The sequence below is a fragment of the Vidua chalybeata genome, chromosome 16 (assembly GCF_026979565.1).
Source record: "Vidua chalybeata isolate OUT-0048 chromosome 16, bVidCha1 merged haplotype, whole genome shotgun sequence".
Lineage (NCBI taxonomy): Eukaryota > Metazoa > Chordata > Aves > Passeriformes > Viduidae > Vidua > Vidua chalybeata.
In genome coordinates, this window is record NC_071545.1 from 9,893,973 (window position 1) to 10,015,868 (window position 121,896).

At 40.1% G+C, this 121,896-nt stretch overlaps 2 protein-coding genes and 1 long non-coding RNA gene across 3 annotated transcripts; 2 read left to right on the forward strand and 1 right to left on the reverse strand.

Moving 5' to 3' along the window:
* Window positions 1-29,972: 29,972 nt before the first annotated feature.
* Window positions 29,973-36,938, forward strand: LOC128796050 (uncharacterized). The gene is made up of 5 exons (XR_008433708.1): window positions 29,973-30,122; window positions 30,811-30,915; window positions 33,804-33,879; window positions 34,490-34,585; window positions 36,854-36,938. It is a non-coding gene; the product is annotated as an uncharacterized LOC128796050 (long non-coding RNA).
* On the reverse strand, window positions 34,743-44,912 carry TMEM130 (transmembrane protein 130). The gene is made up of 8 exons (XM_053957308.1): window positions 44,479-44,912; window positions 41,734-42,024; window positions 40,130-40,298; window positions 39,563-39,732; window positions 38,812-38,896; window positions 36,959-37,161; window positions 35,862-35,974; window positions 34,743-35,110 (listed from the first exon to the last, which is right to left on the reverse strand). Exons 1-8 carry the CDS (start codon window positions 44,549-44,551, stop codon window positions 34,934-34,936), a joined length of 1,281 nt encoding a protein of 426 aa, XP_053813283.1. The 5' UTR covers window positions 44,552-44,912; the 3' UTR covers window positions 34,743-34,933.
* An 890-nt stretch (window positions 44,913-45,802) lies between these two features.
* TRRAP (transformation/transcription domain associated protein) lies at window positions 45,803-119,969 on the forward strand. Its single transcript, XM_053957443.1, has 71 exons — window positions 45,803-45,896; window positions 46,374-46,522; window positions 46,888-46,937; window positions 47,882-47,992; window positions 48,539-48,643; window positions 49,249-49,332; window positions 50,083-50,139; window positions 50,748-50,873; window positions 51,205-51,282; window positions 51,511-51,599; window positions 52,433-52,529; window positions 52,895-53,033; window positions 53,527-53,605; window positions 54,503-54,737; window positions 55,516-55,843; window positions 55,956-56,053; window positions 56,714-56,908; window positions 57,490-57,681; window positions 59,060-59,225; window positions 60,444-60,700; window positions 61,343-61,543; window positions 63,396-63,547; window positions 64,759-64,958; window positions 65,717-65,934; window positions 66,055-66,252; window positions 66,680-66,940; window positions 67,903-68,064; window positions 68,371-68,467; window positions 68,914-69,035; window positions 70,480-70,650; window positions 71,403-71,471; window positions 75,217-75,336; window positions 75,655-75,774; window positions 76,131-76,295; window positions 76,694-76,875; window positions 77,140-77,338; window positions 77,751-77,879; window positions 78,492-78,758; window positions 79,260-79,466; window positions 80,328-80,486; window positions 80,573-80,707; window positions 80,880-80,990; window positions 81,827-81,973; window positions 82,278-82,491; window positions 83,179-83,304; window positions 84,945-85,091; window positions 86,272-86,474; window positions 87,169-87,290; window positions 88,122-88,335; window positions 89,096-89,275; window positions 89,602-89,748; window positions 90,414-90,533; window positions 90,827-91,114; window positions 91,672-91,809; window positions 92,184-92,296; window positions 92,813-92,948; window positions 95,278-95,469; window positions 97,298-97,493; window positions 97,691-97,956; window positions 98,639-98,739; window positions 100,930-101,131; window positions 102,232-102,396; window positions 104,092-104,182; window positions 105,343-105,542; window positions 106,269-106,530; window positions 113,047-113,272; window positions 113,675-113,892; window positions 114,641-114,825; window positions 116,477-116,680; window positions 117,621-117,815; window positions 118,653-119,969. Exons 2-71 carry the CDS (start codon window positions 46,423-46,425, stop codon window positions 118,935-118,937), a joined length of 11,514 nt encoding a protein of 3,837 aa, XP_053813418.1. The 5' UTR covers window positions 45,803-45,896; window positions 46,374-46,422; the 3' UTR covers window positions 118,938-119,969.
* The last annotated feature ends 1,927 nt before the right edge of the window (window positions 119,970-121,896 follow it).

Genomic DNA, 121,896 nt, shown 5'->3' on the forward strand with positions numbered 1-121,896 from the left:
TATTCAGATTGTTTCTGCTTTTTGATACACGTAGCAGCTTAATTACTCTTTTGAAACCCACGAGCATTTCAGAGGAGATGAAATTAAAAGCAGGAATTCTTATCCCAGTGGTTAGTGGGCCTTTTAGTAGTGAAGAAAATGCCCACTGATGAGAAAAATCTCATCAAGCAGATTCAGAAACAATTGATTAAGGCTCAGCTATTCTTCACAAAAGGAGAAAACCCTGGAGATATTCAGATGATTATTAGTCCTTGGTTTTCCAAAGAGCAAGGATCTTACTCACACTGGCCTTAACTAGAATCTAATTATTTTCTTCATTTTTTAAAATTTAAACCTTTAGTTGTCATAATTCTTGCTGAAAGATAGGAAATACAGTTTGTCTTTTTTAGAAGTTGCAACAGGGGCAGTGGGGACCTGGTAACAGGATACCCAAATTAAACCCAGTTGGAAATGTTTCATGGAACAGTTTTTCCACTACAAAATACAGCTTGAAGGGTGGCAAGCAGACTTAAATATTAATTAGAACATGTTGACATTTGACCAAGAAATCTGATGAGGAAAAGCCCGAATAAATGTAAATCAATTTTTTATTTTCTTGATTTCATGCATTTCTATCCCAATTTATATTTTAAATAATGTAATATATACTTTGAACCTTTGATAACAGTATTGTTATTTTATAAAGTTTTGTCACTTTTGAAATGTTTATAGTTGGTAGCAAATAATTTTATCAGAATTCTCTTTCTGCAGGTAAATTAAAATTTTGATTTTATATTCCAATTCAAAATAAAACCAGATTTTGAAATGGCATCTTTTCCTGCAGAAAGAAAATTTGTCTTTTTAAGCAGATGTATATTTATCTTAATATAGTTTCAGTATCAAAAAGATTTTCACTGCATTTGACTGACATTAATTGGAGGGGACAGGTGGTGGTGGCAGTGGGAAAGAAATCTCTTCAGCATTGTGTAGAATTGATAGCAGGATATGCAGGACTAGAGCTAGTGAAAAATGCATAAATATCACTTATGCAAGAAATTGATTAGCTGAGATTAAAAAAGAAAGAAAGAAAAATCTGCAGTATAAACATAAACTAACATCAATAAAAAGATACTTTTCAGTTGTCTTCATGAAGAATCCCTAGAAGTTAACTCTTGTGCCCCTGCACTGGTGAGGTCACAGCTTGAGTGCTGTGTCCAGTTCTGGGCCAAGAGAGGTGAACCTCACCTTTGTGGAGGTGCTGGAGCAAGTCCAGAGAAGGGCAGAGCTGGTGATGAGTCTGGGGGGTAAATCCTGTGAGGAACAGCTGAGGGAGCTGGGGGTGGTTTTACTTTGGGGATCCACTGGTTTCGCCAAAGGAGAATGTGATCTGCTGAGTTGTCAGGCTTGTAAACCAATGGGGTTGATTCAACAGAAACTAAGCATACACTGATGCAAAGCCATGGTAATTAACTTTCAAAAGTTAATACTTAGTACCAGAAATCAGATCACATCCTTGTTCATGTTTAACTCTCATAAAACAAGGCACAATTGAAAATTTTCAAAATACTGAGATTTTTTTCATGCTATAAATATTTATTTCTAGAGAATTTAAAATAGAAATAGAGAAGAGAACTATGTAAATTTATATGAGGTACTGAAACAAAAGAGCAGGCAACCTAGAAGTAGGGAATGGTTGTTTGATGCCCCATGGCTTGGGAAACAACTGCTTTCTAAAGGTGAGACTCTGCTTTCCTTCCCATAATTACTGCCTTTCCTCCAGGCACTTGCTTAAAGTGAATCAGGCAAGGATTAATACTTCTGCACAAAGCTTTTGACAAAGTGTGTGATATCAGACTGTATGAGCTCGAGCATTGCTGAGAAAGGGATTTTGCAGAGGAGCAATATTGTACCTTGGAACACCTGTGTGAGCCACAGAAATACTTCAAAGCCTTTGACAAACAGCTCTGGAAACAGAAGTGATGTCTCTGCCTGAAATACTGGAGAGAAGGACAAAGAGAAAGGATAAAACCATTTTCCACCAGTGGCTTCTCCCACTTTCAGCAATGCTGCTGGGTTTGGGCTTGGTGCGTCTGTGGTTTCCAGCAAGAATAACAAAGTTGAATAGCCACTTGCTGGTGGTGATCTGGAGTGATTTTGGTTTGCTAGGGCCAGTTCCCAGTTGTGATGTGTGTAGGTGGAGCAGATGCAGCAATTTAAAAGACTCTGAGCCTACATCTTGTCCTTGTTGGCTTTTTTTGGAGGTGAGACATGGCTAAACCCTGTGGTAGAAGTGGTCTGAAGGAGCCTGGCTGTGGTGGAGAGAGACTTTCCATTTCCCCAGGGATCCCTGCTGAAAAGGGCTGCCCTACAGCAAGCCCATGGTCCAACCCCTTGATTTATTTGGCTTTTGTTTGGCAGCTGGGTCAGGTTGAGGGCTCGGGTGCAGGCAGGGCAGATGGAGCCTGGTGCAGTGCCCTACTGCAGTTATTTATCACCCCTGTACAGAACCTGCAGCACTGAAGCAACATTATCACTGACTTATCTAGGGTTTGTGTGGCTAGAACACTTCCTTTGTCTGCACTGCAAACGAGAAGCTGTTAGGAAAAGGAGAATGGTGCAGTGGGCTTTCCAGAGCAGAGCTGACAGAGCTGCTGCTCCTGCAGGGGCACATCTCCCAGTGGCAGCTTCCTCGTGCATATGGAGGAGATGATGATCCATCAGTGACTCACTGAATGCTTTTCACTTCACCATAGCAAATGATTAAAAAAAAAAAAAAAGAGAGAGAGAGAGAAAAGAAATAATACAATTTCCATGTCCTTATAAATGCAGTAGGAGCCTGTGGTTAGAAACAAGCAGCTTAGCGTGCGAAGGGCAAGAGCACGGCAGCAGTAGCAGCAGGTTAGATGTTATTGCTGTTATTGAACAGAGCACCAGGGTGACCACACTTTACAAGGGCTTTATTGGTTCACTCTAGTAAAAATTAATCACACCTCTCTCCCTCAGCTCCTCATCTTTTTCCCTCAAAAGACTGATAGGAAAAAGGATGATTAAAAACCTCCAACGTGAAAAAAGTTCGACTTTACACGTCAGTGCTGTGTACGGGTGGATGATTCACCAGAATCCACCTCTGTGTTTTTAAGATGTTTTCTTTGTTTGAAGTGTTAGCATGTCAGACTTTATAGAGATTCCAGGTTTGAATCTCTGCTAGTACCTGCTTTTATCAGGTAAAATGTTATGTGGTGGCACAGAAGGGACTCTTGCTGAAAAGTGCTCCCCTTTGCTAGTTTGATGTAAAAAATAAAGAGAAATCTACCTGGAGTCTCCATTTCTGTGCTCTGAGGGATTATTTCCATGGAGGTTTACACTGGGCACTTAAATGGCATCTAGAGGTGCTTTTCAATATCAGATACCATCCTTTGCAACATTGGAAGGGGTGAACTAGACCATTTTCCAATTCCGAATCAATTTTGTGACTTTCCAGTCTCTGTTAAGCAGCTTTTAACTTTTGTTACCATTAATCTTGGGAGTTATAGGCGGCAGAAGGCTCAGCTATTCACCAGGCAAGAGGCTTCATGCCAGGGAGTGCAGGGGCTTAAAGCCATTATTTAGGAGCCCATATCATGAAAGTACTTGCAGATGTAAAAAAGGATGGGGCACCAACCTGCAAGCAGCAAAGAAAAATTGAGTTTATAGTCCTGTCACATGTGCATTTAAACTGAGTTTATCATTGTTGCTACTTGCAACAAAACTGTACTAGTCAATGTTCAGCTGCAGCAGCACCACTTGCCAAAGCGAAGCCATCCTGTCTGTGACAGGAACACGTCTGTAGTGCCTGGCATCTGACAATCCTGACGCATCTGCTGTACAAATGTTAATTAGGCTTTACAACAGCCTTGTAAGGTAGGTAAATGCATCCACAGACATTTCAGCTGAGGCACAGGGCTCCCTCTCCTGTGGAAGGGTATCAGGGTGTGAGAGGGGGCATGTTGGGTGGGTAGCCCAGTGTGTGGGGCCAGATTTTTGCTCATGAGAATAAGTCTTCAATTGTTGCGTGACCTTTTGTGCTTGAAAATTGGGTCCTACATCACAGCTGGGACCTTTGCTATGGTTACAGCAGGAAAACTCAATACAGTAATAGAAATGTTCCATAGACTGGAGAAGCACAGTGGTCTGTCTGCCAGGGAATTATTTTGGATTTCCCCCCAGATGAGACTGTAATTCAGCTTTGGATACGCACCACATCTCCTCTTGCTCCCATGAACCCTTCCTTGTCCCAGAAGTGTGTCCCTGTCCCTGGGCTGTGGCCTGGTGTTGTGTGGGCTGGCTCTGCACAGCTCTCCAAGAGCAGCCACGTGCCCTCTGCTCAGGTGTGAGCCTTCATTTCATCCACACTGCTGAATTCTTAGCAGTGTGTGTGCATCCTGTCAGCCCTTTGTGTTCTCCCTTCAGTGCTCTCAGTTTCCTGGCAGGAGGAGAAAATGCCCCTGGCTTGTAGCTGGAACCCTTTGCTGTCACATGTCCTTGCCACAGCCTGTCACCCGAAGGGCGAGTGCTGTGTCCCACAGCCCACCCCTGAGCTGCAGCCTGACATCCAAGGCTCGTGCTGAGCGTTGTTCAGACTCATCTGAGTCTTACGTGGAAGCCCTGCAGAATTTCATGGCAAAAGGGTGGGAGGAGGAGGAGGCAGACGAAGTGCCCAGTGCCCTACTTAGCAAACGCCTAAAGCCGGGCCCGCTGCATTGCCTCGTCAGGCTCTGCACGCTGCAGAACTGATTAAACAAAACCCCGACGTGTTGGGGCCAGAAATTGCCCAGTTCAATGTTAACATTGTGTAAACACTCTCCAACTGACTAAATTCTAGCAGATCCAAAAGTTGCCTGGAGCATTTTCATGCTTTCCCTCTCTGCTGAAGCTAAGCCTGCAGCTCCAGCTCCCCGGGTCTCCCTGGGACTCATTAGCATGGCACCGCTGTCACTGCTGGCAAAGGCAGCCACGGGGGACAGTGTCACACGTGCAGAGAGTGGCAACCTTCACACAGGAGCAAAACAGTGAAGCAAAACTGTGGTGGAGGGGAAGGATCATGTTTAATAATATGCAAATCAATGTAGCATCGCACAAAGATTTGATTTGCGTTTTGAGGCAGCTGCTAAAAATGTTGTTTTAACCCCTCTTGGGAGCGTAAATATATCCACTATACACAGACTAGATGGAGGGTGATTACATTTTCTAATAACTTTAATTTCACAAAGTAGAACATTTGAAAGCTGACATGTCTTTCATCCTTGGATGAAGTGTGTTGGGGAGATGCCCATGTAAGGGTAATTGCATCAGTGTTAATACAGCACAATCCCACCTCCTGCACAGAGAAATGCCCTGCAGACTTGTCAGGACGTGAGGAAGTTTTGCTGTACATAATGAAATGTGAAATATCATTTTTGATGCACAAAGGACATGCTTTCTCCTTGCTTTTTATTGTTTCATCACAGGCAGCCCAGTGCTCAGTGGTGCTCCCTGGGCTCAGTCATTGTGTCTTGGGCTGTGCCTCTGCCTCACTGAACCGAGCGCTCACGTACCAACTCAGGCAAGTCAGTGAAGCCAGTGTTTTCCCAATTATGAGGGCAAACAATTTGGGTCCTTTGCCTTCCTGTTGCCAATTCTACACGTTGTTAATCTTGTGTAACTCAGATGGCTTTTTATTGCCTGTGCCTCGCAGAAAACAACACATGTGCAGTTGTTTCCACATGACACAGCTGTAAGAAAGAGCAATATTATGGCCCAGTGATGGGGAGAAGCAGAGATGTGCCTCTGGAGGCAGAGACCTACACAAGGGCTGGGGCCCTGGAGCCAGGAAATTAATAAATGAGCAGCACACTGCTGTGCTAGCTCTCGGGGAAGGCTTGTTTGTGTCCTGCTCTGCTAAGTTATTGTTCAGGAGATAGAAAATTAGTATTTCTGTGGCTTGGATCCATTTTGATTTGTTTTCCTGTATTCAAATCATCTGCCTCCAGCTGCTTTCTTGGGCTGAGTTAGAGAGAGATGCACAAATTGTCTCATGGCTCATTGTCTTCTGAAGAAGATCTGTAATCTCCTCCCTTTAGTTTTTGTTTGGAGCATTTGTGGTAGCAATGTCACTGTAAGGGGCCAGGATCCCCTGCTCTGCAAACACAAAACCAAAAAGCAAAGGGCTCAGGGAGTCTCCAGACTATACTTTGTTTAGACACACGCTGTTGATTGCAAATACAAAAGTATTGATGGGCTTCATTGTACTTCAGAGCTGCCCTTGACAAAATTTTCTTAACAGCTAAAATGAGGCCCGGTTGAATCAGAAAGGGGCTGCCCAAAGGCTGTGCCATACTCGGGCAGTGTTTTATCAGTCAGCCAGGAGCCCATTTCACTTCAGCCACGCAGGTCTTGTCACCTCCTCACGCCCCTGCAGGGAGCAGTTGTGCCCAGCTGCAGGATTGGTGCTGCTCTTTGACTGACACTTGGTGCCTTCAGCCTCTCCATCACAGGAGGGAGGGAGGAAGGGAGGGAAGGAGATTTTATCACCTGGAACAATCTACTGTTTCCCTGGTGTTTGCTCAAACATTTAATTATTCTCTATGTTGCATGTCTTGCACGGCACCGTTTTGAGTTTGTCTCATCTCATCAGATGAAGGGAATTTTTATTAACAACTCTTCCCCTCCTGCCTCTCCTTCTCTGAGATCTCCATACTGCAAATCAGGCAGCTCTTGGTCTCTGTTTTGGGCTCTAAGTTTTACAAAACCAGGCATGTTCTCTTTTCCTCTGCTTTGCACTTTGCTGGTTTTCAATGTTATCTTTTAAAATTTAGGTACTGGGGGATTATAGAATATTCATCACCAGTCTCACAAGTGCTGCAAATGGAAATATATTTACCTCTCTACTTGTCACTTACTTGTTCATGCACCTAAGGATAATTTTCTAGGTTGCAATCCCCTATTCTGTAGCTGTGCCTAAGTACACTTCTTGTTCCTAGATACACAACAACAAATCTGGCTTTAAATGAACCTGGTGAATATGAATGGATTTCACTGAGATATCAATATTTATTAAAAATTAAAAAGATCTCATCTAACTGTGTTCCAGCTCCTCCGTGTAGAATCTCCTTAGTTGGCTTAAAATGTTTATTCCTAGAACTTTAACATCCTCTTTAGTTACTCAAGGATTGGAAAAGAATTCATTTTCTACTGCCATTTTCATAGATGGAAAAGAAATATGTATTGAACGTGTTACCTCTTCCTCATTTTATTGGAAACTTTGCTGTCTGTGTAGCTGCTTGCTGCTGAAGTTCCTTTGCTCTGTTTAATTCTGTCCTCAGCCAGGCCTGAGATGACTTCTTCCTCTGTCATTCTTAGTTTTCCTAATAAATATTTCATCTTTTCTAATATTGTTTACAGCAATTCCTATTGATTTCCTCCTTCTCAGTCATTTTATATTGGCTTTTTGTTCCTAATTGTCTCCTTTACTTTTCATCAAATGAGACTTTGCTTTTAGCCAGACTTATGTGTTTTTTTTTTTTTTTTTTTTTAATTGTGGTATTGTGCCTCTTATCATCTCATGATTTTTCCCCAAGAACTCCCCAGTCTCATCCTCTCTATTTTTTCAGTCAGTTTTTGGGCAACAGTTCTTTTTAGGCTTCAGCTATAAATTTGTGTATGCCACATTTACCCTTCTCCTTTCTCTTTTTTCCTCATTTTTTAACATCTCTTTGTTGGTCACTTTTTGCACATTAAACTGCAATATGCAGAGCAGCAACAGTCTTACCTATATGTTTGAATAGCACTTGGAAAATCATGTCCTATTTTTTTGTAGTCCAGAATCTTTGGAGAGACTGTTTTCTGTTCTAGTCTTTTCTCAATTAGTGCAGGGAAGTTGGACTCCAAGGAATTTTGTTGCCAGTTTGTTGTTTTCATTTTAGCCCTGAAGAAGAACCCACTCAGGTTCTTCAGGCCATAACTGTGTTTCTTTTCTTTATACATTACTTGGAATAACAAAAGATATTCCTCCTTGTACAAACCTTGCTTGCATCCTTACTTTCCTACAGCTACACTGCTGGAAAATAAGATTTGGTTACAATCGTTTTTAGCAGACTGCATTAAACAAGCTTTCCTGACAGTAGGAATATACTTCTGCAATGGTAATTTTATAAGTGGAAGAGACTATCTCAGGAATAAAACTTCTTGTTTGAGGGCCTGAGTTATGAGACCTTTACTGTGAAATGCTGAGGGTTGGCATGAAACCAGCTTTTGCTCATAGACCTGCATCCAAAGCCACTGCTGCACCAACTGCTGTGAAATAATGTGCTCCTGTTGTGGCAGTGATTTTGGGTAATGTCTATCAGCCCAAGCTGCCAGAATGATCTTGCTCCTACTGCATGGCTGTCCAGTGAGCTGTGCAGCAATCTGTAAAGCCAGGCACTCACTGATTTACAAGAACATGGCAGTTTGAGTTGGCATTCCTGAGCAGGGCCTTACTGAGTCACTTTGCCTCGTCATAGCTGAATCACTGACACTTAATTGATGGAAAGCTTTTCTCACACAACAGATGTCCGGCCTTGCACGGAGGTCTGGTGAGTGATCCTGGGCTCCAGGACTGATGGGAAGGTTCTTCAAGTCAAACCAATCTACACAGAGTCACCTTTACTTCCCCCAGACTGCACCCAGCCATGCACCCTAAAGCATGCTTTAGTGGCTGAGTGTGGTCACATTGAATGCCACAATCACAATTTCCTGCAGCAGTCTCCCCAGAAGTATCTACCTTGAAGAACATCTCTGAGATGTGAGAGGGCATCATGATTTTTCATGTGACAGAGGTATCTCCCAAGGTGTGAGTGAGGTCATTGTGCTGTGTGGCACAAGCTATGCACCTACCCAGAGGAGATGCTGAAGCACAACCAGGCTGTATCTGAGAGGCTGATGACAGCCAGCTCAGGCTTACAGAGCATACACAATGTGGTTTTCAATGCCTGGGAGAGCTCTTTCTCAGTAAATTTCTTGGAGCCCCAGATTGGAAGAGTGTCCCTGATTAAGGTCTGCTGCCACTGAGCTTCTCCTCTCCTCCTTTCCTACCCCACAGCTGTAGGTAGAAAGTTAGAATTTGGCACTAAATGTCTGTGGTGATGCTGTGTTCTATTTGGCATTTGTGCAATATCTCTCCCTGCTTTTTTCCCTCCCTCAAAACACGAGTCCCCAGATTTTTAAACATGTCATACCAAAAGCACTCAGTGAACACAGAGCAGATTGACTGCAAGCCCTTCTGACGCTGAATTCAGCTGACAATCAGCTCCTAATGCCAGCAGCTATTCCTGCTTTGTATCCTCTTCCCTCAATCTGATGCTGACAAGGTCAAGTTTAGAAACTTCTAACAAATGTTGCTTTCTCATTAACAGACAGACTGTCAGGTGGCAGCTTCTGTTTTGTGTGTGCCAGTTGCCATTTTAATCAGCTCTGTTCGGCAAGCTTTGTGTTTGAAGAGCTGGCCATGCCACCAGCAAGTCCCTCTGCATGTGTTCAGCTCTTCATGGTTTTCGTAGGAATTTGTATTTGAATCCCATTTTCCAAGGGACCCTGACTGTTCTCTGCTGTTTGAGAAAGAAGGGATGAGGTGACATCAGAGAAAGGAGGAAGGGAAGGCTGGCTGGCCGGCTGGGAGCATCATGAACAGGTTGCAACTGGCCCACAGGGCCAAGTTGTTTCAGTGAACCTTCCTCTCTGTGAAGAAGTCCTGGTTTCAAATTCTGTAATTCCCATTTTCCTATACTGAACCTTCAGCATCCTTGCTAACCCTCCACTGGCTGAGGGCACTGACGTTTGCAAGGGACTCCAACTCAGCTGAGTACCTTCAAGTTGTGCATCCTGCACAGGAAAGAAAACGAGCTCTCTGCTGTATTGGTGTTGGATAATAGGCTGAAGTAAGAGCCCTGCTTTATTGTGACCTGATCAATGTCTCTTCTCACCTAATGATCACAGTGATCTCTAACCTAGCGCAGCAGGCTTGGCTTTGGATATGCACCCTTAGCAATTATACAGGTGAATAAATCAAATGTATATATAAAAGATATATAAGAGGGTGATTTAAAATTGTATTGTGAAGATGTATATGGAGACTTACAGTTTTAATCAAACCCATTTTAGTTATGTGGGAATATTTCCACTGCTGTCATAGAATCATTGAATCATTTTGGTTGGAAAAGATCTCTAAGATCATCCAAGTGTTGGTAGCCTTTGGTTTGCCTTCCTAATGATCTGTTTTTGTTCCTGGAAGTTATCCAGAGGCTGTTTTCCCATGAGCAGTTCAGGGCTGTCAGGTTGGAGAATGCTCTGCTGGGGTGATGGTCCTGGCAGTGAACTTCTGTTGGTGATGCAGGAGGGTGGGTGGGATTGGTCTTTCAGTCTTGATGAGGGGCAGTCTGGGCTGTTTAGGGATGAGTGAGGCTGGAATGGCTTTCCACAGACTGGAAAGAACATCTCCAGAACAATGTTCTTATCCAACATGCTTTGGAATTGATACCCACCATCAGCTGCAATGAAATGGCCTCTCATTAACACTAATCGCACTTGCCTCTTACTTTCTTATTAGATAATGAACATAGTTAAGTAGTGGGAAGCCTGCTCTCCCTTTTTCTGCTGTGACAGCATTAGATTGTTGTGATTTATACTCTTCATATAGGTAGTAATATGATTATTCAGTTAATCTATTATTCATTTCACTCATGATCTATTCTTTTCACATCCTTGTTCTGTAAGTCAATTTCTCTCTCTGCTATTTTAATAGAGTAGCATTTTAAATTGTGAGAACACCGCATTAAACATGTATAAGATTTAATCTAATTTAAAATGCTTTCTTCTAGCAGGATATGCCTAATAAGCATAAAACTAATAATGTTCAAAATGCTATGGGATATTAACATGGCACATTGTGAGGGATGCATTTTTCAAGTAAAGCTAAGCACTAATTAATGAATATATAAACCACTTTCTTACTCCTTATCCTTAAGCTGTATGATTGACATGGAAAAAGATCTTTTGACAGAATACCATTGCATACAAGCTGCCTTGAAGTTTACAAATACTTTTCCTTGCTGACTAATGTGATATCTTTAAAGTAACACAAAATCAGTGATATCTCACAATATTAATGTTATGTGGACACTGAAATACTTGGGAATCATTGATCTGCACTTGACTTACTCCTGGATGTGTGTGTGGGATATGTGGACCAACTGAATGAAGTGGATTTTATGTTTCCTCTCTGCATCTTTCTGCAGAGATCATGGGTCTGTTCCAGCCTGCAGTGGCACAGCCTGGCTGTTGTATTTTATGCTTGCAGTTTTAGAGACTTTTGGAAGAGTTTAATAATTTGAGCAATAATTATTTTTATTTCAAATTACAGAAAAATGAAGTTTTGGGTTGAATGTAGACTTGTTTGAAGCAAATTCAGTCTTCTATCTGCTTCTGCTGCTTGAGAACTGAGTAATTTTATTTTATGTTAAATATTTTTGTTTCCTGCTTCGAAACCAGGCTTCCTCTTAGAAGTTCGGTCAATGTACTCTTGTGGAAATAAAAAGCCTGCCCAGATGCAAAAAAAATACATTTTAGTATCAATTGAACAGAACTTATTCTAACTAAAATAGAATCTTGTTTATTTGTTTCACTATTTTCAAGACCCCGTTTCATGTTCAGTTTTTGACCATGTGAAGATAGAGAAAACAGTAAACACCTGATTCTACAGAATGGTGAATCTTAGTGTTTATTTAGTCTGCACTGGCTCACAGGAACCTGTTTTTCCTTTCTGGGCCAAGCACAGCAGAGGGCAGGAAGGCAGCAGAGCCTGTCCCTCACTATGACGCTGGATTTTGGCCAAGAGCTCCCACTGTGCAGATTTGGAAGCCTCCTCAGCTCCGCTGATTTTGACAGAGCCGGTGGAAGCCACTTTTTAACACCCAGTGGGAAAACTCATATAATTAAGCACATCTTTATGCCTCTGCAGTCCCCAAATCCGCTTTGTAAATCTCCTCTTCGTTATCATTGTATCAGTTTAATTATAGATTTTCAGCAGAGGCTGACATGCAACAGGAGGGCAAATTGCGCGTTGGTTTTCCGGGATTGCTCACTCCCAGCAGGAGACTCCAGGCACATATGGTGGGATTGGCTCTCTCCAGGGCCGCCTTCCCGCGCGCAGCATCCCGGCGGCTGCGAGCCGCCAGCGCGGGCCCGGAGCGGTGCAAAAGGGCGCTCGGGCAGGCAGATGATGAGCATTGAGACAGCTCGCTGCAAGCTCTGCTGCTGATGATGTGGAGAAATGACTAATGCTGCGAGCTCCGGAATGCAAACTCCAGAGGTATCAGGAGTGCTAAAAAAAAATTACTTTCTGACAAAGAGGTCAGGAGGATATTGGTTCTGAGCATGGCTTGAATTCAGCAGTGTTCTTCCTTAAGCATGTTTGAGCTCTTGCAAGGTCAGAGCTTTGCTGAATATTTCTGTTTATTATTTGTGTCTGGCTAGTTGCTATGTACTGCAGTTGTACTACAGGATCTGTTGTGCTGGTGGTGTTTGAAGATGAGAGAAAAATAATATATTTGAGGAAAGTATTAGGAGTGTACTTAACCCTACATTATCTCTGCCCTGGAACTTGCATGAAGTAAACTTTCATGGGAAATTAACTTTTCTGAGCATTACAAAGCTAATATTTGAGTGTGTATTTATGGTACTTTTTTAAACTGAGGAGGTAGAACTCCCTTTGTAATTTTTTGTCCCAGGAGACACTTACAGAAACTGAGCTACAGGGGTTTGAGAAACCCAGACTGAGGTGCTGGGACTTCAGTGATGCTTCCTGGTGTGCTGGAGAGACAGATGGGGAAACTGTGGCCATTCTTGCAGACATACAAAGTTAAAGAAATCACCGCTTTTGAATTGGGAAGGAATTTTACCTGTGTATTCCCCAAATGCTGTTAGGTGCTGCAGATCTAATGCTGCCCACCCCACTGTTTCTCTAACCCTGCAATCCCAGAGAATTTAGGAAGAAACCCAGTGGGTAGATGATTAAGATTTCTGTATCTGCAGGTGAAAGAGCATAACTTGATGTCAGTCCTTCGGCCACCAGGGCTATGATTCTATTTGCAATTACATCTGCACCTCCACAGTGCTGGAAAACAAGGTCAGCAGCAGATCTCCTCTGCCCTGAGATCTTTGCAGCATGCCCCAAACCCACCCAGAAACTTCCAGCAATGAAAAGTGCTATTCTAGCATTGCTTGGTTTCACTGATACTGCTCCATGGGTGATACTCTCCAGACAATAAAAGAGTTGCCTTTGGTACATAAAGCTCTTCCTGTGTAGGATCCTGGGTGCCTGGGCACCGACTCAGCTCAAGCTGACAGTTGGCGTCAACGACTATTTGAGAAACTTAGGCCTTGGGTACACAGAGATGCAGCACTTTTGTTTTTCATGTCTGCTACTCCTCACATCTATCCATCTCAACAATGATGCTATTTCTGGCCTTCATTGTTTTGTTTCTGCTTTCAGCAAATAACAGAAGAGAAAGGTCTGTGACAATTTTAGGAAGCTTTATAGAAGGAGGTTATTGATGGCTGCTACTTCTTCCACGGGCACTTGGAGAAATCCTTGAAATGATGTTTGCTGGCGTTGTGAAACAAATTATTACTATGGTAACAGCTGCTGAAATGTTACAGGAAAGTTTAGCTCTACTTTTCCTTTTTTTTGTTTGTGTGCTGACATGAAATCTTGTAACCTTATTGCCAAGATGGTGGCCTATTCGTTATGCAGCTCAAAAAAAGGGAAAGAAGCAAGCTTGTCAAAATCTTCATATTCAGGATCTGAGCAGCAGCAGAAATAAACACCCTTCTACCTAAATAAACTACGAATTGGGGAAGAAGCATCTATGCACATCAACTGGAGGATGTGATATTTTAAATGCTAGTGATTTTTTAAATTAAAGTATTATTTCATTGATATCTCAATTCTACAGTTATAACTGTGCTTGAGCTAAAAAATAAACTGCCTTTCCAGTATAATTTTCATCTTTTTCCCAGCAGGGCCAAATCTGCTGTTTGGTCTGTGGCTAAGCTGTAGAGAAAGAAGAGCTGAATGCTCTGCTTGCACATTCTGGGGCTGATTTGGCACAAAATGTTGCATCCTTCTTGATGGAATAAATGGCCCTAAATTATCAAAAGTATAAATGTCTGCATGACCACACAAGAGACAAGAAAGTAAGCTCTGGGCCTTTGAGTGTAGAAGTCTCAGTTTAGTATCACAGTGGACACTAAAGGACATGAAGTGTGGAAGTTCAAAACAAAATTAATAAAAGTTTATTGCAGCCTTTCTTAAGCAGGAAGAAATGGCTTCCTCATTCAGTTCTGGCATGTGAATGATGAGGACATTGAAGAGTCACCAGTGGCTGACAGTGGAGGTGGACACAAAGGATGGGCTGTCGTCAACATGCAGATGTTTTGTCCGTCACGGACAGACCCCAGCCCTGGCAACTCATCCTGCTGTAGGGGTGGAAGGAACCTTGCCAAGCCAGTTCATTTATCTGCTGGGAAGTAGAGTCTGTACTTGTGTGCATCCTCTGCACTCAGGAAAGTTCAGCACTGACTCAGTTATGAAAGTAACTTGAGAAATATGGAGCTGTTTTTCCTTACGAGATTGGAGAAGCTTTGTAATGAAAAAATGTACCCACTGTGCTGGGTACATTGCAAGCTCTGCACAGTGGTTTTCATTGCTCATTCTGGAAGAGAAATGGAATCCAAGTCAAGGGCAGCAGCTCTTTTTAGCACAGAGGTTGCTGATGCTGGTGCTCATGACCAAAGGAAGATGCCAGTCTCTTAGGTTTTCTCCCAGACACTTGACTTATTATACATTGTGTTGCAGGAAACAAGCTCATGCACCTGAACAAGGTGGAACGTCACCATCTCTGGGTTTCAAAACTCAAAGGTGGGGCTAGTCCCAGTGTTGCAGGTGATACCAAACCAAGAGCCTTTGTCCAGGTGTTACCAGATTTGGACCCCCAGAGTTTGAGACCACATGATACCCTTTCATCTCTGGGCTGTGTTATCACTTGCAGAGCTGCTGTGGGAGTGTAAAACCTGCCATGTGTAGTGTAATGACAGGCAGATCAACTTCTTCACTTTCCTTATTTTTTACTAGTAGTTTTGGATTAGGACAATGTCAGGAAGATGTTATTGAAGACACAACAATTTCATGAGAACTGAGGGCAGCTCTGACTGTAGTCAGTGTGAGCCCAGTCCTGCTGCTTAACCACAGAGGTGGGGAAAACTCTGCAAAGGGACATGGTTTAAGGATCTAAACCTAGGTTTGAGACAAAAATTTAGCATGGCAATGGAGAGAGAGGCAAACTGGAGTCTGCTCCCTGGAGTGTTTCTGGGAATGTTTGGGCAAGGTGATGCACGACTGCACATCTTGTGAGGCTCAGCCTTGGTTCAGTGGCCTGACCCTGATATGTTAAAAAGTTATTGAGGAGTTTTATCATTTAACTTCTCTCTGAAATTCCAGCCAGACTTACTTATATGCAAGTACCAGATAGGTAGAAGCCTTCATCTCAAGGAATGACTTCTGCTCTGTCCTTTCCAAAATCCATTCTTTAATGCGCTTTTTGAAGTTAAACCTTTTGTGATGACTAAGGTGGTGGGCTTTGTCCTAAGCCACAATCACTTAGAAATATTTGATTGTATATGACCCTAGCAAACTTTGGGAAATTACTGGCAGCTTCACTCCATTATTTGGGATCTTAGTCCTTCTGCAGCAGCACAGCACTTCAAGTAATTTTGCTTCATGTAGCAAAGGCTGCTTGGGGCTTTCTCGCTACTGCTAATTTAAGCAATGGATTGAGGAACTTTGTGCCTGGAAAATGAAAAACTACAAGTGGATCAGACAGTGGGAGGCAAAGTGGGTTTGTGTTTGCAAACACTCCAAAGCACTGGCACCAGAGAAGTTTTTTGGCAAATCCTGAATCTTATCCTCTATAAATCTGTGGCAATTAGGAGCCACTCCAGTGAGTTGAATGGGATTATTCATGTAAATAGAGATGAGATAATATTTATGCTTCTGTGCAACTAGTCTTAGCAGGGAGCGGTTCCTGAACAAAATGAAAATATTCAGGTTTGAATGCATTTTAACTATCCTTCCCATCACTCCTGCCCCTTTAAATCCAAAATAAAATATTGCATGGAGTGTGTTCATAAATAATTTACTTTCTGCCTGACACCAGTCAGGGAGGCATAAAGCTTTCTGTGTGTGCATGCTGCTTTCAGAGCTCAGCAGTAACTAGATCTGAATTTAAAACAAAAAAATCTGAAGACTTTTGTTTTTCTATGAGGATGGAAGAAGTTCAGGGACTTTGAAAGAGTCAATTCAGGCCCCACCACATCAAACACTCTCTGTGGCTCTTGAAAAAGCACTGTTCATTCATCCTGAACCCCCAGATGGGAGAGGGATGACGTGAGGAGAACTGCACTTGTGGTTAAGGAACTGGGTGGAACTCCTGGGATTTTGGCTCAAGCCTCTGCTCTGCTCTAGGTGATGTTGGCCAGAGACAATGCACTCCTGTGCTGAGATTTCCAGGCTACTTCCAAAAGCTGGGAAGCAGAATAGCTGCATTGATATGCCATGTTCTGGAATGATACCTGCTGCCCATGGGGCTTAGTTAACACAACAGGCGTGTCTTGTTTTCCCAAATGACCTTGCAAAATTGCTAAATTTCCACTTTTCAGAGGGAGAGTAATTACTGGGCAAGATGTGGAGTTGGGAGGTGTTTTCCAGAAGTCTTTTATGACCTTGGGCAAAGCACTTAGGCAGAAATGTAGGGAAGTATTAAAGCATTTCAGTCCAATTGAAGGTTTATCTCTGGTTCATTTCAGTGGGATTTAAGGTTCCACTTTCTACTTAAGTACCTAAATCTTTTTGTGATCCATAAAAACCTTAAAGTTTCTCTTTGGGAAAAAAAAGGAATAATAAAATATCTTGTCTCATAGGGGTGTTTTGAGAAGAAATTAAAGATTGTGAAAAATCCAAAAAAATTTACTCTGAGGCTATGTAGATGTGATAGAATGATCATGTATTCCCTAAAACAAACCCTGGAATACATGCTTGGCATGAGTGTTGTACAAGTGTTTCCATGCTGGCAAGAGCACCCAGCCCACAGTGCACAAAGTTAATTCTATAATTTACAGCAAACCTATGGAAAAACATTTCTTTTACTTAAAAAACCCAAAAAACTCTGCCTGTGGCGTGGCATATGCAACATGCTTAGCAAGCAGCAGGAGCTTTTTATAATTCATCAAAAAGGCCACACAGATAATGAGACAAGGTTCCTCGCTGTAGCGAAATATTTCTTCCCAATGCTGCTTCAAAACAAAAAGTACCAGGGTGGTGGGCGTGGGGAAGCCTCGCTCCAGCCCCGGGCTCTGCTGTGTCCCAGGCAGGAGCAGTGCCCAGAGCTGGACTCGTGTCTGGGGGCACCATTTGTTCCCCCACTCCAGGGATGCTCCAGCACAAATCATCAAACCATAAAACTCTCCTGCCTGGCTCTGGCACAGAATTTGGGCTCAAGTGCCCAAGCTGAGGCTAAATGAGCTTCAAAAAGCTGCCAGAGCTATCTTGGGACCTCTGCTGCTGCCCTCTGCTGCTCCCCTCTGCTTTCAGCTGGGCTGTGGTGGGAGAGTTGTCTGGCTCCAGACAGACCCAGAAAATGTTGTTGGAAGAGAGGGCAAGCTGGGTTTGAGCTTGTTTTGTTTCTAGGTGACACTGTGGACAGGGCTGAGCTGATCCTGCCTGTGGCCCTGGGGAAAGAAAATGTCTGTGGGAAATGATGCTTTCACTTGGCACCGTTTCCAGTGGGAATCAGTAAGGATTTCAAAGATGTTCCCCCTGATGTGCTAAAGCTTAGCTTAAAAAAACAGAGAGATGAAAGGGCAGCCTCCTCTGGCGTGCACTGAGATGTGACAGGGAGAGCGCTGCTGCTGCACTGAGCTGTAATGAGCTCCTGTAAGGGGAGTCACAAGCACTAAGAAGTCAAATGAGCAGGAATGACTGTGTGCAGGGTGATTCCAGCGGTGCCAGGGCTGCCTGTGCACCTTCAGTCCCTGCTCCTTTGTATGGCTCTGTAATTCCGTGGGGTTGGGAGCGTTCTCTGAGGTGTCTGGGGGGAGAGAGAGGGAGAATTGCTGTGCCACATGGCTCTGCATTTTGGCTACCTTCCCTCACTGTGTTTGTTCCGTTTTTTTCTTTGTCTTTAAATGCAAACTGCAGAGACTTTGATACTCTAACAGAAGAGGAAAGTGAGGCTCCTGTACTCCACTGAAAAGCTGTTAGGTTATTTCCTGGTCTTACAGCTGTCTTTTCCAGTCTGCTGTAACTGTGGCTGAAGCTGTAATGCAGAGATAGGGAATTTTCCATCATGTTGTGTGAATCTGGGAGGATTGTGAGGCTCTGTAATTCTGCAAGCTTTTAGGAGCACAATCTCTTTGTGGGGTTCTGTGTCTCTGTTCTCCCGCCTGTATTGTGGCAAACTTGTAGGTGTAGTGTGTGTTTATATCAATAATAATTTTTCCTTTTCTCCTGTTTATTTTTGTGGATCCATTAGAAATTAGTAAGAAAGACTAGGGAATTGCCTCATCCCTCTGTGGGATACAATGTCAAATGGAAGAGGGCACCAAAGGAGGAAACAGAACAGTGGAGAATATGAGGGGATGGAAATGCTTCCTCCTGCTCTGCCTTCCCTGTGCAAGCTCTGCATCTAGTTGTAAACTAAGAATGGGAGTAGCAGCATTACAGAGATGTGTATGAATGATTTGCTTATAGTTGAAAGCAGAGGTTTCCCTCTCTCCTCCTTTAGTTTGGAGCATGCCTTATGGCCTCAATAACACTGACTGAGAGATGTACACTCCTGCCTTGGGGATGATAAATGGCTCTCAGTGATTAGGAATGGGACTACCTTCATCTCTGGGGTAAGCAACCAAGCTAACTCTGCACACAGTGGGGATGGAGGAGTTACTGTGGCAATAACCTGTTGAGTCACTGCTTTTTATTGTAAAATTATTTGTGTTCAGGTCTGATGACTAAATAATGTGCAATACTGAAACCTTGCAAAAAAAGGAAATGAATGCAGAGAGCATTGCTCCACATGGCAGAATGTCCCTGCTGAATAAAATCTATAGCTATTTCCCTTAAGCTCTAGTTAATAAGGTTCAAAAAAATGGTGGCTGGATTCCTCAGGGGCTGACATCTGAGTGCAGTTCAGAGGAGTAGCCTGAAGTTCAGACACTTCTCTGAAGCCTCTCATCCATTTGAATGTCATAGGGTCTTCAAACCCAGGCTGAAAACCCTGTGAGGACACACTTCTCAGGTACCCCCTGGAGCACAGAAGTGCAAAGGCATGTGGAACTCATGCCATTTCAAGCCTGAAAACTGAAGTTTGTGGTGTATTGGTAATAGGCAGAGATTTAGGGAGGAGGAGCATCTTAATGACTGGTTTCAAACAATGGAAAAATCTCACCTTTGTTTAAAGTATGGAGTGTGCAAGGCTTCTTAATAACAAATGAGGGAGGGCTTTGCAGCCTGTCCCTATTTACTCAGTGTTCATCTGCCTTATTACCTATCCTGTCTAGTGTGAGGTTGGTTATCATACCCCAGCCCAGTGTCAGCACCCTAACACAAAGATAAAACACACTCCCATGTTTGAACTGCTGTGGTTTCTCTAGGAGCTCAAATAGCACAGGCACATCCTTCAGCACACAGAGCCCCAGGGCTTTTACATGGACTGAGAACCAGGCAGGGCCCTCCTCCAGGGCAGCAACACCCACACCCCTTGGATGTGGTGCACACATGTCTGCAGGACATGACCTGGTCACATACAGATCTAGGCTGTGGCTTTCCACAAGGCAGCACCCTTAGGAGGCATGGCAGGTTTCCATAACAGCCAGTTTCAGTAGGAACCTTCTATTCTGAAGAGAATTCTATTTTTTTTTTTTTTTTTTTTTTTTGTGTGTGTGTGTGAGAGTGAGTGAGCAAGCAAACCACACAGAGCCTTGCTGGATTTCTGGATTGCATTCCTCAGCACAAGAGCTGGCAGGCTGTCAAGGGTAGTCTTTAAGTATGCACATATATTTTTGCAAATTGGACACTAAATGTCTTAGCAGAAACCTGGTACAAATGGGAGATGTTTCCAATCAAAAGTCAACACGCTGCTGATCCAGCTCATCAGTGTATCTTGCCCTTGGGGAGTAAACAGGTTGAAGTACCTGGCTTACATGAGAGGACAGATAAAGGAATTGGGTGTATGGGACCATTACTTGTTGACTCACGTGCCTCTCAAGCTGCCATGGCTCCTGCACCAGCCCTGCAGCACACTGTTCAAAATACCAGCTTTATCCCCTTTCCCATCCCTGGTTTACCTCCAGTCTCCTGTCCTTGGAGTCCTTTGACATCAGTGTGAGTTTTGAAAAATCTTTGTCTGAAACATCAATTAGACTATTTAGAAATTGTGTGACTATGTGTCAGATCTGTGAATGTTGTCTGGGGCTTTGAAAAAAAGTACATATGAAGGAGCGAGCGAGGAGGAAGTGTATGAAAATCCTTAACTTGGGTTTAAACAATGATGACTAAGGATTGTCTATGCAGGAGTTTCCTGTGCAGTGAGGTAGGTTTAGAAGTGAATGCTTTACTTAGCTGCCACTTCCATCTGCAGTGTCTGGATCTATCCCTCCCACAGGTTTCTGAGTTAGGAGCATAGCTGAGTCTTCCAGGGATAAGAGAGGGGCACCTGAGGTGCTGTTAATGGAGACCTTGCACAGAGTGTACACAAAACTGGAGATTCATATTCTTGCTTAGAGGTCTGCATTATTTGTGGTATTGCCAAAAAATCTGTGTTCTTTAGAATATTGGAACAGAGACTGGGAGAGTTCACCTGCAGTGCTTATGGGATAGTCAGAGGCAGGTGGAACATGCCCCTTATCACATGATCCACATATATGTTGTATGTCTCTAGAGCTTTGTGTTCTAAGAGCATCTTTGCTGCTTGCCGTGAGTCACTGGCAGATCTGCAGTGCCTCCAAATACCTGAGACTGTACAGCTAGCATGGTACTCCAACAAACATTTTTAATAACTTGTTATAAAGGTCTGAAAAAGACAAAGAACTGCAAAGGTGTGTTCAAAATAAGTGAAATTCTGCACTTCTGGGTTGTTTATTTCATAAAAGCCATTTTGATAAGCAGGAAAGTAGAACAACTTTCCAAAGCAGAGGTAGGGTTGTTCCTGGCAGGACCCCTCCTGCTTTGTTGGCTTTCAGGATTGCCCATGGCCTAACCTGCTCTCCGGGCTTCTGAAAATGTCCATGCACTATTGACACAATTTTGTGATAAAAGATAAAAATGCTTTATTGTGTGCACTTTTCTCTCAATCCACTAAAATAAAGCCCTTTTTTTGTTTTGATTTCTTGTCAGATTGTCTATGTGACATTCATCTTTCAGGCAGTGACATTAAATGCTGTATTCAGGTATTAGAGAGAGGAGGATAATGTCAACAGCAGCTATCAGTACTTCAGCTTTCAGAATGTTTTGAGTGTTCTCAGGCAGACTGAATTCAAGGTGTTGGAATGTGAGGACCCTTGTTTTCCTCCCTCTCCTCATGGTGTCTCTGACTCTTCCAGAGCACCAGAGCTCATCCTCCTTGAATCCACGGAGGGAAGGAGGAGTTCTTTCAGTGCACCTTCCTGGATCCTTGATGCACTCTTGAAGGCTCTCTGATTTCAGTGTTATTTCCTCTCAGAGCTGATGTGATTCTTTCTGCGACACAATAAAACTTAACAATCTTTCTTCCCTTTCAAGAGAAAGGAAGCAATTTTAAAAATATATAGCCACATATATCCCCAGCATTTCTAGGCTAAAAGATATATCACATTTAAACTGCTGTGGCTTTGGCTCTACAGGCTTTCCCACATCTGAACAATGCAGTCATGCTCCAAAACTTCATGACTTGTAAGATTCAGTGCTGGGTTGGTAACTTTTATGTTGTATTTTTTGAAATGTTGCAGTATTGTATATCACTGGAAAGAGAAAATACTTATTTGTCCTCTGATACTGAGCACTGATTGGTAGCCATGTCATATCTGAATTAGAAATATTTTAAATTGTGGCACTCACCAGCATATAAAAAGTGTGTTAGATTATCTCAGAGTGCTTTTATGGCTCCATGTGAGTAAGTCGACAGATGGTACAAAGGCACTTGGTTATAATCTTAAAGAAATGTAAAAAAATTGTCTTGTTTAAAATAAGAAAGTAAATTCTCAGAAAATTCTACAACAGTTTCACAAGTGTGCTCTGTGCTGCATAGATAAAGGAGTGAATGTGAATTCTTAATGCCATGCCTGCCTTAGAAACTCAAGTAAAATCTCATGAAAGTAGTAATGTTGTCCCCCATGTACACTGAGAAAACATTTGCATTCCATGGTTCTGTATCTGTCTTGAAGATCAATGTGCATAGGCAGGTACAGGCTGTGTTCAGAGGGTACATGAGTTAGGGAAACATATCCAGCTGCTGTGAAATCAGGCAAAATTTGCAGCACAAATTAGGTGGAAATTTTCCAGATTTGTATTTAAAACCAGCACACTCAAGAGCTTTGGAACTAAACAAGCCCCATCTGTTTTAAAAATTATACAACACTATGAAACAGCCGCAGTATACATCAAAATTTGGGATGTTGTGTAAGAAACAGCAATTTCTGGGGTAGAAAGAAGTTTTCAAAAAAAAATTATTTTATATGTCTCTTCTTGAAGTAGTTGATTAAAGGCACTCATTGCCTGAAACAGTACTAAGCTTTTCATGTTAATTGTGAACTATTTCCAAGTCTGATTCTCTGAGGGAAGCATTCCACCACACCTTCTGGCTGAGCTGTATTAGCTGGTAGGCCCTGCTCAGCTAGGAGAGGGCTCTCTCTGGCACCAGCCAAGCCACAGTTGGTGTTGAATGGGAATTTCCAGTGATATGTGTATTTTCCACAGTCTGCACATAACTGCTCTTCCTGGGACACATTTGTGGACACAAGGAGGAGAAGGTGGTCAGGAGCAGTCAGCACAGATTGAGGAAGCAGGCCTGCCTGACCTGATTGCTTTCAGTGATGAACCAGCAGCATTTGTGGGTGGGTGAGGAGCCTGCCTGTCATTTACCTTGACTTCAGCAAGGCTTTCCTCAGTCTCCTAGACAGTCTGTGTAGTGTGGGACATTACATTCTGGATGGACAGAGAGCCCAACAGATGGACAGAGAACTCAAAGAACTGGATAACTTAGCTCATTGATCCCAGGCACACTCATAGGCATGTACCAAGTGTGGTACTCTGGCATCTGTCCTGGGACCTGTTCTGTTTGTGACCTCTACCAGTCACCTGGAGGAGGGGATGGAACATGCTTTTGTCAAGTTTTCAGGTGACACCAATTTCCAGGTGCTATCTGTCTGTAGCTTGAGAGCAGACCAGCCATTCAGAGGGACCTTGACAGGCTGAAAGTTCAGCAGGAGCCATATGAAATTCAATAAGGAGCAATACAAACTCTTTGTGTGGGAAGAAAAAGCCCTGCAAAAGTAAAGGCTCCAAAAGGCAGAGCCAGACTCTTCACTGAAATTGGTGGAAGGATCAGAGACAGCAGGCATAAACTGTACAAGAGAGATTAACACTGAGTGTAAGGAAAACTGTTTTCCTCAGGATGACGATCAAGCAGTAGAGCAGGCTGCTCGAAGGGCTGTGAAGTTTCCATTCTTGGAAGCTGTCAGAACCCAACTGGACAAAGCTCTGAGCCACCTGGTCTGACCTCAGGCTGGCAGTGCTTTGAGCAGCAGGTTGCACATGGAGATTTCCTGGGCTGCCCTCCAGCCTGAATCATCTGTGATCGTCTAAGAGCTGAACATTTGGGATTTCATATTTTTTGGGCCTTTTAGGTGATGTAAACCAGAGCAGACCACAGGGGAGTCAGACCTTCATATATTAACCCGGGATTTGGTATTTCAAGTCTCCCAAAGAGTCTGGGACATAACAGGAGATGGAGCTCTGTAAAATGACAAACCTGCTGTACATTTATTGACTGAGTCTAACAGGCCTGCTCAGCTCTATTTTCTTTCAAGTATCTCTGCTGGCTCAAACACTGGAATGTGTTACTGTAATAAACAGGTGGCTAGTCATCTGGGGTTTGCATCTGTATGTTCATTTTATCCAGGAGACACCATTGCCTGAATTACTGATAGTAGATTTGTGGTTCTAGCAAGAAAAGGAAGAAACCATAAAAGTTGACTTAAAGCTCCTGTAAACAATTAGTAGCGAGTAGACCAGGGTATGAACTGAGAGCACATCAGCTAACACCCTGAATTCCTGTGTGTGAAGCAGCTGACTTCACTCAGAAGGTACAGCGAGGCCCTGGGCAGATGGGCCTCTGCAGGTTCAGCTGAGCAGACAGAAGATGCTACAGATACAGGTGTTCCTCAGTGCTGCTGTGCCAGAGGCTGCTGGCCCTTCCTCTTTGCTGGCAGGAGGGCTTTGCCCGAGCACAGACACCTTTGGTCAGGCAACATCAGCAGAGGCAGCACAAAGTGGCGGTGTGGTGGGTGTGAGCTTCTCCCAGGGCACTGCTGATGTGCCTTGGGGAATGCTCCCGTGGGCTGCTCAGTGTAGCAGATCCAGTGCAGGGGCAGGTGCCAGCAGCACCTCACATGGAGGAGTATCTACCTGCAAAAGGAACAGATGAGATGTGAGTTCACACCCCTCTCGCTGTGCATTGGCTTTGTCACTTCCAGAGGGCGATTAGGTTGCTGTGTCACTGCCAGTGAACGAGGGCACCCACCCACATTTTCTGAAAAGTCCCTGTTATGTTGTACACAGGCCTTGGTTATTGTTGTCTTCTTCATTGACTCTCAAGAGTATGAATGTTTTACAGAAACACAGATGTTACCCAGAAAATTCCAAAGTTGTAGAATTGCCTCATACTTATAATGCTTTTAGCTTCACTTTGATATTTCCCTGAAGGATGCAATGCCTTCTTACATCTCTTTCTGGACAGAAAGTCCCTTTTTAATGTCCTTATACTGCAGCATTTTCATTCTTCTTCTTCTTCTTCTTCTTCTTTTTAATTTAAAAGCTTGCTTTGGGAGTTGTTTCACCTTACATGACAGTCAGTCCCCAGGAATTATTTCACTTTTACATAATGCGCACATCTGTGTTCTGTCTGTGGTGTGAAAACCAGCAGAATGCTGGCTGTTAATATCATATATGTTAAGAACTTATATCCACTGCTTTCCCATTGCCCCTGTGACCCTCCCCAAAGTCATTGGCAATTCATCATCTTGTAGTAACTCCTAATGAGCAGCGTGCAAGGGTTGGATTCCTGGTGGTTCAGTGTGGCTGTTGAGTGTCCTCGTTGCCCTTTCTGTCCTGAAGAGTTCTGTACTCTAGAGGACACTTTCAGTTCACCTGTTACCCAACTGTGACCACCTCTGCAATGGGCATGGCAAGTATTGAACAGGCTCCATTTGATCAAGAATAGGCTCTAAAGGTAGAATCTCTTGATAGTTATATGTGGCAGACATTTGCCTGTCCTGAAGTGACATGGGAGAACAGGTCCTTAAATCACAGGACTGTCAGCAGTTGCAAATATCTGCAGATGTGGGATCTGCAATCTCTCCTCTCAGACTCTAACATTGCTGCTTAATCTCTTCTATTTGTGACTACAGTTTTGTTTTTATTTTATTTTTTTATAGGAGTCACATAAAATCCACTGCAGGAAGAAATCACTGCACATTTCTCATTTGAATGGCAGTAGACTGCAGGAATACATGTATATGCCTGGATATGTGTATCTATACACACATACACACAAATATATATGTAAATAAAACCACAGGGAGCTCTAATGCAAACATTACCACATACTGTGAAGCTAAATGGAGGCAACAGATACAGAGGCATGGGAAGGAGGTGTTGAGTTTTCAGGTGGTACAATAATGAAAAGCTGATGTGCCTTGGTGTCCTGGTGGTGACACCCATGAGAGCCCAACACATGACTCAAAGACAACACACCCAGAGAGGTGCAATCGCTCCCTATTAAAGTGCTCATTGTTTTGGAACGAAGGACTTCCTTTACTGATCAAAGAGCTGCTTTTGATTAATCAGTTTTGAAATGAATGAATTTCTAAGTTTTTATTTTTCGCTTTTCTTAGGGGAAATATTTCAAAAGCCTTTTGATCTTTGGTGATAGGCATTTAGTAAAAGGCAGGTACACTTTTACAAAAAGAACCTGGGAAGTCTTGTTGTAAAGGGTAACGTGTATCAGAAAACATTCAGAACATGTTCAGCAGGTCTATTGGCTTCAGCAGACCCCTGCACACTCACAGAGTTGCTCTTGTGTTCATTCTTTAACAGGATCAACAGTTTTAAAAGGTAAAATCAGGCCTCTGGTCTGTGAAAAAAAGGGGCAATATCTAATGGAAAGGTCAGAAAATATTAATGTGGCATCTAAGACTAACAGAGTACAGGCAGCACAAATCTCTACAAATAGGCATCCTGCTGGTAACCAATTGAAATGTAGGAGGTAGTTAATGTCTTTCAATTGTAAGTGTCATTTGATCCCCAGGGAGACATTTAATGGATGGTATTTTCCTACTGAGTCCTGTCTTTTCTTTCTGTACTTCATTAGTAATAGTTCAGGGTCCTCATGTTAATAAAAAATGTATGCACTGCTTACCTGATTTTTCACATTTCATACACTGTATTAGGAAAATGGATGTTTTTCCTACAGAATTAAATAGAATGCTTTACCTTTAATTATATGGTGTCTTCCTGTCTGCAAGCAGGCTTTCCCCACTACTTATTAACAAGCCAAAGAGAAGGAAAGATCAGAACAGAAAAGATAACAGTACCTGAATAAAATAATGGCTATTTGCAAATCAACTCGCTGTGGAAGTTTCCCCCCTCTCCATCCAAGCTGTGTGGTCTGGATTGATCTTGGGGATTGTTCAGAATGCAGGTCCTATCTGAGGTATCTATGGGAAATGGATGCCTCACTTCTGCTGTGGAGGTGGACCTGTGATATGAAATACTCATTTACCGAGTATGAATAATTTTATCTGTAAGTGGAATCTTACAGTTGTTTGACAGGGTAGAGCACTGATATCCTACTGCCATTAAAGGGGAAAAAAATCACTCAAAGAACTCAAAATTCCACAAGTAGACCTGCCTGGAGTAATTTCAGATTCAAAACTCAAGCTGTTTCCCTCCAAGTGTTTCCCTGGTGGCTCAGGGAGACGATACTGACCCATCTCTCTTCCCCAGGATCAGGGGCTGGCATTCCCTTTCTGATACCGTCTTGGCTGACTGCTGTCATGTTTTCATAATGTTTTAACTCAAACTTACTTTCTGGTAATCTTTATGAACTCCTTAATAGACAGATAATTTAGTAACAGAAACATCTTACTTTAATGGTCTGACTAAATACAATAAAAGCAGTCTAACATGCAAATAGAGAGCCTGCCAGGAGCTGTCTGTGTTGATGGGGTTCAGTTCAGAAGTGCAGCTCAATCCACATTTGTGGCTGCAGTGTTCCTGCGTGGAGCACTTACCTGGATGGCAGAGAACAGGCCATGCTGTCTGTCATAAACCAGTCCCCTGTGACCCATGAAAATACTCTGGATTCATTGCAAGTGAATTCAATGAGGGTGGAAAAAGCCTGATAGTGGCTAAAAAGTGTTTTTTTGTGTTAGACATGAGGTCTGCAGGTGCAGGAGCTCACTGCACGTGTTCAATGTGGTCCTGAGCACCGGCTCTTCTGCTGCTCACCTGTCCATCGGGCACTTTCCAGCACCACAGGGAGCTGTTCCTCCTGTGTTTGCACTTACACACGTGTTTGAGAGCTCTGCTGGAGCAGAATCAAGCGACCAGTTTCAATATTGACTTGTTTTTGTAAAGTTGAGCATGTTGTGTTTTGTTACATAGCTTGCGGTGGTGAGAGAAATCCATTAAACTTGAAGTTAATTAGTATGGGAAGACTGTGATTTATCGAGATTGCCTGAATGGAAGTGAGGGCATTGCTATTTAATTAGCAAGTGCATTTAGATTTTTAGATTATTTTTTCCTTTTTAATTTTATTCAAAATATTGTAAGTACTTTGCATATAATGAAACAAGAATAGATTAAGGACAGTAAAAGACATTAAAAACCTATGGGATAATATTAGTTTTTTGCTATTAAGTGCATGCTTTTGATCAGATAAGAGAACTTTTATTGCTGTGGTCTATTCTTATTTTGTATCTTAATTCTGCCTGAAAAGATTTCTTAAATGACAAAGTCCTAATTTCTATTACCACAAAGGGCCAATCTTACAGAGTTATTAAACCAGAATGTGCCTGTTTGTTGCTCCTTCTACTTCCCTGTTTCTGAGACCTTCCACTGAAGTCATGGGCACCTTCAGGTGATTTCCATAAATGTTTACACTCAGCTGTGTTTTATTCTGTGGGCTACTTTCATTGTTTTCCTTAATTTAAGTCTTTGTAGATTGAAACTCCACTAACATCACTACTTCTCCAAATGAAAAATGATGGGAAAAGAGGAAATGGCCTCAAATTGCACCAAAAAAAGGTTTTAATTGGATATTAGGAAAAATTTCTTCACCAAAAGGTTGTCAAGCACTGGAACAGGCTACCCAGGAAGGCAATGGAGTCCCCATCCCTGGAGAGCTTTAAAAGATGTGTGAATGTGGCACTTGGGGATGTGGTTCATTGGTGGCCTTGGAGCTGCTGGGGGAACCATTGGACTTGATGATCTTGTTTCCAGCATCAGCGGTTCTGGAATCCACAGCTACTCTCCTCCATGGAGAGTGAAGCTGCTGCTGCTCGCAGGATGGACCTTGTCCCTCCAGTTCCTAATCATGCAGCGTGTCCCACTAAGGCATGGTGGCATGGGGCGTCCAAGTGCCCTGAACAAAGTCGAGGAAATTCTCTCTGAGGAGCGCACAGCATGCTCCATCCATCCATCCATCCATCATCCATCCATCCATCCATCCATCCATCCATCATCCATCCATCCATCCATCCATCATCCATCCATCCATCCATCCATCCATCCATCCATCCATCCATCATCCATCCATCCATCCATCATCCATCCATCCATCCATCCATCCATCCATCATCCATCCATCCATCCATCATCCATCCATCATCCATCCATCATCCATCCATCATCCATCCATCCATCCATCATCCATCCATCCATCCATCCATCCATCCATCCATCCATCCATCCATCCATCCATCCATCATCCATCCATCATCCATCCATCCATCCATCCATCCATCATCCATCCATCATCCATCCATCCATCCATCCATCCATCCATCCATCCATCCATCCATCCATCCATCCATCCATCACCTCCCAGCGAGGGACACAACCCTTGCGCAGGACAGGACAGCATTTTGGCACAGTGATGACCCCGACCTTCGGGGCGGTAATGACCCCGAGTGTGGGCTCAGGGCAGCATGGGGCGCCACCGCACCCTCGCCGCTGTTTTTCGGGACAGCGAACGCTCCTCAGCCCGCGCCGTGCCGTGCCGCCCCGCGCTGTGCCGTGCCGTGCCCGTGCCGTGCCGTGCCCGTCCTGTGCCGTGCCGTGCCCGTGCCGTGCCCGTCCTGTGCCGTGCCGCGCCGTGCCGTGCCCGTGCCGTGCCGTGCCCGTGCCGTGCCGTGCCCGTCCTGTGCCGTGCCGTGCCCGTGCCGTGCCCGTCCTGTGCCGTGCCCCGCCGTGCCGTGCCGTGCCCGTGCCGTGCCCGTCCTGTGCCGTGCCGTGCCCGTGCCGTGCCCGTCCTGTGCCGTGCCCCGCCGTGCCGTGCCGTGCCCATGGCGCTGAGGCGGCTGAGGGCGATCCCCGCGCGGCGGGCGCCCCCTGCCGGCTGACGCGTGCGCCGCCCGGCCTGGCCTGGGCCCGGAGCCGCCCTCGCCCCGCGGGCCGCAGCAAAGCCCCGAGCCCGCCGGAGAAATAAACTCTAACAGCGCTTTTTTGAACCCTCCGCGGGACATAAACCCTCTGACACCGCCTTTTAGTGCTAGCGAGGAAGGAGGTGTTGCTTTGTTCTTGCTCAAGAGGAGCGTGTGTGTCTGTGTGTCTGTGTGGCCGACAAAATTTTCCGGCCTCCACACGAGATGCTGATACAAAACTTCTTCACCTGTTTGTTTATTTTTAGCAAACTAAGAGATTAGTGTTCACTGATTCCAAATCACACAATTAGTTCTTTAATTGGTATTCTGCCCTCTCTTGGTTATGGATTTCTCACTGTTCATGCTAATTCACATTTTTAGTCTTTTTAGTATCTTTTTTTTCCTCCAGCAGGGATTTTCCAACACAAATATACTGAGTTTGTTGTCTTCTTCTTTACCTTCTGATTCCTGAAAAACATCTTTGTAGTCCATAAATTCTTCACTTCACAATCCAGTTTCAGCAATACATCGCTCTCTCCCAGGCCTTGCTCATTGAAGCATATCAAAGTTAGCTTAGCAGAACTTCAAGTTTCTGTAATTTTCCCAAGCTAATTCCCAAGTATTCCCCCAATACCTGCTCATGCTAAATTTTGGCTAAAAGTGATTTAACACATTGTTTATAATTCATACACTGGTTAGGATTAAATAAAACAAATTAATTTAAATTAATTAAAACCATCAATTAAAAATTAAAAAAGTGATATAATTTACAAGAGAAGGACAAGGATTTGGTAGATGGTCATAATCTTTTTAATCTCGAATTTGATGCAGGAATTTGCAGCTGCCTGTGCTCGAGCAAGCTCCATATCTCTGTATGGCTCCCTTCTGCCTCCTGTGAACAGTGATAATATCACTTCTCTGCCTCCCAAGACTGCTGTGAGCAAATGCATTAGAAAATTATTTGGCTGGGCTAGTCTTTCCCTAGTGCTCGAGTATGATTTGCTCCTGTAGTTGTGACAGTTGTACAACTGCAGTATTTTATAAAACACCAGATAGAGGCAGGGGATTCTGCACCCCTCAGGTGAGACCCTGCCTGCAGAGCTGCCCCCAGCCCTGGGGGCAGCACAGGAAGCACTTGGAGCTGTTGGATGAGTCCAGAGGAGATCACCACAGTGATCAGAGGAATGGAGCAACTCAGCTGTGAGGAAAGGCTGAGAGAACTGGGATTGTTCAGCCTGGAAAAGGGAAGGCTTTGGAGTGACCTGATTCCCCTACCTGAAGGGAAATGACAAGAAAGGTGGAGAGAGTAATTTTTACAAGAACATGTAGTGACAGGACAAGGCAGAATGGCTTCAAACTGACAGAGAGGAGATTTAATTTAGACACCAGAAAAGAATTGTTTACTGTGAGAGTGTTGAGGCCCTGACACAGGCACAGAGTTGTGGATGCCCCATCCCTGGAAATGCTCAAGGCCAAGTTGGATGGGACTTGCAGCAGCCTGGTCTAGTGCAACCATGGCAGGGGTGTGGAACAAAATGATCTTTAAGGTCCCTTCCAACTCAGGCCATTCTATGATTTCATGGTTCCATGATTTGCTGTGACTGCTCTCTTTGTGCACACTGCTGTAGGAATTACACATGCTGGTGATGAGTATACCCAGCTCTGAAAGAAGTTTCTGAAACTTCTGTGTTCCCCACTTTTGTGGCTGCAATTTAAAAATCCACATTTGTAGTGCACGGTGTGCTGTCAAAGCTGAGAGCTGCAGGATCTGAGCAATTTTGTGACAGCTGCAGGATGGCATTTCAGTTTCCACGGAAACTGGCACAAAAATCAAGGTGAAGTGTTGGCTGATTATCTAATAATAAAGTTGAGCATTTAAATATAAAGTTCTTCACCTTCCTTTTGCTAAGAAAACCTCTGTTTGTACAGCACCCAGCAAATGCTATAGAGGCCTTGTGTCTTCAAACTGTGCTCACAGCTTGGGCTGCGTAATCTCCTTTTCAGAGAGGAAAGACAAAATTCAGCCTTGACCCATTCAGCCATGGAGCTTTATGCTCTGCTTTTAAGATAAAAGGCTGACTTGTCCTCACAATTACTGCACAAACCAACACCATTGTTTATATGACAAATTACAGAGTAACAGAAGTTCTTTTGCTTTGCTGTGTGTTTTTCTCCTGTGCATTTCCAGAACCTTTCTGTGCTCAAATGCGTTTCCTTATAAAAAGTTCTCATTGCATGCATTTTTTATCTGCCCACACTCTTGCTTATCACCTGAATTTAATGGCTCTTTGGCTTTGCACTCACTGGACTCTTGTTTTGAGTCAGTGAGTTTGATCCTTGTGCTGAACATTCCTTTTTCAGGTCATTGATTTCTAAGGTTATCAAAATGAATCCTCCTACTGATCCTTGCTACGTCCCACTAATCTCATTGCTATATCCTGAACTGCTCAATTACCTTTTGTCTTCAATTTCAGATGCATTTATCAAACCCACAGATCAGTCTTTTGTGCAGGAAGCAGTTTCATATTAGATTCAAGAACATATTCGTGTGACTATTTCTCATACTTATATTTCAATTTGCTAAGGCTGTTTAAATTTTCTTGGTTAATTTGCTTCTTGACAAAGCCTTTTAAGTGCACTTTCTCCACTGCTTATTTTTTGCCAGAGATACCTTTCTTTCTAACCTCTCTTCTTTTCTGCTCTTGAAGAAGTGTCTTCTAGTATTTGGTAATGTTGACTTTCTTCTTTGCAGCACTTTATCTTTTCTATCCTCCTGAATAATTTGATTCATTTGCCATCCTTTCTTCACTCTAGACAGAGAGTAAAAGACAATATTCTTCTGAAGGACATTTGCTCTGTTTTTTTTCAATAGGAAATCTGGGATTTTCTTAGGCCTGTCTTTTGTATCTCTAACTCCATGTCCCACTTTTTTTGATAGGGGTCGATGCCTACTTTGCCAGGTTTGGCATGATCAGTTGTATCTTGGCTTGGACATATGGAGAAGAACACAAATGCAAAAACCCAAAGCAGCAAAGTTCCTGGCCTAAGTCCCCATGACACTCTTTGGATCACCTGAGTATTAATTCAAAAGGGGGCCAAGCATAAGTCTTGTTCCTTTCAAGTGACCCGTTTCAAACCCAAAGGAAGCCAGTTTCGTGTATCCATAACTGAGTCTGCTCTCACAGATATTGTCTTTGCTAGCAGTACAATATGGAGAAGAAAGAGCTTTTTATACATCCATTAACATGTCAATGGGTTGTCTTTAAGTGTATTACAACAGCAAGGGCAACATGTCTTTCACAAATGTAACAAAAGAAGTCCAAACTAAATTCTGGCTGCAGAAACCCCTGTGCAGTCTGTCTCGGGACTCTGTCACTCTGAGCTGCATTTTGCATATCAGAAATCTCTTCTTTCCACTGCCCAAGGACTATGTAGCCATTTACAAACTACACTGACATCCCAGAACAAGTCACTGCCTTTGGCAGTGGCTCAGAGGGCTGGGATCTCAGGAATAAACAATTAATCTGAAGTTCACAGGCACAGTAGCTTCTTTGCTAAAGAGAGACACATTCTTAGCAGTAACTGAATATGGCTGAAGATAAGAGTTTGATACCAGAGCACTGAGGAAAAATACAAAGAACACCACTTTCAATCAACAAGCTTGCTTAGAAATACCATTTCTCAGGAAGAAAAGCTGAAAGAAGTTCTGCTTTGGAAGGGACCTTTTGACAAAAACTTGGGTTTATAGGATTTGTTATCTTACATGAGCCTATTCTATTTTAAATGTATCAAATTAATTAAGGGTCGTGTAATTTCTTTCACAGAAGAACTGAAGCTCTGGGCTCCTCTGAGGAAGCATGGATGTTGAACATGTGAGAAGAGTACCTCAAAAACCTCATGGTAAATCCCCTCACATTCAGACTATTATCTTCCAATCATTTGAGATACTATGAAAAACCTTAAGCCCACAATACCCACATGCTTTCAACAGAGGTGGGGAGGGTGTGTCACATTTAAAAAAAGAAGTGGACACAAAGGCACTTCTGTTTAAAAGCATCCAGGGTACTCTGAAATGCCAGTGGGCAAAGCCTGGCTGAGCAGGAAGCTGATAGTAGATGATGGTCTGCAACAGGTATGGAGTTTATACAACCTTGAATATTGATTAGGAATTTCAGTTAAATATATTTTGCTGAACAGCTTTGAGCTACTGGTTGTTGCATTTTTTAGAAGAGGACCTTTGATGGCTAAATGGGGAGCAATATGAGGTCTAAAAGAAGCATGGATAGCCTAAAAAAAAAGCTTCTTATACAGATTAGAGTGGTATTCTATTTTAGAAAGTGGTGGACATGTGGAGGTTTCTGCAGTACCAAAATACTGCTAACAGGTGAGTATATCACTACCACTGCAGTCTCACAGAACTCTATTAGCTTAAAAAGGGATCTTTAAGACAGGAAAAAGAACAACATAATTAGCTTGTCTCGTTCATTGGAAACCCCTCCTCTGTTTTCAGCCTGGACACGTCAGTTCCTTGATAGAAGAAATACACGTTCAACAGTATTTTGGATGACTTCCATTTCCAGTAATGTTGTTGTACATAGGAAAGGAGGTATGTGTGTCTTAAGCATTTTCTTCTTTGAAACAAGAGAAAAGAAGGAACAGAGAAATTACAAGAGGTAGTGAATTTAGCAAACCTGCACATAAAACAATCTTTCATAAGAATAAAATGTTGCATTTACAGCTGTAAATGTACACACCCGTATAAGTTAAAAATACAAAGCTACTTTTACTGTGTTTCTTGTTCTTTTTAAGTTCAGAAAATGAAGTACTCAAGTGCTGGACTTAAAGTGGTGAACCTCATTGCATTGGCAAAACCAAACCATTCATGCAGCACCAGGCTTTTGACTTAGCCTAAGTGAGAAAGTTAGACAGTGCAACCAAAGTGCAATTGTGTTCTTCACAGTGTGTACATTTTGACTGGCTTGTAAAGTGAATGTAGAAGTTCATGACTCTCCCAGGCAGCTTCTTTTGATGATTGAAGAAAACATGATCTGCAACATACTGGGCCACAGCCTGACTTGGAATGATTAGACCGGCGTTCATCAGACAGTGGAGAAAAGTCAAAGTCAGCTACCTGGGAAAGGAAGATCAAAAAGATAATTCTTAGTTCTGTTCCCACTGGTTCAAGTCCAGCAAGAACACATTGGGCTACAAATGGCACTTGGTCCTCAACCATTTTCACTCAGTCACTAACTTCAAATAGACTTCTGATTTATATCTGCTTTGCACATGGCTTATAGACAGTGTCTCTAGAGGTATATAATTTATATTGTGGCACAGTGTAAAGGGTATTAGGTACTTTCCAAAGAACCATGAAAGCTACTTTTGATTTAAGAACTCATGCTTATTGCAAACACCTTTTGTAGCAAGTGAAAGTATATTAGAGATGGCAGGGAGCTGGGGAGATGAAGGCCACATACAAGGGGTAGGTAACAATTTAGGGCTGCTTTAGGTAGCATACCCCTCGTTTTTTATTATCCTGTATCCTCTTGCACTGTCTCCTGCTTTCTTTCATGTAACTACTCTGAGGCAGATCCTCTGGAATGGATACTTCAATGCAAGCATCTGCTTGGGAATATTAAAACACTGTCCATTATTATTCTGGCAATTTAGAGTTCTCTGCACCAAGCCAGAAGCATGGCTGTTTCTTCATTAGCCTACACTGTTTTTTTTTTTTTTTTTTGTGGAATAGATCACAGCTACCAGGGAAATTCTCCCTCCCGCTCTGTTTGCCTGGGGATTAAAGAACATTTCCTATCAGATACCTTTCATGGCTGAAAGCTACCTAATTACTATCCCAGCTCAAAGTAAGAGTAACTGAATACCTCCACGAGGTCTTTTTGTTGTGTGTGACTTCGAAAAGTTGTGTACAGCACCAATACCAGCATCACTGAAACCAGAGCAGTGCAGAGCAGGACAAAGAAAGCTGGGTGGATTCCTAGGAAAAAGCACAAGGACACATTTCTGTGACACAATACCCCAGAAAAGGCAACAGCGAGAAGGAAGCAATGAAGAAATTTTAGGAGCATTTTTAGAAAAAAGAAGGAATGTGTGTAAGAAGGAATAAACTTTTCAGCCCTGATCACTCCAGGTTTTTCTGAAATCTCAGGAGTGGGAGAGGGGTTTGTAAGGATCTTTCCCTTTATGCCCTCTTTTGCATTGAAGAACCTAAAAATTTCCACCCAGTTACATATGTTAGCCCCTGACTCCCCAGGGTGTTTGTGGCACCCCAAGAGGATGGGAAGGACTCTCACCTCCACAGGAGCCAAGAGCCTCCAGCACAGAGGATTCAGCCCTGATGCACACCAGTGCCTTCTGGAGTGAGCTGCCCTGTCTGTACACAGCTGGCTCACAGTGACATGGTGTGCCCACTCTGTGTCACAGCCTGGCTGTGCCCTATCCTCTTCACTTGGCCACCTAACCACTCTCCCAGGTGGTTTAGGGACCCAGGACGAGCATGTGTGACCATGCATGGGGGAGCCAGCTGGGGTCACTGGCAGGAGGGACAGAGACGTAATGAAATGGAAGCCTAGAAAATCTACCCTCAAAATTCCATAACTAAACTAAGCACAAAGGAGACTGTTTAATTAAGGTAGTGTTACAGACACATACATTTTCCTAGTTATCCTCTCTAACAACAAAAGCTGGACTATTTAAATAGGAAAAAAATTAATTTAAGTAATACAGCCTTCCCAGTGTACTTAGTAGCTTCAAGACACTCTTGGGACTGAGGGTTCAGCAGAACACAAGAAGCTCAGAGCAATTACAGCAGGCACATTATACATTCTCATTTCCCTTTTTATTCCTCTCGTTTTAGGGATCTACACCACATTCCTGAAACCTCATCTGCAGGCTGGTTAATCCACGCTTGTCCCTAACCTGTTTGGGACTCTCCGTGCTGCTCAGACTCCCTGCCCCTCACCTGCTGGCCGCACTTTGATCCCGTGGTACGTCTGCAGCATTGTCACGCCGTTCTCCACTCTGACACTGAGGCAATACTGTCCCGCGTCCCTGAAGGTGTGGCTGAGGTTGTAGCAGGAGCCACTGATCTCCACCAGATGGCATTTGTCACCTTCAAGAGGAATGCACTCGGATTTTATAAGCCAGCATAATGCCAGTGGTGGGCTGAAACGACAAGAGCAAAAAGGCAAAATAAAAAAAACTCTGCAAAAAAATTCAGCAAAGAGCTTGGTTAAGATAGCAGAATAATTTTGAAACTAATGAAGTTAATTTAAATACAAATAAACCGCACTGTTGTTTGGTTTATAGCATATGCGAAATGAAAAAGTTCTTTGTGATGCTTCTATAAAGGCAGGTCTTTCACCTGAGAGCTGAATACCTGCAAGGGTCATCAGTGGGCCACTGTTTGTAGAAAACTCCATAGTCCTTCTTCAATAAAGATAAAAGGAATCTTTTCTCCTGCACTTCCAGGGGAAGTTAGTTTTTTCTTTGTCCTTCTCACACAGAGATCACTGTCTGTACCACTGAAGCACACCCAAGAGTGTTTTAATTAAAACACCCTGCACATGAAACTGGAAAGAATATAAGATGAGCTCTGAACAAAGGACTAAAAGCTGGAAAATGTAAGTAAATTTCAAGCATCACATTCCCTTACTTTAACAAAAGGGTTTTTATTTGCTATCAAGCAATTTAGCGCACTTCATGGCCATGTGGCTTCCCATCACATCTAATTGAAGCCTTTTACTTACCTGTTCAACTCCCTGTTTCAACTGATTCTTCTTGAGCTTACCTTATGCACTATAGACTTTGATTCTCAAAACAGACAGAGCTTTTCTGTACCCTATTTTATTAGTATTTTGTTTCTTATCTCTTTACAACATTCTTTGCTAAAGAAAGCATCATGTTTATGTGTTTACCTCATTTTCTAGCTTTGTTTTTGATAACCCATCTCTTTGTCACCACATCTCTATCTTAAACTCCTCTTGCATCAGCCCCAGTCCTGTGACTACGAGGTCACCAAGCCTGCTCTTAGTGATCTCAGGTTTGCCTGTCATAGTTTTTGGCTGTTCACCTTTACTGGGATGCCATCTCCAGTTCCCATTCCTGCCAATATGACTTTCACTTTCTGAATGCAAACTGTGCTGCTTTGTCTGTTGGGACTGTTTATGCCTTTGGTAGATGACTCTGTTTGGGTGCTGCTCACTCCAAAACTCCAATGTGCTCTAACGCTGCAACTTGAGAGAGCTTGTACAAGGATTGAGGTGCTCACAACCTTCCTATTTTTCTATGATCCTTGCTGCACAGGGCTTCTGTGTCTTATTCATCTTGTGGCATTGTGGCAACCTGAACTTTGCCAGAATCACTCCCCAAACCTATTGATCCTCTATGCTAGTCAAGCTTTGCTGCTGTGCAACAGGACTTGGAATATATTTCAATTTAATAACAGGGAAATTGGTGAAGAAGAAAAGTTCAGAAAGAAGTTTTCAGATGTATTTTCCCCCACCATTTCTCTGGCTACTTTTCTTTTAACATTCCCTTTACAAAGATTAAAAAAATAGCATTTCCTTTACATAGGAGGATTCTACTTTTCTGTAAAGATGCAGGGTCTTCCAGGCTCTTATAGCTCATGGCATTTCCAGTCAGGAAAATGCAATATTCAACAGTATTTTTGGGGGGAAAGGAGGTGGTCTTGGTTTTTTTTTTTTAAACAATTGTTCTCTGGGGTTCAACTGACTATATTTAGGAAACACTGGGGGAAAACACTTAAAGAAACAATTTTTTTTGGGGGGGGAAGAAGTTGTGTTTGCTACTTACGTGCCATTGATATGAAGAGATAAATTCAAGTTTTCCATTACGTGAGTCTCTCTGGAGCCCACTATGTCAATACTTTTAACAGCATCTGAGAAGTAATGAAAAGGCAGCATGTCACACTCCACATGTAAACTTGAGTCTCACTGGTTTCCCAGTGAAGGTTTGTTTCCACAGACTTACAGATTGGAGTTTCATCAGTCACACAAAGAAAACTATTTGTCTCACACCCTAAAAGGAAACCTACCACTAGAAATGCTATAAGTTTCCTGACTTTTTGTCTGATTCCTTTTATAGGTATAATCAACGTTATTAATTCTTTACATTTTTAATCCTGTGTTTATTTACTCCCACAGCTGATCAAATCAATGAGACTTTCCTAATGCTTGATTTAATTGATTTATTGTTTAGGGATAGCTGGTGTAAATTGAACAAACAAATCCAGCATAAGTTGCCATAAATCCTTTGTTGTTTGAATTGTATGTAAGACTTCTACAAAAGACAGTAAAATAATCTGTAGATTAAAAATAAACTGAAGATTGTATCTGTTTCCACCATTTTTTCTGCCCTAGAAGAGCATGTAGTCAATTCTACAGTGGAAACACTTTTGGTGAATGATGTTGACCAGTCCTTGCACGTGAAACAATGTTGAAGTTGTGTTACCATGTCAAAAGCTAGATTGTATCTGTACATACTAGATTGTATCTATACATATAGGGCTTGATCTGCATTGAGGCTGCAAAAATTTCATAATTACCCAAGAGCTCCAGAGCTGTGGTAAAATCACCAGTTTTCTGCAGGATTTCTCTTTCGTGTATGATGCTTCCAGTTTGCTCCCATTCAGCTACGACCTTCAGATGCACCATGCGGTTCCCCATGGAGGAGCAGTTGCAGTAGACAAAGGGCTCCTTGGTAATCTGGTAAACTCTGTGTGCAACAGGGAAAGATTTATAATCAAAATTGCCTTTTACCAAGTGCTTGTGTATTTCTGGTTTAAAAAGGGACAAGCTCTAATATATTTTCTTTACAGACAACGTTCCAGTGGCTGTGATTCTAATTCTACTTTATGTCCATATAAACGAGGATTTATGTCTGTGGTATTACCTATAGAATAACAATTAGTACCAGATCCAGAGTGAATCTCTGCATTTTCAATTAAAGAAACTAAAGAAAATGCTAAAAGAATTCACAAAATTGATGAAAATAACATTTATAGCAGGCAGACTATTAGCTGACTGATTTTATTAGGATTTCTCTCTAGATGAACATCTGAATCAGAGCCATCTGGAACACTCATTAAAGCAAACAAAGTAACCACACCTACCCATCTCCAAAATCCCAGCTGTAGACAAATGATGCTGACTTGAAGTAATGACTTGGGTCATGAAGAGAGAAAGAAATCCGGGTCACTGTGTCCATGGAGGAACTAGAACCATGTGTGGTAACTCTGCTGTCTTCTATCTGGGCTATGGTGAGGTTCCCTGTGATAAATTCTGCAGAATAAAAAAGGGGAAAGAAGAATGACAACACATGTGATGGCAGAATGACAGCATGTATGACAGCATATATGACAGAAGAATGACAGCATCCTTCCACAGCTCCATGCTCTGTGTGTGTATCAAAACATTCTTTCAGGTGTACTGGGTGAGTCTTGCTGTGTCCCAGTCCAAGTGGTTAAGTGTATTTTACATCTATTACTCAGTGTTGTCATGCATGTGAATGAGGCAGTGAAATGAAAATATTTATTGAGGGTTATACAATGGGTCATGATAAAACATCCAGTAGAACTAAGAGAAACAGTCCTTGACTGATTGAGCTCAATATAAATTTTGCTATTTATTTTAAAATAACTGGTATTAATATCAAGCATCTAGATTCAGAGTCAGGCCAGTACACATACTCATCATGTGTGGGATGGTGGTTTTTGGTTTTGTTTTGTGGGTTTTTTAAATGTAGCATTCCCCCCCCCCCCTTAGTTTTAGCTGTTTCTACAGAAATTAAGATTTGATTACCGTGAATAACAGTGCTACATATTGTGAATGCAGAAAGGGAGGAATGTGTTTGTGAGAGGTTCTTTGTTGGACAGTGAATGGCAAGGACTGGTCTAAAAAAATCCTCTCTAACCTACAAATAAAGAGGTATTATGATGAGACACTTATCAGATTGTTATAAAATTAATAGGTTATTGATTACCAGTAACAGATTCTTATCCTGTTAACAAGTCATTAAATCTGGTTAACAGGTTTTTTTTGGTGATGCACAAATAATTGCAATTACTGTTGGAAAGGTGCTGTCAATCCCTGTATCAGAGATTTAGTTAACCATAGCACACCAGTGGTTAATTTGTAAATAAAAAAAACATATTTATGGTTATGAATATTCCCAGAAAACTGAAGTTGCACTTAACAACATTTGGAAATGCAGCCATGATTTCAGATACAATTTCAGTACACTTGGACAGAGCTTTAAAAGAAAAGCTCTGCTGTGCTGATGGCCTAAGATTTGCTGTGTCATGCAACAGGGAAAAACAGTAGATTGGCACTGCTGATGATCATCCTAACTTTAGGTCTAGAAATGCTGGAAGGCAGCAGAAGAAGCATTGTTCTAGGAGTTTGGACATCACTGACCCATGCTGATGTGTGAACTGCAGCTGCTGAAGCATCTGGTTTCTAGTTCAGTTTCTCTAAGTGACAGAGGCAGGAAAACAGAGGCAGCATCACACTTTCTTCCTGGGTATAGAGAGACTAGAGCGTGGCTGTAATGGTACTTATTGCACCATGCCACCCAAACCCACCTTCAGCCACAGGCCATAACCCAAGCTCTGTTGTCAGAAGCCATATTTACACTGGCTTTCTTCCTGATGCTGCAAGGGCATATATACTGAGTTCCTGAGAGCTACAGGTTGTAAAGCCATTTTACCCATTTTACCTGTAATCTGAAGCACTGTGATGTTTCTTGCAATCGGCCGACACAACCAACAGTTTTTGTGAGTCACCCAGACAGACACGGGGAAAGTGCCAGGGAATTCACCGGTCACATTAATTATGGAATGAAACTGCTGCTCTGATTTCTCTATCAGAATCAGTGGAGCATAAACCCAGTTAAAGTGATACCAGTTTGATGTGACATTTTCATTCTTCATTCTTAGCCTGGCCTGAACAGTAGCTTGAGCTCCTGTTGTGATGGGACCGTTGTTGGTTATTTCCAGACTATACAACTCTGTGGAAAGCAGAAGAAAATGAGTAAACCAAACTTTCTTGCATGGCATTTTGAATTTCATTTATTTATTTATACATTTTAGCCAGTCAGCTCTAGTTATATAACTCACAATGACACTCATCCCAGCAAAGAATTTGCCACCATAATTTTTTACTTTTTAAATATCTGAAACAGAAACTGTTCCATATGTGTATATGAGTTCAAATAAAGAGCAGTAAACAACATGTGAGACTGGGTCCTAGAAATGTTCATAGTAGAAGACAGCTTCAGTCTAGAACATCACAAAAGCGTTGATGAGGTTTTACACCTGGAGCTGGGTGCTGGCTATAGGTTCATTGTCACTAATGATCTTACATGAGCACTAGACAGCTACTGGAAGAGGCTCAGCTCAAATCTCTGTACTAAAAATGTAAACTTTCAAACTCAGGTGAGATTTCATTCACTAGATTCCTTTGCCAGCTCTATTGAAAAGTTATCTAACTTTCCTCATAAGTAAACATAAAAAAACTCAGTAAAAGCATTTTCTGTGCTATGGTCCACCTTAAATTTCCTTTTCCAGGGAAGGACCAAAAGTCCCAAGGCAAATAAAAGATGTACCATGCTGTAGTGGCAAATCAGTTGCTGTCCAGAGGGACCTGGACAAGCTGAAGAAATGGGCCCATGGGAACCTCATGGGGTTGAACAAGGCTGAGTGCAAGGTGCTGCATCTGGATTGGGGTAACCCCTGGTATTCAGTACAGGCTGGGGGATGAAGGGACAGAGGAGGACTTGGGGGTACTGGTGGATGAAAATGTGGACTTGAGCCAACAATATGCACCCAAGAAAGATATGAGGCTGCATAAAAATCAGCCAGCAGGTTGAGGGAGGTGATATTTCACAATGAGGGTGGTGAAACACTGGCATGGGTTGCCCAGTATAAACATTCAAGGTCAGATTGGACTGGGCTCTGAGCTACCTGATCTAGTTGCAGATGTCTCTGCTTGTAGCAAGGGGTTGAACTTGATGACCTTTAAAGGTCTCTTCCAACCCAAACCGTGATATGATTCTATGAGACATCAAGTCATGAGAAGTGCAGGACCTGTGATACTGAACCAGCTCTGCTGCTCTGAATGACTCACCATTATCTTCTCTGCCATGTTTACTCAAATTACTTACTTCAGATCTTGCAACTACTGCGATAGACAGTGTTGAGTTTTGTGGAAAGAATACATTAATTTTTTTTTTAAGTAGCAGTGCAGAAGCATTAAAGAATGTGCATGTGTTAAACAACAAAATCAACCCCCAAGCCCCAAAACAAAAGGAAATGCAAAATAGCTGTGAAATGGGACAGAGTTGGGAGCAGGATCTGGTTGCTTGCCTCCAACATGGAGATGTTCCCTTCCCTGTATCAGAATTCTGCCTGGCTCTCCTCTTATCAGCAGTGCTGGGCAGAGCAGCAGAGCTGGAGGGTTCTAAGGCAGATGCCTTTCATTATCCTCTCTTTCAGCAGCCACCAGACTGCTACCAGGGACCTGAATCTCTGACCCTTAGAACCTGCATTTCTCACTCATCCATGACCTCTAATATGAAGGGAGAACTGGGGCTAGCTAACTCCTGCGCTGGCTTTTCTGCACCCATCTGCTTGGGATGGGATGAAAGAGATGGCATTTGTGCCTGCATTTTATTTTACAGATCACAGGTGTTGAACAAGTCTGGAGGCAGAAGAACTGTGAGAAATTAACTGTAACACTACTGCCTGAGAAAGAACTCCACTGTTCCCATTTCACAGCACAAGAAATGGTCCTGAGCTTAGTTTCCTCAGTTAAAAGAGAAATGCTTGTGATTTGATGAAACCTGGCAGAGGGAGGTTTCTTGTCTCTAGAAGATTCAGGCTATGTTCTACTTGGTTTCACAGAATTCGGGAAAAAAATAGCCGACTACCTCGTGTTTATCTAGCACTCCTCCTTGGAGGTTATCACGGTGCTCTACAAATCAGGGCCACACCGGCCAACAGCTGCAGCAGCTGGAGGTTCAGTGGCTAACCCAAGGTCACCCAGGGAGTGACTGGCACATCAAAACGCTCCATCCAATTCAGGGATTTCTCCTGCCTTTCGGACCTCTCTGCAGAATGGAGCTCTGTGAGTCCCACGGCGAGGGACAGCAGCTGCCCAGGTGCCTTGTGACCCGCGGCGCGGGGTCAGCGGGGGAAGCAGAAGTACAGCTTTTGGATTAGCAGTGCAAAGCAGAACCCCGGCTTCCCGGGATGCCCCCCCTTCACTACAGGCACCAAGATCGCAGAGCCGGAGAATAAAGTCTCCGGGGGTGGGGGGAGCGTGCCCAGAGCTGCTTCCATCCCTTGTCACATCTATCAGGCTCACCCGTGATGCAGCTCACTCCTGAGCCCTCTCCCCCAGCACCTCGCACCCCTCGCCCGCTCCGCAGCGGCGATGCCAGCGCAGACCGGCGGCCCCTTACCTGCGGCCGGGGAGCGACCGCGGCCGAGCTGCAGCAGCAGCAGGAGCAGCAGCGCGCAGAGCAGCCACCGCATGCTGGGGGCCGCGGGGGTCGGCACCGGGGCCGGCTCTCGAACCGGGAGCGGGTCTGGGCGCGCTGGGCCGCACTGCCCCCGCGGCACTGCGGCTCCTGTGTCCGCGCCCCCGGGCCGCTCCCCCGCGGCAGCGCCCAGCCCGCCTCTCCCGGGGGCAGTTCCTGCGGGATCGCGCTGCCAGCGGCCGGGACGCAAAGCCGCCGGCGGTTTAAGCGAATAGTCAATAAAACCCGCAAATGCCTCTCATCTGCTCAGGGCGTGAGGACATCGCGGAGCGTTTGGGAAGGGGTTTGTGCTGCGCTTTGGTTGCGGCAGGCACATATAAAGTATTCCTGTGCCGTAGCGCGGGGATGCCTCTGCCGGGGGCAGTTCGGATGCTGTTACCGGTCCCGCAGCGCTCCGAACGGCCTGTAACGGGTGCGCTGCTGGAGAGAAGCGACAGCAAAAGCGCCGGAATGTGGTTTTCTAGTGTTCTTTTTTTGTCGTTTTATTTTGTTTTTTCCTGTTTTGTTTTGTACATTTTGGTTTTAATTCGTTTACTTTTATGTTTTTTATTTTCTTAAACTCAACATTCGAAGCCCTTTCTCGCTCCGGGCCGCCGTTGTTTCTTGTGGCGGATCAGTCTCTGCGCGCTTCGCTTTTGGTGGTGCCGCCGCTCCCCCGGGCCACCGGCGAGGCGGGGCGGGCCCTGCGCTGGCCGGAGGCACCGGCCGCGGCCGCCTCCGCCCCGGTAACTCCTTGCCCGATGTTACCGGCGTCAGCGGAGCCTCGGGGGACGCGGGGCCGGGCGGGGCTCGCCTTAGGCAGCGGCCACTGGCAGCGCCCAGCCGGGGCGGGTCAAGGCGGGGCTGTGCGAGGGTCGCGGGGCCGGCGAAGGGAGCGGGCGGTGCCGCGGAGCTGCGCGCCCGCCTCCGCCCGGGGAGAGGCGCGGGAGGCGGCACCGGGAGGAGGCGGCCGGAACTGAGCTCGGGCGCTTCCGTCGCGCCCATGCGCTGCCGGCGGCCTCCGGGAGCAACAAAGGAGGGATCCGGGGGGCCGCGGCCGGGCGGTCCCGGGGAGCCGCGGGGTGAGGAGCGCGGCGGCGGCGCCCCGGTGGGGCCCGGGCCTGGGCGCGGTGCAGCGGGCCGGGGGGAGGCGGAACCGGCGCGCTGCGGGCAGGAGGCGGCGGCCGGAGCCCCGCCGGAGGCCTGGGGCCCAGCGCGGCACCGGGAGGGCTGAGGGACGGGGCGGAAACCTCCGCTGCGGCCGCTCACGGTGCCCGTGTTCGCAGGGCGGAGATGGGCTCGGCGTGACGGCGCCCTGGCAGCGGGGAGCGACCCGGGCGAGCAGCGCTGCGGCGGGGAAGGTGAGGGGCTGGCTCGGCCGGACCTGGCCGGGAGCAAAACTGACGGGGAACCCCCAGGGGAGGAGGGAGATCGCCGGTCTCTCAAGCTAGATGTGATTTTAGGCTTCGAGCGGGTCCCGCAGGGGTGTGTCCGAGGGTAGCTGTGAGTTTGGGGCGGAAGGCAGGATGATGACGGGTGTGCGGTGTCGGGAGCATCCCTGAGCCTGGAGCCTGCTGCTGGGAGAGAGGAAACCGAGCAGGACACGTGAATGTTCGTGCTGCGAAGAGCTCAATAACCCCTTTTATCTATTAGTGCAGTCCTGTCACAATGAGTGCTGTACATGCTTGGTGTTGTATTTGTAAGCCTAAGTAAAGGTTACAGTTGTGATTTTTGGAAAAGGTGTCTCTTCAATATGGTAGAAGAATGGATGCAGGTGATGGGATAGCTGCTGTTAACAAGCCGTGTAAACTAACAGATATTTCTATATTCTTTTGTAGGTGTTGATCTTGATTTTATGTACTGAAAGCTGATCTTTCCTCCTCCAAGATGGCATTTGTTTCAGCACAAGGGCCTACGGTGGTGGACCAAACCACTTTGATGAAAAAATACCTTCAGTTTGTGGCTGCTCTTACAGATGTCAATACACGTAAGAGACTTTTTTTCTTCTTGAAAATTGCAGCTCTTCAGTAGTTTGCTTCACAAGTGTTGCAAACGTGTTCAGGCAGTTGATGAAAGAGACAGTGAAATCTGTCAAATTCACTTTGAAATTTGTTTGAGTTTTGATTTTTGAAGAAGCAAAATGATGAGAAACACTTGCATGAGCCGAAGTGAGTGAGTTGTGTGTGTGTGTGCAGTTGTGTGGTGGTTGTTTGAGAGAACTGTGTGTCTTATAATTGGGCAGTGATAGCTAAACTGATAAGATCTGATTGCTTCTTTGATCACTGAGTTTGTTGTTTTCCTTCATAACCTAGTTTTACATTCACATTTTTCTACTTGAATTTCCATTTTCAGCTGATGAAACCAAATTGAAAATGATGCAAGAAGTCAGTGAGAATTTTGAGGTAATAAGAAAGATAATAACCCCAAGCAACAAAACCCCTACAAAAATCCCCTAACTTTCTGCAATGGCAGCCTTTCTTGTGCTTAATGCATATTAATTGAATTTCTGATGTTATGCAGTTAAAATATTAATAGTAGCATCCTGTGACTAATGATATGGTTACAAGTCATTGATTCTGGGTTTGTATTTAGGAATTAACCAGGTTGTTGAAGAATTACATTTGGACTTAGTGAACTTTCATTGCCAAATCTTTATTTATTAAGCATTTAAATAAAAGTGAAGTAAGAAATTTTTCTTCTGTTTTTTGAATGCTATGAAATGTCTGTATTTAAAGCTTTCTTTAATTTAGTTCAAATGTGTATTTTGTTCTTGTGAAACAGAGGTCCTTCTGATTCCTCTGAGTAGTCCATGGTGTGGAAGTGAGAGAGGAGTTGTCAGATGCAGAATCTGACATCAGGAGTGGAGATGTCTCCAGTGACATCTTTTGCATGTTGATGGACCATCTTTTTAGATGAGCAGCAGAGAAAATGCAAAACACAAGTTAACCCAGCCTTGTGTTAGCAGAAATTATTCTTTAGTTGAATACTTAGTTGTTATGTGCCTGTTCTGAAGTTATAGAAAACTAAAGTCATACTTGTGGAGTTTTTTATCTGCTTAAGCTGTTTCTGAAACAATTTATCTGACTAAAACAATAGTTTTAACTGCTTAGTCTGGTGATCTGTTAGAATCTGAAGACTTAGGTGATTGATTCTCTTTGCTCTTCCCTTCAGGGAAGGACTTGTATTTGTTTTGCTAATGTTCTCTTGGAACTCACATGGTTCTGTAGTGTCAGCAGATACTTAATCACTGAATCTATTAAAAATTCACTTGAAATGTTTAATAGTGCCTTTGAATGTAACTGAATGTAATCTATTTTATAACCCCCCATTTTTTGTTCTTAATTAGAATGTGACATCATCCCCTCAATATTCGACATTCCTGGAACACATCATCCCTCGGTTTCTCACCTTTCTGCAGGATGGGGAAGTTCAGTTTCTGCAGGAGAAGCCAGCACAGGTAAGCTGCGTGGAGCATCTCCTGCCTTTTTGCTGGGAAGTCCTTGATTAACCTAATGAACTGATTTAAGACTTATTAAAAATAAATCTGTCATTTGGAGTGGAACTGAGGAAGTCCTGTTTCTAAATAAGTTACTTATAAACTTTGCTAATCTCGGCTTCTGTGAAATAGGAGGAAAAGTAGGTGCAACAGAGTTGGCTTTCTTACTGAAATAGTACACATTATTACAAATTACTGACTTTACTGAAGGTTAGGAATGAAAGGCAAAAGTTGAATCTTTGTCATTAAATACTTAAAAATGCATTCCTTAAAAGTCTGATTTTACAACTAAATTAGTTAAATTTGCCTCATTCACATAGGTGGATACTTGGAAGATTTATGTCTTTGTATACAGAGCTATGTCTGCATGAAATAAACTGGCTTTTTTTCTATTTCAGCATGCACAATTATTAAGCTGAAAAAGATGCTGCAACTAATTGTTGGGTTTTGTTGGCTTTTCAAAAACTTCTGTCATATCACTATTTTTCTTGTATTTTTTTTTTACAGCAACTCCGGAAGCTTGTGCTTGAAATAATTCACAGAATACCAACAAATGAACATCTTCGTCTTCATACCAAAAATATCCTGTCTGTGATGTTCAGATTTTTAGAGGTATTTTTTACTTTGTCTTAAAACTGTTTGAAATTTTAAGAATTTTTTTCCTCTACTTTTTTCATCTCCAAAATTTTCTGGTGGTAGGTTTTTCAATAGCTGTGCTGCTGGAGCAAGAATGGAAAGATATTCTATTTAAACTTCACCCATGCCCTCTCTTACCATCTACAAGTTTTCTGCATGTTCTCTTCTGCCCTTTAGAAACTTGGATTTTACAAATGCAGGGAGCTGTTCTCATGCTGGGCAGAATTTTCTGGCAGATAGCTTATTCTTGGGAGTTTGTTTTCTGTCTTGGCATTCACAGCACTGTCATTTGAAGCTCAGATGGCGGGTCTCTGTTTGAGGGGCAGTGGGAACAGATCTGATGGTACAGAGTGGTTGAAATGTCTGGTTTTTATTCCCCCAGGGGTGGATTTAATTTCAGCCGTGCTCTAGGACTGCAGGGTATCAAAGGAAAGGTGCCTTGCTCACACAAACCGATATTAATGGGGCACTTTAGAGTGTTGAGAAGAGTATAATTTTACAAGGTTTTGAAGTTCCCACTGAGTAGTGGAAGAATTCACCAGTGGGCTCACTAAAAAGTTTCTTTTTTGTTTTTTTTCCAGACAGAGAATGAAGAAAATGTACTGATTTGCTTAAGAATAATTATTGAATTGCACAAACAGTTCCGACCAGCAATCACTCAAGAAGTAAGTTATAACTCTCGTTACATGGTATAAAACTTGCTGCCATGCTCTTCAGAATTGCTGTTTTGTTCAAGTGGGTTGATTGGTTTGTTTTGCTGTTGTCCTTTTATGCTGCCTGACCTGTTGTGGTAACCATATGTTTAATTTTTTTCCTTTTTTTTTAATATTAAAGTGATTTTTAAAAGAGGATTGCATAATGCTAGCACTCCAGGGTAAAAAATCAAACTATTAAAGCTTAGTTGTGCTTGGTTTAAATGTTTATGGACAATATGGGCAGTCTAAGGAATAAATTTCCTGCACAAAGGAAAAGAATTGATGCCTTTTGAGTGTGTAAAGGAAAATCCTGAAAAAGAATTTACTCTGATTGACTTCCCCCTGCCTCCCCTCTTCTCTCATGTGACTCATCAAGGGGAATTTGGAAGTTTGCATTGTTATTATCTTGCTTTTTGCCTTGATTTTCTCTTGGGAAGACTTAGTTGTTTCATAGTAATTGTACCTAACAATACTGTACTGGAACTATGTAGAGATGATAGGTAGATCAGATTGTTTCCAAGGGAAATTTGAATTAATACTAACAAAGAAGAAGGAAGGAGGAGAACACTTTCAGATTATTTTCAGTTATCATGAAAAATATACTGTACTGGTGAGTAGAGATTTTATATATTTGTACTGTTAATACAGAGATTCTAAAATTGTGGTTTTAAAATTATTTTTCAAAAATTTCCTTATGGTAACTGACTTCTTCCTTCCTAGATTCATCATTTTTTGGACTTTGTGAAACAGATTTACAAGGAACTTCCGAAAGTAGTGGTAAGCTTTTTATTTCTTAAATCGCCCTTGCTATAGTCAGAAAACTAGTTTTTATTTCTTAATTTTATCTCTAAAAGATACTGACATAATTAATTTGCATCTAGTGATAGTAGATAAATATAGTTTTAGAGAATCTATTTATCAAAACTGTGTCTAAAAATGAAGACATTTAGATTTTGATTTGGACAGCCTTGTGTTTCTGGCACACTGTTAGTGGTGGGGAAGGATGGAGGTGAGCTGGAGTTCTGAAGCGGGGTGAGGTTGGCTGCAGTTGTCTCCATGTGCCCCAAATGTCTGTTTTCGAGAGAAGGGTGAGGTCATGAAGGGAGGCTCCAGTCTGGTCCTCCCTCCCTGATACAGAGTAACTCTCGGGATGTTTTCCTTTAGTGGAAGAACCACCTTGGCTGGGGGAGCTTTGCTGCTGCTCTGCCCAGGGGGAAAGCCTGCAGGGTGTGTGCCTGGCCCAGGCAGATGCTGCAGTGCGAACACCACTGCAGGGAGGAGAAACCTGCTCCAGGGGAAAATTATATGGGGGAGTTCTGAGGAGATGGATGGCTTTTCGACTGTTACTGGCATTGTGATTTTTTTTTCCTGCTCTTTGCTTGTAGAATCGGTACTTTGAGAACCCTCAGGTGATTCCAGAGAACACTGTTCCCACTCCTGAAATGGTTGGCATGATTACAACCATCGTGGTGAAGGTGAACCCTGAGCGAGAGGACAGTGAAACGAGGACAGTGAGTGTTCTGATGGCTCTTAACTGGGGGACTGTCTGTAGCACAGGACCACAGATCATAAGGCCAGGCAAAAATAACAGACTTTCTTTTTGCTTGTTTTTCTTATCCAAACTTTTCAGTAGAAGCTGATTGAAACTTTCCAGTTATTTTCTATGCAGCTGTAATTACAGGAGTTTTATTTAATGTAATAGCCAATGCTTTTGTATTTTTTGAATGTTATTATTGTTAAATATAGCGCTACTAAAATGAGCGGCTTCTGTAAAACTGTGTTTTACATACTCTTTTGAATTAATAATTAGACAGTTTATAAAGCATGCATTCTTTCTTTCAGCATTCAATAATTCCCAGAGGATCTTTATCACTAAAGGTCTTGGCTGAGCTACCTATTATTGTTGTTCTCATGTATCAGGTTAGTACACTTCAGTATTTTGCATGTAAATACTTCATTACTGAATGGCTTGTGTAACTTCTGTTGGCTATCATGTTAGCAAAAATGAATGTGATATACTTTTGAAATTAAAATATCAACTAAAAATAACCTGGTGAGATGTCTTAATTATTTTCTGATTAGCTCTCCAGTAATTTGACTGCAAGTGTGATATGTGAATTTATCTAATAATATGTTTTTATTTTTAAGCTCTACAAACTGAACATTCATAATGTAGTAGCTGAATTTGTGCCCTTGATTATGAACACAATTATAATACAAGTTTCTGCTCAAGCAAGGTAAGAGCATTTAATGGTATTTTGATGATATTTGAGATAAACTACTTAAACCTGTCATTCAATATTGCTCAAAATATTTTTGTCTTCTATTTTGTGATTTTTGATTCTAGTCTCACTGCTTTTAATCTCAAAAGCAGCAACGATTATTTGACTAAAAATTACCAAGGTTCTATAGGTGAAGTTATTGGCATTATGTCATCGGTATAGTCCATAGTTGTGCAGTAGGTCGCAGTTTACTATTTGATAATGAGTTTTTTTAAAAATAGGGTTTCTGACAAAAATCCACATTGTCACAGACAATGATGAAGACCCTGGGAGTGTGGACAGTTGCTGTTGTTTAATCTTTGCCATACCATCAATGTGCTCTTCAAGGTGTAGCTTACATGAAGCCTTGTGATGTTGCAGGGATAGGCAGTGCTTTTCCCAGAGAGGGATGTTTCTGAAGAGCACCAACTGGTTCTGGTCAGGGCAGTGGGAGCAAGATCTCTGCCTTTCCCTGTCTGCCTGGATGACCTGGTTAAGTGGTTGGAGCTTGAGAGAGACAGACAAGTCTGTGGGAGGGAATGTTGCTTAGAGAAAAATTGGCCCCAGTTGGGGGAGCTGAGCCAAATGTGTGCTGATTTGTATTGGCTTGGCTTTCTGTAGAAAGGTGCTGCTGGGAATTTGAAAGGCAGAGGGCTTGTTGAAAATGGGCTCTTCCAGAGAGATTGTATTCTTTTAAGAAACAAGAACTACACTACAAGATGATGTAATTTGAAACTTCACTGAATTTTTTGAGTGGAGGTACTGAAGGGGAGGAACAAAATCGTAACCACTGTTCCATTTAATTTCAGACAACATAAACTTTACAACAAGGAGTTGTATGCTGATTTTATCGCTGCTCAGATTAAAACTTTGTCTTTCTTGGCTTACATCATCAGAATTTACCAGGTAGGATGAATTTTTATTACTTTGGTACTTAATGCATCAGGTTTCTAGTTGCTTTATGGCAGACAAGTGACCTGCATGTCTGCAGTGCACTAGGGGGTGGAGATGGGAGCATTTGTGTAGAATATCTGGATGTGGAGCTGTAATTGGTTATCCTTTCAAAACTATCCTCATGTGAATACAAAGTAAAAATATGCCATTCCCCCTTCCTGGGCATTTATGGAATGACTACTGTATTTTAATTTTAGGATTAGATTTTGGAAAATAAATGAGTGAATTTTAATGGAGTGCTATTTTGCAAATGTAACACAAACCTTAAGAATAGAATGTTGTAGTAGTTGTACTCATGTTATTCTTTTTTGTTGCAGGAATTAGTGGCTAAATATTCTCAGCAAATGGTAAAAGGAATGTTGCAGCTGCTCTCCAATTGTCCAGCTGAAACAGCACACCTCAGGAAGGAACTCCTGATTGCTGCTAAGCACATCCTGACAACAGACCTGAGGAGCCGTATGTAGCACTTTTTATAAGTGTACCTTAAACTGGGAAGATTTCTGCTATTTCTGTCAATTTTAGAGGCTTACTGCTTATTTATATGGGACTGTCACAAGATGCCAAGCCAGATAGAATTGTTGTGTGCAGGGTTGCCCAACTTGTCATTTCCAGTAATTCATTGAAAAATTTTTTGTATTTAACTAAACTTGTAAATAACCTGAGTACTTTTTTTTCTCTTTGCAAATAAAATTGACTTTGAGTACTGCAGTGTTACTCAAGGAGCAAGTGTCAGTGGAGTAGACAGTCACAAGAGATTGTTTGAAAATTTCCTTGCAAGTGGCACTGCCTTTTAGAAGCTTCAAGAATTAATTTAGGGATAAAATCACTTCCTAACTTCAGGTTTAAATACTGAAGTTAAGTGGTCTAATACTTAACTATCTTATTTTCATTATGTTCTTTGCCAATTGTTGTGTATGGCTTTTTTGTTTTTCTGTTTTCTAAATTCTAGAATTTATTCCCTGCATGGACAAGCTGTTTGATGAATCTATACTGATTGGCTCTGGATACACTGCCCGGGAGACGCTGAGGTATGAGAAAGTTCAGAGTAAAGATCTGAGTGCCTGCCAGGGCTGCTTACTTTGAAAATTATTAGTATTTACAGCAGCTTCTGTATAGGGTTCTAAATCTTTGTTTCAACTAACTAATTTTACTAGATGGTTTTATTGGCAGAGCTTCTGCTGCTGTAATGGTGGCTTTTGTTTAACACTTTGATGGCACAGCATGGTAATGTGAGTGTAGGACAAAATAAGAAAAATGGGTGAATGATGATGATTTCAGTTTTTTGAATTGTGGAGGACAACCAAAACAGAGAAACCAACTGAGTATCTGCCCAGTATTTCATGAAACACCCTAAATCTTATGTCGACTGTAAAATCTGAATGAGATTTAAGTTGTTTTGTCAATGAATACTTTAAAACTTACTTGTTTGCAATTGAAAAAGTAAATGGAGAGAATACTTAACTTTCTATATCTTCAATAGTCTAAATCTGAACTTCTTTTTGTTTCAGTATCAAGTGTACCTTATTGACAACATGTATTAGATTTAGAAGTATCTTCTCTGCTAGAATAATTTATGATTAATTATGAAAAAGATTACCAATACTGCTCAAAATGTGGCTAACATGCTTGTTAACTGCATGTAGATGAAAATATGTGGTGGGGTGTTCTGCAGTGAAGGAAGAAAGATCAGAGAGGGAATACCAGAGTTGTGGGATAGATTGATGCATCATTGGTTAAATTGCACAGGTTAAAGTTACCTCGTGTAACCGAAAAAGCCTTGTGAACTCTGGGTTTGCATATGAAAATAGAAAACTTACATTGAGAAACTTGGAAGTACCTCCAGGCAGTAATTATTTGTTTAGTCAAACTGACAACATTTTTAGTTGTGCTCAATGTGTTTTCCTCATTCCTTGTTTTGGCTGTAGACCCCTTGCATACAGCACCCTGGCAGACCTGGTGCATCACGTCCGGCAGCATTTGCCTCTCAATGACCTCTCCCTGGCTGTCCAGCTGTTTGCCAAGAACATTGATGATGAATCCTTGCCAAGCAGTATCCAGACCATGTCTTGCAAGCTCCTGCTAAATTTGGTAGACTGTATCCGGTCTAAAAGTGAACAGGAAAATGGAAATGGTAGAGACATCCTTATGAGAATGCTGGAGGTATTGATTTGTTTAAAGCATTTGATAATTGCTTGGATATCCTGTTTTGTAGTATGTTGTCAATCACGTTTTACTTTCTCCTTTCTTCAGAAATGAGAATATGTAGGAACAGCCTGTGTACTGTATTTCACTTCAGTGCTTCAGAGAAGGGCTCTTTAAAATGCTCTGCAGCTGGGATAATATTTCAAGTGTAGTGGAGATGCTTTGTCAGCTCAGCTTCATTTAGTGGCTAGTTTCAAAGCAAGAAATTGAATGCCTATTTTGACTAGCTTGTTTTTTTTTTTTAATAATTTCATTCTAAATTTTAGTTACAATCTTTTTTTTTCCTTATGTAAGAGTATGCAAAACCCATATTTTTAATGCCTTGTGGTTAAGGCCATGCTTTTTGTTGTGTTTTTTTTTTTTTTAAGCCCTGAAAGAGTATCTTCGCACAGGTCCTTGGCATGGCACAATACAATCTGGACAATTAAACATATCTACTCTTTGAAGACCTAATGATCCTTTCTAATAATTTTTATATGGAGATTTTTTTTTTGTATTTTTGAAAATCAAGGGTGCACTAGTTGTTTGAAGAAGGCAAACTAGTTTATAGATACACTTAAAAACATTTGCTGCCATTTGAATTACTTTAAAAATAGCTGAAAGTTTTATTGATCTCTGTATGCCAATTTGAAATATCGGTACTATTAAATTTAGGATGATTTTTGAAGAAGCAACTTATTTTCTTTTGCTTTCCCCCCCGTCCCTGCTGTTTGGTGCCTTTCCTCCTTTGCCTTAGGTGTTTGTTCTGAAATTCCACACCATAGCACGCTACCAGCTGTCTGTCATTTTTAAGAAGTGCAAGCCGCAGTCTGAGCTCGGGGCGGCTGAAGCTGCCTTACCTGGAGTGCCCACAGCAGGAAATGCGGCCCCTGTTCCTGTCCCATCTCCTGCCCCAGCCACTCCCGTGGCCCCTGCACCAGTACCTGTGTTTGAAAAACAAGGGGAGAAGGAAAAAGAAGACAAGCAGACATTTCAGGTCACGGATTGCCGGAGCTTAGTGAAAACTTTGGTCTGTGGGGTCAAGACGATCACGTGGGGCATCACCTCATGCAAAGCTCCTGGTGGTAAAACTGCATATTTAATTACATTTATCTCTCATAATTCTACAGAAAAAAGCCTCTCTAGAATGAAAGCAAATAGTATTTTTAATGCTTAACTATCTTATTCTTCTTTCAGAAGCACAGTTCATTCCTAATAAGCAGTTGCAACCTAAGGAGACTCAAATCTATATAAAATTGGTAAAATATGCGATGCAAGCCTTAGATATTTATCAGGTATGTAACCTGCCCACACAGCACTTCTATTTGTACAGTTTCTGTATGTTTGATCTTTTAATAACGATTTATTTGTCAGCTAAAACAGAGATTATACATATGGTATATTTGCACTAAGTCTTTAATTTGGACCACAACTATTGAGAAATGCTCAGTATGACAAATTAATTTCAAATGTGAATTTCAACATACTTACTATTTACAAGCAACAGATCTTTTTCTCAACAGCCATTTTTGTCAGTTCATGCAGGCAGGTCAGACAATTGTCTTTCATGTAGTGAATTAAATCTTTCTTTGAAAGAGATAGTTTAGCTAACAATTGAAGCATTCACATGTCTGTGTTTATCTTCTGTAGTTACACAAAGTACTAATGAAATGTAAATGTGTTTGATTGCGTATTAAGTAATTTACAAATATACTGATATCTCCTACTATTGTCTTTCTCTCTTTGTAACTTTCTAGTTTTAAAATCTGTTCTGAAAACACTCAGTTTTAGTATTTTTGTCATGGTTGGCTCTTGTGCCCAACTTCTACACTTGCATGGGGCTTGCATGTAAAACCCATAAAATCTCAGTTATTTTCAAAAGCTATTTTAAGAATAATGGGGAACAAGCTACTCAAATTCTGTAACCAGTGTATGTGTTTTCTCAATTGCTGTAGGTGCAAATAGCAGGAAATGGACAGACATATGTTCGAGTAGCAAACTGTCAGACAGTCAGGATGAAAGAGGAAAAGGAAGTTCTGGAGCATTTTGCTGGTGTGTTCACAATGATGAACCCTTTAACTTTTAAAGAAATCTTTCAAACTACTGTTCCTTACATGGTGGAGAGGATCTCTAAAAACTATGCTCTTCAGGTATGTTACTGTTTACTTTTTAAATTGATAATGAACAGCATGTAGGAAAGAGGTTTATGCCTTGAGGTACATATGACTGATGCAGAATAATACATGATGTATAAATAATATAAATGATGTAGCATGATGTATAAATAGTAGTATTGAAATTATTATTATGTAAGATTTGAAGCAGTCTATATAAAGAGTAGTTTATGAAAATAATGTAAAGATGAATTTTCAAAAAACCTTACCTAAGTGATGCAATACAAACATGAACTCTTCAGTTTAGAAGATATGAATGGACTTCATTCATGAAAAGTACTGAACATTATGGACTTGCTGTTTTGTTCAGCTTGTTGTGCTAATGTTCTACTGGTTTACAGAATGCAAATCCTATAATATCCACTTAAAATTTAACCTGAGACTTCAACATTAAGCTACATACATGGTTGTTTTCCACTGAGGACAAATAGAATCACTTGGGTAGCAGTGGAGATGGGGAGAGAAATTTGTCTTAGGATTTTTTAATGGATAGTGCATTTATCCTTTTGTTCTTTTTATTACAGCAGTAATAAGTTCTTTGTGGTTTCCTTTTATAGATTGTTGCCAATTCTTTCTTGGCAAACCCTACTACCTCCGCTCTCTTTGCAACCATTTTGGTGGAGTATCTTCTGGATCGTCTGCCAGAAATGGGCTCTAATGTGGAACTCTCCAATCTGTATCTCAAGCTGTTCAAGTTAGTCTTTGGCTCAGTTTCACTATTTGCAGCTGAAAATGAACAAATGCTGAAGGTAAAGGTCATTTGTTTTAAAAATAAGTCTGCTTTAAAAACAGCACTCTTAAAGAGTTTTGCACAGTCTAATATTTGAGAGTCATTTAATGTTTGAAGCACTATTTGTGACACATCTTCATTTTTTTCCAAATTCCAAGTACCTTGTCTTGTTTATAAGAGATGGTTTCAGTGAATATTTTGTTCATATTTGAAACTATGGAGTGATGTACTAATTCTGAGTATAAATGACTGATACATGATTATGGTCTGTGATTGCCATAAGCCCATGTAACTTCATGGTCAGGACATGCATAAATTCTTGCATATTTTCTCCCTTTGTTTCTATATTAAATTAAGAGTTTTGCTTGGATTGAAAGCACTTTTTTGTGTGTTGGTGAATTGCTATGCCTCTTGAGTTAGATTTTCTATGCTCTTGGAAAGTCTGGGCTTAAGGAATGCTACTTTTTCTACTGACGACATATTATGTATTCCAAGCATCTATTTATGTTGATGAGATCATCTCATTATTCAGTCAATTTAGAAATGCTGAGCTTGTAGCAAGAGTGCACTTTCCTCATAAAAGCAGCAGCTGCCTGTATCTAGAAAAGACATTAAGAATTTAATGGAACACTGATTGTTCTCTCATAGTTTTTCTTCCTTGTACTTTGTACCAAACAAAATTTCTGATACAGGCAACTGTAGAGCAGAGGGGGGATTACCAATTTCCCAGAATCTTTGAAAACTAACAGTAATATGAAGCAATATTCATATAATCTTGCTTTAATTCTTGCAGTTTGTCATCAGACTAAAGGTCATTTGGATTTTATAAGATGGTGATAAAGTTTAAAGAGTGTAATTTACTACCTTCACAGTTTCATGCTTCTGTTACTTCTTTTTGTTTCTGTAGGATGAATGGTAGGGGCCTTGGGCAGACAGTTTAATTGAATGATGAAGGCTGTTTGCAGCATTTGCATAGCAATGTAGAAAGCTTTTTAGATGTTAATAATATCCAGACACGTTGCTGTTTGTCTCTGGTCCATGAGAATACTGGTATTTTTAAAGTATTTTTAATGAATCTTGCAAGGTGTTCATGTTCTCTGCTCTAGAAAGGCCACCATAACCTTTTTTACTTGAGAGAGTTTAGTTTCAAAATGAAATTTTAGCATTCACAGAACTTAAGAACTAACAATGAAATTAGATCAGGGCTAAATGAATATTGTTAAGTGTCCTCTCTTTTCATTCTGACACCTCTGATGTCTGCTTCCCATTCTCAGGTACTTGAGAGGAAATATTTTCTCATTGTGTCAGATTTGCAGAATCTCATGCTAAACTCTTGTACAGTAACATGATGATAAAATTGGTATTTTATTAATCTTCAAGCTTTATTTTTTTTATAGCCACATTTGCACAAGATTGTGAACAGCTCTATGGAACTTGCACAGACTGCCAAAGAGCCCTATAACTATTTCCTGCTGCTCAGAGCACTGTTCAGATCTATTGGAGGAGGCAGTCATGATCTGTTATACCAAGAATTCTTGCCGCTGTTACCAAACTTACTGCAAGGTAGAACAATACCTTCTTTCCCCCAGCTTCTGATTTTTTTTATGTGAATAGTAGTAATAAAGTTATATTATGTGGTTGAAAAACCCTCAAAACTATAGCCCTACTACTGATAAGTAGCTTCTGATTTTGAGTTTAGTGATTGATTTAAATACCTTGAATGTGCTTATTTCCATTTCCTATCAGCTGCTTCAGGCTCCATAGTTTTGGCTGCTTCACAATTTCTGCTGCTTGTTTTTCTTCTTTTCATTGTGGGGCTGTTGGGGTTTTCTTGTTTGTTTCTATTACTTTTTTGGGGCTTTTTTGCAATGGATAACTTTGTTGGCATAAAGCATTTGGGGAATGAGTGAGCAGGTGAAGCAACATTGCCAGGCCACCACTGGCTTTGTGGGGAGAACATGGCAGTGAAGCTCTGGCTGTTCTGCAGTTGAGGGCATGTGTGTGCACCTGCAAGGGCATGGTAAATAGAAATTCAAGTTGTGCCAGACTGCAAAAAGAAATGGAAATAACAATCAGTTTGATTAATTGAGCATTTATGCTTGCAAGAACTGTGTTCCAGAAATGCTGAGGGTGAGTAAGGAAATGTGGAGAGCTACTTAAACCTAAGGACAAGCTAATCAGGGCTATCCCAGGACTGTAGACTGGTTCAGATCTGTAGCTGTAGGGACAGTTTTTATTGTAGTTAGCAAATATATGTTATCAATAAATCTTTATGTACATGTCAGTAGATTTCTGGAATATGAGAAATCTTTATGGGGAGAAAAATCACTTGGGGAGTATGCTCAGTCTGTATGGGGCAATTAATGCACTTGAACTCACTTATTGTTTTCAGGATTTAAAATATTTAAAAAAAAAGTTGTTCTGTGTGGGTTTATGTTTTATTGCTACAAGGCTGAGGTTTGAGTCAATTTTTTTTTCTTTTCTATCTGCTGTATCCAAATGCTGCCTTATTGAGTCTAATACTAAACTTCAAAATATGTGCATAGATGCTTTTTTTTCTATATGTGTGTACATAAAAAGACATTCACTGCATGACATCCTTAGATGTAAGTTACAATACTGAATGGTATTACTATTTTGTAAATCCATTATTTACAGAGCTGTAAGCTCTACAGTGTTTAAAAACGTCAGGCTCTTCTGAATTGAGGAAATAGCAATTTTGAACAGGATACTATGGACTGTCTTTTTCCTGTGAGTGTATAACTTATCCATAACTTTCAGGACTTAATATGTTGCAAAGTGGCCTTCACAAACAGCACATGAAAGACCTGTTTGTAGAGCTCTGCCTCACTGTGCCCGTTCGTCTGAGCTCGCTGCTGCCTTACCTGCCCATGCTGATGGACCCCTTGGTGTCAGCTCTCAATGGATCCCAGACCCTGGTTAGCCAGGGCTTAAGAACTCTGGAGCTGTGTGTGGATAACTTGCAGCCAGACTTTCTGTATGACCACATCCAGCCAGTTCGAGCCGAGCTCATGCAGGTAAATGTGTTGTTTCCTGTTAGACCACAAGAGGTCATTGATTTGCTGAATACTATCAGAAATTTGTGTGACGCTTTGGTTACAAAAACCTGAAAAATCTGTCATGAAACCTATACCAGTCTGATGTGAGTGTAGAAGGATAGTTGGTGTTGTGCTGTTAAGCTGAAAACTGAAAATTTAGAAGAGAATGAATTGCTTCTCCTAAATACTTTGTTAAATGGTTACATTTTGTTTACTTTACTCGCTTCTATATTTCAAAACTAGCTCTGAGCTAAATTCAGTTCAGCCTTAACTGGCCTGCTTTTTTAATTAACAATGTTGTTTAATATTCATCATAAACATAAAACTACACTCCAAGATAGCAAAGATGTTGTAGCTGATGACAGTAGTTTAATCTAAAAGTGCATTTAGGAGAACCTTGTTACAAAGCACTTGGGCAGTTGTGACCTGAGACTGCTGATATTCAACCTTGATAAGGAGCTTACGCAGGGTCAGTTACCCAAATACAAGAATAAAATGTTTTCCTTGACATTTTCTTTACATTACAACTTGAAAAATGTTGGAGTAAGATGGTTTTTTTTATTTTACAACTTGAACAATGTTGAAGTAAGCCTGGTCTGCCCATGTACCTTAAACCCCCAGGCTTTGTGGCGAACCCTGCGCAATCCTGCTGACAGCATCTCCCATGTGGCTTATCGTGTGCTTGGGAAATTTGGTGGAAGTAACAGGAAGATGTTGAAGGAATCACAGAAACTACAGTATGTGGTCACAGAAATCCAAGGTCCCAGTATTACAATTGAATTTTCAGACTGTAAAGCATCCATTCAGCTCCCAATGGAAAAGGTAAGGGCTTATGTTACTTTCAATGCTGAGAAACTAACATTAAAAATATCTGTCTGGAAGTTTTCTTGATTCCTTCTATAAACTGTGTAAGATTTCACCCCCAAAATAACAGATTTAGGCATACTCTACTGCTCTTATGAAGTGATGGGCTAGGGAGCTAAACTGGCCCAAATAAATATTTTCACAGAATGGGTAAGGTTGGAACTTCTGGTATATTGCTTAGGTTAGGAGCAGGATCCTCATCTACAAGTCCCTATTTGCTTTTTGAAATGTATCAAAAATTTACTGTAGAAATTCTTCAGTGGTGATTATTCTCATGACTCCAGGATTTGGTTTTGTTTGTTGTCTCTAGAAGCACTTTGTACTGTACTGGCTTTCATCTGGCAGTCACGGTGTATCACAAGTGCTTAGTTCTCACTAATTACAGCTATCTAACATCTGAGAGTGAAGCTGGATTCTGAGATAATTTGGTCTGTAGAGTTTTAATACTTACCTTTTCAATTAGACTTTCATAAGTAGATACCATCTGAATGTAGTAAGCAATTTTCTTCACAGGCAGTTGGCTCTCTGGCCACATCCAGCCAACAGGCTTAAAAATAGCTTGGAAAAGTGATTCTTAAAATGCAGATTTACTGATTTCTCCACTATACTGAAGCTGATGAATTTAATACATATAACTACTGTAGTTGCTGACATTTACCTGTCCTGCTAGGTTTAATTCAAACTAAGTTTTCCAAAGGATTTTAGCATCTAATACTGATATAGAGCAATCTGCAGCTGCTCCATAACATCATCTTGATGTTGACCAAGAAAGTGTTATCTGCTGAACACTTTGTGTCTATGAAAAGGAAATGTCAAAGTACAAAGAAAAAAAAGATGAAATAAACTGAAAACAAGAAATACGTGTTTTCTTTTAGTGCCCTGGTAGACTTTTGTGGTCTGTCCAAAACTAATTTTTCTTTTCATTGAGATACTGTGATAAAAGCTTGGGATGACAATAAGTTAAGTAAGTGGAAATACCAAGGGAGGAGAATGCCCGCTTTGTAATAGGGGCTTTTTCTGCATAAATGTATTATGCACAGATGGTTAGATTTTACTTGCAATTGATAATTCATTTTTTCATGCATTAAAGAACAATTTTTACAATTTTTCCATGGTTTTTTTTTTTTTTTACTTAATGCCAGTCTCATTTATCTTCCTGTCTTTTGTGGGAGAAGTCTAGAAATTAGACAGTTGTGCTTTTATGTATTATCACTATATATATATATATCAGCACAAAATAGAAATTTCCCAAAGAGATCTACTCCCCTTTTTTTGATCATCTTCATGTCTTAAAGGATTGATTCGAATTATTCTCGAATGTATTAAATCTTCTTGCAAAGGAAGAGTACTATTTCCATTAAATAACTGGCATTTACAAGTTGCTTACAGGGACATTTCATCATGCATGAAAAGGTACCATTTATATATGGGTATAAATGCATTGTATACATACAGTATAAAGGGATTAGACACAGCAATTCTTGCTGAAGGGAAGACAAGGAAAATTTATTTTTGGGAAAGGGGAGGGACACAGTGAAGGTTTACCTCCCTCATAACTTGAAATGCTTTCTGACCATGGAGGTAAATGTATCTGCCATGAAACTCAGCACATATAAAAGCACAGAAAATACCATGGTGTTTTCAAGCTATGCTCTCAGGCCCTCTCTGCATTTCCTAACTTGGGCACTCCAAACCGTGCATACTTCAAAAGTTAATTTTAATATATATTAACGATACCATTCCCTTGATTAATGGCCTTATGGTAAATGCCAAGAGCAAGAAGTGTGTGGATTCTCTTGTTCCACGGCAGGCAATCGAGACGGCCCTGGACTGTCTGAAGAGCGCCAACACGGAGCCCTATTACCGCAGGCAGGCCTGGGAGGTCATCAAGTGCTTCCTGGTGGCCATGATGAGCCTGGATGATAACAAACATGCATTGTACCAGCTCCTTGCACATCCCAAGTATGACAGTTCTTTAAACGTAAATGTGTATGTAAAATTTATGGTGTCTGTGGAGCAACCTAGTTTAGAGACAATGATTAGTTTGTGCAATTCATGGGGTTTTTGCCTGTTGGTGAAAAGGAGTTTTGTTAGCATGTTTTTTAATGCCAATGACATGTTAATGTTTCATAGTTTAGTTTTCTTCCCTTAATTACAGCCCAGTGTATAATCTATTACATATGATCAATATGATTAATTTTAGTTTCGTGTTTTTAAATAATTGGAATATTCTGGTGCTTAATTGTATTTTAGAGATGAATTTAGATTGTGACATTTTGTATGTACATCTAGACTTTTACTAAAGTGGAAGACAAAATTCAGTTTCATTTAGTGACTAAGCTATAGTGTAGTCACACGCAGCCTCTGTTTATCTTGGTGCGGAAGCCTTTTATTGGAGCTTTTCTTACATGTTTTGCAATTTTAGTCATTGATATTTCACAAGTTTATTGCTTTTAGACAACTTTAACATCTTTGCTCAAGAAGTGTGGGCTGACTTTGACTCTTGCAATATAATAAGTGTAGCTAAAGAGCATAGTGGCTTTCACACTTTGGGCTTGTTAGACTTGACATAAATATAGGTTTGCAATGAATACGTTTTGTTGGGCAATGATTTGATAAATAATGTTTCAATCATTCAAGATTAAAATCAAATGTCATTTTAAAAAAGGGAAAAATGTCAAAATATTGAAAATGACATTCTGTAATTGAGTTGCAGCGTGATGCCTGTACACCTATTATTATATATACATGCCTTCTTCTGAACCACTGGCTTTAAATGTTCCTGATGAAATTGAGCTATCCATCATGCTGGAGACCAGTGGCTGACAAAATTAATATGGGCTGAGTGAACTGGTCTAGCTGTATGAAAATGAGGGGAAAACAGGAGGTGGAGAAGGAGTTAGATATGGAGAGCAAACTTTGAATGAAGTTTGAGCTGACTGAACTGGTCTAGCTCTGTCAAAATGAGGGGAAAACAGGAGGTGGAGAAGGAGTTAGATATGGAGAGCAAACTTTGAATGAAGTTTGAGCTGACTGAACTGGTCTAGCTCTGTCAAAATGAGGGGAAAACAGGAGGTGGAGAAGGAGTTAGATATGGAGAGCATACTTTGAATGAAGTTTGAGCTGGGGGTGCTGCAGTTTGGGGTTCTGTTGAACACAACGCTGTGTTTCAGCTTCACAGAGAAGTCCATCCCCAGCGTGATCATCTCGCACCGCTACAAGGCCCAGGACACCCCGGCCCGCAAGACGTTCGAGCAGGCCCTGACCGGGGCCTTCATGTCGGCCGTCATCAAGGACCTGCGGCCCAGCGCCCTGCCCTTCGTGGCCAGCCTGATCCGCCACTACACCATGGTGGCCGTGGCTCAGCAGTGCGGTGAGTGCAGGGGATGCGGCTCCTGGCACCTCCAGGAGAGCTACACACAGCTGTTTGTTTTAAAAACCACAGCATTGCAGTTGCTTCTGGGTAACTATACTGGATTTTTGTTTGATGGTAGAATTACGTTTTAATTCTTTAGAGCAGTGGGAATTATTAAACAAATTTTGAAAAGCAATCAGTCACCTAATAATGCTCTGTAAATGCTACAGCCAATGAAATAACTGCAGCATGGGCCAGCTTATACAGTTCCAGAGCATTTGTGTAACTTAATACTCACAGTACTATTTGCAGATGGCCTTTAATTAGGTTGTTTCCAGTTGTGGTTTTGAAGGCCTTTCAGAGGAATTAAGTAAATGCTGGAGCATCGCAGTGTCTTATATCCAAGAAGAAAACTTTTTGTTTGGGCTGTATGACAAGTAGTTTGGTAAAAGGCATATTATAAGCATATCACTCTTCATTGTCACATTAATGTAACTGGGATTTTTATGACTCTTCATTTTTAATTAATCTTCTTGCAGTGCATAGTCTAGTGCATAGAGGAAAATATTCAAGTAGATGTAATCTTTTTTTCTTCTAGGAGTGAAGGATGCCTTACAACCCATTTATATGCAAATAGGCACAGGGCTTACTGGTTTTGCCATCAGCTAGTCAGAGGAGTAGTAAAATCGAATTAAAAGACTATTCATATTGAAATATCCATTGTTTTATCTTTATTTCCCCTGCCCCCCCCCTCCATTCCCTGTTACAAATTCCAGGTCCTTTCTTGCTGCAGTGCTATCAGGTTGGGAGCCAGCCTAGCACAGCCATGTTTCACAGTGAAGAAAATGGGTCAAAAGGCATGGATCCCTTGGTGCTTATTGATGCCATAGCAATCTGCATGGCATATGAGGAGAAGGAGCTCTGCAAAATAGGAGAGGTGGCCCTAGCAGTGATATTTGATGTTGCAAGCATCATCTTGGGTTCAAAGGAAAGGGTAAGATTTTTAAAAGTGTATTGAAATTATTGAGTTTCAGCCAATGCAATTTTGCTTCTAAAATTCTGGAGGCTACCAGCAAGGTGAGAAAAGGAAACTGATCAATTTCTTTGTTTCCAGGCTTGTCAGCTTCCCTTGTTTTCCTACATTGTGGAACGTTTATGCGCTTGCTGTTATGAGCAAGCTTGGTATGCTAAACTAGGAGGTGTTGTGTCCATTAAATTTCTTATGGAACGGCTGCCACTGATCTGGGTCCTCCAGAACCAGCAGACTTTCCTGAAGGCACTTCTCTTTGTTATGATGGACCTAACTGGAGAGGTATGTAATGAACGAATTTCATCAAATAGTGTGGGGAAAATTTCTGGCCTTAAATTCACACAGATGGAACTCTTAGTAATCTTGATTTTGCTGAACTTCAGAATGCATTTTACCTGCAAGAGTTAGTAAATTCTACTCATTTTAACTCAAACCAAGATCTGAAGTTAGGAATGAGGTCAGATTTTTCCACAAAACTTTGCTGAAGTTTTTGAGGTTACAGTTGCTGCTTTCAGACTAGAAATGTACAGGCCACATGTAGATCACAAAAAACCACAGATTCACTGTCACTTAGCACAGAGTCACTAAGCTTAGTTGGAAATCAGAATCACAGGATTCATCAAAATCAAATTCTAACTTGGTGAGTAATGTGTAGATTTGTGGTCTTTGTTCTATACTTAGCCGATAAAAATGATCTCTGATGCCTCAGGTTTCCAATGGAGCAGTCGCTATGGCAAAGACCACATTAGAGCAGCTCTTGATTAGATGTGCAACTCCTTTAAAAGATGAAGAAAAAACGGAAGAAATCCTTGCAGCACAGGAAAAGTCTTTCCATCATGTCACACATGACCTTGTTCGAGAAGTGACCTCTCCGAACTCCACTGTGAGAAAACAAGCCATGCATTCCTTGCAGGTGCTTGCACAGGTCACTGGCAAAAGTGTCACAGTCATCATGGAGCCACATAAAGAGGTAAGCAGAAATACTTACTGAACCCCAGCTTAAAGTTGTTTTCCAGTTTGGATTTGCAGAAATGCTTTTCTTAGTATGTTTTTGCACACTAGTCAATTAAGTTAGTAGTGCTTTGGTAGCATATGTTTGTCATTTGCTAAGTTTTGTTGTTCAAACATACACAATGGCTGGAGCACTATAGAGATTCATACTGGCTCTGCTTGACTCTTAGCCAGTATTTATACTGGCTTCAGGTTGATTTACTTCCTTAAATTATGGGCTGCTCATCCTGCCACAAATCAGACATAGGCTAGGCCATATAGACATTACATTTTGACACTCAGTTTTATTATTCTCTGAATATGTGGCATTACTGCTATGCCTTTCTTTATCCAGAAAGAGACTATAAAGTTCAAAGCTGGTTGAAATAACTTTTGGCTAGATACTCCTTAAAGCTGGTATTGTTTAGTCTTTTGGAAGATAATTGAATGCACATAAGTTTTAAGGGCCATGACAACATTCCACATTATGCTGAGAAGTTTCCTAATTGGTATCTTACTTTGCTAAAGCTCTTTGAGGAAAGTGAGAAGTTGATGTAATGGAAAAAAGTTGCACTAGCTTTTTTGGTTTTCTGATGTTTTAGGAACTTAAAATATTCTTGTTTCTTCACTGTTTGAAATGCTTCAGTCCATGAATCTCTTTGTTGTTCATGATGTTGTGTGAAGTTATTAAATATCATAGATTTGTTCACAGAGAATATGTATTAATTACAGCTACTACACTGTTTTGCAAACTGACTGTGAATCAAAGTAATTCAGAGAATTATTTTTCCTCTAGCTTAATTTTTTCTCAAGACACATCTGGAGCCACAATAGAAAATGGATAGAAACCTAGAGCCATGACTAATGGTGTCTTCTCGGTCGCTGGGTCTGTGGGGTCATTTCAATAGCTGCTAATTCAGTAATCCAAATTACATCACTTAGGTACTCCAGGACATGGTTCCTCCTAAAAAACATTTGCTTCGGCACCAACCTGCAAATGCCCAGATTGGCCTGATGGAGGGAAATACCTTTTGCACAACCCTGCAGCCCAGATTGTTTACAATGGATCTGAATGTTGTGGAACACAAGGTCTTTTACACAGAGGTACTTTGTTTTTATGTTCTCATCTTTGATTTTAGATGCTTTTGTATGATGGTGTTAGTACTTTCATTGTTAAAAATACATATTTTTCTTTGTGTATTTTAAACTTTGACTGAAGAGCAAGAGTTTCCCTTTTGAAACATCAAGTGAAGTGTGCTTTGTCTGCAGCAGTCAATGCAGAAGATCCTCTGGCTTTGAGTTAAAACAAAAACAAAGTGCTGTAGATGAAAAGCTGTCTGTAAAGGTGGGGGTGAGATAGTGGCGTTGCAAATGTGAGTAGCAATATTAAAATGATTGTTTTTCTCCTAGTTACTGAATTTGTGTGAGGCTGAAGATGCTGCCCTAATGAAACTACCTTGCTACAAAAGTCTTCCATCACTTGTACCTCTTCGAATTGCAGCCTTAAGTAAGTAAAACCTAAACAAGACTTGATGCAGTTAAGTGTCCTTGTGAGCAATGGGCAGTCTGCTTCCTGAGATGAGCAGAAAACCTGAGCACTGGAAGACTGATGACTGCTCTCCTGAGGTTACAGTTTAATGGAGAGAATAATGGGAAAGTATTGCTGCCTTCTTAATGACTAGAATTCAGTTTTCTGAAAGGAACCCAAAATATTTTAAGATTAATTATGTTATAAAGCATTAGGAAAACTATAGAATGTTAATAAGATTCTCATTCTTTTACTATTTTATGATGCCTGTTGATTTTGGCAATGCATACAGTACTTTAGCTGTCTGCAATTTGAGATGACATAAAAATAAACTATAAGAGAAGCAGTGTAGAATTAGGGTTTATTTTCTCTTCTCCTTTGAAATTGAGTTAACAAAGAGAACAAATTTACTTTGATATTTGCAGATGCTCTAGCTGCCTGCAATTACTTGCCTCAGTCAAGAGAGAAAATCATTGCTGCACTTTTCAAGGCTCTGAATTCAACAAATAACGAGCTGCAGGAGGCAGGAGAAGCATGCATGAGAAAGGTGACTCTATTAAAACAACATTCCTTTTGAGGCCACTGTTCTCTCTGCTTTACTTCCTTGGTACAAGACTTCTTGGGAAAGTTCTCTACAGGAAATATTGTTGCTCTGTTAAGTTTTTGTTAGTGATGCTGATAGAAGTTTGTGTCAGATGTGTTTGTTTGGGATTTGAACTTTGCCATAAGCAATTATCCTCATATCCCTAGATTGCAATTAAGAATTATAAGCTCCTGGATGAGGACCATGGTAAATCTTCCAGTCTTTATGTGCAGTCTTTCCTTCTTTCTGTTTGACTGACTGGTCTTTCTAAATAGCTTCGGTCCTTCTCAGCTGTTTTGCAAATATGCAGGCTTGGCTTTGTTGTAAAAGCTCTTCCCATGTTTTGTTTGTGTTCCTAAAAGAAGTGGTGGAGATCTCATAGTTGGTTTTGGAAAAGTAAAGCAGGACAGCAGAGTTAGACCTGAATCACAGTGTGATGGTTACCTTAAGGAACAGGACTCTGGCTGTCCTGTTTCAGGTCAGAATTAGTGTCCTTGCCTTACAGTGCCCTGTCTGACCTGTGGATGCTGCTTCTTTATCATCTATAAGGGCTGAAGCGACAGGGAAAGGGTATTCTTTCATCATGATTTGTTGTTCATTAGCTGTGCCTAATTTTGATCCAGCAAGATTTTAATTCCATTCTTCTAAATGCAAAAAAAAAAAAGTGAATTAAATTACTTACAGCCTCTTTGTAATGCTGTGTAGCTGGGCTGACATGGAACAGAGAATGTAACTGCAGTAATACTGGTGGTTTGCATTTGTTTGTGCCATTGACTGGCCAGAGGTTGTGTGGCTTTTCATGTCACTGTGGTCACGAGAGGGAATGTACTTACTATTTGTGGCTTGTTAACAGCAGAGTTGGGTTGAGAGGTAGCAAATAAGGGTTGTTCTGACCTATACATCAGATTTGTCAGATTGTTTTTTTTCCCAGGATAAACTCATACCCACAGGATATTTGGTTATGACAGGAAATATTCTCTCTGGCTGCTTGCAGCCAAGCTCTTTTGACCTTTTCTGTTGCTCAGGACGCATGCAGATTTTAACATAGAAATTTGCTCTATTGCCTTTAAGCCAGATTCACAGGCAGTTCTTAATATAGTGTCTAAGTAATTTGTTCATAGCTGTGCATTTAATTTATAACTGTAGCAGTTTTTCAGTCTGTCTGTAATTACAATCTCCTACTTGATTATTTTATGGAATGTCCTACTGTGTGTCAAATACCTCAGTGCTTCCCAAATCCATCTTGTCACTATATAAATTTCCAGCACTAGATGTTATTTGAACTATTGTACTGAAGGAACAAAATAAAAGAAGAAAAATCGAATCAGCTGAATCTATTTCAAGAAAAAAGCTTGCACAAAAGTCATGTCCCTCTCCACCTGTATCTTAATTGTGCACTCTCTTGCAGTTCTTGGAAGGAGCCACCATAGAAGTTGATCAAATTCATACCCACATGAGGCCATTGCTGATGATGCTGGGAGACTATCGGAGTCTGACCCTCAACGTTGTGAATCGCCTGACCTCAGTCACTAGGCTTTTCCCAAACTCTTTCAATGATAAATTCTGTGATCAGATGATGGTAAGCCCATCCAAGTTTTTATTTTAGCTCTTCCAGAAGAAATTTTCTTCTAGCTACTATTTTTATTGGTGAAAAATCAAAGTAGTTCAGTAGTGACTCAATGTATATGTTGGAAGTAAAAGATTTTTGTTTCACTATTAATAAAAAACCCCAATTTCTTTAAACATTTTGAGTAAGTTTCTAAAGGGCTTCTAAACCAAAAAGTTAAGGGATTTTATTTTTTAATGAAGACATAACTAGTTATACTAAGGTTTGTTTGGACAAATTTATCTTTAAGCAAGGTGCCACTTGCACCTTTAACAATTTTACTTCCCAATGCACTTGATCTGTTTTGGTGCTTTCTTGATTTATAAAATTTTGGGAGGTATTGCTCTGTTTATTTGCACTGTTTAAACTGAATATGTGAATTCTTTATCCCCTTTGCATGAATATGTAAATATTTAAATGCATACGCATCAAGCAAGTCATCAAAGAAGTGTAAGACTATGAGATTTAAGGTTTTTTTTGTATATATATATATATATATATATATATATATATCTGTGCTTATAATCTCTGCTTTCCTGAATAGTCCTTCTTGAGAGGACTTCCAGCAACAGTAAACTTTTCAACTCGAGGGATTGAAAATAACTGATAATTCTTCCCTTTGTTTCCTTCAAAGAATATTTCTGCCTCTATAGTGTCTCTTGTAGCATGTGCTAAAATGGATCAGTCTAATTAGAAGAATAATGCTAATTATCCTTTCTTTGTAGCAACACCTGCGTAAATGGATGGAAGTTGTAGTTATTACACACAAAGGTGGACAACGGAGTGATGGAAATGTAAGTTAATGAATGCTTTTATGTGAGAAGAGAAGAAATAAATAGTATTAATGTTTTGGAGTTAAAGAACTTACTCATTTGTAAGTGCTGCCATAACTGATTACACACTGATGCTTTGTTGCAAGCTAACAGACTTGTTGGATTGAATATAGAATATTGAATATCTGTTAGAAGTCTCAGTAAGAGGAGCTTCTTATCTGCTGGTTAATGGTTACTTTAGAGACTGTTCTAGGTTAGTGTGGGAACAGCTCAAGCATTTGTATTTCTTTTCCCCCTCAGGATTTTCTGCTTAGAAATCTGTTCTTCACTGGAATGGCTGATGAGCTCAGCAGCTTAATCCCCCATTTTTCATTAATATGTTTGATGTTCATAACATAGCCTTTGGAAAATTATACATAATGATAACATAATCCCAGTTAATTTAAAATTTAATTTATTTAAACCAAGTTCAATATTTACTAGTTGGGATCACATTAAAATCACTCTCCCAGTGAAACGAATGGCCTCAGTGTAGAAGCATGGGAAGCTGATCAGTTCTCTTCTAAATGGAAAACTGTGCGGTGTAATGTCAATACTGTGTGCTCTTAGCAATACTGATGGGAATTCCTGCTTCAGTGCAGTTTCCTCTACATTATCAGAAGTCCTATAATTCTATTAATGTTTTACTAAATGCTTTTATTAAGTGTTGAGATTTATGATTGCACCTAAAGAAAAAATGGGGGAAATTCTATTAATATCTTTGTTTTTCAAATTACAATGAAATTACCTTGGCTTTTTATTTCCCTCAAAACATGGAAATGGCTTAATGGCTTTTCATTTCTCTTTCCTGTCATTGCAAAGAGAGCTTTTAATCTGAATTTGGTCATTGCTTTATATTAGACCTAGATGTTCTCTAATGCAGTACAATAAGATTGATTTCTTATGTTTTAGTTAAAACACTGTGCATTCTTCAGTTAACCTCATTTTATTAATGCCAGAGTAGTTCTAACGCCTTCATATACTTTTGGGATTCACTTTTCCTCAAATGTGATGATTACAGATAACTTGCAGATCTTTCTGTAGCAATAGTCTTTTAAACCACAATGTGGCACCTCCAGAACAATTTTTATTTGTCACTAAGTCATGTTTAGTTGGGAATTCCCCTGCTTTTAATGTTTTTGGTTTATGTTTTCTGTGTAATTATGTATTTAGAGAGATAAGTTGTGTGGGGAGTGCACGCCAGACACTTGAGAAAGTATGTGCTGTCACATCTTGAGGGACAAGAGAAGTCTGGAAACATTTCAAGTAGAATTGTGTCAATGCAAAGCTGATTAAATATTACTTTTCTGCTTCCTAGCTGTTGCTCCAAAGTTTCCTTAAAAATAAAAACTCTAGGAAACTGCAGGAGGACGCAGTTTGATTTTTGTACAGCTGCTGTGGCAGGCTGTGTTCATGTGTCTGTATGTATATTGTGCTGTTCAAAAACAGGGATGGTCAAACTAGTGGTCAGTTATCGTAGCTGGCATTTCACTTTATCTCCTTTCTTCATGATCCTGGTGAGATTCCAACATCTGAGACACTCACTAAAAGCAGTGTTGGGGAGCAGGCTGGATCATTCAGACTGTGTGGTTGAGTAGAGGAGGTGGTAAACACTCAGAGGAGAACAGAACTGACCAGGAGAGCCTGGTGTTCCCTCCCTGTGCTGCTGCTGTTCAAGCATTCCATCCTTTTCCAGCAGCACGGGATGAAGGTGCCCTTTGATGATGGTGTCAGGCAGTTCTCCAGCATTGTGCAGATAAAGGCTGCTCAGCAGGGCCGCTTACAGAATAGTGAAAAGGTCTGTGGAGTGAGTTTTCATGTGAAAAGGTAACTGCAGACAAACTGAAAAATTAGTTAGAAATGCTACATAGTGATGGCTGTTGTAAAGATCCACACTGATGCCGGAATAACCAAGCCTTGTTCACCTAAATAATTTATCACAGTCCTGCTGTGGACCTGAGCTGTGATCTGGCTGTTTAGAGAAATGATCAAATTAAAATGTAATATATTAAGTAGTGATTAAAATCTAATTCGTTGGTCCAGGGAATAAAATATTTGATTTAAATCTTTCTTCCTCTCTTTCCTGCCTCTCCAGGGAAAGGCATAGGATTTCAGGTCATGTCTGGTAATTGAAAGAATAAGTTTTGAGTAGATGGTTGCCTCCAGCTGTCCCTCTTGTGAGAGGGTGGAGATTTTCATGGTGGAAATTCTGCATTACAGCCTAGGAGGAGTTTAGAGGACTTCATAGCTTGGTAGTGCAGGTACTGAAAGTGGTTTTGTAATAGATGGTGGCCAAATTAGTCTTCAAAGATGCTAAAATGTTGTTTCCCCTGACTTAATAATTTTTATTATCTTTTTATTCAGTTTAAATATTTGAGAAGCTATGTCTGATCAGTGTAAAAGTAGAAAAAAGGATGAATTTCATCCTAGTTGTTTGGAGGACAGTTTGGAGCATGTGAGATGCTCATTGTCTCCATTCCTTCCGTTTGAGATGAGGAAGTAACTGAGCTGAAGTTAGACTGCAGCCTGAAGAACGGAATGTGCTGCTGATTTGTACATTTATTTGATATTATTGTGGGCTTTTTCCTTTCATGCTGTGACTTCTGTTTTGGTTCAGCCTGCCACAGAAGGGGTAGAGGTGAGAAACTCAGTGCAGGCACCAGGAACTTTTTTTTGTTGTTATGATTTCTTTTGTTGTTTTGTTTGATTTTTTTTTCTTTTAACTTGTGGTTTGTTAGTTTTATTATTGTTTTGGGCACAGTGCATTGTGCCTCTGAGTGCAGTGCTGTGAATTGTCTTCTGTTTGTCTGTGCAGAGCTGTTTTGATCACATTGCAGTTACGGATGTTGAGCATGTTTGTACCAGGAAGAGCAGGATTTTTAGTTTCTGTGAAGTCATAAATGGTTTCAAAAGATTTTTATGTATTCTCAGCCCTGCACTTCAGCCCATGAGAGGGGTCTTGTGGGGTCTGTCTGGGCAGATCAGGTTAAAGGAGTGGAGCCTAATGCTTTGTGTTTAAATTCAGTTGAGCAAATGTAATGCACTTGATAAAATCATCTTGGATACTGGAACTTGGTTTTAGAGAGATGGTGAGGGTGGTTTTGCTATTTTGTTATAAAATATAAAGATGTCCTTTCCCTTTTCTTACTGAAGGAAATCTACACTTAGGCTAGCTGAAATACAGTCTTTAAATTGCACAATGGAAAAAAAAAGCAAAATTATTTTGGACTCCTGGAGAATTTAATATCTAGTGAGAGAACAGAGCTGACTTTACAGCAACCAGCTGTTTGTGAGATAGGCTGAACAGTGCTGTGAGAAAGCTGAATCTCTCTTCATGTGTAGTCTGGGGGTGTGGGGTGCGTAGCAGAAATGGTGTAGGTGGAAGGCCTGCCTGTTTGATGGATGACCCACTTGGTGTAGAGCAGTGAGCACTCTGGAACTCCCCCATCAGCAGTATCATTACAGTGTTTAGCTCTTACCTGTACCACTCTACTGGAATGGAAAATAAAATTTAAACCATGATATTACCAGAGGGGGTAGGGCAGACTTCCACAGGTGCAATTTTTTCATGCATTATGGCAAGTAGATGCTGTGTATATGTTAATCTTCTGCATTTGGCTGCTGGCTATGCTAATACCAAGGGAAAAAAAGAAGTAAGATGTGTGATACTGTTTTTATACATTATAGCCAGTAATATTTATTTAATTGTGTTTCTTTGTATCTGTAGGAAATGAAGATTTGTTCAGCAATTATAAATTTATTCCATCTGATCCCAGCTGCCCCACAGACTCTGGTTAAACCTCTTCTGGAAGTTGTTATGAAAACAGAACGAGCAATGTTAATCGAGGTAAAAGTGGAAGTTAACATTGCTGAAATTTTTGCTTTATAGTCTTAAACATTAGTGTATGATAATTATAATATTTTAAACATGGTGTGAGAACATTTGATGCTAAAATATGCTCTTCAAGCCTTTAGGAGGTATTAACATTTGCCTTACACCCTTAGAAGTGAAGTTTTGGAAGTGTCAATAAATTCTTATCATGAGAGTTCTGAACATTTTGTATCTGTATAAATGCCAATTCAAATGTATTTTTCTGAGTGGTAGTAAATTAGTGGGAAATACTCTATACTCTGCATTTTTAATTTAAGGTTTTGAATTTTTCAGGCTGGCAGTCCATTCAGGGAACCACTGATAAAGTTTTTGACACGTCATCCATCCCAGACTGTGGAGCTGTTCATGATGGAAGCCACTTTAAATGATCCACAGTGGAGCAGAATGTTTATGGTAAGCTGTGTGGGGAGAGGAGCAGGAAAAAACCCTCAATTTGACAAACCTGATGAACAAAAAGGTTTCATCTTTTGCATCTTTTTTTTGCTTGTATGACCTTGTAGTCCTTAATCATGGTCTTATTTTTGACTGCAGGGTTCCTGTTCCTGGTTTTGTATTTGTTTGTCTTGAAGTGTTGATTTTATACCTTTCCAGATCATGTAAGGCTATTACTGAAGTGTAGATGTTATTTTTATATACATGAAATACAACCTCTGCAACTTTAGTGTGGAATATAAAAGCTACAGGATGATATAGTCGCTGGGTATTTTGGCTTTTAAAGGTTATTAAAATTATTTCTTCTCCTTTTGCAGAGTTTCTTGAAACATAAAGATGCCAAACCTCTGCGGGATGTACTGGCAGCTAATCCCAACCGATTTATCACCCTGCTGCTGCCTGTGGGTGCCCAGGCAGCCGTGAGACCTGGCTCCCCCAGCACCACCACCATGCGTCTTGACCTGCAGTTCCAGGCTATCAAGGTACTCATTTATCTTGTTTGTCTCTGCACTGGATAGCTGAAACCTCTTCAGCTGCTAGCCTCTTGCATCCAGGCTTTCAATGTGTGTGTGTATTACAGCTCATAGAAAACCACTTGTAAAAATGTGGAGTGTTTGTAGTCAGAGCTGCTCTGAGAAGAGAAAAGAGACTCAAATTAACTCTGCTTTTCTTGTCAAGTAGGATACAAGAGGACAGCATGACAACAGAAACAGAAATTTATTTTTTTTAATCTAAACTATTTTGTATTTCACTCTTTTGTTTTGCTGTTGAATATTTTAGAACCCTTAATTGACCTTAAGCAAGTGCTCGTATATCATTGTTTCTCCTGGCAGATCTCTTGTGTGTTGACTGTGCATTTGTCTTGTTTTGCTTTGGACAGATCATAAGTATTATTGTTAAGAATGATGAATGTTGGTTAGCAAATCAACACTCCTTGGTGAATCAGCTGAAACGTGTATGGGTGAGTGAAGCTTTTCAGGAGAGACATAGAAAGGAGAATATGGCTGCAACAAACTGGAAAGAGCCCAAGCTGTTGGCCTATTGCTTACTGAATTACTGCAAGTACGTAAAAATCTTTGGTTCCTAGACCCTGCATGTATTATTTTAACTTTGAAAATACTGTAAAGGTATATAGGCCTACTAAAAATGGTTTGCAGTTACTGAAGAGAAAGTGTAATATATTTCATAATACTGCCATTAGCTTTAAAACCATGCACGTGGTATTGGCTGCTCTTGCTTCTCTGCTCCTTTAAAAGATTAATTTCATCAGCATAGTAGTTTGCGTATTTTTTTCACAGAAGCTTTGTATTTTATGTGTTTTCACAGAAGGAATTATGGTGATATAGAGTTACTCTTCCAGTTGCTTCGAGCTTTTACAGGCCGATTTCTCTGCAATATGACTTTCTTAAAGGAATACATGGAAGAAGAGATCCCCAAAAACTACAGTATTCCCCAAAAACGGGCTTTGTTCTTCCGGTTTGTAGACTTGAATGACCCAAACTTTGGAGATGAGCTCAAAGCCAAGGTAACTAAAGCAATTAAATCAAAGAAGCCTGGTATTTAGGTTTCATTTTCTTCTTGGGAGCTAGGGCAACAAAACTCCCTTACTTAAATGTCAACGAGTTTGATAATTGGCAGAGTCATTTAGGTGAAAATATCATACCTGAAGAAGAGCGATAATAAACAGAGACAGCAATTCATCTTGTGTTCAATGCTGGCTGCTTTAGGTTACACTTTCTAAGAATCTGTGCCCTTGGAAGGAAGAAAGGGGAAAAAGTTGGTGTGTGTCTTTTTTCTTGGGGTTTTATGTATAGTTTCCTTTTGTAACTCACTGAGTGTGTCCAACAGGCAGGTTTGCATGAGGCAGTACTTGAATATTGGCTGCCATTAGAAGAATAGAGTAGTACAGTAAAATTTACTTTCTTTATATTCTGTAGGTGCTGCAACATATCCTGAATCCTGCTTTCTTGTACAGTTTTGAAAAAGGAGAAGGTGAACAGCTGTTAGGCCCCCCAAACCCAGAAGGAGATAATCCAGAAAGCATCACTAGTGTTTTTATAACAAAGGTAACAATCTGTTTACATTGAAGTATTCGAAAATTAAAACCAAAAGTTGTTCCTTTCATTTGATTTCTCATCTTGATGTGATTTAGTTGTTCTGTTTTGAATGTTATGGTCTGTTATGTCAAATTGCTTCATAATGTTGAATGTGAGATCCATTAGTCATCAGCAGAATGGGACTACTATTTTCAGTTCATGCTGTTTTCAGATCTGGAATGTGGCTTTAGAAATGGGCCTTACTTGGCTATAATCCCAGTCTTTTTTATAAGGAAAGCTTTCCATGACCCAACATCAGTGTCTTTCTAATTCACTGCTGTTTCATGGAACCAGTCAGAGGTTATAAAGTAAATGTTGTTGAAGATGAGGGTTGGGGTTTTTAATTTATTTCTTTTTATAGGTTAGCAGTTTGGGAGTTCCCAGATGTGCTCATTATTTAAAGGTTCACACTTCAGCAGTGTTTTGTGTGTACTAAACTGAGTCAAGAAAGCAATTACAATGAGTTCTTAGTCTTCTTAAAAACTGCTCAAAAAGCAAAAATTTGGGACTTTGCCTTTATAATGATAAAAGTCAGTTTTTTGTCAACTTCATTCTCTCCTCTTTGATCCTGCCTGGAACTAGGTACTTGATCCAGAAAAACAGGCTGATATGCTGGATTCTCTGAGGATCTACCTGCTGCAGTTTGCCACGCTGCTGGTGGAGCATGCCCCCCATCACATCCACGACAACAACAAGAACAGGAACAGCAAACTGCGGCGCCTGATGACCTTTGCCTGGCCTTGCCTCCTGTCCAAGGCCTGCGTGGACCCAGCCTGCAAGTACAGTGGCCACTTGCTCTTGGCACACATCATTGCCAAGTTTGCCATTCACAAGAAGATTGTTCTGCAGGTATTGACCATGGGCTTGTGTTAAATTCATGGAGTGCTTTCTTTTATTTTAAGATTCAGAGTAGAAGCTGCACGGTGGTTTTGAATACTGAGTGTAATTCAAACACCACAAACAAATGCAGAAGCAGCAGGCCAAATGTTTAATACAGATTTACTTGGGAGTAGGAGAGTATAGAAAGAAGCAGGAAGGGTAAGACAAGTAGATGTTTTGGTTGAATTAACAAAATTGGGAATGTTTCTTCATTTAAGAGAGAGACACTTCAGTTGAAACACAATGTGGGGACCAAAGGAAAACTACAAATTGGACAGTGGAGAGGGAGGAAGAAAAGGGAATGTAAAGGAAACAGAAGTATATGCTCCATGCTTCTGCTGCTGATGTATCATCATATTTCTAACAAATGATGGACCTTTAGAGAAAAATTGTGTTTATAAATTGTGCTTTGTTTTTGTAAATGCAATTTACAAAACAGTAATAATGCTGATGAGAAGCTCTGCTGTTCAGGTTTTTCACAGCCTTCTCAAAGCTCATGCAATGGAAGCCCGGGCTATTGTCAGGCAGGCCATGGCTATCCTGACTCCAGCTGTGCCTGCTCGAATGGAGGATGGACACCAGATGCTCACTCATTGGACACGAAAAATCATTGTGGAAGAGGGTCATACAGTGCCCCAACTAGTACATATTTTGCACTTGATAGTGCAACATTTTAAGGTACTTGTACTGTTACTCTGGTACTCACTGTATCTCCTGTATCAAGGAAGTAAACAGTTTGATTAGAAAAACAGCGTAATCTGATTTATATGGATTAGCTTCAAAATGCATCATTTGTCTGTAAAGATACTTATCTGTAACTGAATACAACTGTTTAATAGCAAGTAATTTATTAAGCTCTATCATGATTGAAGCTAGAACTCCAAATGTCAGGTTAGAGTCTGCAAGGTGAATTCATTGCACATGCATTAGCAGTGTTCTGTGAAGATTCTCTAAGAGTTCTTTTAAAAAAGTACAGAACTATATTTATCGCCATCTTCCAGTAATCCTTTTTTGTTTGACTTTATATATTCTGTGGGATTGACTAGAACACTTTTTTCTGCAGGCAGTGTATGTTGGGAAAAATTAAACAAATGGGAGAATGGTGCAGAATGTCAAGATAGAAGCATTTTTGAAAACATGTATTAAAATGCAATCCAAAGAGACAGCTAATAGACATTTTTCAGGAACTGATGCCTCAAAAATTTTTGAAAGAATATCTGAGTGTGTCCAAATGTGAGTTGAAGCTCTTTAAAGGCTTGGAAAAAATTGGTATGACTGGTCCTTGAGAAAAACCATGACTCTTAAAAAGAACGTGTTCATTTGAGTGCATGAAATCAGTAGTCACTCCTGAAAGTTGTAGCCAAAACACTATTTTCAATGGACCAGTTACTTTTCCATATTGCAAAATTTGAAGTGGTACAGGTTTAGCAAACTTTGGGATTGATGACTGTTCTACAATTTTGCTTTATTTCAACTTTGTAGGTTTTGTGTAGAATGTTATTGGTTAATGACTCACATTTCTGTGAAACCATTTCTCAGGTTTATTATCCTGTGAGACATCACTTGGTTCAGCATATGGTTAGTGCCATGCAGAGACTGGGCTTCACTCCCAGTGTTACAATAGAGCAAAGAAAATTAGCTGTGGATCTTGCTGAAGTTGTTATTAAATGGGAATTGCAAAGAATCAAAGACCAGCAGGTAGGAAATCAAAATAAATGGGTAAAGATTGAACTGTTCCACAGTTTAATGTACTTTTTTTAACATGCACATTGCTGATATTTCAGCCAGATTCAGATATGGACTCAAGTGCAAGTGGAGAAGGAGCAAGTTCTGCCTCATCTGCTGTTAAAAGAGGATTGTCTGTGGATTCTGGCCAAGAAGTAAAACGATTCAGGACAGCTACAGGAGCAATAAGTGCTGTAAGAGAAAATCAGGATTTGTTCAGAGACTCTAAGTAGTGTAATTGTTTTTTCCACATGACTCAAAACTCCCTGAATTGAAGGTTTTAGCTTTAGCAAGTGTTTAAAATCTGTTCTTGTAGTTTTCCTCCTCCAGTCTGGCTGATGGCTTTTGTGTTTTGTGTGCATGCAGGTGTTTGGACGGAGCCAGTCCTTGCCAGGAGCTGATGCCCTCCTTGCCAAGCCCATTGACAAGCAGCACACAGACACTGTTGTGAATTTCCTGATTAGAATTGCTTGCCAGGTACTGTGGTTATTCTGATATGCAGATACCAATGTGGAGTAGCAGCCAAACCCATAAACCCCTCTTTTCACAGAGGTCCTTTTAGGCTTGGATTATTCTAATGTTTCTATGCTTTGTTTTCATGATTAATTTACATATCTGGGTAATGCTGCAATGTATGCTTGTTCTTTTACCTAGGTTAAATGTCAAGAATGCTTTATCCCAAAATATTTAGAGATTTTTACAGACTGTATCTAGGGGTAATGATTGTAGTTTTATTTTCAAAATCCTATACATGGAATTACTTTCCTGCAGCATGTAGAACTAAAGTTTTTCACCACAGTTGGAGGGAATTAACTTTTCTAGAAGGGGGAAAATTATCTGGGTGTACCTCCAAGCTGACAAATTTTATGGCTTCTGCTCCTGCAGCAGACTCAGCTGGTAAGTAGCATGGGATTTTATATCCCACAGTCTATTGCACAAAGAAGATGTGCTCTTAAGTGTAAAGATGAATTGAGTAAAGAGCTGCACATGTTTATGGATACCTTGCAAACAGTAAAGATTAACCATCTTGAGTATGTTCAGAGTTGTAGTAATAAAGGATGGCATGAAACTATTTTTAAATACACCTTTGATGGGTGATTTGGGTTAATTAGCCAGCAATTTAGACACCAGTTCTGGTGTTTACTATTAGTTGTCAGCTTTTTATGCACTAAATGCTGTGTGACTGTACTGATAAAACTACTTAAGCTCATCCTTTTCAGAAATAAGAAATTACATGCTTGCATGGAATGAATAATAAATTAATGACTTGATTCCAAAAGGGTGTAATTTTGTTAACTCTGATTAATTGCTAGGTAAATGACAACTCCAACACTGCTGGATCCCCTGGGGAGTTGCTGTCTCGTCGCTGCGTCAACCTTCTGAAAACAGCTTTGAGGCCAGACATGTGGCCCAAGTCAGAACTGAAGTTGCAGTGGTTTGATAAGCTGCTCATGACTGTGGTAGGTAGCATTCTAGTCCTGGAGGTCTTTAGGTTTCCCTGGCATGTGAGATGATTGAATACCAGTCATATCTGGATATAGATTTTTACAGTACTAATCTGTTCTTTGCAGTGAAATAAATAAGTGCTTAAGTATGTGAATTGCAGAAGTGATTGTAATTTCTAGAGCTGCAGTACTCACTGGTTGGTGTGGTTTATTTATTTTTGGGGGTTTTTTCTTAGTAGGTTTTAACAGATTTGATCTGAGTTTAGTAATCTGTGTAACAACCCTTACTCAGCTGCCTTTTTGTATGCTTTCTCTTTAGGAGCAGCCCAATCAGGCCAACTTCGCCAACATTTGCACTGGCTTAGAGGTCTTAAGTTTCCTGTTGACTGTGCTACAGCCCCCTGCTATCCTGAGCAGCTTCAAGCCCCTCCAAAGAGGGGTAGCAGCCTGTATGACCTGTGGGAACACCAAGGTTTTGAGAGCTGTCCACAGTTTGCTGTCTCGCTTGATGGGAATTTTCCCTACAGAGCCAAGTGAGCGGTGTTTTCTTCCTCCTTTTATCCTTTATTGCTGCATAACTTAAGTGGTTGAGGGTGGGATGAAGGCACTCTTTGGAATGTGCTAATATTCTGTTTTATGATTCTTGCATTTAATGGTCCATTTTAGCTTGCACTTTCAACCTCTGATTAAAAAAAGAAAAGCTGAAAGAAGTAATCATGTAGAATACATCATTATCCATTGACATAAAAACTTAATAACCTGTGGCTGTCATAACTTTAGTTCAAGAAATGCATGCTATAAATTTAATGTATTTCTGCAATTAGAATTTTTCAGCTTCAGAAGTGCATTTTTTTAGGTATTAAGTTTTGGTGTTTAGCTGAAACAAGGAAGGGAGATAAAGTGTAAAAAAGAAAGGCAATAAGTAATATGCTGTGTCTTAGTAGAAGCTAATTTAGATAATATTTTCTTGGAAAAAAGTAAATCGGTAATGTAAGACTGCTCATCAAATTGAGTTACTCAGAAGTGGTACACTATTATCAAAGACATACTGGTATAATAAAGAGGTTTATATAAATGAGGGATCTGCCTATGTCACCTTAGAGTGTTGACAGTATAAGACTCCAGTGGTGTTTTATTGACTCTACATTCACAGTGTAACTGTTCTCTGCCTGTGCTGTGGGTAATGTTACCAAAACTAAACACACCTCTGAACTCTGCAGGTACCTCAAGTGTAGCTTCCAAGTACGAAGAGCTGGAGTGCCTTTATGCTGCAGTTGGGAAGGTTATTTATGAAGGACTGACTAATTATGAAAAAGCCACCAATGCCAACCCTTCCCAGCTCTTTGGTACGTGTCCCACACCCCTGGCAGCTCTGTGGGAATGCCCCTGAATGAGTCATGTCTTTGTCATGAGTTTCCTTTTCCATAAATCCGATCTGATGCAGAGGAAGCTGTGGGAAGCATTTCAGGCTAATTTGAGAGCCGAGCTTGGGATGTCATAGCTGTGAAGAAAGGGAATGGAGGGGGGTTCATTGTGTTCTGTCTGCTCCCTGAAGTGACCTGGGAGCAATTTTTGAAGGCTGGGATCTGTAGATCTACTAGGTGGAAGCCTTTTAAAGTGCAAAGTATTTAAAGTGCATAGGGAAAAGGTGCAGTATTGATATTAGGCAAACAGTAAAGTTACTGGCAGCTTCTTACATGGGAAAAAAATCACATCCTGCAGGTCCTCTGAGATACAACAGTTCAAGGAATCTGTGTAGAGTCTTATGTGTTCTACCTTTCTTTTTAATTTTCTAAGCCTTATTTATTAGCTGATTTAGTTAGTGTATTAAGATTCATGTATTTATAGATCTTAAACTCTCAGTAATCAAGAAATTACAAAAATACTATTTTTTCTTGTGTGACAAAATCTGAATTTTTAGCATAGACCATTCTGAAGAGCTGAAATGTTTTTCTTTTCTTGTTTTTCTTTTTTTTGTACTTACTGAACAGCTAGACAACTCAGCTACATAATAGAATGACAAAGATATATAGGAATAATAGAGTTTGGCCCAGAACTGGTTGTGTTGGTAATACAGACCTGAAATTGTACAATGTTGGAAAACCTGCTGATTTAAATGGCAAATGTCCTTCACTGTTCTATTCTGTGAGCTGTGTAGATGGCTGCAATTTTACCTTGGGAATTGCCTATTTGTCAGATGTCAGGACGTGCTTTACATCAAACTAACCACGAAAGATGTTTCTTACATTTTGTCCAAAGCTCCCTTAAAAGCAGCACAATCAAGCTGTCAGGGGGAGCATTTTGTAGTAATTCTGTGGCTCAGAGGCTGAGCTTTGTGAGCCAAATTTTGTGCTCATCTGATCAGAAAAAGAAGTCAGATCTTTGGCAAGAGCCATTCAATGACCAGAGCATGCTTCTGTAGATATGCTGTGTAGATACGTTGAATTATGAAGTTGCAGTAGGTTTTTTTTTTAGTAGGTATACTTTTACAGTGTGTGCTATTTTTTTAAAGGGTGAAGCAGTCAACTTAACTTCTTCAATCTACAGAAACTGATTTATTAAACTTTATAAAGTTTCTAGATTAGAAAACCCAAGTTACCATTTCTTAATTACTAAACCTGGGCCTACTAATTTAAAAGTTTTCTACTTTTTGCTACTAAAATAAATGTGCAATATCAGGAGTAGTTACATTTTTTTAAGGTCTTGGGGAAGTATTTGTTCTCAATCCCTTTCTTCCTGTCCTCCCTTTTTCCCCTTGCTGTTCATCACACACTTGTATACAAAACTTTGAAATGTTTGATTAGTGCAGAAGTAACCTTTTAGACTTACTCTAAGGACTAAAGTTGAGACTGAAATTTTTCTCCAAATCTCTCCAGATTTCTAATATTTGTAACCTGGGTAGTCCCATCCTTTCATGGCATCTGTACCTTACTCAGGTCATGCCCAAGAGAAGTTTTAATTCCTGAAACCTTGTTTTTATCCCTAGGGACTCTGATGATTCTGAAATCTGCATGCAGCAACAACCCCAGCTACATTGACAGGCTGATCTCAGTTTTCATGAGGTCCCTGCAGAAGATGGTCAGAGAACACCTGAACCCACAGGCAACAGCAGGAACAGCAGAAGCAAACACAGGTATTTCCTTGTACAGTCTGTTAATGATTAAACGTGTTAGAAAGCATTAAAATATCTTCATGTTAAAGGGATTCAAATGACTTTGCAGTGTTTGTGTCCATTATAACTTGCTGAAAAATACTTCAGCCTTAGTGAGTAGTACTACTGAAGTATTGAGAGCTAAAAATGCACTTAGGAAAGTTACCTGCTTAATAGATGAATTTCAGTATTAGCCCAACCTTTTCAGTGAAGGGATAGTGAAACATTTGTTGAGTTGCAACATAAATAGAAGTCTGAAATTCTTCAAGGCTTTAGAGGGTTGAGGGGAGAGGGGTTGAATTTTTTGATTGCTCTGTGCTTTCAAATTTTTTTACTCCTTCCTATTTTAAAATATTGGAACAAATGTGTTTGAATTAACTTGTGGGAGCTGATGCTTTAGCTTTTAATCTTAAAATAGCATCATTTTCAGTCAGTATAATTCTGTCTGTTGTCAAATGAATTAGAAAAAAATCAGATGTTCTTGTAGAAGAAAATACAGTGCTGGTGAAGAGCCCTGTAATTTACTAATGAATAAGCTACTGAAGTAAACACTTTGAAAGAATTGTTACTGTTAGATTCCCAGCCCAAACTTTATTAGGTAAATGAGAGCCTTGTAAATTTTATTAACATTGAGAAGCAATTGGAAAATTATTAAACTTCCTAGATAAGCTGGTCAGGAAATTAGCTGAACAGAATTAGAGAATTAGCTGCATCACAGACAATTTCTTTCACAAAGTTAATTGCACTTTTTCAGTATTAGGTGTCTGTAATACCTTTTACTAAAGATTTGCAGAAAGGAAAAAAAAAAGGCTTTCCTTTAGGACTTTGAATGGATTTGGTTTTGAAAGAAGTCATAGAATCATCAAATGGTTTGGGTTAGAAGGAACCTTAAAGATCATCTCATTTCAACCCCTTGCCATAGGCAGGGACACCTCCCACTAGACAGTTGCTAAAGCCCCATCCAAGCTGGCCTTGGGTTGTGCCTTAGTTGTGTAGGATGGTAAAGTGGTAATTCTGAACACATTATCTCTATGGTTGGATGTATTTCCAGGCAATAGATGATGCTGATATTTTTAAAATTACAGCATCTTATCTGGAAAGTGTTTTCCCTCAGTGTTTCATAGGTGCATGCACAACTCTAACCCTGTTTTTGCATCCATAGCAGGTACAAGTGAACTCGTAATGCTGAGTCTGGATCTTGTGAAAACTCGCCTGGCTGTGATGAGCATGGAAATGAGGAAAAATTTTATACAAGCTATTCTAACATCTCTCATTGAAAAATCCACTGATGCCAAAATTCTTCGTGCGGTGGTAAAAATAGTGGAGGAGTGGGTGAAAAACAATTCCCCAATGGCAGCTAATCAGGTAAATTGAGTAGATGAAGTCATTATTGCTCTCAAATACTAAATAACTATGGTTAGCCAATATAATTCATCAGTTTTGACAGTGAGGTTTGTAGTGATCTGATATATATGTTTAGGTTCCCTTGATGATGTTTAGACTATTGTCATTCCCTGTGAAAATAGCTGCAGCTATAGATACTTGGCATTTTATAGACTTATATTTGATGTTTGATCTCAAATGCTGCTTTGTGGAAAACTTCCTTTAAAGTTTTAAAATATACTTCACATTAACCTGGATAGAAAGACTCTTCAGGATGAAGATTACTAATGCCGGTATAAATTATATTACTCTGTAACATTTTGTGTCCTCCTCAATCTGCCATATTTTTCTTAAGAATTGAGCTCTTTACAGCCTAGTGCTGTACAAAAGGACTACACTTTTTATAATATTCATCAGAAATTTTTAATCCCTGAACAACTTAGACTTACTTTTAGTCACAATTTAAAAATTCTCCAGCATATATTAGAAGGATAAGTGCTTGAGTTATTTTTCTTTTTAAGAACTATGACCTACCAAGCTCTTTTTCAGTACTTTAGAAGCAAAAGAGTCATGTAAAGAGTGGCTGAGTTGTAGTTTGAATGTGCTAGTTCTCTTGTTTTGTTTCTTATGTTTTAAGATGAATTGACAAAATTAATCATGTGTTCTTTTACCACAGACACCTACTCTCCGGGAAAAGTCCATTTTGCTGGTGAAAATGATGACTTACATTGAAAAGCGTTTTCCAGAAGACCTTGAATTAAATGCTCAGTTCTTAGACCTTGTTAACTATGTCTACAGGTAATTATAGTAATTAATCATTTATTGCAGCTTATTGGCTCATAATTTGTACCATATATGAACTTTATAACATGTCATCAGTCCTTTTAGGTCTGAATTAAGGGATTTTTTTTTTTGCCTTAAAATGCAAAATCAATTCACTTTACTGAGATCACAGTGCATATTTATGGAATGCAATTTGAAAACAGAAGTTCCTTAGTAAGGATTTTTACTTTTGGCACTGATAAAATACCTCCACCCCAACTTCTTTCTTTCCCAGGATACCAAGGCATCCTTGTAGCTGACTGTATTTTCAGCACTGTGGTTACAGCTAAGCTCTGTCTTTTCACATTCATAGGATATAAATATTATTTTTCCTTGAAACTTAATTGTAAATTACACTTTCAGGAGAGGTACTTTGCTGGGTAGACTTGAAGATTTGAATCACAATGAACTAATTAAAATAGTCACCTTATCAACAAATGCCAGGTATTTAATGGTGTGCTGCTGCTGCTTCACATTATTTTGCAGTCCCTTTGCTGCTGTACTCTGCTGGTTCACAGTGCTCAGAAAGTTTTATCAATCAATACAATTTGTGATTTCAAGCACCATACAGATGTAGCTTCAGGTGTTTCACAATTATGATAAGATTTTATCCTGAAAGAGTATTTCTGATAGTTCTGGGCAGTTTTACAACAAGCAGCAAAGTTTTCTTTGCTGTTTCTCTCAAAAACTGCACCTGGATGTTTGTCACGTGGGTTTTTACAGAATGTCATCTCTTGGGGTTTTTAGTCCGTTATACAGAACCTAGGAGTCTTCTTTTTCTCTGTTTTTCACCTTTATTCATTCTAGGGATGAGAATCTTTCTGGGAGTGAACTTACAGCTAAACTGGAGCCAGCATTTCTCTCTGGTTTGCGCTGTGCCCAGCCACTCATCCGAGCCAAATTCTTTGAGGTCTTTGACAATTCCATGAAACGTCGCGTTTATGAGCGCTTGCTTTATGTGACCTGTTCCCAAAACTGGGAAGCAATGGGAAATCACTTCTGGATAAAGCAGTGCATCGAGGTAGGGAAACTACTTGTATCAGAAATGCAATTAGATACATGTTTTAGTCCTTATTTTTCCTTGTTGGGTGTAGAAGCATTGTGTGGTGTTTGTTTTCTGGAGTGTGTTTGTATCAAAGCTGAAAATACCAAGTCTGCTGCCTCAGCTCCTGTGGTGCTTAAAAATATATACAATGGCTGAACAGTGAAATGCTGATGCTTAGGAAGTGACTTCAATATAAACATTTAAAATCTATTTTCTCTGCCAAAAGCTTAATGACCAGGTTAATACTTCTTAAGGAAAACAATCTCTTATAATTGATAATGACTATGGAAAAAAGCCCAAGAATTTTTATAGGAGAAAATTCCAAGAAAACTATTAAAGCTGGAATGTCTCCTAACAGTGTGACAGCTGTTAGGTGGGATTGCATGGAAATGAAATTGCATCTTTGCTTGGGTTATTTAAAATAAAATGGGACAAAACCTTTTCTTTTGACAATATGCATATTAAAGCATGAATTTAAGGTGACTGTGAACATCCATTTTAGGGTAACAGAGTCTGTATTTATTAGCAGATTGAGGGCATTTAATACTTGTGTTAAAAAGTACAAAATACAGCCTTTAGGCCTAGGAGATTCTATGAATAAAGCTGATAAAAAGGTCTTAAACTTACTATTGCAACTTCTATCTTGTTTTTAAATATGAAACCATAGTGATGTTTTCTTTGAAGTTCTGCAGTAAAATGCATGTTCAAAAACTCTTGTTACTTCTCCACGTGGTAGCTGCTGTTGGCAGTGTGTGAGAGGAACACCACGATTGGCACCAGCTGCCAGGGGGCCATGCTGCCCTCCATCACCAATGTCATCAACCTCGCTGACAGCCACGACAGGGCAGCCTTTGCCATGGTCACACACGTCAAGCAAGAGCCTCGGGAGAGGGAGAACAGCGAATCCAAAGAGGAGGTAACTGACAGGAAATACTGTGGGAAAAGCAGTCTTTTGGGTGGAATTCAGCTCTTCTTAGTTTCTCACCAGATAGCTTTGGAGAATGTGTGATGAAGGTGATGTGTGCAGATTGTTCGTGTCTCTTGTGGTTTAAGCGTGTGTGGGTCTCTCAGAACTCCCATTCATTCATTCAGCACTCTAGGAAATTACAGATCTGAACCTGAAGAAGAAAACAGTGAGGCCTGATCAAATAAATTGATCAGGAGGGTGTTTTCTATTGTGGAAAATAAGCAAAAGTACATAGAAGATGTCTATTTTTACATTCTGTGTTTATTTCTGTGTAGGATGTTGAAATAGACATTGAGTTGGCTCCAGGAGATCAGACCAGCACTCCCAAAACGAAGGAACTTTCAGAGAAGGACATTGGCAACCAGCTGCACATGCTGACCAACCGGCACGACAAATTCCTCGACTCCCTTCGGGAGGTGAAGGTGGGTGCAGGTTGTTGGTGACAAACCACTTTAATCCTAAAACTTCAAACTGATCTGAGGTGGTTTTATTTTTTTTTTTTCGTTTTCTGTCTCGCACTTCTCATTTTTTAGCTGAGTTTTCTTATGTAGACATTTCTTATAATCTGGAGTTTCTTATTTGCCTATGGTAAAAAATTCTTAAGCCTTCACTTCATCGCTAGTTATTACTGTATCCCTTTCCTACAAAATTAAATATCCTCCTTCACTGTATGTATATTTTAACAATTCACTTCAGAAACTAGTGATGACAAACACAGGGTATAGCATCAAAAATGTGTATCAGCATTTTATGATTAACTAATTTCTAAGAAAATAATTTAGCTGAAAGCTATGTTTAAATAACTCCACACTAGCAACAGCTCTATCCAATTAACCTGATTATTCCTGTTAGGAAGATGATCAACATCTTCCCTTTTTCCTTTTTTTTTTTGATGATTACAGTAATGAATCAGAGTCTTGATCAACATGAAAATAGGATTAATTTCTTGTTGTGCGTCTATATTGCTAAAGGAAACACATTTTTGTGAAAAGACATTAGTGTTACTACTGAAACAACTGTATAAGTGGACTGTTTTGCCACAGGATTAATTGTATTTTCCTGTTGCTGTACATCTGTCTGTTTCCAGACTGGAGCGTTGCTGAGTGCCTTTGTTCAGTTATGTCATATTTCTACACCTTTGGCAGAGAAGACTTGGATACAGCTATTTTCACGACTTTGGAAAATCTTGTCTGACAGACAGCAACATGTGAGAACCTCTCTCTCTCCCACTTGCAGATTCCTCTTTGTAAATGACTACTGTTCCAGGAAAATGTGTTTGTGTGGTGACTTTGTTCACTAGCTTTGAGATATTTGCTATTCTCAGACTGTTGAATGCTGTGTACTTGTATGAATACATCTTTTGAAAGAAATAGGGCCTTTCATTTTACAAAGAGAAATGTACTTATTGGAGGGTTGTTCCCTGTACTAAAGAGATGTTAAATCTGATTTCTCTAATTGAAGAATCTGAATAGACAGATAATGCTATGTTTTTTCTTCTAGGCTCTAGCAGGTGAAATAAGCCCTTTCTTGTGCAGTGGAAGCCATCAGGTGCAGCGAGATTGCCAGCCAAGCGCCCTGAACTGCTTTGTGGAAGCAATGTCACAATGTGTTCCTCCCATTCCCATCAGACCTTGTGTCCTGAAATACTTGGGTAAAACTCACAACCTCTGGTTTCGTTCTACACTCATGCTGGAACATCAAGCCTTTGAAAAAGGACTCAGTCTGCAGATTAAGCCTAAACAGACAACAGAATTTTATGAGCAGGAAAGCATAACTCCTCCTCAACAGGTAGTGTTCATATTTCATAAGGTATTTCAATAAATATAAGAGAAAACCTAACACTGACAAGTCCTCCACTAAACCATATCCCCAGGTGTCACATTTCACATGTATTTTAAATACCTCCAAGGGCAGTGACTATAGCATTACCCTGGGCAGCCTGTTCCAGTGCTTTACAACCTTTTCAGTGAAGACATTTTTCATAATATGAAATCTAAACCTCCCCTGGTGCAACTTGAAGCTGTTTTCTCTTGTCCTGTTGTATTATTGACTTGTTTAAAGATTTTGGGTTTTTTTTATGATTTGATCTGTTGTGTTAGGGAAAACAGGCAAGAGTCAGTGTGCAAGCCTTAGCATGTTTTTGTCATGCAGTGTTGTTCTCAGTACATGGTTGTTACTAATTTCTTGCCTTGTAGAGTTTTAAAGAGACTTTTCATAAGTTTTATAAACCCTTCTCTATTTCCATGTCTCTCTCAGCTTGCCTCAGTGTAGAACATGGGGTTTGCTGCCTACTATGCTTTATAGAGACAGGTTAACTGTGGAGAAATGTGTTCTTAACCTTGTAGGAAATCCTGGATTCCCTTGCTGAGCTCTACTCTTTGTTACAAGAAGAGGATATGTGGGCTGGGCTGTGGCAGAAACGCTGCAAATTCCCAGAGACAGCAACAGCCATTGCCTATGAACAGCATGGCTTTTTTGAACAGGTAGAGTCTTCATTTTAGAAATTATCTGAGTAGTTCTACAGTCAGGATAAATATTCTGGTCAGCAGGAAAAAAACTCTGAATATTAATTATTAACTTCAATCTTCTAAAATGGAAAGTGCCATGGCTTCCCTATTGTCTACAGTAATAGTTTGAGGCCTTGTAATACTGAGATAAAGTGACATTCTTGTGCACACTCATCAGATTTTCGTGACATTTGTCAAGCTGCCAAATATTCAGGAATGAATTTAACACACCTGACTATTTTTTAAAAGTCTATGAAGCTTTTCTTATCACTCGTTTTTAAAAAATAAAAGGGTATTGACTTATTGTGTACATAGCAGATGGAAACCTGGAATGGTTGAATTTTCTTTAGGCACAAGAAACTTATGAAAAAGCAATGGAGAAGGCTAAAAAAGAGCACGAACGGAGCAACGCTTCCCCTTCCATCTTCCCTGAGTACCAGCTCTGGGAAGACCACTGGATTCGGTAAGACTTGGAAGCTGATGTGGAACAAGTATTTTTACCCTGCAATAGAAGCAAAATACCCTGCTCTTGGTTTAAAGCATTAGTTATGAGAGTAAACTTACCTCAGGACTTAGCTCAGATACAGGGAAAACTTAAGGGAATAAAAAAAGCTATTTTGTATTCCCTTAACAGAGCCTCAGAAGTGATATGCCTGAATTGCTGTAAAAATGTAATTTGCTATTGGTGGAAACAGACTGGAGCTAAAATTTGTTTTTCTTATTTAAAATGGTTGTTCTGGGAGACACAAAATGCAGCTCTTCCCTGTTCACAGATTTCTGTATTATAACTGATAATAAATAAATAAAAAAAAAAAGTCTTCCCATCTGGATAAAACTTCTGCAGTGCTTGCAGACTGTTTGTAGACAAATATGCAGATAATATTCTGATGCACAAACATTTATTGTCACTTTTATTGAAGCTTTTGGTTTTTTTTTTTTTTTTTGGTAACAAAATTGACACTGCATTTGATTTTCCTAGTTGCTCAAAAGAGTTGAACCAGTGGGAGCCTTTGACAGAATATGGCCAGTCCAAAGGTCACATAAATCCTTACCTAGTGCTGAAGTGTGCGTGGAGGGTCTCAAACTGGATTGCTATGAAGGAGGCTCTGGTGCAGGTGAGTGAAGGCTTTTTGTGCTCATGTTTAGTTTCTCCTCATCCTGCCTTGGGTATCTTCATCCCAACTGTTTCAAGAACCATCCCATGAGAATAAGCTGGTGGTTATTGTTCTTGAGGCTGCTAGGACAACCAGGCTGCACAGACATCTTCAGCTTCTTGGGGCCAATGGCAGACTTCTCTTGTAGTTGCCAGTAGATTGTCTGGATTTTTTTAAAGTGTTGTATAAGGTGTCACTAATCTAAAGAAGATGGAAAACATGGGGTTTTTTGTGTGTTTTGATTTGGTTTTTCTTTGGTTTCTTTGTTTTTCTGTTTTGTTTTAATTTTAAGGAAATATATTGTCTTTTCATGGTAGGTAGAATTGTTAATCTGTGATACATTAATACAGAAACATTAACCAGATGTAAAACTGAAATTTGAAAGGTGGGAATACTGCATTAAATCACAGGTGGAAAGGAGCTTGCAGATCTTTCTTGCACTGTTGTATACAGTTGGGCAATACTGCAATTACTCTGCTAAAGATGCCAGAATTTGCAATAAAAAGGTGAAGTACGTGTTTAAAATACACTGTGAAACCAAATGTCTAAGTAGCAAACTGCACATGCAACAAAAACTGTCTTATGGGTGCTATTTACATTTTAATTAATTTCTTTTGTTCTTATAGCACTTAGTATTCTGTGTCCTATTTAAGTATGCAACTTCAGAGGCTAAGTATAGAAATATCTGAGAAACCTTTAAAGCCTAAAGTAAGAACTATATTGTACAGTATATTGTAAGCTTTGGGCTTGAAGAGAGTGAAGTAGATCATATCTGACAGTTTCTGGTTTTGGACAATTGCAAGTTGAGTGGAAGTGACAACCCTGAGTAAGTGCTGATATGCTGTAGCTGCAGTTATATTAAATGAGGTATTTTCAGTAATGAGACATTTACTTTATGACTGAGGAGAAGATGCTGCTGAAGCCATAAATGGAGACTTTGTGACTCTACTCAGGTTCTTGTAAAAGTGTCAGCACACGTTTGCATAAGTATTGGGATCTGAAAGAATAATTGATTCTATGCTGCTGTACTCACTTCTCCAATTTTATTGACGTTCTTTAATGTGGCTGTTTTTTGTCAAGTTCCATGGTTGATTCACAAGAGAGGCCAGAGACTATGGCAAATATCTATCAGTTTTTGTAAATCTTTGTGAAAGATTTTTAATAATCTACCCATTAAAGTTGAGCTATTAAAATAGCAAGTAGCCTTTGATAGGACCCAAGACTCATTTCCATTTGCTCACATTGCCATTGTGTTTAATGATCCAGTAGATAACATAATAAAGGAGGAGATTATTTTCACTGTGTAAGTGTAAGGATGCTACCTGGCACTTTGTCTTTGCTGGCTCAGGTGTAAAAGTCAGTTGAGGATAACAGGAATAACAATTGTAACGGTCACCATACAGTTTATCAGCAGGAGGATAATGCAGGGGGATTTCTGTGTTGCACATCAAACCATAAAGGGCTTGATGTAAAGTGGAGGAAAAAGAGGTGAGAAAGTTGTAGATTAAAGGTCAGCTGGTGAGCACTGGCTCAGTGCAGGTTTGCTATAAAGTGTTCACAGAATTTAGGTACTGCACAATTCAAGTGCTTTGCTGGGTTTAGTTGCCATATTTCTACTGTTCCAGAATTCTGAGGAAATGGTTTAAAATCGTTTTATGAATTATTTTAGCACTATGACCTGACTTTGCACCTGTGCTCAGAAATTACTTTAACATAAATGAGGTTGGTTGTGATTACTTGAAAAAATATCAGCTGTTTATTTTCATAAACTTAGCAATGCCCTAGAGCAGACAGGGAGTACAATGCTGCATGATGTGAGACAGGTAGGCACAGGGTCCTTTTACGTGAGAAGTTGCCATTACACTTTCTGGAGCCCCTGAAGCATTTTAGACATAGTGTCTATTATCTGCTGAGAAGCATCTCCTGGCTTTGTGCAGGGTGAATTGTTTGCTGTGAGCTTCCTGCTCCCGTGGCAGGGCTGCTTTGGGCTGGCTCAGCTCTTTGAGCCGCATTACAATTGTCAGTGTAAAAATACCCCAGCAGCAGCTTGGGCATGGGCACTTCTACTCTTGTGCTGAATTGGCAATTCATGTGCCAGCCTGCCCTTGCCAGTAACTTTAGGAGAGCTGAAACTCCTCTAGTGACATAAATGTTAATACTTGAATCAGATGTTTTTAAGAAATGAGATTATTTTTAAAACATCAAAGCTGTTTGTTTAAGAAGGCTTCGAAAAATTAACTGTTTGAGTAGGAATGAGCTCTACTGGATTTTTTTCCTATTCCATGACCAGGTGGAACTGAGTTGTCCAAAGGAGATGGCCTGGAAGGTGAACATGTACAGGGGGTACCTGGCCATCTGCCACCCCGAGGAGCAGCAGCTGAACTTCATCGAGCGGCTGGTGGAGATGGCGAGCAGCCTGGCCATCCGCGAGTGGCGGCGCCTGCCCCACGTCGTGTCCCACGTCCACACCCCCCTGCTCCAGGTAACAGCAAAGACTTCTTCTTTCCACTTGTCCTCCAGCAGCAGGTCTCAGAACTTTCAGTAGGTGCAAGTGTGAAATATCTTAGTGTATATAACATATATATATATTTAGTACTGTTAGTTTTTGCATTGTGGTATTTCTTTGTTCGAAGTTGCAGAATGTGTGTTTCTATTTCATTGAAGTATGTGTTGCTTATCAGGAAGAGCTTGTTAGTGGTTAAACCCACTTTTTTTCATAACTCCAGAAATATTTTTGGGAAGCACCTGGCACAATTATGATTATATGGAATATGTCGTTTAACTATTATGAAATGAAATAACATGTATTACATGGTGAAAAATGAATGATTGTGTCCTTTGAAACGTTCACACACATTTTACCTTTTGAAGTGTATAAAATATCAACATTCTATTGTTATCTCTTGGATTTAATCATGTAAGTAATTAATTTTGCAACTGTAAGAGAAGAATTTTTGAGAGTAGATGTTTTATTGACAAGTATAATCAAACAGAATTAGTTGCCTAAATCCATCTTTTAAAAATCTGATTTGGCCTAGAGTTACTTTCAGAAGATTCTTGCCAATGAACCTCGTCTTCTCTGATCTGTGTGGAACCAGTGTGGAAGTGGGGCTGGGGCAGGATCATGCTGGGCTTGGCAGTGTGGGATTTAGGCAAAACATTCAATTCACTTGACATTTAGGCGTTGTCCCTGTTTAGATACCCTATAAATATATACCTGACAAAGCTCTTGTTCCTGTGGAGGGAACCTTTCATCTCCAGGGGGAGAAATTGTGGAATATCTCAGTTTTCATAAGAGAGATCATTTCTTGATGGGCCATTGCTCAGAGGTCTGTGACTGAGCCCTGCCTGGGGAAGTGCAGAGGACTTTGCTTTGAGTTCTCTTTGATACAGAGGCCTCTGTGATTGTTTAAGATCAGTATTTTCACTCTGTGTGTGTGATTCATAACCAATCTACATGATCCAAGAAGGGACCTCTATAAAATGATTGCTCCTGTGGGTAGAGCACACACAGCAGCTCATACCTTTGAATTTTTATAATATAAATTGCATCAGATAAAGTGAATGAATATGGAAGTTATCAAGTAAATAGGTACAATTTGTGAGCTCACACAATAGCATTAGATGGCTTCTCAATTAATCTAATTCCTTCCTGCTAAGTTTTCACCCATATTTCAAATTGCCCCCCTCCCATGCTCAAGAATGGCAGCATCTGCAGCAGGAAAAGATTAATATTGCTAAATAAAGTATTTAAGTGCTTTCAGATATCAATTAAAACAAGCTTCTAAAACAATCTAATATGTATATATCCCTTGTGAAGAAGTGATAAATTAGTCAGTGACTGACAGAGGTACAAATGCAGCCTCGAATTTGCACTGCAGTAATTACTTTTTTTTAATATCAGATAGTATGTGATTAAATACCCATGAGAAAATTAAATTTATGTGATGAATGGCTGTAGGATGAAGGTTAAGCTATTGTGAGAACTGATACTGAGATGATTGTAGGAAAATATTACTTTAATTTATTTTGTTTCAAGAGATTTCACTCTATAAATTTGGACTGCCTTTTTTTTTCTGAAATAGTTATCTCATTTGGTTGATTAACAGTGAATACAACTGTTATCTGCCAAGTGGTAGCTTAGAGAATACTACACTGGCTTTATTGTACTACAGGTAATTAAATTCCATTAAAGTTTGTGGGCCTTTTCTTCAGGTGGTTGAAGTTTTAACAAACTGTCTGCTGCCTTCAGTGGGTTCGAGACTGCTGCCATCTTCTGTCTGTTCCTTATTTATATTTATGTTTTCTAGGCAGCACAGCAAATAATTGAACTTCAGGAAGCAGCCCAAATAAACGCGGGATTGCAACCAACTAATCTGGGGAGGAACAACAGCTTACATGATATGAAGACTGTTGTCAAGACTTGGAGGAACAGGTTACCTATTGTGTCAGATGATTTATCCCACTGGAGCAGCATTTTCATGTGGAGACAGCATCATTACCAGGGTAAGTCTTGCCTGGTCCAGCATGCATTCATCATAGAATTTTCCAGACAACACATAAGTTCTCGGTGGCTTGATTTTGATGAGTTGTAATTTTTATTCAATTTTCATTGAATTTTAAGTCATGTGTGTTGCTGTGTAAGGTGCTACTCTCTGTATAACACCATTTCCCATGATGAACACTTCACGTTGCCTTTCCAGCCATTGTGACTGCATATGAGAACAGCTCCCAGCACGATCCCAGCTCCAACAACGCCATGCTGGGCGTCCACGCCTCGGCCTCGGCCATCATCCAGTACGGGAAGATCGCGCGGAAGCAAGGGCTGGTCAACGTGGCCCTGGACATCCTGAGCCGCATCCACACCATCCCCACCGTGCCCATCGTGGACTGCTTCCAGAAGATCCGGCAGCAGGTCAAGTGTTACCTGCAGCTGGCTGGAGTCATGGGCAAAAATGAGTGCATGCAGGTAGGGCAGCTTTATTCCTGAAGCTATTGTTGGAACTCGTGGGATTACAGGAGCCATCGGATGCATTGCTCTGAACAAGCTGTCTGTATCCACAACAGGGGCTGAGTTGCCTTGGCCATGTTAGGGAGTGTTGTTTTGAGTCATGCTGTCAGTCCAAAGCAGTTAATGTCCTCTTTGAAATGGATTCTGTGAATATATTAAAAATTAGCTGACCCAGATGTAAAGTGGGAGTAGGTTTTTTGAAATCTTACAAGATGGATAAATGGAAGGACTTTGAAAATGGCATTATTTGTAATGGGGAAAAAAATGAGTGTCTGACTCATGAGTAGTGGATGCTGTCAAACTAAAGTAAAATTGTATGTGTTGAAAAGGAAAAAGTGTGATTTTAGGCAAAACCCACTGGCATGTGGTTGACCAGTAAATGAACATTGTAATATAACATAATATAATTATAACATAGCCAAGGTGGAAAAATAACCTGCTAAATGTTGTCTGTAGTATTTGGTTTGCATAGGCCAGTGGAAACTTAAAACTGTCAGTCTGTATTTTTTAAAATCAAAATGAAATACTTGAAAGTCATGCTATTTAAATTTCAAGAGAATATTTTGGCTGTTGTTTTATGGCACTTTTTTAAAAAGCCTTTGCTTTTAAAAGACTTTTCTCACTAAGGCTTATTTAACAGGGTCTTGAAGTCATTGAATCAACCAATCTGAAGTACTTCACCAAGGAGATGACTGCAGAGTTTTATGCTTTAAAGGGAATGTTCTTGGCACAGATTAACAAGTGAGTATGTTGGCTGCAAGAGGCAGTAGCACACATCTGAAAAAATGCAGCTGAAGTATTCAATACAGTATTTGAGCAGAAAAGCCATTCCATATCTTTATACCAGCCTAAAATTTCTCACTGCTGTGTAAGAAAGTAAAAGTATCTGTGAGCGTTCCTTTGCAGTTTGGAGATGTAATGATTGGTCCTATACTGAAGCCTTGTAGGACAGAAGTAGTAATGGTTTTGCTTTGCACTGACAGGCATTTTACTATTCTGAGGAATATCTCTCTTTAATTCAATAAATAAGTATCTCATCAGTCAAATTTTTTTTGGTGATGCCAAAAAGACCCCTTCAGATTTCAAGAGCTCTTGATTTAATGACAATTTTGCTATGTGTTACATATGGGTGGAATAATTCCTTTACCACTGCATTGTGGCCACTTATAGAATGAAATCCATCAGATCTCAAGTACATTGCAACCTCACATAACAATTCACGTCAGGAAATAATGAATATTTTCTTCTGTGGTTACAAGAGAGAATTTTAAATAGGCAGAATGCAATTACTTGGATGGAAAGTACAGTGGGCTTTTGTATGGTCACTGGCTTAATTGTAGTTGAGATATAAAGAGAAGAAAGTGTGCCTTCCCCATATTGTTAAATTTTTAAAAATCCTTCCAGAGAATTGTCTTCGTTTGTTCCTTCAGGATAAAATGGATAAAGGTTTCTGTTTAAAAACATGGTTCTGATGTACTTATGGTTTCTTAATCTTACCAGAAAACACACAAGCATTTTTTAGCACTACAGCTGAGGTCAGGAATTTAGGAAGGATTCAGTTAGGACCAGTGTCAGTGTTGAACCTGAAAATAGGACTGCTGATTGATTACCTGTGTGTCAACAAAACTGAAGTTAAAGGTCACCTCTGCTCCTACATCCTCCTGTGCTGCCCATTGGCTGAGCCAGGTGATAGAAACTATTTAAAAAAAAATCACCTCAGGTGTCAAGAGTGATGGATTGTAGAGTGGGAGAAAGGAAAACGGACAGAGAAGTCCTTTTTTTATAAAGGAGCAGTAGTGATTCAAAGTCATCCATCAGGCTGTTGCTGGGCTGGTTCACTTCAAACCTTCATCCAGGGTGCAGGAAGCTTCTGAAAGTAAGGACATTAATGTAGCACAAAAACCAACACATGACAGACAAAGCTGTTTTCCTTTTTAGAGTTATGCCTCAGTGACTGGTCATATAAATTTAGTATTATAATCCCCCAATCTAATATTGTTATGTTAAAAATACACTACAGGTAATTTAAAAAAATGAGTCAAACAAGCATCATGTTACTTTCATATGGTTTATTTCAATGCTTATTGTGCAAGGGAGAAGTGATGCTCTTTCTGTTAATAAGGAGTCTTGAAATACTTTTAAGTTTCTTCATTTTGGTAATGCTTATGGGAGTTTTCTCATCCTTTATTTTTATGCCTAAAAAGTAACATAGATTCAAGGGCTGTATATATATTGGGATGAATCATGCCAAATTTTGGACTTGTGACACTTGAGGAAACATGGAGAAAACCTCAGAAGTAACAAACAAATAATCTTTTGGTTACGCAGAACTGTGTGATTGTCCTCCAAATTCCTTCACTTTTTGTGTTGAAAAAGAGAAACTTTTACAGCTGTGGGGATGAGGAACTGACTGTTTCCAGAAAATGTTGATTGTAAAATTTTTCATAACTTCTCTGGAAAAGGAGTTAAGTAAGATGCTTTCCTCTAAAAGATAACTTAAATAACATCTTCCCAATGTTGCTTTGCTCCTTTTTTACCCAGTGGAGCAGCATGTTTAAATGATTTTGCTTCACTCCCCTTGTGTTATCATTTTCTCTTCTTTCTCCCAGTTTCACTGCCTGGGTTTCCACTGCAGTGCACTGGGAGCTTTTAAAAAAATTTTAAGGGACTATGGGAGATTTTTAACACTTATGAAACTGTTTTCATGATGAAGCATTTACTTTTGTAGGTGCTGAAAGGAATTTAAGGAAAGCAATGACAAAGACTGCTTTAAGTAAAGCAATGACAAAACAGTTGTAAGGGACCTTACTAGAAAACTTAATATCACTGAGTATTAAGAAACTAATTGCTTGCCCTATCAGAAATCTGACTTGCACTAGCAAATAGCTACCAAATGATATAAAACTCATATTCCTGCTTGTCACCACGCAGGTCTGAAGAAGCAAACAAAGCTTTTTCTGCAGCTGTGCAAATGCACGACGTGCTGGTGAAAGCGTGGGCCATGTGGGGGGATTACCTGGAGAACATCTTTGTGAAGGAGAGGCAGCTTCACCTGGGGGTGTCTGCCATCACCTGCTACCTGCACGCCTGTCGCCACCAGAACGAGAGCAAGTCCAGGAAATACTTGGCAAAGGTAAGGTCTGGGTGGTAAAAAAAGAATTAGAGCTCCATCCCCTTGGGAAGGGCTGTGATATTGTTCAGCTCAAGTTTTTGCAATTAGAGAAAGGGTTACTGAGAGAAAGCTTTAATTTAGATGGAAGGGGCTGTATGTGGTTGCTCATAACTCATTTTGGGATTTTTTATGTCAGTAGGGTGTCTGGGTTTTCCTTTAGATGTGGAACCTTTCTGTAGGTGGAAAAGGACAAATCACATCCAGCATTTCTACTACATAGTGTCTTGCAATACTTGCAAAAAGGCATCCTTTGGTGCTTTAAAAAGTAACATAGTTTGAGGGCTGTTTGTCATTACTATGGATAAATAATATTAATGTTTACCTAAGTATTGCATTTTATTCCAGATGAGCCTTTTTTGTAGTTTTACTCTGAAATTCAGCAAAGTTATGGCCAAAAAAAGCTATTTGTGTTGTATGTTTCTCAGTTTGGGGATATTTAATCTCTCTTATGAAGAAAATTTAAAAAATGCTACCAGACCAGGGAAGACAATCTGTTCTGACCATGAAAAAAACACAGAAAATATTGTCTGAGATTAAAGGTGGCCTCAACAGCACTCTGAAGTTTATTATTCTCCCTGTCTGGTGGCATAATAGTTAATGATTCTTAGTCAGTGCTTAATATGTTTACATTTAAATTAAACTAGGGGTGGACAGTTAAAGTAATTAAGAACACCCAGAGAAATAATCAAGTTCTTGTATCAAGGTTCATTTATCTGAGTTGCATATTTTAGGTTCTGTAAAATTGCCTAAATTTTTATCCACACCCCCAGCCAAAACCCCAAAGAATTTCTGGAATGCAGTCATGTTAATTTGGTCTTTTCTGTCTTATTTCATAGTAAGGGGTACACTTAGATTTATTTTTTGCATCCTTTAAGTATTATTTCTGAGGGAAAAAATAGCATTGGCCAGGCACAATGAATGTAAGTTCTTGTCTCTGAGGCAGCTTTAACACTTTCAAGGACTCCACAGTCATTAATAAAATATCTCTGCTTTTGTGCATCATAGTGATTGATGTGTCTTAAATTTAAGCACTGAGAGAGCCTCTTAAAATTCTCTTCTAGGTTCTTTGGCTGCTGAGTTTTGATGATGATAAGAACACCTTGGCAGATGCTGTGGACAAGTATTGTATTGGTGTCCCACCCATCCAGTGGCTGGCCTGGATCCCACAGCTGCTGACGTGCCTGGTTGGCTCAGAGGGCAAACTCCTCCTCAACCTCATCAGTCAGGTACTGAAGATAATCTCTAATTCCTTATGGTCTGTAATCTTCATTTGTGAGGTGACACATGAATATTTTTTAAATCAAATTACAAAAATGTCAAGCTTTAAAAATGGTATTGTTTGCAACTGTTGATGTGTTAAAAATGGTATTTTCTGCCTTTAAGCAGGATATTTTGAATTTCAAAGTGAGTTTTACTTACTGAGATTAAATCCAGTGAAATTGTATCCTTATTTGCATGAGGCATTATAGCTCTCCCTCTGGAATTCTACTTAATAGATTTTTGTGAATGAGGTAGAACACATAAAATACATAGGTAAAAATGCTTGTAAAGTAGGAGTAAAGAATGGTTAGCTTTTGTGGCTAAAGGGCAAACTGTCTCTGGAAGTGCTTTGGTGTTTGTTCATTCAGGTTGATATAAAATAGTTGTGAAGTCCCATTAATGCACAGGTGGCCATGGGAAGCTCTCACAATACCTGAATTCCAGGCCTACACTGCTCCACTGTTTCCTGGAAACTGACACAGGACAACTGTTGTGCTGAATTCCTCACAGAACTCCTTTCTTTCCCTCCCCTCTTGATTTTTGAGATATGGAATTACTGACTATGCAGGTCCCTTCCAGTTCAGGGTATTCTATGGTTTGGTATTACAATACCACTGTCTTTTCTGTATTTTCTGTCTTCTGGCAGAAAATACTCTTTTCAACACTTTGTAGACACTTTATTTGTTGAGATCTGTATAAAATTTGTAGAAGTGAGTGTTTGCTCAGAATTCATACACTAGTTGGAGCTTAGACTTGTAAATATCACAGATACTCCTGTTTGTTTTGCCTTTAAACTTCAGGTCCACAGAAGAAGTGTGAAATCAAAAAATGCCATATTTTCTGTGTTACAGTTGTAAAACTCCACAATTCTCCTCAAATAACTTTTGAGTTACAGCATGAAGCATGTGTGTGTCAGGTTAGTGATCTGTCATAAATATCAGGTTACTGAATGCTTCAATCCCATTGCTATATTTCCACCACTTACCATATCCATTTGGATGGAGAAAGGATCTGTGATTTAGTAAAATTGTGGCTGAAGAAGCCACAAATGATGTCTTAAGATATGCTGTACTGCAGGTAGTAGACAAATGGTTTCTTTCCTTTAGTAGTTACTGAGATTTACAGATTTAAATGGGATGCTGAATGTCAGCATCTCTTTAGGGTTGTTTTTTTTAATGGAAGCCATAAAATCCTGGTTTTATTTTTGGGTGCAGTTGGTATCCCCTTACATTAAGTGCCACAATTAGGTGGAGTAAAGTTACTCTCTAATGGGCTTTCTTATCAAGTATCGTGGAGCTTGCTGGGAATTGTGGCCTAATTTAAAGACTAACTGCTGTCATTATGTCTGTTTTTCTTCCATTATACACATGAGTAAGATCTTTGAGCTGGCCCAGCTGGAGCTCTGACATTATGCTGCTTTCAGGTTTATTAGGCAATATGATCTGGAAACCCTAATTAGGTAATGTCTTAACAGTGTGTGCAGGGAGCTACCAATTCATCCTCTTCAGGCTCCTGTTACTGAAAGAATCTTTAATTTCCATAAGCTGTTATTTAACACAAAGAGCTGATTATTCCTGAATTGGACTCATTTACCAGAGAATCTGTGTTGATGTGATCTGTAGTCAGTATTCCTTAACTGAGAAATGTGTATCTCCAAATAGGTGGGAAGAGTCTATCCCCAGGCTGTTTATTTCCCTATCAGGACCCTCTATTTGACCTTGAAGATAGAACAGCGAGAGCGCTACAAGAGTGGTGAGTTTGGTCCTCACGGAATTGTTTGGGCTCTTTGTAACTTAATTGTTAAGTTTCACTGGATGTTACAGAGAAAACTGATTCTCTAAAAAAACATACAGACTTAGCAAGGCTAAGGAAGAAAACTCTTGATAAGCTCTGCTTGCATTGATTTGTTTCTGGGAAGTTAAACCTGCAGATGACTTGAGCTGTCTTGAATTTTCCTGTATAAAATACTCACCAAGAGGAGTTCCATCTCTTTTGTTCTCATGTCACCTTAATTATTGAGAATCACACGTTCTTCACTGGATGTTTATCTTGATAAATTTGTGGAGAAGCAGAAAATTCTTGGTTTATAAATACAAGAGAATGTCACAGTTTTCTAAGATTCTCTAGACTAATTTTCATTGGAAGCATGAACCATACAACGTTTAGTTTGTTTTCAAAGGAGCCACACTTGAAAAAATTCTATCTCCATAATAACTTCTTACGGTGAATTTTCAAGTAAAATGAGCATCTAAGATTACAGCAGTAAAAGCAATGTTGGCTTTGAGAAATGTTTGGGAGATAGGAAAAGTATTCAACAACTTGCACAACAGCTCTTTTCCCAAGAATAAATCACATTTGGAATAGTTATGTCAAATGATTCCACAGAATTTAGTTGTTCTTTTGTCCCATATAATTTCCTGGGAATCCTGGGAGAGCTACTTGAAGAACTCTCATTTCAGTTCTGTGTTCTTTATTACAAGTACATTGTTTATTTAATTGCCCTTTCCATTTGGGAATTAGTTCACTAAACTTCTTATAAAATTTGAAAGGGCACTAATTAAATAATGTTTTCTTTTTGTTTGGATACTCTTTTGCAGGAGGAGATACCCACATACCCTAATAACTTACTCTTTTCCAGCAATAGTAAAATACTTCCCTGTAGGTTCTGCCAAAAAACACTGCTGGGTGGGTGGGTTGTGTGAGTTAGTGGGGGTCATCTGATAAAGCAAAACTGCTTAATCACTGATGGAGTTGTCATGCTAGAGATGGTTTGTGCTAAAAGATACAGACTAGGAATACATAATTAATACTTAATGTAAATCTCAAGCAAATTCCTGGAACAATTTATTTTATTTCAAACAGACACATATCAAGTTGATGAAATGTAATTCTTTTTAATGTTCACTTTCCAGATTCAGGACAACAGCAGCCAAGTTCAGTTGGAAATCAGTCCCACTCTGCCTCAGACCCCGGGCCCATCAGAGCCACTGCCCCAATGTGGAGATGCAGCAGGATCATGCACATGCAGCGGGAATTGCACCCAACCCTTCTGTCCTCTCTGGAAGGCATTGTGGATCAGATGGTCTGGTTCAGAGAGAACTGGCATGAGGAGGTATTTGGCTTCAATGCACCTTCCATGAATCTATGGATCATCTAAGGGAAAGTTAACTGCAAAATATTTACCCATCAAAGCATAACTGTTTGTTTTGATTAGTAAACTGATGTTTGTGGAACTGTTCTGATTGGAGTTTGGATCTTGGTTATTTCTGGAAGCAGTACAGGGTTTTTGCAGAACTGTTAATGTGATGAATGCCTCTAGGATTTAAGCTGTTGCTCCTACTAACTGAAAATGTATATTCTTGCACTAAGTCTCAGAGATAGCACTTTCCTTCTTGATCTGGTCGTCTGTGACAGGTGGTGATTATTACCTGAAATTTGCATTGCAACAGAGAGCAGATGGACCTGCCACTCTGCTGTTCCTTGCCTCTCAAAGTGTTGGACTACTGTTCTGTCTGCCTAGCACAGTGTTTATTTAAAGGTTTCCTCATATCACCTTTTTTTCATATGTCTCAAAATGTGAAATCAAAAAGTTACCTGCTGTTGAAAGAGCAAGTTGTCCTTTGTGAAGCAGCATTTCCCCTGCTCAGTTTGTTCGCAATGCTAATGGAATTCAGTGCTGTCATTCTGATTGACCCTCTGCAGTTTAAGAGTAGAGTTTTAAGCAGATGTTTTTGAGAGCATAATTCTACTATATAAAATGCAGTGGGAATGAATATTTGGTGTCAAATCAGAAGGCCTATCTTCTGACTATTTTGTTTTTTCTGTTTTTCATTCATAGGTTCTCAGACAACTGCAGCAGGGCTTGGCCAAGTGCTACTCCGTTGCCTTTGAGAAAAGCGGAGCCGTTTCAGATGCCAAAATCACTCCTCATACACTAAATTTTGTCAAGAAGTTAGTCAGCACCTTTGGAGTAGGTCTTGAGAATGTCTCCAATGTGTCCACCATGTTTTCTAGTGCAGCCTCAGAGTCACTAGCTAGGAGAGCACAGGCAACAGCTCAAGACCCCGTGTTCCAGAAGTTAAAAGGCCAATTTACAACAGGTAAATGTTTAAAATTTTTTAAATGTTGCTTTTAATCTCAAGAAAATTTCTCTCCACAGTTCAGCTGTGAGGGCATTCTGCTTTTTTATTCTACTATCTTTCCTGAGAGAAAATTTAGAAAAAGGCACTTTTCTGTCATTCAGCAAACCTGAAATAGTTTTGTTCCTGTCTTTTGTGCAGTAATAAATGTAATTCAAGTGGAAAACAGACATCAACCTAGAGAATAAATATATTGCTGTATTTTTATTATTGAAAACCGTGGTTTGATCACATATGTGTTTAAAGATAAATTAGATTACTTCAGTGTAATATTTTTGCAATTTGAACAGAACTGCTAGCTGTATGTGAGGGACAGTAATGATCTCTGTCTCTCTATGATGCCAGAATTTAATGAAATTTTCACCCCAGAACTCCAAACTGATGATTTTATGTGAAGTCTTTCAAAACAGCCTACTTCTGATGAGTAAGACTGCTTTAGTGTTTTGGGTAACTAGATTATAAAAATGCTATTGCCCACATTTACATCATTGGTAAATTGAATCAATAACTTTAATCAGTTCTAATAAAAAAAGATACTTAAGGGAAGTAGCTTTTTTGCTTCATTCATTTTCTCTTAACCAGTGGTTACATATTTGAGTATCTGATCTTGATTTGAAATTCTAAGAAAAGCTCATTTACAAGCTGGATTTGTTTGGTGAAATGTGTTAAGGCCACACAGCTCATACATGACAAAGTGACACTGATTGGCATTGATGTTTTGGGTTGCCAGAATTTTGAGTTTTGCATAAATTCCTTGGTTTTTCTTTAAATGTAACTGAGAGTGTTTGTCAAGTAGACTTGGGGTGTTTTTTTAAGCATTTTGCAGATAATATTGTGAAAATAAGGGAACTGATGGGAATCCTGTGAAAGTATCTGAGCTGTAGAAGTGACCTACATATCTGGTGCACGCCGTGCTTTGCACGATGTCCTTTCTGAGGCACAGCAGTTGCATGACAGCAGATAATGGAAGTCCTGAACCATATGATTAAATTTTTACTGGATGAAGTGTACTAGGGAGAGAAATGGAAGTAGAAACACCTTGTGTGTCTTTAATGGGAGCGTGCAGGGGGAAAAAAATCATTGGATAATGATTAATGGGGTGAAATCTCACCAGTCCAAGTGCTGGATTCTGTACCTAGAACTGAGGAATAATGGCAGGTAGAGATGTAAATGGGGAGAGGAGAGGCTGGAGAGCAGCCCTGGATCAGGGATCTGGGGATGCTGCTTGTAGATCCCTTCCAGCTGAAATGCTCTACATTAAATACAAGTTTGGACTTGATTTTGATTTTTAATAATGGTTTATAGTCTTTACATTGCAACAGTGGTATAGCCACTTATTTATTGCTGTAAGTGTTGTTGATACGCTTGGTTGGATTTGAGTTAGTTTTGGTCTGTCACAGCAGCTCCTACTTCCTTTCCTGTGAGCATCAGAGAGCTCTGGGGTTTCCAAGGTGTAAAAGAAAAGTAAATACAATACCAGACTACAGTCTGCAATATCTGAAGTAATATTTCAAAACATTTCTAGAGAAACATTTAAGGAAGTTTAATTATGATTCAGTAACAACTTTTAGTTAAAAAGTGGAGAGGATTTCCAGTATTTTTTATGCTGTTTTTATTTTATGCATATCTTTGTGATATATAAATGGCTGTTAAGGTTTTCAGATGTTCTCTCTTAATTAAAGAATTATATGGAACAACATATAAACCAAAGTATGACATAGGCCTGGTGATAAAAATCATGTAAAGTCATCAAATGCAAAGTGTTTCTTAGTAAACTTCAGTTAAATAACAGTAATTACTTTCTTTTTTTTGAAGATTTCATGTTTTATTTTTCAAGTACGATGAAATATGAATGTCTGCAGGATACATGTAATTATTTTGCGTAGTGCTGGATTAGATTTTATTTTAATCCGTTACATTCAGTGTTTTAATTTACAAATTAAATGTGGGAAAACAGAAGAAATTAAACCAATCAGCATACTTAATAATTTCTGTAATTTAATTCATTATGCAGAAAATGAAAATAAGTTTTTTATTGATTTTACAATAACAGTAACACATATGTAAATAACTGAATAGGATTGCAATTACTGTACTGAAAATTGCAAGTTTTTTTTTTACCATTACAAGAAACCAGTTGTAGAATGTGCCTGATGTGTCCTTCTGTCACACCACAATGTTCATGTTTGTTTTTCCTGTTCTGAGTACCAGTTGCATTTGGATGATGGACAGATAATTACAGTGGTTGCCTTTCATTTCAAAAGTGTCCAAGCTAAGGAGCTGTCTTGGAGTAAACTTTTTGTCAATTATTCCCAGATTAATGTTGACAGCTATTTTTTATAGACACTTTCAGCAGGGTTTGGTTCCATCAACATCAGAGTTGTATTTTGATTCCTGTTTGGAGCCACTGGAGACTCTCACACCATTTCTTATATTCTGAATTCTTTGTCTGTAGCAGTCTGGACTGTTGGAACTGTGATAGGTCATCTTTATCCTAATGTTATATTATAAAAACAAATTTTACTTTGAATTTTTTTTCTAGAACTTCAAATGCGTAGTTCTTTGACCATCTGTTCTTTGTTCTTTCCTTTTCTGCTAAACCTTTTGACATCAAAGAAAAGAAAATGCTGAAAAATGCTCCCTTTGAGAGCTCTCTCAGCAGTGAAAGCAGCAGAAAAGCTGCCTCAATTGTCCTTTTCTGGGCAGATGATAGTTTAGAGTTTGGCTCAGCTTCTTTCTGCAACCATCTCTCCTCTCAAGCTGAATATGAATGGAGAGCTCCAAGATACCCTCTTGAAGGGCATGGTAATTTCCTTGAGACTTTGTCCCCCGGCACAATGAATCCTTCACTGTGCATGGTAGTTCTGCAGTCAGGAGGAAGCTCTTGAAACCCAAGTGTGGCTCTGAACTGTTAGGAGGGGGCAGGGGGAAGAGCTCTGTTCATTTTCAGCCTTTTTAAGGATTTTTTTTTTTTTTCCCTTTTGCTCAAGAGTGAACATAGTGTGCTTTGGTAGCTCTTTCTTTGCTTCCATTGTAATTTTTAGATAACAGGGTGTTATCCAGGAAATCCAGATGAAGAGATGGATATTTGACCTTGGTGTCTGGTCTATGCAGTCTTGGTTTTCTGGAGCTGAGTGATAAACCAGAAGTCCTGCTCCATATTTCTGCTTTCCTATCACTGAGATTTTTCATCTTTATTGGTTTCTACCAAAACTTCTTGTGAGATTGGAAAGAAGTTTTGGGAAGTAGAGTATATAAATGTTTGAATAACAACTTCAAAACCAAGACAGCACTTCAATTTTGGAGAATGCTTGGATCTTCTTCATGGGCATAAAGAATTGTCCTGCTCTGTGCAGAAAAGCTTACAACTCAGTCCTCAGGGACATCTTACATGATGGGTGTCTTGGCTTTTTAGCTAGAGATCCTGGAGATGTGAACCTTTAATCGAATCAGGCTTTTCCTATGGTCAGAATAATATTAAAAATCTTCAAGTGAACTGTTTCTTGCTCTAAAAGCATTAATAGCCTGTTGTCTTTGATCAGAACTATTTTCTTCCAGTGTAGCAGAAGGGTTTTTTTAATATAGTTCCGGAGTCTTAGTTTGGAGGTATTCTTTGTTTTCTTAATGCCATGTTAATGTTGTGTAGGCCAAGGGGACTGGGGGGCACAGAGGGTTTGATACTCTAATTTTGCTACCTCAAGTATGTTTTTTGGTGTTTCTTCCTGAGGAATGATGGTACAGCCTTCAATCAAAGTCTGTTAAGAAGCATCAGGATTTTTTTAGGTCTCACTGGGGAGAAGACTGTGCCCCATTTCTCCTTCCATTGAGAGTGGCAAGAGACTTCAGCAGCATTGAGAAGAGAGAGCAAACTGCTTCCACTGCAGTCTGTGCCATGGCCTTCTGTGAAAATCCCCATTAAGGATGGGGGGGGAAACTTCCCATCCTTTTTAGGAACAAGTGGTGCAAGTAGTGAGCTACTTCAGACCAGTGTGTGTTGGCTTGAAAAAGGTGTTTTCCAGTACTACTGAAGAAATGGATTTTTTTTTTAAACAAAACCACTGTTTATATAGATTGAGATGTCTGCAAAGCAGAGAGACTTTGTACACTAATAATGTTTGGTCTTGTATTTCCCTTTCTTCCAGCTGAAATGATTTTTCTTCTCAGATGGGCTCTCTGTGACATGAGCAGAAAGACTAATTGAACTCTCAGTGTTTCCCATCTGCCACTGGGAAACAAAAGAACAACAAAAATCCTAAAATAGGCATTCAGCAAACTAGAGCTGCTCTTGTGGTGAACTGAGTGACTTTTTTTTGTAAGGAAAATATATTGATGTGTGTTTTTACCTCTTGGCTGATTCACATTAGCACAAAAACTAGTTGCAGTTTGAGGGTACTTTCCTGCACTTCAGAGATTCGGGAGATAAATGATGCAATAATTTTGTCACTTTGATGAAATGATTTACTCCCACTGCTCACTAGAGGGTAGGCTTGGGATTTTAATAAGAGTGTTTTACAGTGATATTGCAGTAGATGCACTGCCCACAGCAGGCAGAAAAAGAAAAGGGAATATTACATCCATAAATATGAAACTGTATTTTTCATTATAGACTTTTTTCTTACAGAAGTGGGAAGGATTTTGTATGAGCTGGTTTTTTGCTCTGTTTTAGGCTGGTAAACTTAGGTCTTTCACTGAAAGATTTTAGCATATCAGTTTATTATGGATAAACAGTGAAATATGTTGGGTTATATGTTCTCTGATATTTATTTAAGTAACAGAACAGCAAAATGAAAGCAATCCTAAGGTGCATTGTTTTCTTTGGCATTAGAATCGTGGATTAAAGAAAGTAACACAGGAGAGTGTATGTGTAGAATGACAGGAACTCTGCTGGCTAAATGAATATTTTAAGTTGTTTTTAGGAGTAAGTCTTTTGGACGATCAGAGTTTTGAGTGATTTAATTGTGGTTGAAAAAACTTTTATAATGCAGTAATTGCTGTGTGCACATACTTAATTCACTCTTGGCACACTTGCAGGCAGATGCTTGTAGCATATTTATGTGGTCAAATTTTCTGAGCAGTGCTCATGTTTGGTTTTTGGTATATATGTCAACTTAGGAAAATATTGAGTGTATATGACATATTGAAATGAAGGTTCTGCAAGAAAATTTAAACTAATTTTTAAGACTTAATTTTCCATTGTATTGAATAATACTGAAGATTCCATTCTGCTCTAGCTGCAAATCTCAGAAATACTGAATTGTCATTCTCTGGTGTTTTTCAGTTGCTTTTTCACTTGAGACATGTTGAGCTTAAAACAGCATCTTCTAGGGAGTAGACATGAGTTAAAAATTCAAGTCTGTTGGTTGACTTGCACAGTTTGGGATGCCATAACTAATGAGATTTACAGAGAGTAGTTTGTCTTCTTATCCAAGTGTGTTTAATCTTTCATTGTTGTGGCACTGAAATGCTGAGCCATCATTTCATGTATGTAATTTATTCATTTTCCCTCTTTTGGGAAATTCAAAGACATTTATTTATTTATTATTTGCTTTGTCTGAAACTGTAGTGAGAGCAGTGTTGGGAAGATGGTGTTGTTGTGGCCCAGAAAATGCTCAGTATTGCAGTGATTCCTGTTACAGAATTACTTGCATAATGTACTGAAGTCCATATAGTGACCTTGTGAAAGTTCCTTCTTCACCTGCATGTGGATTAAAGGAGATATTCTCACTCTGTGATACTCTTGACATTGCAGTGGAAAGAGCAGGCTGTTGCATGATATTGTCATTTTTCTTGGGCTGCTGTGGCTGTTCTTCCTGTAGTGTCTTTCAATTGTTGTCTAAGATAGGAAAGAATAAGAATTTTCTTGCAACTGAGAAAAGAATAGTAATAATAACAATTTTATTGTTTGTCCTGCATTTCCTCATGGATTCTATATTGTATCTTCAACTGGGGCTCTTTCATCCATTTTAGGAGTAAAAAGTCTCTACTGATTTTAAATAAATAAATAAATGGTTTGTAATTAAACAGGTAGAAAATTATAGTGCTATAAACTAAGCCTACTTCTCCTCTTTCACTAAGTGGTCTGATGTAATAATTCAGAGTTTTACTGTTTCTTTTTTTTCTATGCAGTATGTCTGGTTGCAGTATATAGAGAATTCAATACAGTAATAGTATTTAAATTTTTCACTATATGCTTTTCAATGTTTGTGTGGCTGTAAAACAGGAAAATCTTAGGAAGTTTGTTATGTACTAAATAACAGAATATTTTAGAGTTGTATACAGAAAAGAGGTAGCAGATTCTGACAGGTTTAAGTTATTGTTCTATATAATGCTAGGACTTTGCAAAAAGCTTTTCTATAGAAAATTGAAATATTCAACAGAGCCTGTATTTTAGAGGCAGTTCAGCTTAGCTGGGGGTGTGTGTGTTTGGTTTGCACTATTGAATTGAGTAATTTGTGTTTGTTTGGCTTTTTTTTCCAGATTTTGACTTCAGTGTGCCAGGGTCAATGAAACTCCACAACCTTATCTCCAAACTAAAGAAATGGATCAAAATTCTGGAGGCCAAAACTAAACAGCTTCCAAAGTTCTTCCTCATAGAGGAAAAGTGCCGCTTTCTAAGTAACTTCTCAGCTCAAACTGCTGAAGTAGAGATACCTGGAGAATTCCTTATGCCAAAGCCAACACATTACTACATCAAGATAGCAAGGTAACCTAAAGATTTGCTTTGGTAGCTGTAGTTCTGAAAACAGAGAAGGAAATTAAAGCCCTCTCCATCCATCCATCCATCCATCCATCCATCCATCCATCCATCCATCCATCCATCCATCCATCCATCCATCCTCTCTGCAAAAGTAGATAGATATTTTATAGTAGATAAATATTATATATATGTGTATTACATATATAGTCAAACTTTGATGTAAGACCTTTTTAATTTACCCCCTTTCAATAATTTTACATTTGATCACTAAACACCTGCACTGTTCAGAGCATATTTGGTTTTCTTGTACGTTGCTGTAGGTTGAGAACTGTGCTTTTATTGTCATCACTAGAGATCCTGTTGTTCAAAACACTTACAAAGCTGTCTCCAAATGCTCCTTCGTGGCAGGTTCATGCCCAGGGTGGAGATAGTGCAGAAGCACAACACGGCCGCTCGCAGGCTGTACATCCGCGGGCACAACGGGAAGATCTACCCCTACCTGGTGATGAACGACGCCTGCCTGACCGAGTCGCGCCGCGAGGAGCGCGTCCTGCAGCTGCTCCGCCTCCTCAACCCCTGCCTGGAGAAGAGGAAGGAGACCACCAAAAGACATTTGTTTTTCACAGGTACCGCAAGGAGAGAGATCTGTGTTGTTTTTAAATGTAAGTTGCGCTCAAAGGTTATAATGGCTGGAGGTTTTTTGAATATTCAGAAGGTAAATTCACATCTGTCTGGGTGATTAGTTTTGTCTGGAGCTGTAGCACCCCTCTGGAGGAGTGCAGCTGATTGCGTGGGATTTGGGGTGTTTTTAGAAATGCTTATGTGCCCTGCTTATGATATCAAGTGCACTTGTGAATATTTAAGGCAGAGATGCCCACTGGGCCTGTTGGTGTGGAAATGGGTGCACATAGTAAAACAGCGTTGAAGTATGGGAAATACAATGGGAAATACAACATTTAGAGACAGCAGAAGAGGGACAGAACAAAGCCTTTTCTCCCCAAGTTGTGATATACAAATAGTGAATTTCTTTTACCTCTTCCACATAACACAGAAGAAATAATTTTTCTTTTTTCTGCTGAATTTCATCTAAACAAAATATTACCCTCTTTCCTAAAGGTAAAGAAAAATAGGAAGAATGATGAATGTTCAATTTTTTTTTCTAAAATACCATTGATATTTTTGTTAAGATAAAAGAAGATCCTACTGTAATTCTTTTTTGCCTGAGCTTGTAAATCATTATGAGCATAGCATTAAAGTTTTCTGTTGATAGGCTCCAGTTGATATTGGGGTTGTGTTTTGAGGGCTGGTGTGCCAGCATTTGGGCTCTGGATGAACTCAGCTTTGCTTTGCTCTCTCTGCCCCGCCCCTGCGCAGTGCCGCGGGTGGTGGCGGTGTCCCCGCAGATGCGGCTGGTGGAGGACAACCCCTCCTCGCTGTCCCTGGTGGAGATCTACAAACAGCGCTGTGCCAAGAAGGGCATCGAGCACGACAACCCCATCTCCCGCTACTACGACCGGCTGGCCACGGTGCAGGCGCGGGGCACGCAGGCCAGTCACCAGGTACCGCGGCAGGGGTTAACCCAGGGCTGTCCCCTGCACCCTGCCCTGCCCTGGGCAACTTCATCCAGGGCTGTCCCCTGCACCCTGCCCTGCCCTGGGCAACTTCATCCAGGGCTGTCCCCAGCACCCTGCTGTGGCCATTCCATCCAGGGCTGTCCCCTGCACCCTGCCCTGCCCTGGGCAATTTCATCCAGGGCTGTCCCCTGCACCCTGCCCTGCCCTGCCCTGCACCCTGCCCTGCCCTGGGCAACTTCATCCAGGGCTGTCCCCAGCACCCTGCCCTGCCCTGGGCAACTTCATCCAGGGCTGTCCCCAGTACCCTGCCATCCCCTGGGCAACTTTATCCAGGGCTGTCCCCAGCACCCTGCTGTGGCCATTCCATCCAGGGCTGTTCCCTGCACCCTGCCATCCCCTGGGCAACTTCATCCAGGGGTGTCGCCAGGACCCTGCCCTGCCCTGGGCAAGTCCATCCAGGGCTTTCACCAGCACCTTGCTGTGCCTCGGCAAATTACCCTCAGTGCTTCTTCAGAATTTAGGAAGTTCATTATGTACTAAATAACAGAATATTTTAGAGTTTAGAAAAGAGGTAGCAGATTCTGACAGGTTTAAGTTATTGTTATAGATAAAGCTAGGACTTTGCTAAAAGGTTTTCTGTAGAAAATAGAAGTATTCAGCAGAGCCTGTCTTTTAAAGGCAATTCAGCTTAGCAGGGATGTGCGTGTTTGGTAGATGTCATTAGATGTCAGATGCATGGTGCATGGGTACTGGTTGGATTTTTTGCATGTATTTTGATTTTTCATAATGAGAACTCCATATCTCTTCAGAGTTTAGGTGATCTTGGAATGATTTTATTAAAAAAAAGCTGTATTGCTGGAAGTTGTTTTGAGTAAAAGCAACTGAAAACAGGCAGGGTGATGATTGATTTTTTTTTTTTGCTCTCTTGTATAGTGCTTTAAAAATAATTAATTGACAGCATGGGAAGCAGCATTTCTAATTTACATAAGCAGCTACAGCATGGTATGTGAGGCAGGCTTCCCATGTTCTTCTAATATTTCTCTTAAAATTGCCAGTGGATCCATTCGTCTAAGCCAAACAGAAGCAGTTGGACAATCTCACCTAATAAATTAAGTACTCAGAAAGAACAAAGCTCTCTGTCTCTGTGACCTCCATCAAATAACCAGTTGTGATGTATAAGGTGGTTTTATGTGTTTTTTTTTCTTAGTGCAAATTCATACATAAAATGCCAGTCCCATTCCTAATACAGCTATTAAAACATACACAGTAGATATGTATTACGGATGTAGTTTAAACAATTGTCTCAGACTGTCTTTGTTACAAAATAAAAATGGAAGTGCTATGTAACATTTGTTTCTATTTTCAGAATTCTTACATTTGAAACTTTAACAGCCCTTTAATTGCAGCCAACATGACTATCATCCTTTCTGGTGTAACAGAACAGATCCTTCTTTTTCTAACTAATTAGGCCTAGTATATGCTATAGTAATTAAATATTTTGGTAGATTTTTTTTTGCTTTTCCTAAAATGAGATACAGCAATTAAAAGCAGATTGGTAGTTATTTTAGGTCGATTTGTCTGTTGCTAAGAAGTGCATTAAAAATGCCTTTTTCCAACTAAGCCTTTTGCTGTGCAGGTTCTCAGAGACATCCTGAAGGAGGTGCAGAGTAACATGGTGCCTCGCAGCATGCTCAAGGAGTGGGCTCTGCACACCTTCCCCAACGCCACGGATTACTGGACCTTCCGGAAGATGTTCACCATCCAGTTAGCCCTCATTGGCTTTGCAGAATTCATCTTTCACTTGAACAGGCTCAACCCTGAGATGCTGCAGATTGCCCAGGTATGCTTCAGTTTGCTCATTCTCTCCTCTTGGATCAGATGGATATTTGCACTGTGCTTTTGAAATGAGTCGAAGTTCAGCATAGATAATTAACAGTGCATTTCAGTAGGCTTTTTATTTCTGTGTGATTGCACATCCTGTAGGGAGTACTTTAACCTGCAGTCCCCATGGACATCAACTCTGCCCTCTGTGGTGAGAGTTTAGAACTTTGTGAAATAGTTCTTAGATATTTGAACTCTTCATGTAAATGACTGATAAGTCTCTCTTTTTAGTCTTCTTTCTAATATATTGCTTTCAAATTATTCTTTCAATATATTGCTTTAATACTATTGTATTAAATCAATTAGCTACAAGAAAAATAAAATATAGAGCTTCATTTTCTTAAAAGAGCTGTACCCCTTTTTAAATATCATTCTCTTTTGAGCATATCCATCAAGTTACAACTCGTGTTAATCAAGATTTTTCTGTTTTAACCCAATATTTAAAATTATGTTTGCCACCTTAAAAAAGAGCAAAGGTGGTATTTATTAAAGTCTCCATGTCATTTTAATGTATGGAGAGCTATAGTCTGTAGAGCAATTAGGATTTTTCAATCCCTCTGTCAAGTGTTCAGCTGTTTACCCACAGTGAACCTTGGACACTGAATGTTGTCCCAGAGATCTATTGGCAGTGAGTCCATATAGATCAGGATCCAGAGGCATCTATTCCTTAAGTTTGGTATTACATGTGTTTAGTAAAGGGTTTGGACACAACATTTTGAGAGAAATACCTTTCTGCATGCCATTATTTATAACTTCATTGCTCAGAAGTTGTTTGGCTGAACGAGTGAAAAGTACTGTTGGAACTCAGCAATAACAGACACAAAAACCCAACTCTTTTGGTTCCATGAACGAAAATCAGTTCCTTTAATTGCTTTTGTGCATCTTTCTGTTACACCCAGGACACTGGCAAGCTCAACGTGGCGTACTTTCGCTTTGACATTAACGATGCCACTGGAGATTTGGACGCCAACCGTCCGGTTCCCTTCCGGCTCACCCCGAACATCTCGGAATTTCTCACCACCATCGGGGTGTCGGGGCCCCTCACTGCATCCATGATTGCAGTCGCTCGCTGCTTTGCACAGCCAAACTTCAAGGTTTGTAAACCTTTTTTGCAGGTTTGTATTTGACAATTTATAAACAAAACAGCACTTTTTTGGTGAAGGTAGGAACTGAATGATGGTGCAGATTTGTTTAAAATTTTACCCTGAGGTCATCACAAAGGCCAGCTGAAATGTTGGAAGTGTTTGGAAATGTTTTATGTTATGTGTAAACGTTTAATTTGACTTTGGACATGTAAAAGGTTGCTTTAGAAGCTTGAGACTATTGGAGTTGGCAAATTAATACCAGTTACTTAAGTCAGTGATGAGAAAAAATACGAAAGTATTCGTTGCAGGCATTTCTTTTTCATCCAAGGCTAGAACTGGCCTCTAAAACATAAATGTATATATATATTAGATACATATGTGTGGATGTTGTAGTCAGTGTTCTTTCCCTGTGTAGCAGAAAATAATATTCCCCGAGAGTGTAATGACTGCAATAAAACCCTCCAGCTTTTCAAAGTACTCCAGATCTTTCCCTAAGACTTCAGTCTGTGTGTCTGGTAAAAGCCATGAATTTAGTGGAGTAATTTAAAAATAGGATGTACACAACTATATCTGTGTATCAATATCTTAATATATGTTATTAATTTCTGTAGGAGTCATTGTGTTGTGTTTTTGTAATGGAAACTTTTTATGAAAAGAAATAAAGCTTGGAGAGGAAATAATAAAATGTTTGGAAGCCACGCTCACCTTGAAAAGTCTAAAATTGCAATGTGGCACCAAAAGTGTCAAAATACTGTCAACTAAAATCTAGTTACAGTTCTGTGATCTGATAGAACCTGATCATTCTGTGGATTAAATGCAATAATCTGATTTTTCTTCTTCATATAGGTGGATGGCATCCTAAAAACTGTGCTAAGGGATGAAATCATTGCGTGGCACAAAAAAACCCAAGAAGACACTTCCTCTCCACTGTCAGCAGCTGGGCAGCCCGAGAACATGGACAGCCAGCAGCTGGTTTCTCTGGTTCAGAAAGCTGTGACTGCCATCATGACTCGCCTCCACAACCTCGCCCAGTTTGAGGGAGGGGAAAGCAAAGTCAACACTCTGGTGGCAGCTGCCAACAGCCTGGACAACCTCTGCCGGATGGACCCTGCCTGGCACCCCTGGCTGTGACTTGAAGCTTTCAGAAGTTTGACCAGGGAGTTTGTTGTTTTTTGTTGTTGGTTTTTTTTTTTTTTTGTTTGTTTTGTTTTTTTTGTATTTTTTATTTCCTCCTGTTGTTTGTGCTGTGAGCCATATTTTGTGTTAAGAAAATGTGAAAAAAACTTTCCAGATGACAGCTTACCTGTCACACTGCGTTTTGTCAGTTTTTATTCTAGCTGTGTTTACAGTACTATGGCATTTTTACTGGTTTTAATTTCACGGGGAGACATTGCCTCCTGTTTAAGCGGTTGATATGCAACAGCAGCTTTTGCAAATAGATTAAAATGAAGAGAGAAAAATAATATACAGAAAAATCTAATTTTTATGATGAAGACTATGAAACTAGCATTGTTAGATTTAGGGTCTGCCATTCCTAATAACCTGCAGTATATAAATTTTTTATACAATAGTAATTACTAAAAAGAAAGAAAAATACAGTAATCCCAGTTACTGAGTTTTCCTTCTTGAAATTTTACTTAATCACTCTCTCTTCATAATGCCAAATTGAAGGCACAGATAAATGCTCTTAACTTTTAAGTTTGCTTCAAATTTACATGAGCAATGTTGCTTTGTACAGACAATTTTGTACCAAATGTTATAGAGGTGAGATTTTGTTAGGCACTGAGAAAATGATGATCAAATTGTGCTGACTTTTCCTGGAGCACAAGCTATGTACAGTAAAAGTGTAAACCATTTAGAGTATTTGGTTTAGTTGTGGACAGTGTTTGGGGAGAAGTTTATAAAAGGATGGAAAAGTCATCCTTTGATACCTGTATTTGTCTGTAATAGAGAAAAAATGAATTCTTATCAAGATCTCTTTACTGTTTAGAATTACAGTAGCTTCTTTAGAATGAATCTATTCCTTTGTAATTTAAGAAGAAGAGCAGTTTAATGTTTCACTTGTCTTTCTGTTGTGTTAGCATTTTTATAAAACTTCAGTGTTGAGAATGTTAAATTTGTACAGAGTGACTTTTTTCCAAATAAATATTTTATAAAATTCTCTGTGGTATTAATTTTATTTATAATATTTTTAATATTATCCTATGAGTGTGATTTTGCTTCATTGTATGGTGGATGAATCAAGCATGGCCCTTCATTCCCATGCTTGAAGCTCCTTTTGTATTAAAGAGTATTTCAGTATTGCTCTATGGTACTATGTTCAAGGGGGAAGCTCAAATAAATGAGTGCTAAGGACTATATAAGGATTTGGAAAACAAACATCCTTTTTTTTTTTTTTTTTTTTGCAAAGACTTCCTTATCAAAATCATGTTGGCAAGAATAATCTTCTTGTAAAACATAGCACTTCCTGCATGTGTCACAACACACTCTGTCTGCAGTCATTCACAACTGAGCTCAGTGCTTTCATGACTTGAAGGGAATTGTTGCCTTCCCTTTATTGAAGATTGTAATATTTGCAGCTGTGAAATACAGCACACACTGCACAGAGGAGATGCAGGATCATTTCTTATTTGCACATCTTGGATATGTTTGAGAGATGACAGCATTCCCTGACAGGAAGTCATCAGATAATTCAGCCACTTTTCTGTCCATGATAGAAATCTTAATGGGAAAACGTGAATGTGAGTTAAGAGACAAACTTTGTTGTCTTTAGATTTGTGACATCTCTCTTGCTTGTGGCATTGTCTCAGATATACTCCTGAAAGAAGACTTGGGCTGTGAGGGAACAGAGAGTTGTTTTAATGAGCTCCCTGATGGTGTTAATGTGCAAATGTTAATACCTGGTTCTCTTCTTTCACGAGCATATGCTATGGATGCACCTCAACTTGTGAGAAGGCTTACACAGTCTTAACCCAGAGTTTTACCACCAGCTCAGGAGATAAATCTGAAAGCTTTTAGTTATACATGAGCATTCTTCAGGCCCTGGGGGATATCTGACATCTCTCGTGTCAGCATTAGCTGTCCATTAGCAGGAGAGTGGTTTGACAAAGTACAGGGTAGGAAGTTCCTGATTATCATCAGGAACATGTGACATTTATCTTAGCTGCATTTAATTTTTTATGATTGTAGATAAGGGTTCCCTCTGTCTTGTTAGAGATCCATGCTCAGAATGCATCTTGCTGAGCAGATACTGGAAAGGGAACTACATTAAATGTCAATTCACTCTTAAGTATTCCCTTCAAGGTTTCTTCCCTCAGATTAGATACTACACAAAAAAAGCCCATGTCATTACTCTATAAAATCAAACACTCAAGAATTAAGAGAGGTCAAATTTAAAATTCTCTCTGAAACTGTGTGTATAAGCATTATGCCATTCTGAAAATTCCTCCTGTTGTGTTTGTTTTTCAACCTCTGTAGAGTTACAGACAGATTTCACCAGATCTTCATGAGGGTAACTAGTCACAAGTCCTTGACACCAAAGTTGTGCCAGCCATAATTCTGTATAAAATACATGTTGGTAGGCTTTGGCATGTTTACCTGTGTTGGTGTGAATTGGGCACTCTGGGAGGTCACTCAAGGCAAATTAGAAATACTAATAACTAAGAAGCAAGTTTGGCATGAAAAACTGGATAAAAATGTAAGGTGTGGATATTATATGGAGAATAAATAGTTGTCAGGTTTCTCAAATTACAGTTTTCTGTCTCCTGACTTTTGTAATCATGTTTGACTCTGTCTTTATTAGATGATGTTGCTGCAATTTAAATTTTTATTATTACAGTCTGCTCTCAAAGCAGATTATCAGAATTTGCTTAAGTGAATTGTACTCTGAAACAAAAGCCTTTAACAGTAGTTGAGTGTTTGAGTCCACCCTCTGAAAGTGGTGTGCCACTTTCCTCTCCTGTAATTGGGCTGTCCGTGAATTGTCAGGTACAGAGTGAGCAAGGGATTAGTTATTACTGGAAGATGATGACTCAAAGCCTTTCAGGGGCAGACAATGAAAGCTCTGTTTCATAATGGCAGTCGAATAAAG

What these genes read in the sequence shown, in the direction of transcription:
- TMEM130 (XM_053957308.1), bottom strand. Translation starts at nt 44,551, where the DNA reads ATGCGGTGGCTGCTCTGCGCGCTGCTGCTCCTGCTGCTGCTGCAGCTC. An exon ending in CGGTCGCTCCCCGGCCGCAG is followed by an intron (nt 42,025 to 44,478) that starts GTAAGGGGCCGC and finishes TGCTTTCCACAG; the next exon opens with AGTTGTATAGTCTGGAAATA. An exon ending in AGCTGGGATTTTGGAGATGG is followed by an intron (nt 39,733 to 40,129) that starts GTAGGTGTGGTT and finishes TGTTGCACACAG; the next exon opens with AGTTTACCAGATTACCAAGG.
- TRRAP (XM_053957443.1), top strand. Translation starts at nt 46,423, where the DNA reads ATGGCATTTGTTTCAGCACAAGGGCCTACGGTGGTGGACCAAACCACT. An exon ending in ACTGCCCGGGAGACGCTGAG is followed by an intron (nt 53,606 to 54,502) that starts GTATGAGAAAGT and finishes TTTTGGCTGTAG; the next exon opens with ACCCCTTGCATACAGCACCC. An exon ending in AGTGGAGCAGAATGTTTATG is followed by an intron (nt 75,775 to 76,130) that starts GTAAGCTGTGTG and finishes CTCCTTTTGCAG; the next exon opens with AGTTTCTTGAAACATAAAGA.